General features: G+C 36.1%; 3 protein-coding genes, 2 long non-coding RNA genes and 1 pseudogene across 23 annotated transcripts in view; all 6 read right to left on the reverse strand.

Moving 5' to 3' along the window:
* LOC113743645 (uncharacterized) overlaps positions 1–1,559 on the reverse strand; it is an 8,931-nt gene extending 7,372 nt beyond the window's left edge. For 6 of the 16 annotated variants that reach the window (XM_072048523.1, XM_072048518.1, XM_072048519.1 and 3 more), the window contains exons 1-3: positions 945–1,522; positions 794–861; positions 453–481 (exon numbers count right to left, since the gene is read on the reverse strand). In XM_072048523.1, the coding sequence (XP_071904624.1) occupies positions 453–481; positions 794–818 (54 nt within the window). In that variant the 5' untranslated portion in view covers positions 819–861; positions 945–1,522. Of the gene's footprint in view, positions 1–452; positions 482–793; positions 862–944 lie in introns of all 16 variants that reach the window. The other 10 variants (XM_072048524.1, XM_072048525.1, XM_072048530.1 and 7 more) reach the window with 8 other exon arrangements.
* A 15,256-nt stretch (positions 1,560–16,815) lies between these two features.
* LOC140006983 (E3 ubiquitin-protein ligase COP1-like) lies at positions 16,816–22,294 on the reverse strand (annotated as a pseudogene).
* A 44,644-nt stretch (positions 22,295–66,938) lies between these two features.
* On the reverse strand, positions 66,939–89,848 carry LOC113743644 (E3 ubiquitin-protein ligase COP1-like). The gene is made up of 13 exons (XM_027271691.2): positions 89,267–89,848; positions 87,922–87,999; positions 74,209–74,364; positions 72,357–72,713; positions 71,500–71,657; positions 71,328–71,402; positions 70,902–70,980; positions 69,466–69,621; positions 69,238–69,336; positions 68,202–68,306; positions 67,842–68,021; positions 67,460–67,570; positions 66,939–67,377 (listed from the first exon to the last, which is right to left on the reverse strand). Exons 1-13 carry the CDS (start codon positions 89,588–89,590, stop codon positions 67,207–67,209), a joined length of 2,049 nt encoding a protein of 682 aa, XP_027127492.2. The 5' UTR covers positions 89,591–89,848; the 3' UTR covers positions 66,939–67,206.
* A 13,785-nt stretch (positions 89,849–103,633) lies between these two features.
* LOC113743353 (uncharacterized) lies at positions 103,634–106,663 on the reverse strand. The gene is made up of 3 exons (XR_003461088.2): positions 106,452–106,663; positions 104,598–104,674; positions 103,634–103,873 (listed from the first exon to the last, which is right to left on the reverse strand). It is a non-coding gene; the product is annotated as an uncharacterized lncRNA (long non-coding RNA).
* Positions 106,664–130,725: 24,062 nt separating this feature from the next.
* LOC113687273 (protein FAR1-RELATED SEQUENCE 5-like) lies at positions 130,726–132,870 on the reverse strand. The gene is made up of 2 exons (XM_027204921.2): positions 132,180–132,870; positions 130,726–132,110 (listed from the first exon to the last, which is right to left on the reverse strand). The coding sequence occupies exons 1-2, from the start codon at positions 132,868–132,870 to the stop codon at positions 130,726–130,728; spliced, it is 2,076 nt and encodes a 691-aa protein (XP_027060722.2).
* Positions 132,871–134,473: 1,603 nt separating this feature from the next.
* Positions 134,474–138,478, reverse strand: LOC113743223 (uncharacterized). 4 transcript variants are annotated; one of them, XR_011814186.1, is made up of 5 exons: positions 138,085–138,478; positions 137,396–137,464; positions 136,697–136,762; positions 135,457–135,572; positions 134,474–134,798 (listed from the first exon to the last, which is right to left on the reverse strand). It is a non-coding gene; the product is annotated as an uncharacterized lncRNA (long non-coding RNA). The 4 variants fall into 4 exon arrangements; XR_011814184.1 differs by having other exon boundaries at positions 135,457–135,511; positions 138,085–138,477; XR_011814185.1 differs by lacking the exons at positions 134,474–134,798; positions 135,457–135,572 and having other exon boundaries at positions 135,598–136,762; positions 138,085–138,170; positions 138,252–138,476.
* Between the last annotated feature and the right edge of the window lie 5,701 nt (positions 138,479–144,179).

Here is a 144,179-nt window from a genome sequence, read left to right on the forward strand (position 1 = left end):
TCTTTCCATAACTTTCCACAGAAAAAGTGCATATAATAAGTAGAAAACACAAAACAACATTTCACCAAAAAAGAGAAATGCATTCTTATAGAATCCCATCAATAATACAAAGAATCCCATCAATAATTTCAGTTTCATAACTCTCATTAAAAAGAAAAAAACAAAATTCGAATCAATGATCAAAACTTGAACTTCATAAACGTCCTTGCACTAGTCTACTGTTGGCGAATTTTGGGACTTGCGCATAATATTTACTATAGTTTCTTGACCTAATATAAGTTTGCCAGTGTCAAGTGAAAAAGGCGAATAATCTGCAACTGTAACCATCAAATGCTACCACCACGAGATGGGCTAAAAATTCTTCCGAGTGCAGTTCAAGAACTCAGTAGAGGCAAACAGAGGGACTTATGAGAAAGGAACTGCTTAGAATCAGAGGGAGAAGAGGGACTTACGAGAGCAGCACTAATCAGCGGGGACAACACTGGCAAGTGGCACGAGATGTCAGAAATAATAGGAGAAAAAGAACTAAAAGACTAATAAACATAGTTTGGAAAAAATGAAGCAATAAGAGAATTTGAAGCAAAAAAATTCCAGCCAACTTTTCAATTTTGTTGTTGTCTATCAGAAAGAAATTGGAGAGAAAAAGTGCAGCTTTCTTCGCGATGATGAGGAAGAAGACGAGAAGAAAGAGAGCATGGGTCAGAGAGAGGGAGTCGGATGGCTAATTCTTCTTTTCATAAAAAATAATTGATGGCTAATTGATGGGTTAAATTAAAATAAAAAATAAACTTACAGACCCGATTAGGCTGAAGATCCATTCTCTTCTCTTTATCTGCTTATTCTTCTTCTCATCTTCTTCCTCTGATCAGGGAAAAAATTAAACGAAAAAAGACTCACAGAACCAGCTTAAATTTCACGAAAAAAATGTAAAAACAAAAGCATACATGTTCTGATGAAGATCCATTTTTCCCCTTTCTATTTCTTCTTTTCATGGCTTACGTTTTTCTTTGTCCCATTTCTCTTGCTGTAATATAAATCCAACAGATAGACATGATATCTGGGAAAAAAAAATTGAACTCAAACAGGTGGGCATTCGACGGTTGGACTGTTGTTGGCTTGTTCCAGTGGAAGAAAAGCAAAGAGGGGAAGAAGAGAGGAAGAAATGAAAAGAGGAAAGAGAAAGAGGAAGAGAAAGATGGAACCTTTCCTGGTCTCGAGCTCATCGGCCAAAAGAGAAATCGTGTGGCTCGGAAATGGAAACAAAAATTGAATGACAAAGAATATAGACGGCAACGGTGGTTTACCAAGGCACAGCTATCGCAAAAAGAAGATAAATGAACATGGCAACCAGGGCAAATGAGTAAGACATGACCCGTCACATTGAGCTCAGTAACTACTCCAATTTTTATCACAATTTATTAGTCCAATCGGTGTCACCAAAAGGCTGCAAATAGGTACGGTGGGAAGAGAAATGACCCAAAATTTTTAAAGAAAAAGGACAGCTATTAATTATTGCTCTTTTGGTACAGCAAAACACTCAGGCTTACAAACGCACGGCCCAATTTGCAGCCTCTGCATTTAAAAAAAACCAAGCAAACACACACACATGGACGAACACACTTCAGCCAATAACAATTGGCCACATCAGCAAAACAACCATCACTTTTGAGCCATGGCATTCGCTCTTTTATACATATGTTAATTAGGTAGGAAAAAATCTTGGTGATTCAAGAAGTAAGAAACAGGTGCGCTTCTTTAAAGATCATCGTGTCAATGATTAAACATATTAAAATATTGATACGTAACCATCAAATTAAATAGGAGTTAAATTTAGAAACAAATATTGAGAATCTATTTAGTGTATATTGAGCTTATTATGATTATTTGCATTTTCAAAAATGTCAGTTTTGATTTTAGGAGCCATATGGTACCTTATGTCCTTTGAGCGTCACTTTACATGTTGGAGGATGATATGTGAAAAAGAGAAGACACGTCATCATTGTGACACTCTCTTCCTAGATTGTTTTAAATCCAGAGGTGAAAAGGATGCTTGGAGTAAAAGCACTAAGGCATTCACGACTTGTACACCAGACAATATTGAGTTTGGGCTATTTGTTGAAACTTATGAAGATCAAATAACTTCCACGAACATTGTTGAGAGATATTTTTACTGTCTTTGATGGGGCTTGTGGAACCCCAGGTATCTTTAATGGATGGGAGATGATGGATCTAAAGCAGAATTCATCATCTTAGTTTGTACTCTGCCTCAACTTAGTTAATAATTACTCTGGCTGAAACTTCATACATATTTTCATGGATTATTACTTAAGAAGCTTACTTGAGTCATGGAGATCACATTCCTTGCTATTTGGTTCATTTCCAGCAGTAATTGGAACTATATCACTCTTTCATCATGGATTTTCTCTTTGTTAATATATATATATATATATATATATATATATATATATAAATTGGTGTGAAAACATTTATTTTTTGGTAAAGTCACTTTTTTTTTTTTGGAAAAGTAGTCTCAAATAATCTTTTACTTCTTCTCTTTCGGTTCTTATGGACAGAATTTAGTAGTGGTACCCAAGTTGTGGAGACACTTTTCTAAACCAAAATCAAGCATCAAATGATCGATGGCAAAGCTATACTCAATAAAAATAGTCATTTTCTTACTTAAACAAGAAAAAAGTCAACATGAATGCATCAATGCAAACATTAGCTGTATTAATAAATAAATGGACAACGTAGCAAAAAAGGGAAAGGTAGCCATCGTCAAGAACTAGAAATTATGTCATTGTTTCTTTCGCTTTTTAGAAACTAATATACCATTGTCAAACTCAAACTTCAAGCCATTAGAATTTCTTCAAAAAAGTGACCCTTATGTAGGTTGTATACCCCAATCCCCAACTCTTGCTTCTACCAGGCTTGCAATTTTTTCCATGGTTGGTGGTATGAATAGATTTAAAAATAAAAAATAAAAACAGAGAAGTTTGTACAATCCAGAATGGGTATTTTCATTTTAGCTTCAACCAAGAAAAATACGCAGTTGCCCTCATAATTAACTAAGACTGGGATAACAAACTTACCCTAGTGGAGTTGTATAGTCCAATGGTGTGGTGGTTGCACGAGTGGAGCTCTGCTGGGGTATGGAGTCTGTCTTGCTCAGAGGTGCCCAATTTTCTTGCTGTAGCTTCAACCGGATTAAGGAAGAGGATTCGGTAGATGTGACATTCAAAAGGGAGGAAGGATTACTCCTTGTGCAAGGAAATTTTTGGCTGAAGTTAGAAGGATTTGGTGAATTGGGAGAACAAAGAGTTAGGGTTCAGTATGGGATGAGGATTTTGCCTTTCAATTTTGAACGCCTAGTCGGGGAGGGGAATTACAAGGAGTTTGCATTTTCCAAATGCAAAGACCCTTCTATTTAGAATAGCCAACCCAAAACACCCCCTTTGCAGAACTACTTTTTTTTCATAATAATTTAAGAATTCTCAGTAAATTAATCTTTGTTTCAACTACGAACCACATGAAAGTCAACAGTAGAGAAATGCACCATTTCCCTTCCTTTTTCCCTCTTTTCTCTGCTAACACTATGCTACCCTATCCTCTAAAGTCTTCAGCACCATCCTTTGAACCCTCTCAATAGAGTTTTCCCAGATCCATGTAGTTTCTTCGCATATCTAGGTGCCAGCACTGCTTGCAATGGAAAAATAGTGTTGCATGCTATGTAGTTTTGTCTCTGCTGTCTGTTCATGAGACAAAATACTGGCTTCTTGCATTTGCAAGCTAAAACCCAATGCATTTGGTTGCTGGGCACATTCAAATGTAATTTAACTGAAAACTTAATTATCAACAAACAAACAAGAGTCAAGCTCAAGCTTCTAAAAATGTACAAGACTCAAGCTTGAATAGATAATTCAGCTTATTTACTTTTTGTCACATCAATCTTTGATTATATGACATTCGAGCTTAGTTTGCATGTGAGTTACTTGACTCTACTTAATTACAGCTATAATGCACAGATCACTTTAAAGCTCTAAAAGAACAAGTAGGAAATATGAATGTACTAACTGCTTATGATCACTATGCTTCAAGGAGTAAAATCTAATTATAGTACCTTACAATTGTCACTCCCGGATACAAGCATTGAGGGTTCAGTACGCGAAAAGTCAACACTCCATGCCCATTTTTCATGCTCTTCATATTTCATGATGCTCTGAATTCTCCAAGTTTATCAGCATATAAAAATTAATTAACAAAGTTAGGTCCAAAATACAAATTTACCATCCTCAAGACAAACAAACAAGTATTTTACTAATACAGTACTAAGTGATAGATTTACCTGTCATGTCATCACATCCTAAACAGTCACCATTCCCTCATAGTCACTACTAGGTATGTGATTTTTAGTGTACTTGTTCCAACTCAAGCAGCTAAGCTTAGACCTTGTTGCCATCTCTACAACAGGTCAGTGCACATCTGCAGCTTCATTTATGGAGTAAATTCTAAAATATTATGAAAATTAAATTTAATTCCACCTAAGGGGTGTTTTGGGTTAGCTATTCTGACTCCGAGGGTGTTTGCATTTAGTGAATGCGAACTCGATTCAAATGCAAACAACTTTCTTTGCCATTTTTTTGGATTCCATTGATTTAGTTTTAAAAAATAGAATAATGAGATCGCATTTAATAAATACGAACTTGTTTTACAGGATAGAAGAACGCACACCCAATCAGTCGTTCAAAATTAGAGCCGGAACTATTTCCCCAAATCAAACCCTACCTCTCCATTCTCCAAATCCAGCAAATCTTTCCAGGCTCGTCTAGCAATTTCTTCACAAAAGAACAATCCACTCTCTGCACGTTGACTCCCGTTACTCTGTTTCTTCTTCCTTGATGTTGTTCTTCTCCCTTCAAAGTAGAATGTTGTGTGAGAAAATGGGATAAAAAGGATCGAGTGGAATTTTGCTCAGGTTTTGTTGTCGAGTTTAATTTCTACTGTCTTGACTTGAGATCCGACCCAAATAATCTCTGGAAATTTCGGCTTCTCTGTTCTCTAATTCTCTGACGTAACTTTTCTCTTTCTCTCTTTTTTTCATTTTTTTCAAGTACAATGTCTATTCTTACCATGCTTTTGAGATGAAGGAAACTGATTATGATTTAGTGATTAGTAGCTATGTTAATTGGTTTCAACTTTTTGAAGCGAATGATAATGGAATTTGAACTTTTGTTAAGGTTTTTTGGCATCCCTATACAAAGCCGTCATAGTATGTACCATTCTAGGCACTATTTTGGCAACAATTGAAACTGTTGTAGGACCTGCACATGCAGATTGAAGTTGAGTATTTTTTTTCCTATATCACGAGGTGTTTGAATATTTGAAATGGGAAGACATAACGGAGTAGATTACCTTCTGTTGTTTATAGATCATTGGTCCATGAAAGCTAGAGAGACCCATTTGAGTTGATCACATCATTTTTTACACGGGTATAACGATGAAAGCTTTTGAGGATGCTTTTCATCAGGCAGAATGGTAAAAGCCTTTTACTTTTTAGTTATGTGATTCACCTCAAACTCAAGACTGGTCTGCATTTTTTAAACGGGATAATTGCAGAAACCTCCCCTGACTTTTATAGTAATAGCATTGACCTCCCCTATCAATTTTGAAATAGCACTGACCTCCCCTATCAAAAGTTGGAGGCAATTTAATAGGCAAAAGTGGGTCGATTTACTAAAGTACCCCTGACATGATTTAATTTTACCAAATGAATGTGATGAGTACTTTCATCAAACCCAACAAAACATTTGTTAATTAAAATTACACTAAATTAACTATTTCTGCATAGTTTAACTAATTAACTAAATAACTAATAATCTAATTAATTAATAACTAATTATCTAATAGTTAATAGTTATTAACTAATCAAACTATTTCTGCATAATTAAACTAATTAACTATTAATTAATTAACTAATTATCTAATTAATTAATTAACTAATTAACTAATTTCTGTTTATCTAATTAACTAATCTCTATTTATCTAATTAACTAAAGCTATTGTCTGTCCGAAACTAATAAACTATTTGCATGTTAAACTAATTAACTAATTAGCTGCTTAACTAATTAACTACCTAATTATCTAATTAATTAATTAACTAATTTTTGTTTATCTAATTAACTAATTAACTAATTATCTAATTAACTAAAGTTGTTGTCTATCCGAAACTAACAAACTATTTTCATGTTAAACTAATTAACTGCTTAACTAATTAACTAATTAACTAATTAACTAAAACTGTTGTCTATCCTAAACTAACAAACTATTTGCATGTTAAACTAATTAACTAATTAACTAACTAATTATCCAATTAATTAATTAACTAATTTTTGTTTATCTAATTAACTAATTAACTAAAGTTGTTGTCTATCCGAAACTAACAAACTATTTGCATGTTAAACTAATTAACTAATTGACTGCTTAACTAATTAACTAATTAACTAAAGCTGTTGTCTGTCCGAAACTAACAAACTATTTGCATGTTAAACGAATTAACTAATTAACTAACTAATTATCTAATTAATTAATTAACGAATTAACTAATTTCTGTTTATCTAATTAACTAATTAACTAATTAACTAAAGCTGTTGTCTATCCGAAACTAACAAACTATTTGCATGTTAAACTAATTAACTAATTAACTGCTTAACTAATTAACTAACTAAATACCTAATTAATTAATTAACTAATTAACTAATTAACTAATTAACTAAAGCTATTGTCTGTCCGAAACTAACAAACTATTTGCATGTTAAACTAATTAACTGCTTAACTAATTAACTAATTAATTAACTAACTAATTAACAAGCTATTTGCATGTTAAACTATATGCAATACGCATTACCTATTTAAAGTATCGGCTCTTTATAGGTATTTTACTTTCAAACATTTAATTTATGATAAAAATATCAATATTTGTAAGTAAATTTCAAAAAGTGTTACAAAAAATATCAATATTCTTACTTTCAAACATTTAATTTATGGCCCTATGCCCCTCCCTTTTTGTAAAAATATTACTGTAACACTTTTTGAATTTTACTTACAAACATTGATGTTTTTATCATAAATTAAATGTTTGAAAGTAAAATACCCATAAAGAGCCGATACTTTAAATAGGTAATGTGTACTGCATATAGTTTAACATGCAAATAGTTTGTTAATTAGTTAGTTAATTAATTAGTTAATTAGTTAAGCAGTTAATTAGTTTAACATGCAAATAGTTTGTTAGTTTCGGACAGACAATAGCTTTAGTTAATTAGTTAATTAGATAAATAGAAATTAGTTAATTAATTAATTAATTAGTTAATTAGATAATTAGTTAATTAGTTAATAATTAATTAGTTAATAGTTAATTAGTTTAACTATTAACTAATTAGATAATTAGTTAAGCAATTGTCAAGCAAATAATAATTGTCAAGCAAGAAGAGGGCAAAATTGGAAGAAATTTCTTATCTCACTTCTACAAAAGCTGTCAGGGAGGTTTCTGCAACAAATTGTTACTGTTCAGGGGAGGTGAATGCAATTTCTAAACCTAGAGGGGAGGTCAGTGCTAATGTCAGAAATCTCAGGGGAGGTTTCTGCAATTATCCCTTTTTTAAACTACTAATAAGCACGAAATTCATTTAAAACGTTCATCGTAAAGTTGTATAGCAAAGTCAAGTTGTAGTTCTTCTCTCTTATATTTTCCTGTCAGTGTTTGGGGATTCAAAGGAGGAATTCCATGCAAACAACTTCAGATGATGCTGTCAAATAAAATTAATTGAACGTATAAACCATAATTCAAAACCAACCTTGGGTCAGGTAGAGTAGTATGCCTGTATTTATTTCTTTTGTATATATGGCTAATTTTGTTACAAAACCAATTCAGGCACTATCGTAGCATCATTGAAAGTCACCGACATGTCTAAAACTCCCCATACATGTCTAAAATTTTAAATATTCATGTAAAGGTCTAAAATTAAGGAAGTGAAAATACCTACAAATCAAGGAGATCACAATAAACTAGCAATGGGTCGAGAAAATAAGTAGCTAGTTAGAGTCTCTAATATCTGGAAGATCTCATGGTCTATCAAGGTTAGACTAGCAATGGGATGAAACAATGAATTATGCTGCTGAGTTGTACGTTGAGGAGGAAATTGCCTAGATTCCTCATGAGTTGTTGAATGTTTCTCGCTCATTGTCAAGTTCATGCTTCACACTAATATTTCTTGGTATGCATTGGATTCTGCAGTAACCAAAAGTTAGTAGTTTCTAACTTTACAATTAATTTATTCTCCTTTTTAAGTGTAATATGCAATAAAAAAAGGAGAGTAGAATCCATAAAAGTCAGATGGTAATCACATTTACTCTGTTTAGGTTTGCACTGTTTTCATCCATTGGACATATAGCAGGAAATTGATCAAGGCTTTGTTGTTTGGTGTACTCTAAGTTGTTTCAATGGTATTCACGATATAACATCTGAATCAAGCATCTGTGGTGAAGAATTAATCATCTCTTGTTTAGATTTGAGCCTAGACAACGCCTTTAAAAGCTCAAGATGCACTAGTTGCTTTAGTAGGTTTTGTCCAATTACTTAAACAAGTAGGTTTTGTGGCCCTTTTTGTCACGACTTGGGTCCAAGGGCTGACCCAAGTAATTTTTGGACCGAAATCCATTGGTCCAAAATGATTAACCCAAATTACTGTGTAGCCTAAGCACCCAAGTCCTTAAACCATTTTTTTCCTCTTTATTCCACCGTTGTGGGATACTACATTCTCTCTACCTTTAAGATTTTGCGTCCTCGCAAAATGTCAGGATCTTGATGGAATGGTTTGGAATTGGGAGGGAAATTAGAAAAGAGGTTAAAGAAGGATATTTAGAGAATTGAAGGAAGAGAGAGAAAGATTCTATTCAACAAAATTCGGTTATGTCATGAGCCTCAGCCAATCACTGAGCTCCCTTTTTATAGTTTTGTACAACTCACTCACTAATCCTTTAAGTGGTACGACACTGTTTATGCAAAACACAACTTCCTTTAGCTAAACGACGACGTCTTCCTCTTGCTTCCTGACATTTCCTCCCCCTTCAGTTTAGACTTGTCTGCAAGTCTCAAATTCTGGAAATTGTTGTTCTATGAAATCCTTGTCCTCCCAAGATGCTTCATCATATTCCAACTGCTACCACTTGATCAGGTACTGCACCACCGGTATTCCCTTCCGCAGAATAGCTCTTCTGTTCAAGACCATTTCTGGCATTAAGGGACACTGGTCCTGGAAATCAAATTCTGGTAGAGATCCAATCCTCTTTTTCAACAAGGATACGTGGAACACTGGGTGTATCCTAGCTGTAGGAGGCAGCTTAAGCTTATAAGCAACCTAACCTACCTTCACCTCCACTTCAAAAGGGCCATAGAACTTTGCTGCGAGCTTAAGGTTCCTTCTAATAGCTATGGTTTGTTGTCTATATAGTTGCAGCTTGAGAAACACCAATTCTCCTACTTCAAAACTCCTCTCAGTCCTATGCCTGTCTGCGAAATACTTCATTCTCTATTGAGACTTTAGTAGGTGTTCCCTGATACTGGCAGAAATCCTCACCCTTTCTTGGATTGCTTGAGCTGCTGCAGGGATGATAGAATCACAATAGGGACCCATTGGTAGGGGTAAGGCCTTATAGCCATAGAGGGTTTCGAAAGGAGTCACATTCAGGCTTCAATGGTACGCAAAGTTGTACCACCACTCAACTAGGGGAAGCCACTTACTCCACTGATTTGGGAATTCTCTAGTCATGCACCTCAGATAAGCTTCTACACACTGGTTAATTCTCTCACTCTGGCCATCTGTTTCTGGATGGTATGCAGAGCTATGGCACAAACTTACCCCAATCATTCGAAATAGCTCCTTCCAGAAATTGATAGTAAAGATTTTGTCTCTATCTGTGACTATAGTTTTAGGTAGTCCATGAAGTTTATACACCTGGTCTAGGAAAACTTGTGCCGCTTGTTTAGCAGAGAAAGGATGAGTAAGTAATAGGAAGTGACTGTATTTGGTGAGTCGATCCACTACTACCAAGATGGTGTCAAAATTTTGTGAAGTTAGAAGTCTCTCTATGAAATCCATAGAGATGTGTGTCCATGCTTGACTACGTATAGGTAGGGGCTGCAAAAGTCCAGGGTACTGAATGTGTTCAAATTTATTCCTTTGGCAATTGTCACAGGCCTGCACAAATCTTCTCACATCTTGCTTCAATTCAGGCCAATAGAATATACTGCCGATTCTGTGCCAACTCCCCCTTTGTCCTGAATGACCTCCAATAGAAGAGGAGTGCAAGGCTTCCATGATCTGCTCCCTGACTCTATTGCTTGAGCCTACATAGAGCTTTCCCTTATATTTGAGAATACCATCACTGAATTGATACTAGTCTGGATACTCAGGTTTCAGGATCATCTTGGCAATCAACTCCTGACATTGTGAATCTTGTTCATAGCTCTTGATCAGTTCTGTCATCCAAACTGGCTTAACAGAAGTTATAGCCAAATAGGTTCCTTTCCTGTGTTCATCTACATCTTCTTCTATAGATCTTCTGGAAAGTGCATCAGCTTCCAAGTTTTCACTGCCTCGTTTGTACTAAATCTCATAATCCAGTCCCAATAGTTTAGTTAACCACTTGTGCTGTATTGCTGTTGTTAGCTTCTGGTCTAGCAGGTATTTTAAAGACTGATGGTCAGTCATTATGATAAAATGATAGCCTACTAGGTAATGTCTCCATTTTGTCACTGCTATCACCAATGCTAGTAGTTCCTTTTCATAGGTAGACAACCCCAGGTTCCTTGGACTTAATGATTTGCTAAGGAATGCTATGGGATGCCCTTCTTGCATGAGTACAGCTCCAATTCCCTCTCCACTTGCATCAGTTTCCACCACAAATGGTTGCTCAAAGTCAGGCAGTTTTGGTACTGGAGCTAAGGTCATTACCTTTTTAAGTAGATCAAATGCTTGCTGAGTTGTGTCAGTCCAAACAAATGCATCTTTCCTTAGCAGATCTGTCAATGGTTTACACAGAATCCCATAGTCCTTAATAAATCTTCCGTAGTAACCTGTGAGTCCTAAAAATCCTCTCAACTCCTTCACTGACTTGTGTGTTGGCCAGGTCAGGATACTGTCAACCTTGGAAGAGTCCATACTAACCCCTTCTTCTGAAATGGTGTGTCCCAAGTAATCCACTCTAGTCTTTGCAAATGAACATTTGGATCTCTTAGCAAACAGCTGATTCTCTCTAAGCACAGTCAGTACTAGCCTCAGGTGTTGCAGGTGTAATTCCCATGTTTCACTGTAGATCAGGATATCATCAAAGAAGACTAGAACAAACTTCCTCAAATATGGTTGAGAAACTTGATTCATCAAAGACTGAAAGGTTGCAGGGGAATTAATCAGCCCAAAAGGCATGACTAAAAACTCATAATGTCCACAATGAGTCTGAAATGCTGTTTTATGCACATCCTGAGGTTTGACCCTTATTTGATGATAACCTACTGTCAGATCCAATTTAGACTTAAACTTGGATCCAGCTAGCTCATTCAGCAGCTCGTCCACATTTGGAATGGGGTAACAGTCCTTGATGGTGATCTCATTCAGTTTCCTGCAGTCAACACAGAACCTCCAAATCCCTTCCTTCTTCTTGACCAATAGGATTGGTGATGCAAATGGACTGTTGTTGTGTCTTGCAATCCCATGATGTAACATTTTTGTGACTTGCTTTTCAATCTCATCCTTCTGGGAGTGGGGGTATCTATAGGGCTTTAGCTTGAATGGTTAAGCCCCTGGCTTCATTGGAATCTCATGATCACATGTTCTGACAGGTGGTAAGGATATAGGCTGCTGGAACACATCTGCATATTCTTCCAATAAGTCTTTGATCTCTTGAGGTTGTTGGTCTCCCTCTGTCACTATTGAGGCATTTGTTGAGGTTGATTCTATCTCTATGGTCCTCATAGCAAAGTATCTTTTCTTATATTCTATAAAGTGCCTCAGATCCTTGCCTCTAATTAAGTCCATCTCGCAATCTTCAGAACTCTCTTGTAGCTGAACCACTTCCCCTTGATATTCCATAGAAATCCCGAGGTTATGGAAATCAAAAGTGATAGGGCTAAAATTAGTCATCCAGTCTACTCCCAACACAATGTGCCATCCACTCAATTCCATTACCTTCAGATCAAAACCAAACTTGTGCTGATTGAGCTCCCACTTGACCCTAGGATAGATAGCCTTACTGGTTACATATGCTCCATTTCCCACAATGACAGAGAAGGGTGAAATCATTCTGTAAGGTATATCTAATGCAATAACTAATTCACTGTCAATGCAGCTGTCAGAACTGACAATGTGTGTAATGACATTTATATAACAGTTCTTGGATTCCCTGTGTGCTCATCTTGTTCCCCAACTGCATCCTCAAATTCTGACTCCTCTTCTTCTTTCCCAAGAAGGAAGTTTAAGTGCCCCATTTTACACTGATGTCCTGCCCCATATTTCTCCCTACACTTGAAACACAAGCCATTGTTCCTCTTGTATTGTATTTCCTGTGCAAAAATCTTTCTGGTGGAGCTGTTATCTGGAATTACCTTCTTTGCACTAGAATGTTTGTGGTGGCTAACAGGGGGAATTTTGTATAGATTTCCTATGGCTGTGCATGGGGGTTGAATTTTATGCATTCCAAATCTGTTTTCCATGGAACTCTTCTGCATTTCCTTCCCTTGCCTGTTTTGCAACTATAGGGAATATTCCTGCAATTGAGCCATCTCATAGGCTACAGACAATTCTGTAGGTTTTAGCATTCTGATCATAGGCTTAATCTCTTCCTTAAGCCTGCTAATAAAACTTGACACAAAGTATCCTTCATCTAGTTGAGGATTTTTCATCAGCATTAGAGGCTTGAGTTCCTCAAATTTTTCCTGGTAGTCCTCCACACTCCCAATCTGTTGGATCTTGTTAAATTCTTCTACTATATCTCTGCAAATTTTATTACAAAATCTCTTGCACAATAACTCCTCAAATTCCTTCCAACTTAGGCCTGTTATTTCCATTTTCAGTCCTTGAAACCATATCTATCTTCTGATTCTCAGGAACTTGATAATTCAGAAAGTACTTATTACATTTTCTTAGCCATTCCTGTGGATTTTCCCCATAAAAAAGAGGTAGCTCTAATTTTGGAGGATTAGGTACATAGATCCTACCTTCGTCCCTTCAGATGAAGCCTCCACTGCTCTCGCCTTCCTTGTTGAGCCTTTGTTGAGGCGGTGGTGTTGGTAGTAGTGGCCTTTCCCTTGCTTCCTCCACAGAGCTCTTTTCTCTGTTCATCATCATCTGCAGGAAGGAATTAAATTTCTGCTCCAGTCCAATCATCGATGCTTCTAGTTTCTCCAAGTTCATGTTGGAATTCTCCATTTTCACTCTGATTTCGCCGCTGACCTTAGTTCGAAACTGCTGTTGAGAAACATGGAATGCCTCCATAGCTTCTTGCAGCCTTGCTTCTTGTTTCTTGACGTGTTCCTCCAAAGATTTCAGACGAGTTCCTTCCGCCATTGGAATTTCCAAGGATCGATAGCTCTGATTACCAATTTGTCAGGATCTTGATGGAATGGTTTAGAATTGGGAGGGAAATTAGAAAAGAGGTTGAAGAAGGATATTCAGAAAATTGAAGGAAGAAAGAGAAAGATTCTATTCAACAGAATTCTGTTATACATGTCATAAGCCTCAGCCAATCACTGAGCTCCCTTTTTATAGTTTTGTACAGCTCACTAACTAACTCCACTAACTAATCCCTTAAGTGGTACGACACCATTTATGCAAAACACAATTTCCTTTAGCTAAACGATGACGTCTTTCTCCTGCTTCCTGACAGAAAACCCGTCAGAATCCAGACTATCCACTTAGTCATGCTTGAACTCTAGAGATGGCTCATACGGGCTCTAGAGGTGGCCCTCGTTCGACGTGGCACTTATCCATACACAACACTTAACTCCTTGTACTTCTTTTGGTAGTCAAAACCATAACCCGTCGGTCCAGACCCACCCCGCGTAGAGATCACGTGAGCTTCGCTCTAATACCAACTGTCATGATTCGGGTCTAAGGGCTGGTCCAAGTAATTTGTGGACCGAAATCCTCTGGCCTAAAATAGTTAACCTAAATTACTATGTAGCCCAACCACCCAAGTCCTTAAACCATTCTTTTCCTCTTTATTCTACCGATGTGGGATACGACATTTTTTCCACATTTAGGACTTTGCATCCTCGTAAAGTTCACCAGAATCCAGATTGTCCACTTAGTCATGCTCGAATTCTATCCACTTAGTCATACTTGAACTCTAGAGGAGGCTCATGCAAGCTTTAGAGGTGGCCTTCGCCCGACGTGGCATTTAGTCCAATAGGTTCTAGATGCGGCCCTCATCGAACATGATACTTAGCCCTGCACAGCACTTAGCTCCTAGCATTTTCTTGTGTAGTCGAACCATAACTCGTTGGTCCAGACTCACCCTGCGCAGAGACCATGTGAGGTTCGCTTTGATGTCAACTGTCACGACTCGGGTCTAGGGCTGGCCCAAGTAATTTTTGGACCGAAATTCATTGGCCCAAAATGGTTAATTCAAATTACTATGTAGCCCAAGCACTCAAGCCCTTAAATCATTCTTTTTCTCTTTATTCCACTGATGTGGGATACTACATCAACTGTCACGACTTGGATCCAAGGGCTAGCCAAAGTAATTTTTGGATCGAAATCTACTGGCCCAAAATGGTTAATCCAACTTACTATGTAGCCCAAGCATCCCAAGTCTTTAAACCATTCTTTTCCTTTTTATTCCATCGAATGTAGGATACTACATTCTCCCCACCTTTAGGAATTTACGATGACGTAAAGTCCGTCAGAATCCAGACTGTCCACTTAATCATGCTCGGACTCTAGACGTGGCTCGTACGGGTTTTAGAGATAGCTCTCGCTTAACGTGGCATTTAGTCCTGTGGGTTCTAGACGTGGCCTCCATCGAACGTGGCACTTAGTCTCGCACAACACTTAACTTCTTGCATTTTCTTGTATAGTTGGAATCATAAGCCGCTGGTCCAACCTTATCCTGTGCAGAGACCATGCGAGATTCTCTTTAATACCAATTGTCACGGCTCGGATCCAAGAGCTGGCCCAAGTAATTTTTGGACCGAAATCTACTGACCCAAAATGGTTAACCCAATTTACTATGTAACCCAAGCACTCAAGTCCTTTAATCATTCTTTTCCTCTTCATTCCACCGATGTAGGATAATACACTTTTGCTGCTATCTAGAACTTGACAATTAGAGATATTGTTCACATGGATCATTATGTGCTACTGCTATCGATTTTGAGGCTGAGAAACTTGTTAGGTATTCAACAGCCGAACTTCACTATGCAAATGGAGAGGCAAATACTCATCCTATTTATTTTCACAGAACTTTTCTTACCTTTTTCTAATTATTTTGTAAATTGTAATTCACACTCCTCCATCTTAATTATTGCTAGAAACTTAATCTGACCAACTTTGTCACGCCTAACTTGCATGAAAGGTTCCTTATGTGCTACATCAAACCTTCCCATCCCAAGTTAAGCCAGTTAGAGAAGTTGCCTTCACCATAATCAATTCTTACTTTATGGATGAAATTTTTGGCATCAACGAAGCCTTTAACAACCTCAACATTCAAGACTGAATTTGTACTTGCTATACTTTATATTTTGGATTCATAACTATTAAGCTTATTATAGTTTGGATGACTGTTAACATTTTTCCCATGTTGTTATATATTTCATGATCCTTGGCACATGTTACAGTTGTACACTTTAATGATAAAACTAAATAATATTGGATAGCTCTCTCTTAAACACCTGTTCGATATACTCTATCTAATCTTTTTAACGATACGGACGGAGGAGGCTAGGTTTATCCAAAAGGTGCTTCTCTGTTCAAGAATGTAAAGTGTCCCCACTTTCTCAAGGTTAGAAAGGGTAGAGAAAATGCCTCGAGCAAACTTGTATAAGAATATGTAGAGCTGGATTTTGTTTCATGTGCTCTCACCGAGAGGCATATTACCCTTAAATGCATAGAATCTAGGATTAACCTTTTGTTGGAACTTACTCGCGCACCTACTATATATGAGGAATACCATTTTATGAATACTACTCACATATTACCTATCAATTGAAAAATAAAAAGAGAAAAGTTAGTCTAAGGAACAATGAAATCTGAAGTTTCGCTCTACTAGTGTGCTGTCGGAGCAGCACGTGAACAAGTTGCTCATACATTACACACACCCCAGATTTTAGAAAGTTCTAATGTTTAGGAATATCTCACTCTCCTCCTCTTTTAATTGCATTTTAGTGTTACTGGTAAGAACTTAAATCTGGAGAATGCTCAGATTAGTGTTTTCAAGTATATTAACATCCTAATAATACACAGATATCAGATATCTGAGTACTTTGATTTAGCTTCTATCACATCTAAAGTAGATGATTGCATATGAAAAGAAACATAAGTGCCACTCAGAACTATCTTTTGCAATGCAATATGATGCAAATTAACTTAAAATATGCAACAACTTGTCTATGATCCTTCCAAAGGCGAAGTTGTGCAAGAGTTTACATGAGCTATTATTTCATTGGAAGGGATTTTATTAATTGTACTGAAGTGACAAACCATTTTGGCGCATTGAATTAAATTTAAATAACATACGAGTATTTCAAGTAACAAAATATGAGTAACTTTACTTGTATCGCGTGAAGGTACTAAGTACAGTTTGAAAATCTGCCAGACCTGTGCTATAACCTTCTCTGTGTACAATAGTACTGCCCTTCTCTCCTTGATTAAATAACACTCTCTTGCAAGTAACACTCCTGTAAATCATTAAACTGCGAGCAATGACATATGTAAGGATTTTGGTGTTGAAAAAGAGCAAACTATTAGATGAATTGTAAATCTAACGTTCAAATCCCAACTGCAATAAATTTATAGCTATGGAAGTTTTGGACCCAAAAAAAAAGGCCAGTCACTTTATAAAAGTAATTAACAACAGATAGTGATAAATTTTTAGACCATAAAGAATAGAAAGCAAATGAGTTCCTTAAAAGTTACCAACAGATAACAAGTACTATGTGTCCATAGTCCATACACTACACCAAAAGCAACATAACCAGAAGAAGTCCATAGTCCATACACTACACCAAAAGCAACATAACCAGAAGAGTGAGCCACTGTAATGGTAAATTAATGAAACAAAATCCATAGTTTGTTAAAAGTGCTAACCTGAGCATGAACTCTCTTTCTTCGTACTACAGCTAGGCCCGATTGACTCATAGGCTGTGTATTTAATCCACTAAGAGAAGCATCCTTCCTGTGGTTTGCAGGAGAGCTGAATTGAGCTTTTGAATCCCCTTTCTTTTACTGAAAGCTCCCCATAGCTCCTCCATGAGTACTACGAGAACTGGAAACAAGTCCACTGCTTGTCCTATCTATGGATGAAGAGCGAGATCTCACACCCAAGCAATCATCTGATAACGTCTGCAGTTTCAGTGAAAACCTGTCCTTTGCTCGGTACAGCTCTATTCGATGCCTCTCAACGGCGTTAATGTCTTCTTTAATATATTGAAGATCATTTTGTATCTAAAGATGAAGCAAAAAAATTATCACTAGGGATGAATAGAATTCTAAGGCATAGTATGTCAGCTTTTACAGTAATAATTTAGAAGGAAACTAATGTGACAATCAAATTTTGTGTCAATTTGAGTCAAGTGATTATGAATATTGGCTTCTTTGATAAATAGAACTGTCCCTCAATTTACACCTAGATTGCGAGGAACCATTATGAATCAGGAAAAGACTCAATAGGTAGGAGGGTGGGAAATTAGGACAAACCAATCCCCATAACAAAGCCACCTTCAAAGCTTATAAAAATTCACTCTACACATCTACGCTATATTGAAGATTAGAGAAGGCCCTACTTGCTAACTTCTGCTTTCGAAAAATTAGGAAGCAAGAAACAAGTTTTTTCCAAAAGATACCAACAAAAATTTTTCAACTCAATTGAGCTTTCCTATATGTTAAAATGTTGCATCCAAAATTATTTAGCCTTTCGCTATGCCAATCCGACACCTATTTAAGAATAAAACCACCTCCAAAAACATATAAAACGTTTTTCAAATAATTGTGAATGCATTGCATCAATCATCACAACTTAAGATATGCTGCAAACAGGACAAGCAAAACATAAGTTTTATATTGATCAATTATGTTAGTTTCAAAAGCAAAAAGTGGAAAACATTCAATGCCACCAAATTTGTATATGTAATGTAAACCTTTATATGTGGTACAGGAAAGCCAGACAAACTTAGAAATTGGTAAAAACCAGTTTAATCAAAGAAAAGTTGAATGGACGACATGTAAAAGGAAATAACATATATACCCATGAAATTACAATGGGAAAAATTGGAACCAAGAAGAATAGCAAAAGCCTCGACATCAAAATCTATGCTACCAAACTTGACCTAAAGATATGGACAGATAAATATTTGGAAAATAAATTATGTACAGCTAACAACATACAAGAAGCCATACACCGAATTTCAGATATGTATTGTAGGGGCACAGTGTCACAAAGGTTTCAGAAGAAAAATGTTGCAAAAAAAAGTACTTTGTACAAATTAAGTTTAAACTTCAAAGCGCACTATGATCATAGCAAACAAAAGCAATCCTGGAAAGCACATCTACAAGCTTCTCAAAACTAGTTAATTTCTTCTAAATATTAAAGCAACCAAAAACATTTTAAAAAGAGCTCTCAAACAGCTCCTAGAAGATGAAAATCCCATCATCATTTTACCGGGGCTGAACTTTCAAGCAATTTTAATGTCTCCATGGCCCTTGAAGAATCATAACTGCAGACAAAACAACTACATTCTAATATTCGGTAGAGACATGAAATATCAACAACTTAACTGATGACTGATGAATACACTAGTGAAGCAAAGCAAAAAGAAAAAACAAATGCTCTAATTCCGGTGCATCCAGCAGGGTATATCAAGATGTCTTCTCATAATCTAGCGCATAAACCTCGTTAAGCTCGTCAACTTTTTGCTTCCTTAAGATGTGTAAGAAATCCAGCAGTATTTGCATATTTCTCTCTGCGTCTTCCTGCTCTGATTTTTCTCTTTTTCTCTGCTCCTTGATTGATACTTCACAATCCTGTCTAATGATAAAAAATGTTACACTTCAAGCATCTGCACATATACAGCTAACTACTGAAGAATCCTACAATAAATCAAGCCAGAGAGTGTGAGAAACATCATTTTAGCAAATGTTACACTTTGAGCTTCTGCACATATACAACTGAATGTAGAAGAAGCCTACGGGATAATAGCATGCATATTGACTAACTACAACCCCCGTGACAGGTGTCGAGTCTGTGCAATAATAATAATGTTAATCCTAGTTGCCAACAAAAGCAGTGCCTAGTCAATTCTAGCACTAGAGCAGGGACTCTGGATGTGCAATGGGTTACTAGATTCACCCTGACTCTGAAGAGTTTGCTAGATCTGATATACTAGAATTTATTCACGAGAACTTGTTAATTTATATATAGGGCAAGTAAGGTCGTATCCTCAGGGACTGAGGAAAATTTGCTCCTTTTCAACTCAAGGATAAATGGGGGTTTTGGGAATTAAAAGCTAATGAATTATTAACTAAATTAATTGACCGCGAAAAATAATTAAGAGAGAGAAATAATGAGAAAACTCTAGCCAAAGATACACTTCAGAGATGGTTCATGCAACTAATCATTGATTCAAATATAATTTCAACAGTTATTAATAAGCAGGTTTTTAAATGCCGATATGATTTGACAATCAATCTCTCCCTATTGTTTCGATAGTCAAGGTATGACCATTGACTATTTTCCTAATTTGGGAATAATCTTAGGTACGACCATAGGATTCAATTCCCTAATTGCACTAGAAACTAGAGAAATCCTACTCTAATCAATAAACACGTTACGAGGGTTTATTTAAATTAAATTGTACGTTTCCCCGATACAAATCTAATTATGCCAGTTGCTACCGGGATGAGAGTAATCAAACAATTACGGATTCAACTACCCCCAATCAGCAAATAGACTACGTGAATAATTAAATATTGCGCAACTATCCAATTATACACGATAGTCACAACCACTAAGAACAGGAAACATACAAATACCAATGAATGAATGAAGCAATTAAAATAATTTAGATCTCATAGTTATTGTTGAACCAAATCTTCAGTTGTCCTCTTGATTAGAAATACGAAATTAGTTCTCCATTAATGGAGACCAAGCCATGTGAAAAACATTCTGCCAAAAGCTTACAATTGTCTTCTCCAAAAATCAGTCCAAGGGAAAAGTAAAGACGAGCAAAAATGCTTTTTTTGTCTCTAGCCAAAAGATGATGTTTGCCAAATTTGATTTGTCTCAATTACCTAATTGATTGGTTTCCTAATATCAATCCAATTCCTAAAAAGATTCTTATTACAAATAAATTTTCTCTAGCTTTTCTTTTCCTTGAGAATGATCACCTGAAATAAGGAAAGTCCTGACAGCTAACAAATTAGGAAGTTGACTCGGATTAGAAGACTGCCAAATATCAATTCCAACTTTCTGGTTTTGAGCAGTGAGTTTAGGTGTACCTGCGTGCAACCATTAGATGTTTTTCACTAGAAAATCTTTATTTAAGCACTTTTCATTCCCGCTCCTGAAATAAATACAAAATACCAAATATAAGTAGAATCCGATAATTAAAACAATATTTGGTTAAAATCAAGGTGAACATAATTATAAATTTAACAACAAATTATGACTTATCAACTTCCCCACACCTAAACCATGCTTGTCCTCAAGCATGAGAACACAAATCAAGCAATCAAATTCAAATAGTGGCTATTACTCGAATCTCCTTTTGCCAAGATACAATTAAAACATATGTCAAATATTAGTGGCAATTTTCAAAGAATATCTCTCCAGTTAACTTTCAAAATCAAGGACTCTTTTAATTTATGACTAACTAACCTAAGAATATAAAATATTCAACTAGCATCCATAAGCAACTGTGTGAGGACCTGTAAAATTTCCTTATTTTATATTACTTTATTTTATTTCCTCGCATGCATTTTCTTCACTATACCCTATTATATTGATTTTCAGAGATTTTATGAGTAGAGTTTTTAAATCATTTTCCTAGTTTAAGTTAGTTCATATTAAGTTTGAAGCGTATTATGGAAGTGGGACCCGCTAGTGCGGTAAATATGATATATTTTTGACAACTAGTTAAAGTTTTGCATTAAGGGATATTATTTTACAAGGTGCTAGGAGATAATTAGAGATTAGTTAGATAGTTTAACCATTGGGAGAAAGAAGATAAGATTAAATCGTAAAGGTGCCAAGTGTCGCGACCCGATTGGATGTTGGACTTGACTAAGTTTTCTCACTTTTACTAAAATCAGATTTTGACCCAAAATTTCCTCACTTTCGTACCCTTCTTGGCCGAAAATAAGGAGAGGAGAGAAGAGAGAAAACCTTCATCTTGTTTTTCAATTTCTTGTCAAAATCTTGAGTTCCAATCGATTAAATTGCAAACTAATCCATAGAAGTTGCTTAGGAATGTAGATTGCCATCTTGGAGTGGAGTGTTTTGGTGGTTCAACCTTCCTAGGGGTTGTTGTGCTTCTCCAATTCTAGGTAAGGTTGGTATTAGTTCATGGTTGTGCTACTTATTAGTTTAGAAGTAAAAGTTATGGCTTGTTTAGGTAGATTTCATGATTTTAGTAGTGGTTATAGTAAATTCCAGCTTTGTGGTGTAAGTCTCAGCTTTGGTTGTGGAATGGATTGTTGTTCTTGGTGTTCATGTGTAGTAATGCTTATGCTTAGTTTATGTAAGTAAATTCATGGTTAAACCGTGTTAGTTTTGTAGCATATAACATTCGGCCAGCATGAAGGGTTTGGATTAGGGTTTTGGTTGATGAACTTATATGTAATCTCGTGTTAGTGATGAAGCTGCCCTGCTTCTGACCTATTTAATTTGTCCATGTTAGAGGTCGAATCAGACTTAAATCAAAATATGAAAGTTGTAGGAAATGGTGTTAACTAGTTGTCTACAAAATATCAGCTCAATTGGAGCACTGTAGCATGTGAAATAACAAAAATACCCAGACTGCCAAGTGCCCCATTTCGCGGATAGTGTTGAGATTTCACATTTTTGGCTTCATTTTTCACTTTGATCCGTATCAAATCAGCCTTTGGTCAAAATATAAAAATTCTACCCTATGTTTTAGCTTTCCAACGCATCTGAAACGCCTCAATCGGAATTTTGTAGTTTGAGTTATTGCCATTTAAATCCAGTGCTGACAACCAGACTGACAATGAAATTCTGGTTCTGTAATCTGCAAATTTGACCTAGATCAACTATGAACTGGGTTGACTTGTTTTCATGAAAGTTGTAACCCTTTGTTTTAGTTTCAGAACGGTATAAAGTGTACACCAATCCGATAAACGTAACTTTAGTTGTGACCGAAACACCAAAAGACGTCAAACCTATTATTTAGCTTTTGTCCTTAAAACTTGGTTTCCGGTTGCATTGTTAAGACTTGTGTTGTAATTGAATTATTTTGAGCCTAGTTGAAGGGTTATTGTGCTAAACTTACTTATATGTAACCTTGGGGCTGATTTGAGGAAAATAAGGAAGCCATAAATGGCTGAAAAATAGTGAAATACAAAGGGCATGCTGTCCAAAATTTTAGGGCTATTTGATTCCTTCAAGTTTGGGTCAATTTGGTGATAAACTTGCTTAAGAAGCTTGGTATATTATAAGCTTTATTTCAATGTTGAATTTTGGTTGAAATGGAAGGATTTACATTGGTATTTTCCTCCAAGTTGTTGGCTGAAATTTCCGTTTGTTGGTCAAGTGATAGCGAAGTCTATTACCTTGTGTTTTCCAACCTTTTCATGATTTGGTTTTAGCCAAAAGTTGTTCCAAACATTGGTTAAACCTTTGTGCTTGAATTTGAGTGAAAACTATTTCGATTAGGAGGTGAACAACCTCATGATTTCACTTGTGTCATGGCTGCAAAAATTCTGGTTTGAAAGGCAAATTTGTATCGTGTTACCTCTAAGTCTTAAAGCCTTAAAATCACTCGTGGCATGATTTCACTTGTTGCCTGGTTACCTTGTTATCTTGTTACCTTTAGCACCCTGTTACGTACTATAGGCATACGACTCGTACTTGAGTCTCAATGGTTTTCCTTGGTTGTTCTAGGACGTGCCGGTGATCAAAGGCATTCTTTGGAATGAAACTTTTGAAGTTATCCTTGTTTGAACTGGTGAATGTACCACCCCCATAATTCGTTGCTTAACTGATTTATCTGTACTTGCAATATGTGACTTGAATGACTGTACCATCTGTTTATTCTATACGAAACGGAATGTACTTTATCGCACTCGTTCTCTGTCCTATGCGACTGTTTGTGGTATAAGCTTGAATCTGTTATCTGTGTTTGATATGATGTCATTTGGACGCGTATTCAATGACCTTTTTGTGCCTGTGAAATATGAGCTCAACCTCATAGGTAGTTAATTGAATCGAGTCAGCAAGGGCTTGGTCGAAGATGATACGAACTCGACCCAACAAGAACCTGTCTTGAAGAACCAAGTCGATCAGGCAGCGGAAGGATCTATCTTGATCAGGCTATGGAACAATAACTACCTTGCTAGACCTAAAGAGAACCCGTCTCTCAAAACCTAGTGTATTGGTTATTGGTTATGGAACAATAACTACCTTACTAGACCTAAAGAGAACCCGTCTCTAAAAACCTAATGGATTGGTTATTGGCTTGAAAGAACAAGATGATGTGATCATCTTGCCTTGAACACCACAAGTATCCAAACTAAATACTTGATACTGTTCAAGAAGAAACTCAAGTTCCATCAAGGAACTCCATAAAAGAAGACAACTCTCTTTTTATTAATTCATCTTCAATATCATCTCCTCAATAGTTAAATAAAGTTGGCTATTTATAGCCTTACAAGACTCAAAACCCTAATATAAATTGGAAACAATACAAGCTTCCTTATTTGACTTGACACAACTTCCTAAATAAATTTGAAAATAATTTACTACTTTCCTAAAACTCTAATTCAATTAGAAAAGGAAACTAACTGACTCAATTGGCTTAACTATGGTCAACATGACCTTAGCCTTTATTTTCCTTAATAACTCAAGACTAACTAACATGTATTGCTGGAAACTTACTTAAATAAATAACAAGAAATAAGCATGACAAATCTTCAATGGTTCTTGAACCCGATTGCACCATCAACCATCAATTGAATTTCCTTGAATTTGAAGGGAATCCAAATCTTCATGTTCTCATCAGAGGAAAATTTACAATCCATGGGAGTCTATTCTGGAGAATCTTTGGGTATTGGAGACTCTGGATTTCCGGCATACTTGAGTATTACCACCTCTACTTCTGTTTGTTTTGCGGGCCCAGTAGGGGTATGTTTGGTGGACAGAATTTGGTGTAAAATGGTGCTCTACTGGCCGGAATACATTACTTGAAAGTTGATGGAGTGTCAACTACGACTTGATCAAGTTCTGGTGAAGCAAATGGGAATTTGGCTCCTGAGAACCACCTGTATCCTTTCTATTTGAATCATTGTGTTTAACTGTTTCATTTATATCTGGTGTGTGTATCTGACCGGTCAAACGTGAAATGCATTCTTGACTGCTTGTATGTTTGGTACCTCATTGAGCATAAACTCACCCCGTTCCATTATCTTTATTTTCCCTACAGGGTTCAATGTTTTGGAAATCATGATTTTTGGAAGAAAGAGTCGAGGTAGTTGTAGACATTCTTTTGTTTATACTCCTCTGTAATAGTAAACCCTAGGTGTACTTTGATACCTTATGACTATTCTGGCTTGTACTTCAAGTTAACTTGTTGAAAATTTCAATGTATATATTTATGCAAGTGTATGGTTACGTCTATTAATTGAAATGCATGATTCTCCGGCTATGTATACTTTTCCTGTATCCGTGGAAAGAATCGAAGTTCTGTTGAGCATCCGGTAGGGTTTATGTGTGTTTTGGCTTGGTAGTTTTGGCGAGAGTTGGGCAGGCAGTCTACCGAACCCCTTGGTTCAGAGGTGGGACTGTCACAAACTGGTTCGACTATTAAGCAAAATGTCAATATTAAAAGTCATGGATCAATGGGCTAACAATTCATTCAAACACTTTCACATTTTTCACTATTAACATATTTTCTTTTCTAAAATATCCCCATACTTGATTGATTTTTTTCAGGGGGAATGCTTAGTTTTTAGCCATTTAAGCATTTTGACGCGAACTCCAACATTGGCCAAAAGAAGGATCTCGGTTATTCAGCCATCATCGCTTAAAAACTATATACTCATAGCTATTGTCGCTTTTTGACGCGAAAATCGACACTTGTGGTGAAGACCACCGGTTACTAGGCAACGATACTAGCGGTGTATAGCCAAATACTATTCATAAATAAGAACCAAATTAAAATTAACAATTACACAAATCTGCTTCATTTCTTAAACATGAAGAACTAAGATTAATAGTTGAACCAATTTGTACAAAAAATGCTAGACAAATATTTACAATATTTAGAGAAGTTAACCAAAAAGTATAAAAGTCACAAAATCTCAAATATTCACCAAAGAGATACCCTTAAACTTAAACATATCATACTTAACACTTTAGAGTGTAAAATCTTAGCAATAGAAAAATTTGAGACATCTAACCATCGTTTATCAGGAACAAACACAAGTATGCATAAACATAGGCAAAAATTGGATAAAATTCGACAAAATCAAACAAAAAATTCCAACAAAAATGCCTATACTTACACTTTTCTAATATATTATCAATATACTACTCCCCCCACACCTAAATCTTACATTGTCTCCAATGTAAGAGATAAAGAATAGAATACGAAATAAAAAGGACAACGAAACTTCCCTGAAATTGAGGGGGTCTATGGACAGCTACGAGTGACGAGTAAAATGGCATGCAGAGCTCGATGGTGGCGGCAACGGCAATCGACGGTTAGCGGTGGAATTTGAGATCCTAAAGTTGCGGTCTTGGGGTCTTCTCTAGGAAAGGAAGGAAGAAAAAAAAGAAAGGGAGAGAAGAAGAAAAGAGAAAGAGAGAAGAAAGAAAGAGAAGGAGAAAAAAAAAAGAAAGGGGAAAAAGAAAAGGAAAAGGAAAAGAAAAGAAAGGAAAAAAAAATTTCTTTTTAACGTTGTGTTAGCTGTGGGCACACCTAACTAACATCGAGTCTTCTGACCATCCTTCGAAAATTAAGTTCCTTAAACATGACCACCTAACATGGCACGTCTAACCCATGCCGAGTCTTCTGCTGAAGCGACGAAAATTCATACCTTAAGCGTGACCACCTGGCGTGGGCACGTCTAACTATTGAAGAGTTTTCTGCCCGTAGATAAAAATTGCCTTCCTTAGGCGTGACCACCTGGCATAAGCAAGTCTAACTATTGAAAAGTCTGCTAACCATCAATAACGAAAAATTAAGCCACCAAATATGAAAAGTCTAAGAGAAACATATTGAAACACATAATAAATGATAAAATAAAATAAAATAAAATTAACAAACAACTGAAAAAAATGGATTGGATTGCCTCCCAATAAGCGCCTTTCTTTAATATCTTTGGCTAGACATTGCCATACTTATTTACAGAGGATAAAATTGTGTAGCTCGTTTTAATGCTTTATGATGTGTGCACGGATGGCAGCCTTGACTCAAGGCTTTCATAGAGACATTGAAGGTTTGAAAGATGATAATCAAGTTGTCTACATGATGATCCAAACCCACGAAGAGAGTCCATGAAGGGTTGGTCGACTAGGCCCTAGGCCTTAGTGTTAGGTTCAATTGTTTAGAGTTGGATTAGATTAGATTATTTGAGTCATGGGCCGGCCCACCTTGTCCAAGGAATGGCCGACCTTCCTTATCTAGTTTATTAGGGTTCCATTAGTTTTGCCTATATAAAGGCTTGCTTTGTAAGTATAAAGGGTAGACGTTTTATCAATAAAGTTTGATTATTTTCGATTCTTCTTGTTAAGAGAGATTCAAGCCTTCTACTTGCTTCGAAACAAGCAATGACTCGATCCGAATTCTATTGGACCCAATCACACGTGCACGAGCCAAACTTTTCAAGGAATCCCTTCAAGGCCTTGTTCGAATGGTCCAAGACCAACATGGAGTCCATAGAGATATTGAAGGCCTAGAAAGAGACAAGCAAATCATCTACACCATGATCCAAACCCATGGAGAGTCAAGCGGGCCTCCAAGTGATTAGGCTGAATAGGGTCTTTAGGCCTTAAGGTTGCTTAGGGTTAGATTAACTGCGTAGTAGAAGTATGGGCCGGCCCATCTTGACACCAAGATGGCCGATTGCTCTTTTAGGATTTTCTTAGGGTTTTTCTTGTTACCTTTAGCCTATAAAAAGGCTAGCTTTGTAAGGTTTAAGGAAGACGTTTTATCAATAAAGTTTGATTATTTTCGTTTCTTCTTGTTAAGAGAGATTCGAGCCTTCTATTTGCTTTGGCAGGGGTTATTGAATAATCTTGCGTCTTGTCCATGACTGTTCTATCAACCTATCCACTTGAGTAACCACCTCGATTGGAGTCGTCGTTCTACAGCTTTAAACCAACTCGTGTCGTCCATGTTGATTTAAGGTCCCGCAATCCAAACGTAGGACAACCTTGCTAGATCCTTGGGCAAACGTGCTACGTGTCTCGAAACAAGTTGATCGAGGAACGTATCAGTTGGCTTCAGAGCTGTGATTGAGGTATCTTCCGTTATATCCATTGTTTGTCTTATTTTTTTGTCTTAGTTTTCTTTGTTTCCGCTGCCTTTACAAAAAAAAAAAAATTCTGTTTGCATCGTGTTTGTTCTTGTCGTTTGAGACTTGTTCCTGATCTGTCTAAAATTCCTTTTTTGTGTTGTTGTTAACCAGTTTGTTTGTCATTTGCATTCTTTCCCATTCAAAAAAGGGGGGGGGGGCTAATCAGCTGCGGTTATTGTTGCGCTTTGAGGACCACAATCTGTCCGCAATCTACCTTTGCTAGTGAGTCATTTTATTGTCGGCAAATCTACCCGTAGTCTTGCTCATCGCCTTGCCCAAATCTGTCCAAGACGTTAGTCCAAGCCGAAGCAATAAGAAAGAAATTAGGCGACGACTAGGGTTTTGTCTTGGCGGCTAGGGTTTACTAAAGTGCGGCTAGGGGTTCTTCTTGTTGTCAAATCTGTCCAAGTTTATATGGTGTTATCCAAGTTGTTTTAGTTAATTTTCTAAATTAATTTGGGGTTTAAACTTGTTGGTGTTGCGAATCTTGAAGGAAATCTACAAGAATTTTAGGTTTCTTGAGGTTCTTGAAACTAATTTTGAAACTCTTGACACTCTTGAAAGTTTCTTGGAGAATTCTTGCATGAACTTGCGGGGTTGAACGTTTCTTGTGTGAAAAAAAAGGGGGCCTGACCGAATCTGGTTTGACCAATCGGCCAAGTATTTGAATTGTCCTTAAGTAAAAAAAAAAAAGAGAAAACAGAAACGGAAAAGAGAAAGAAGGAGGAAGAACAAGAGAACAAACGAGAAAGAGAAAAAAATCGAGTTCCTTTATTGCCAAATCTATTTTGTTGACTCTTGTTCTAACCAAACCAGAAAATTACAACAAGAAGGTAGATCTCAAAAGTTTTGACCTACCTCTTCTTGAAAATGTGAGGACACGCAAAATTTACATATTTAATCTCCTATTTCTAGCTTATTTAATTATTTATTTGTCCTTTTATTCCGAATATTATTTTCTAAACTCTTGAGCCCTAATTACATAGAAATATAGTTTCATTATATTTTTAAAGTGACTTGTATCAAAAAGTAATTTCCGGGAGCTCGTTTAGTGAAGATAGTGAACACGTCTTTGGAAATCTTGACCGATTGAGAGCACAATAAGTTTGGAATATTGGAGATTTGTATAATAGACCTAAATTAGGTATTTTAATGATTAAATACTCAAGTGATAGTTATTAGTACTATCGATATAAGAATTTCTCGGAAGTTTCGCGTTATCGCGCTTAAATTGGAGATACGCGTTTTCACACGCGCGATTTAAATTGAGGAACTTTAGACCCTTATTTTAGGACAATTAAGAGTGAATAATATTTATATGAATATAAGTGCATTAGAGGTTTAGTGTACTAGTGAAACAAACGCAAGAGGAATCGAGCCCGAATCGCGCCAAACGCACCCTAATGTGAGTTGACTAATGGGTGATTTGTGGCCATAAGTTAGTATCTTCTCTTGGAAGCTAAAATCTGATCACTCTCTCTCTCTCTTGAGCTCCAAACAGCCAGCCAGCTTTCTCTCTCTCTCCACCTCCAAGTTTCAAAATTTCTTCTCACAAAAATCTCACCAATATTCATCCAAATCCTACCAAATTTCATACACACTTAGATCCACTCTTGGACACCATTTTGAGCTGCAAAAAGGGTGCTGGAAATCACGGTTTCTTGGAGCATTTTGAGGGCCAAAAATTCTGATCTAGTATATTAAGAAGGTATAACATGATCCATCACCTTAAACTTGATTTATGGTGGTAGATATGCATCTTTAAGCACTTGCATGTAAGTAGATGACTTGGTATTGTTGGAAAAATGTGAAAGTGGGCTCTATGAACTCCCACTCTTGGGTTGTTGCCGATTTGATGATTGATGATGGATATATTGTTGGTTTAGTGGTTAAAATGATGGATTAATGGTGTGTAATTAATAGAAACTTCATTGGGTGCAAGAAGCAAAAGTTTCCGATTTTACCCCTGCCTTGTCCGACCACTCATGTGCAAAATTTTGATGTTCTAATGGCTTAATTACGTTGTTTACATGTTATATTGGTTGTGTACAAAATTTCATTGAAAAATAACATGATTTGGTTGGTCAAATGAGTTGATTTCCAAAGTTAGCAAAACTGGAAAATGAATCCCGTATTGGCCAGGCAGTCATTTTGTATCGGCCATAACTCTTTGCTCCGATGTCGAAATCAAGTGCCGTTTGTGGAATTGGAAACTAGACATTTCCAGCTTTCCATTGGTACCAATTTCACGTTCTGGTTCCACTTGAGTGAATCACACCATTCGATTGAAAATCACTGTCCTGTTTCGTTTCTCTCCAGGAGACAGGACAGGACTTGTATCTTGATGCTAAAAAAGGAGCTGTTTGTGGATAGAATTTGAAAATGGTTTCTTCTGATAAAATTCATATTTATGAGAGAGCTTTCCAACACCATCAACCACGCCCAATTCCAAGTTGAATTGAGTGAGTTGTGGCCAAAGTTCGAAACTGCTACAGTGATAGAATTTTCCACTTGGACAGATTTGTAACTAACAATGATTTGGGACTTGTTGTTTTGGAAACTTTGATGTCCAACATCTACCAAACTTTATATTAGATGTTTCTTGGACTTTGTTTCACAAATAAACCAGATTTGGATTGGTTGCTTTGGTCAAAATGTTTAAAAAAGGAAAGAAGAGCTAAAAGACAGTTTATATTGGGGAAATTTCTTGAACTTTGATGGTTTAGTTAACTATCTTCCCATGTGAATTTTTAAATGAAATTTGATAGAAGAGTAATCCTCATATGGAGGTTTAATAGTACGAAATTTGGTAATATTCTAAGACCATTTTGATATGCAAATGATGTCACAAAATTCGTTCATCGAATCTGGAAAACTTTTTGTTTTCTCTTAGCCAAATGGTCAAATCTAATTTGGGGAGTTTTATTTCGAAAATTTGGATGTCAATGGTCTTTAAATTGCTCAGTGGATGTTTATGAACTCTTGGTTTCAATAATGGAGAGATTTGGAACTGATTTCATGGTACAAAAAGTTTGTAAACAAAAGAAAAGTGAGAAGGTAGTTTAGCCTTGAAACTCTTCATAAACTTTGGTTGTTTAATTGACTACCTTACCGTGAGAGTTTTTGTATGAAACTTGGTAGAAATATTGTTCACACATGGAAGATTTAGTGTACCAAGTTTGATGTATTTCCAATGCCAACTCGATGACCAAATGATACTTCGAATCTAGTCTTCAAACCTGGAAAATAGCCCAACAGTCTTAACTTTTTCAGCAACTTGGAGCTACTATATCTTGATGCTCAAAACTCCGCTTCTCGTTCCGCTTCTTTTGTTTTAAACATTGATTGTAACTCTAATTGAGTTACAAATTTCGGAGGCTGATTTACAACGTGTGAATTTTACCGAATTTTCAAAGTTGCTCAAAAACCAATCTTGAAACTGTCTTGGTATTCTAAAGCAATAACTTTGAGCCAACTTTTGAATGTCATCCATTTGGAATCATGGAAAAGTATATTCTAAGAACTTTTAGTACTTTTGAAGAGGTTTCCAATGGTATTAAGTTTTCCAATTTTGGATCTATATAATGCAATATATAATTTTTCTAAAATCGATACCCAAAGCTGAAATTTGTCAAATTCTTAGAAAATAAGATTTTTGAAACTTGCCTTCTTTTCTCGATATCGATTGAACATTTTGAACTCGATTTCATGAAAAATGCTAGTCTTTCTCTTTAGAGTTTAAAACTTCACTCTTGAGCCTCGATTATGAATAATTAAGATCCAATTCATGAATTCTCTTTAGATTGTACAACTTTCTTTGATAAGTAGGGGTTCTAAGTGATAGTGTATAATAGTTGGTGGTTAATTGCTCAGGCGCTCAAGAAAACCTTCAAGAGAAACTCGAAGTGGACGCCCAAACGCTTGTTTGAGAACTACTCGCTTGTTTTGACTAGGTGAATGTTCCATATAAGAATACGTAATTGAATAAGTCTAGGACATGCTTATTTCATGATTATTAAGTGTTAAGTGCTATGTGTTGAGTATTTACCATACTCATGCCTATTTAAGGAATGTATACTTGCATTGTATATCTACATGAATTGGTTAAATGATTAACCATATCAAATGACCATATGAACTCGATACATGCTTAACTTGCTAGATTGCTTGCTTAGCCTACTCGGTTTTAAAAAAAATGGAGTCGAGTGTGTACTTTATCGCACTCGTTCTCTTTTGAGATGAATAACTCGTGCTTGGAAATGATCGAATAACATGACTTAGTATGCTGAGGTTGCATACGTCGTTGGAGTGAATCTCCTCGACTCTCACATGCTAAAAATGGGATAACGGCCAATGATGGCCTATTCATATGACAAATGCCTGTCAATTAACCGTCACTACTTAACCGTTAACCGTTAACCGTGAACCGTCAACCGTGAACCGTCAACCGTTAACAGTGAACCGTTTACCAACCGACATTACTACCTGATTACTTGACTATTTGCTCACATGATTTCCAATCTACAAGACTATTCGATATCCGTGAATTACATGCTCCCATGAAATCAACTTGTATTGCTTACGTGCTTATGTGCTAAGTATCCACTTGGTTACTTGATTATCATGAATCACATGTTACATGAAGCTGTCCATTATTGTTAGGCGAGTGTGTACTTTATCTCACTCGACCTACCCAAATGATGAATTTTACCTTTTGTCGAATTACTTGGTTACCTGTGCATGTTGTAAGTTTTAAGCTGAACTGGGCCCAGCTCATGATTACTAACCTACTCGAGCCAGGATTGGGCTCGGTCGGGTAGGTTGGAACCTTGGGACACCGTTTCGGTATACTCGAGTATTACCACTGGAGGGATAAGGTGATGGCCAGTCAAACCGAGGGGATCCGGAAGTCATAAGGTGCAGATGACCGACAGAGTTCCACTGGAACACCGTATCCTACAGTATATGTTTACCTTGTATCATGATAATTGTTTCATGCTAAAATGTCAACATGAAATCCTGAGCCATGCCTGCGGTATGCTCCATATCTGTTACCTGTTCAATGTACTCATATCATGGTACCTGTTTCATGTTAATGCTCCCTACCTGTAATATGCTGAATTACTCGCACCGGTAATAAGCTCCAATTACTCGTGAACTATACATGTCAATGTCTTGAACCATGATAACTGTCTCATGATAAATGTCTTATACCATGATACATGTCTCAAATTACCCGTACAGTGATCATCACCTCATGATAACATGCCATTGTGTAACCTTGAACCATGCATATGATATGCCCAACTTACTTGATTTATTTGAATTGTTAGAGTGTCTTGGAACCTCACTGGGCTGTGTAGCTCATCCCACGTTGTGGTTTTCTTTTACAGGGTTCGAGACCAAGGGTACTCATGAGTAGTACTAGATTATTTTCTTTTGAAGATTTTAAGTTATATTATAACGGATGGCTATTGTACCCCTTTTTCGTTGGGTTGTATTTAAGCTTGGAAAGCTACATGATTGTAAGTGTGAGATATTTGAAGTACTTTAATTATGTATTGAAGTTACTTAAAGTATTTCGGGCTTTTGAATGATGGATTGTAGTGAGTCCTGGCGAGAGTTGGGCAGGCGTCCCGCGGATACCCTTTGGTTCGCCTTAGGGAGAAGTGGGGGCGTCACAGTTGGTATCAGAGCTTAGGTTTCAGATCTTTATAGTGTATCCTAGGCTTAAATGTTTAGGATGCCGGACTGTGGGACTGGTTTGAAAGTTAAATGATTGCTTGTAGCGATGAAATTTAGAGCCACTTCGCGTGGTCTCTACAAAGGAGCAAGATAGGACCAAGTGGTGTTATGGTCCTTACTGTGTGATTGAGTAAAGGCTTAAGTGCCATTCTAGAAATGTAAGCTGTGAATCATGAATGTTATAAGTTGTAAAACCTTTATCTTGATAATTGGAGGGAATTTGATATGTATGTTGGGTAGGAATCTCGAATGTGGTGATTTACTCTTGGGACCGGCCGGCTTGAGTTGTGAATTACCTTATTTCGGATTCTTGTACCCGAGTACTTGAGGGTGGAAAACAACCCTAAGGGGCTTGATATCTCCATTTGTGGGGAATAGGAATGAATTAATATTTCATGAGAATGGTTATAGGAAACCACTAATTGTTTGGTTGGGATGGCATAATGATTAAGAACGAGAGATGGAAAATATCGTAACCCAAAAGATCATTGTGGTGAGATTGAAATCGAGCATGTTAAGGGACGAGAATCGTCTAGTTCCAATTAATCTAGTGGATCCCTACTTGTGATCTTTCATAGTGAGACGATGGGAGTAGAACTTAAGAGTTTGCGCCTTGGAGATGAATGTACTTGTGATAATCACTTGTTTATTTTTGTTATTGACTTTGACTTGGCATGAACTTTGCTTGGCCATAACTTGTTTTATGATTTAATGAACTCTAGTTTGTGTTTACTTGCATAGTGATAATGATATTTGTATATGTGATTTCTTTTCCTTTAAAGGTTGTTACTGGCATATGTGTGTAGTTCGACTATGGCTTAGTGTGAGATTTATACGTATTTGTATAGACTAGCTGTGAATATGGAAACTAGAGGACAACGAAAGGGACGTCAACCTAGACAACCCCGAAATGAAAGAGTAGATAATGGATCTGATATTGACCAAAATACTGAGCTAAGTGCTGGGAGAGGAAATGACCAAATGGGACAAGTTTTAACTCGCATGACGGATATCCTAGAGCTCTTAGTAGCTCAACAAGGTCAAGGTGTTGGACAAGGAAACCAACGTGGAAACCAAGAAATAGGGGAGGATCGAGCTTTAGAGCGGTTTCAGAAATTTTTCCCGCCCAAGTTTGCTGGAGGATCTGATCCAGAGGTGGCTGAGAATTGGTTAGAGAATATAAGAAATATATTCGATGCCTTGGATTACACAGAGGAGAGACAAGTCACATTTGCTGTATTTCAACTTGAAGGAGCAGCCCGAGCCTGGTGGAATGTTATAAGGAACAAGTGGGAAAAAGATCAAACCCTAAGGACTTGGGTAAACTTTGTACGTGAATTTAATGAGAAGTTTCTTCCTCCACTTGTCCAAGAAAAGAGAGAAGATGATTTTATAAAGCTTCGTCAAGGAACTTTGAGCGTAGCTGAGTATGAAACATGCTTTACGAAGTTATATGTATATGCCCCAGAATTGGTGGCTACTGAACGGAAGAAAATAAGACGGTTTATCCAAGGATTAGATTTGGAAATCCAAGATGCCCTTGCCGCAGCACAGGTTGAAACATTTAGTGACGCTCTCGAAAAAACGCAAAGGGTAGAAAGTACAAAATCTCAACTGAGGGCTTTTCAAGCAAGGAAAAGAGATGCATATGACAGTACATTAGGAGAAAATGGACCACCACCCAAAGTTAGAAAAGAAGTGGATGGAGTAGGACTGTTACTTCCTGCACCACTCATGATAAAGGAACCAAAAGGAACCATGTCGCGAGGGACTCCAGTAGGACAGACACGATCAAAGAAAACCTCGCAAGCAAGTCAGGTCACAATACCTCGTCCGACTTGTGGATATTGTGGAAGGACGAATCACACTGAAGAAAACTGTTGGCTAAAGGGACGAAAGTGTATGGGGTGTGGGAGTACCAACCATAAAGTTCATGACTGCCCAATGAGGTATCCACGACAAGGAAATGGAACTGTCCCTCGACAAGTCAATGGAAGGAGAAACCGATCAGTGGCGTCTGAAAGAACGCATGACAGGAACACACCACATGGTTCAGAGCTGTTTGAGATTACAGAAGGTATGAATTTCGATGATGAAATTCTTTTAAGGAGGGGAGGTTGTGAGGACTCGCAAAATTTACATATTTAATCTCCTATTTCTAGCTTATTTAATTATTTATTTGGCCTTTTATTCCGAATATTATTTTCTAAACTCTTGGGCCCTAATTACATGAAAATATAGTTTCATTATATTTTTAAAGTGACTTGTATCGAAAAGAAATTTCCGGGAGCTCGTTTAGTGAAGATAGTGAACACGTCTTTGGAAATCTTGACCGATTGAGAGCACAATAAGTTTGGAATATTGGAGATTTGTATAATAGACCTAAATTAGGTATTTTAATGATTAAATACTCAAGTGATAGTTATTAGTACTATCGATATAAGAATTTCTCGGAAGTTTCGCGTTATCGCGCTTAAATTGGAGATACGCGTTTTCACACGCGCGATTTAAATTGAGGAACTTTAGACCCTTATTTTAGGACAATTAAGAGTGAATAATATTTATATGAATATAAGTGCATTAGAGGTTTAGTGTACTAGTGAAACAAACGTAAGAGGAATCGAGCCCGAATCGCGCCAAACGCACCCTAATGTGAGTTGACTAATGGGTGATTTGTGGCCATAAGTTAGTATCTTCTCTTGGAAGCTAAAATCTGATCACTCTCTCTCTCTCTTGAGCTCCAAACAGCCGGCCAGCTTTCTCTCTCTCTCCACCTCCAAGTTTCAAAATTTCTTCTCACAAAAACCTCACCAATATTCATCCAAATCCTACCAAATTTCATACACACTTAGATCCACTCTTGGACACCATTTTGAGCTGCAAAAAGGGTGCTGGAAATCACGGTTTCTTGGAGCATTTTGAGGGCCAAAAATTCTGATCTAGTATATTAAGAAGGTATAACATGATCCATCACCTTAAACTTGATTTATGGTGGTAGATATGCATCTTTAAGCACTTGCATGTAAGTAGATGACTTGGTATTGTTGGAAAAATGTGAAAGTGGGCTCTATGAACTCCCACTCTTGGGTTGTTGCCGATTTGATGATTGATGATGGATATATTGTTGGTTTAGTGGTTAAAATGATGGATTAATGGTGTGTAATTAATAGAAACTTCATTGGGTGCAAGAAGCAAAAGTTTCCGATTTTACCCCTGCCTTGTCCGACCACTCATGTGCAAAATTTTGATGTTCTAATGGCTTAATTACATTGTTTACATGTTATATTGGTTGTGTACAAAATTTCATTGAAAAATAACATGATTTGGTTGGTCAAATGAGTTGATTTCCAAAGTTAGGAAAACTGGAAAATGAATCCCGTATTGCCCAGGCAGTCATTTTGTATCGGCCATAACTCTTTGCTCCGATGTCGAAATCAAGTGCCGTTTGTGGAATTGGAAACTAGATATTTCCAGCTTTCCATTGGTACCAATTTCACGTTCTGGTTCCACTTGAGTGAATCACACCATTCGATTGAAAATCACTGTCCTGTTTCGTTTCTCTCCAGGAGACAGGACAGGACTTGTATCTTGATGCTAAAAAACGAGCTGTTTGTGGATAGAATTTGAAAATGGTTTCTTCTGATAAAATTCATATTTATGAGAGAGCTTTCTAATGCCATCAACCACGCCCAATTCCAAGTTGAATTGAGTGAGTTGTGGCCAAAGTTCGAAACTGCTACAGTGATAGAATTTTCCACTTGGACAGATTTGTAACTAACAATGATTTGGGACTTGTTGTTTTGGAAACTTTGATGTCCAACATCTACCAAACTTTATATTAGATGTTTCTTGGAATTTGTTTCACAAATAAACCAGATTTGGATTGGTTGCTTTGGTCAAAATGTTTAGAAAAGGAAAGAAGAGCTAAAAGACAGTTTACATTGGGGAAATTTCTTGAACTTTGATGGTTTAGTTAACTACCTTCCCATGTGAATTTTTAAATGAAATTTGATAGAAGAGTAATCCTCATATGGAGGTTTAATTGTACCAAATTTGGTAATATTCTAAGACCATTTTGATATGCAAATGATGTCACAAAATTCGCTCATCGAATCTGGAAAACTTTTCGTTTTCTCTTAGCCAAATGGTCAAATCTAATTTGGGGAGTTTTATTTCGAAAATTTGGATGTCAATGGTCTTTAAATTGCTCAGTAGATGTTTATGAACTCTTGGTTTCAATAATGGAGAGATTTGGAACTGATTTCATGGTACAAAAAGTTTGTAAACAAAAGAAAAGTGAGAAGGTAGTTTAGCCTTGAAACTCTTCATAAACTTTGGTTGTTTAATTGACTACCTTACCGTGAGAGTTTTTGTATGAAACTTGGTAGAAATATTGTTCACACATGGAAGATTTCGTGTACCAAGTTTGATGTATTTCCAATGCCAACTCGATGACCAAATGATACTTCGAATCTAGTCTTCAAACCTGGAAAATAGCCCAACAGTCTTAACTTTTTCAGCAACTTGGAGCTACTATAGCTTGATGCTCAAAACTCCGATTCTCGTTCCGCTTGTTCTGTTTTAAACCTTGATTGTAACTCTAATTGAGTTACAAATTTTGGAGGCTGATTTACAACGTGTGAATTTTACCGAATTTTCAAAGTTGCCCAAAAACCAATCTTGAAACTGTCTTGGTATTCTAAAGCAATAACTTTGAGCCAACTTTTGAATGTCATCCATTTGGAATCATGGAAAAGTATATTCTAAGAAATTTTAGTACTTTTGAAGAGGTTTCCAATGGTATTAAGTTTTCCAATTTTGGATCTATATAATGCAAGATATAATTTTTCTAAAATCGATACCCAAAGCTGAAATTTGTCAAATTCTTAGAAAATAAGATTTTTGAAACTTGCCTTCTTTTCTCGATATCGATTGAACATTTTGAACTCGATTTCATGAAAAATGCTAGTCTTTCTCTTTAGAGTTTAAAACTTCACTCTTGAGCCTCGATTGTGAATAATTAAGATCCAATTCATGAATTCTCTTTAGATTGTACAACCTTCTTTGATAAGTAGGGGTTCTAAGTGATAGTGTATAATAGTTGATGGTTAATTGCTCAGGCGCTCAAGAAGACCTTCAAGAGAAACTCGAAGTGGACGCCCAAACGCTTGTTGGAGAACTACTCGCTTGTTTTGACTAGGGGAGTGTTCCATATAGAAATACGTAATTGAATAAGTCTAGGACATGCTTATTTCATGATTATTAAGTGTTAAGTGCTATGTGTTGAGTATTTACCATACTCATGTCTATTTAAGGAATGTATACTTGCATTGTATATCTACATGAATTGGTTAAATGATTAACCATATCAAATGACCATATGAACTCGATACATGCTTAACTTGCTAGATTGCTTGCTTAGCCTACTCGATTTTCAAAAAAATGGAGTCGAGTGTGTACTTTATCGCACTCGTTCTCTTTTGAGATGAATAACTCATGCTTGGAAATGATCGAATAACATGACTTAGTATGCTGAGGTTGCATACGTCGTTGGAGTGAATCTCCTCGACTCTCACATGCTAAAAATAGGATAACGGCCAATGATGGCCTATTCATATGACAAATGCCTGTCAATTAACCGTCACTACTTAACCGTTAACCGTTAACCGTTAACCGTTAACCGTCAACCTTTAACAGTGAACCGTTTACCAACCGACATTACTACCTGATTACTTGACTATTTGCTCACATGATTTCCAATCTACTTGACTATTCGATATCCGTGAATTACATGCTCCCATGAAATCAACTTGTATTGCTTACGTGCTTATGTGCTAAGTATCCACTTGGTTACTTGATTATCATGAATCACATGTTACATGAAACTGTCCATTATTGTTAGACGAGTGTGTACTTTATCTCACTCGACCTACCCAAATGATGAATTTTACCTTTTATCGAATTACTTGGTTACCTGTGCATGTTGTAAGCTTTAAGCTGAACTGGGCTCTGCTCATGGTACTAACCTACTCGAGCCAGGACTGGGCTCGGTCGGGTAGGTTGGAACCTTGGGACACCGTTTCGGTATACTCGAGTATTACCACTGGAGGGATAAGGTGATGGCCAGTCAAATCGAGGGGATCCGAAAGTCATAAGGTGCAGATGACCGACAGAGTTCCACTGGAACACCGTATCCTACAGTATATGTTTACCTTGTATCATCATAATTGTTTCATGCTAAAATGTCAACATGAAATCCTGAGCCATGCCTGCGGTATGCTCCATATCTGTTAAATGTTCAATGTACTCATATCATGGTACCTGTTTCATGTTAATGCTCCCTACCTGTAATATGCTGAATTACTCGCACCGGTAATAAGCTCCAATTACTCGTGAACTATACATGCCAATGTCTTGAACCATGATAACTGTCTCATGATAAATGTCTTATACCATGATACATGTCTCAAATTACCCGTACAGTGATCATCACCTCATGATAACATGCCATTGTGTAACCTTGAACCATGCATATGATATGCCCAACTTAATTGATTTATTTGAATTGTTAGAGTGTCTTGGAATCTCACTGGGCTGTGTAGCTCATCCCACGTTGTGGTTTTCTTTTACAGGGTTCGAGACCAAAGGTACTCGTGTGTAGTACTAGATTGTTTTCTTTTGAAGATTTTAAGTTATATTATAATGGATTGCTATTGTACCCCTTTTCCGTTGGATTGTATTTAAGCTTGGAAAGCTACATATTTGTAAGTGTGAGATATTTGAAGTATTTTAATTATGTATTGAAGTTACTTAAAGTATTTCGGGCTTTTGAATGATGGATTGTAGTGAGTCCTGGCGAGAGCTGGGCAGGCGTCCCTCGGATACCCTTTGGTTCGCCTTAGGGAGAAGTGGGGGCGTCACAGAAAACCTTCATCACCTTGAGCCTTGATCAGTTGTACCACTCTTTGAGGTTCTTGTGGTTTTTGATCATCTTGAGCCTTGAAAACTTGCACCTCCCTTCGAATAAAAAGTTTCTTGTACGCTCTCGCATCCATAAAGGGTTTTCTTGGTTTCGGAATAAATTTCTTGGGAGCTTCTTGAGCAGGCCGTTTGGGGGATCCTTGAGTGACATTGCTCACGTTATCTTGGGAAGCCATTGTCTTGAAATAAGAACCAAAACTGCCTTGCCTTGCAAAGAAAGGGGGAGAGCCGAGTTGCTTGTGTCTTGAGAGTAAGAGAGCCGAATTTCTTGGGAGTAAAGTGCGGCTGTGAAGAAAGGGATTTTATAGGAAAGTAGCCGACTTTGGGGAAGGGTTTAAGAAGAAAAAAATTCTGGAAATTTTCGGTTAACAAGACGAAAGGAGCCGAATCTGTTTTGGAGAGGAGTTTGGAAGTTGCTAAAGGTTGTTCAAGAGAGGTCTTCAAAGAAGTTTCCAAACCCAACTTGTTTTCCAAATCACTTTAGGAAACTAAGTAGGACACTTGAATAACTCCCTTGTGTTAGGAAACCACTCCTACCTTCTCTCCTATACTTTAGGAAACCACTTCTACACTTTAGGAAACTAGGAATTCGTCCATTGTGTTCCCAAATTAGCGCCATTCCTGGCCGCCCTCGGCCCTCCAAAATCCGGACAGTCCACTTGAAATCGCACACCCAATTGTTTCCTACTTTCTTGATTACTCTTGTGGATAAGTTGGTGACCAATTATTGGACTTGAGCAACATTTCTCAACTACCTAATCCAACAGGTAAAGATACTTGGTAAGTCTAATAGAGTGATTTGAGAACTATACACGAGCATGAGTGATACACTAAGGGAGCGAAGTAAGGATATAGTTGCATTATTTTCTTGCTACTAACCTTTTGCAGGACATAAAGGGAGAGACATGGAGCAACATCAACCAACCACAGACTACTCCTTGATGTTCACCGCCATGAAGAACGAGCTCAGGTGAATTAGTGAGCAACAAATGGAGGAGTTGCACACTCGGTTTGACGAGCTATCCAAGAGTCTCATACGAGGCTCTCGTTCAAGATCCCACAACTGGAGTAACCATGGCCCCAAAGAGGCGAATAGCGAGGACTACTCCACTAGTGAGGATGAGGAGCGACCCGAGAAGCCTAGAAGGGACACGTCTAAGAACGAACTGAAGGGCCTTAAAATTCAAGTGCCTGCGTTCAAGGGCAAGAGTGACCCTGAAGCTTATTTGGAATGGGAAGGCCGTATCGAGATGGTTTTCGACTGTTATGACTATAGTGAGGAACAAAAGGTTAACGTCGTCACCGTTGAATTCACCGACTACACTCTAGTTTGGTGGGACCAAGTGAGGACCCATAGAAGGAAAATGGGAGAACCGCGAGTTCGAATTTGGCGAGAATTTAAGGCATTGATGCGTAAGAGATTCGTTCTGAGCTACTACAATCGGGATCTCCACGCCAAACTTCAAACCCTCAATCAAGGTAATATGAGTGTGGAAGATTACCACAAGAAAATCGAGATGGCCATGATGAGGGCGAACCTTCAAGAAGATAGTGAAGCAACCATGGTTAGGTTTCTTCGAGGTCTCAACCCTGACCTTTAAGAAGTTTTAGAACTCCAACATTATGTGGACATGCATGATCTTCTTGAACTTGCTATCAAGGCCGAGCGAGGAAAGAAATTGAGGCGAGGAGCCCGTACCTTCCAATCTTCCAGCTTGACCTCATGGAAGGGCAACCAACCACGGAGAGCGACCCATGAAGTTGGATATTCGGCCACACCAACTTCTTCTAGCCAAATTCAAGGTGATGCTCCTAACTGAAATTCCTATTCTGCCCCTAACAAAATTACCGATATCTCCAGGTCCACTTCAAAGGCACCGCACGAGACTCCTAAAACTAAGAGCAGGGACATCAAGTGCTTCAAGTGCCAAGGGTTTGAACATATCCAATTCCAATGCCCGAAGCAACGAGTCATGCTAATCACTCACAATGGTGAAGTCGTGTCCGATGATGACGATTGTGAGGAGATGCCCGAATTGCACACGAATGATGGCGTAAAGGAGACTCGGCTGGGGAAGAATGCTCTCCTACACAGGGAGAAATAGGGTGCTTGGTGGCACGACGAGTATTAACCACCCGCGTTAAAGCGGACGAGCAACTACAAAGGGAGAACTTATTTTACACCCGTTGTAAAGTAAGTGACAAAGTGTGTAGCCTCATCATCGATGGTGGAAGTTGCACGAATGTGGCGAGCCTACTCATGGTTGAGAGTCTAGGCCTTCCTACCACTAGGCATCCGCACCCGTACCGACTCCAATGGCTAAGTGAAGAAGGTGAAGTACGTGTCTACAAATAGGTACGCATCCCTTTCTCCATTGGCAATTACGTTGATGAAGTTGTGTGTGATGTTGTGCCTATGTATGCGACACATGTCATTCTAGGGAGACCTTGGCAGTTTGATAAATACGTTACATTTGATGGTAGGGCAAATAAGTACACTCTCTTGCACAATGGCAAGCGCCTGGTCCTCACACCACTCACACCTGCACAAGTGTATGAGAACTAACTTAAGTTACAAAGAGAGTGTGAACAAGATCGCCAAAAGAGGAAATGAAAGGCGACCGACCCTGGCAAATGCTCCACTTCCACAAGTGAGCAATCGACCAAGGGTCAAGTGAGCACACCTAGTGTGACGCAAGATCATTCACCCAATAAACCACCCACTAGGAAGCAAAACATGATCATTAAGGCTAAGGATGTTAGAAAAGTTATAAATTCTGATCAGCTTGTACTTCTCATGATGTGCAAACATGTGCTCTTAGATGTTGCTGAGCTTGATAAGGCATTGCCTTCGAGTATGGTTGATCTTTTGCAGGAATTTGAGGATGTTTTCCCTGACGAGATCCCTGATGGCTTACCACCTATTCGAGGGATTGAGCACCAAATCGACCTCATTCCTGGAGCACCACTACCCAACAAACCTGCTTACCGCATGGGTCCTGAAGAGACAAAGGAGTTTCAATGGCAAGTTGATGGACTACTAGATAAGAGTTGGGTAAAAAAGAGTCTAAGTCCTTGTGCTGTGCCTGTGGTACTTGTCCCCAAAAAGGTGGTACTTGGCGCATGTGCACTGACTGTAGAGCCGTTAATGCCATCACTGTGAAATATCGTCATACCATCCCTAAATTAGATGATATGCTTGATGAATTCGATGGTGCTATAATATTCACCAAAATTGATTTAAGGAGTGACTATCATCAAATTCGGATGAAAGAAGGCGATGAATGGAAAACGGCCTTCAAAACCAAACATGGTCTCTATGAGTGGCTAGTCATGCCTTTTGGACTGACTAACGTCCCGAGCACGTTCATGCGATTAATGAACCATGTTTTGAGAAATTTCATTGAAAAATTTGTCATTGTTTACTTTGATGATATTCTCATATATAACCGCAGTGAACAAAAGCACCTGGAGCATGTGCGATTAGTTCTTGAGACACTTCAACAGGCGCGTTTATACGCTAATCTCAAGAAGTGCACCTTTTGTAGTAATGAACTTGTGTTTTTGGGCTATGTAGTGAGTTTGCAGGGTATCAAAGTAGACAAATCTAAAATTGAGGCCATCAAGCAATGGCCAACTCCTACATCCGTCCCTGAGGTGCGCAGCTTTCTTGGATTAGCGGGCTTCTACCGGCGTTTTGTCAAGGACTTCAGCACCATTGCCGCCCCAATGACCGCCGTGACCAAGAAGAGTGACAAGTTCCATTGGGGGGAAGCCCAAAAACAAGCATTTCTTACCCTCAAAAACAAACTCACACATGCACCTGTTTTAGCATTACCAAACTTTAATAAGACTTTTGAAATCGAATGTGATGCTTGTGGTGTAGGTATTGGTGCTGTTCTCATACAAGACAAAAGGCCTTGTGCCTTCTTTAGCGAAAAATTGGGAGGAGTTGCCTTGAACTACCCTACGTATGACAAGGAGTTGTACGCACTGGTGAGGGTCTTGGAGACCTGACAACACTATCTTCGCCCTCGGGAGTTCGTGATACACACTGATCACGAGTCACTGAAGTTTCTCAATGGACAACCTAAGTTGAGCAAGAAACATGCCAAATGGGTAAGTTGCATTGGCACCTTTTCCTATGTGATTAAGTACAAGACTGACAAAATGAATATGGTAGCTGATGCCTTATCACGTAGACATTCCTTGATTGTCTTTCTTGATGCTAAGTTATTAGGGTTCGAAATGATTAAGGAACTCTACATGCATGATCATGACTTTGGTGACATATATGCTGCTTGTGTTAAGAACCCACATGAAAGTACTTTTTGCATGATGGATTTCTATTTCATGTGGATAAGCTGTGTGTGTCTAATTCTTCCATCCGTGATCTTTTGGCTAGGGAGGCACATAGTGGTGGTCTCATGGGACATTTTGGCATTGTTAAGACTCTAACCATGTTACAAGAACACTTTTACTGGCCTCACATGCATCGAGATGTTAAACGCATGGTTGGTAGATGTGTCCCTTGTCATAAGGTGAAATCCAAAACAAATTCATACGGCCTGTATACCCCATTGCCTATTCCGCACTATTCTTGGATAGACTTGTCTATGGATTTTGTCTTAGGACTCCCTAGATTTTCAAGGGGTAATGATTCCATCTTTGTCGTCGTTGATAGATTTTCTAAGATGACACATTTTATCCCTTGTCACAAAACTGACGATGCATCTCACATTGCTATTTTGTTCTTCAAAGAAATAGTCCGTCTGCATGGCATGCTTAAGACCATTGTTAGCGACAGGGATGTAAAGTTCTTGAGTTACTTTTGGAAGACTTTATGGTCTAAACTTGGCACCAGATTGTTATTCTCCACCACTAGTCATCTACAAAGCGATGGACAAACTGAAGTTGTCAATCGCACACTTGGTACACTACTTCGGGTTTTAATTAAAAAGAATCTTAAAACTTGGAAAGAGTACTTGCCTCATGTTGAATTTGCCTACAATCGAACTGTTCACAGTGCTACATACTACTCACCTTTTGAGATTGTTTATGGTTTTAACCCGCTGACCCCCCTTGATTTAGTACTCTTACCTTCCTCTGAGCACACAAGCTTAGATAGAAAAAAGAAGGCTGAATTTGTGCGCAGGTTACATGAAGTCGTTCGGGGCAAATATTGAGAGGCGTACTCAACAATACATCCAGCAAGCCAACAAGCACCATCGCAAGATGGTTTTTGAACCTGGAGATTGGGTTTGGCTATACTTGCAAAAGGAGGGATTCCTCAAGCAGCGACAAAGTAAGTTGTCCCCAAGAGGTGATGGACCCTTCCGAGTCCAACGAATTAATGACAACGCTTACAAATTGGAGCTACTTGGGGAGTACAATGTTAGCGCAACCTTCAATGTCACGGATTTGAGCCCGTTTCTTGACGAGGAGGATCCAGATTTGAGGGCAAATCCTTCTCAAGAGGTAGTTGCTTTAGAAGAGCATGGGCCACCTATCTTGCCTCTAAGATGGCCGAACTTCCCTTCCCTATTTCGCTTAGGTTTTATTAGCCCTTAGCCTATAAAAGGACGTGCTTTGTAAGGTTTTAGGGAAGACATTTTATGAATAAAATTGTTTAGTTTTTCGACTTTCTTCCTTGTGAGAATTTTGAGCCTTTACTTGCTCTTGGCAAGGGTGTTTGAGTAATCTTGCATCTTGTCCTTAATTGTTCTACCGACCTATCCATTAGAGTAATCACCTCTGTTGGAGTCATCGTTCTACCGCCTTCTACCAATTCGTGTCGTCCGTATTGGTTTTAGATCCCGCAATCCATGCGTTGGACAATCTCACTAGATCTTTGGACAAATGTGTAACGTGTCTCGAAACGAGTTGATCGAGGACCGTACCAATTGGCTTCAGAACTTAGGTGGAGGTATCTTTCGTTATATTCTTGTTATTCGTAGTTGTGTCGTAGAATTTTTATGTTTTGTTCGCTGACTTGTTTTTTTTTAAAAAAAAGTCACTGTTCATCGTCAGTGTTCACCGACACTGTTCATCGTTACTGTTCACTGATACTGTGCACTGATACTGTTCAAGTTACTGTTTACCGACACTGTTCACGTTATTGTTCATCCGAATACAAAATCTGTTGGTGTGTTATCTCCTTTGTGTTTGTGTTTAGTTTGTTGATAATTTCTATCCGCAAATTGTTTCTTGGTATTGAGTCGTTTGTTGCATCAAAAATTTTGATCGTTGGTGTTTCAACATTGCTCCCAAATTTGTCTCGTTAGGTGGTTGTCGCTTGGGCAGCAAGAACAATAATGTGACGGCTGCTAGGGCTTTCTTATCTTGCTGGGGTTTCCTTCTTTTGCTAGGGTTTCCTTATCTTGCTAGGGTTTCTACTTGCGGCTAGGATGTCTACTTGCGGCTAGGGTTTTATTTGCGCTAGAGTTTCTTTGTTTCAAATCTGTCCAAATATTGCTTGTTTCATCTAAGTTGTTTACTAAATTTTTCAAAGTCAATTAGGAGACTAAGTAAAGCACTTGAATGACTCTTTTCTCACTTGGACACTCTCCTATATTCTCTCCTGCATTTTAGGAACACTCTCCTATATTCTCTCCTGCATTTTAGGAACATTCTCCTACATTCTCTCCTACATTTTAGGAACACACTCCTACATTTTAAGAAGCTAAGTTTTCATTGAGATTCCATTCACACTAGCACATCCATCAAATCTGTCCAAAACTTCCCTTCAAATTCCAGCCACTTAAACATTGTCATCTTGGAGTACTTGGAGAGAAGTTGATTGAAAACTCATTGAGGAATTCCATTTCTTCAAGGGGAACAATCTGTGACTTGAGAAGTGTCGTGAGAGCATTAGAGTGACATCCATATACACGAGTGCGAGTGGATACACATAAGGGAGCGTGAAAGGCAATATCTTCGATTTCGTTGCTAACTGTTTGCAGGTTCCCTCATACATTCATAGCGAGTACAAGACGCATAAAAGCTAACTCACAACATTGTCGTCCTGATCTTTAGGGAGTCAAAGAAGTGGCCTTACGTGGCGTAGATGAGCAATTGGATATCGTCAAATCTCAGTTGCTTGGTTGGTTTTATACCCGTTGTGGTGTCAAAGATAAAATCTGCAGCTCAGCCATTGACGGGAGTTGTGAAGTCAACTTTGCAAGCGCTATCATGGTTGAGATATTAAATCTTCCAACCATTGATCATCTTCAACCGTACAAGTTGATGAGTACTCATGGTGATGTTTGGGTTACTTAGCACACACTTGTACCTATTCAAATCGACAAATATGTGGATGAGGTGTTGTGTGATGTAGTCCCAATTCAAGTGACCCATGTGTTGTTGGGCAAAGCATGAATGTCGAGGCGAGAAATTAAATATGATGGACATACTAATAAATATTCCTTCGTATTTAATGGTCGTCATTTAGTACTTGTAGCACTTACTTATGACTAGCTTTGTATTGATCTATTATCCATGAAAAGGGAGCTTGAGCGTTATAGGATGGAGAAAAAGCTAGATGGAGAAAAAGCTAGATGAGAAAATTGAGTCTGAAGAGGTAAAATTCGAAGGAGTTGAAAGCAATGAGATAAAAGGGTCAGCTGTTAAACTAGAAAAAAAGATGGACAAATCTGATGAGATGGGTGATAAAAAGGAAGAGAAGAGAGAAAGTGGGCTGATTTTGAGCAAGAATATTACACAAAATCAAGTAGAGCTAGTCATGACATGTTTCATTCCGAAGACACTTGGACACTTTACGAGTTTCCATGGAGTTTGTCTTCTAGGAACTAAATCTCTTTGGTATCAATTCATGGAACAAAACCCATTCAAACCTGTCCGCGCCATTGGAGGATTTGTTCGAGTTCATCTTAAAAGAGAAATTCCAGATTCTATTGCTTGTTCTCTACCTGTGGTTCATTCCTCATCTTTGCCTTATTTTGAGCATGTTACTAGCCCTAACCGTTGTTGTTCTTGTGCAGATTTTGATGAGAAGTGTAAAGGACTAGCACTAGAACCTCAAGTTGAATCAATTGATAGAAGGAATATTGAAGTGTCAAAGGGAGTTTTCACATTTAAATCTTGTTCTACACATTCTTACCATTTAGTTAATAATGTACCATTAGTTCTTTATCCAATTTCTGAATTGTTTCAAGGTGACGGTTATTTTGTTTTTACAGGTTGTAAAGCTGTCCAAAATTTTTCAACTATGACTAAAAAGTTGCAACCTGATTTCATGCTTGTTCCAGCTACATGTTGCACGAATGCATGTGATTCGTATGGGGTGAACTTCACTTCATTCCTGTCGCTTATGTTGGGTGATGCATGCAAGGGTGTCAATCAAGATCCGAGTGCTGTTCTTACCTCACTGGTTCGTGTTTCTACGGAGATGCAACATGGGTGGCTCAGTGTCCCACCTCTAGAGTGGCAAGTTGTGCCAATTCAGTGCCTAGGGCCGAATTACACCACCTTGCACAACCAGGTTCGAGGCTTTTCTAGTTTCAATAAACATCGTTATGAAGTGCATGTGAATGTCCGTGTCCGAAGGCTAATTAGCGAGCTTTCGGTTGCAACTTGGAACGTTCACAAGCCTTATACACGTTCCTTCCTACCTTGGCGAATGTCCTTGTTTGAGAACCCCTTGAAGCTGACCAAGAGACATGTGCACCGAATTATCTTAATCATAATATATGCAAGTATCCTTCAATCTAAGAGGGCCAATATGTGGAGACTTAGGTGTCACACTACCCACTCTCATTTGTATCATTCATTTCCATCCAGATTTGAGGACAAATCCTTCTCAAGTGGAGGGGACTGATGTGTGCACGGATCTTGGCCCACGCAATGACCCAGTCCGAGTTCCATTGGGCCCAATCACATGTGAACGGATCAAGCTCTTCAAAGAATCCCTCCAAGGCCTTGTCCAAATTGTCCAAATCCAAGATGGAGTCCATAGAGATATTGAAGGCTTAGAAGGAGACAATCAAGTTATCTACACCATGATCCAAGCCCATGAAGAGACAAGTGGACCTCCAAGAGAGTTGGCCGAGTAGGGCCTTAAGCCTTCGTGTTTAATAGAGTTGGATTAGTTTATTTAGTAGAGCATGAGCCGGCCCATCTTGACACCAAGATGGCCGAATTTCCCTTTCCTGTTTTCCTTAGGGCTTTAGTAACTCTTAGTCTATTAAAAGGCTTGCTTTGTAAGGTTTGAAGGTAGACGTTTTATCAATAAAGTTTGATTATTTTCGTTTCTTCCTGTTAAGAGAGATTCGAGCCTTCTACTTGCTTTGGCAAGGGTTATTGAGCAATCTTGCGTCTTGTCCATGATTGTTCTACTGACCTATCCACTTGAGTAACCACCTCGATTGGAGTCGTCGTTCTACCGCCTACAATCAAATCGTGTCGTCCGTTTGATTCTAGATTTTCGCAATCCAAGCGTTGGACAATCTCGCTAGATCTTTGGACAAACGTGTTACGTGTCTCGAAACAAGTTGATCGAGGAGCCATTGGAGTAAAGCCATGAGTTTTTCTTGGCTGGACATGAGCACCGAATCATAGTAATCATGACGTGTGCAAGTATCATTCAGTCTAAGAGGGCCAATATGTGGTGGCATTAGATCTGGCGTTCATACTACCAACTCTTGTAGTATCATCAATTTCCATCCAGATTTGAGGACAAATTCTTCTCAAGTAGAGGGGACTGATGTGTGCACGGATGGCGGCCTTGACTCAAGGCTTTCATAGAGACATTGAAGGCTTGAAGGATGATAATCAAGTTGTCTACATGATGATCCAAGCCCACGAAGAGAGTCCATGAAGGGTTGGTTGACTAGTTCCTAGGCCTTAGTGTTAGGTTCAATTGTTTAGAGTTGGATTAGATTAGTTTATTTGAGTCATGGGCCGGCCCACCTTGTCCAAGGAGTGGCCGACCTTCCTTATCTAGTTTATTAGGGTTCCATTAGTTTTGCCTATATAAAGGCTTGCTTTGTAAGCATAAAGGGAAGACGTTTTATTAATAAAGTTTGTTATTTTCAATTCTTCTTCTTGAGAGAGAATTCGAGCCTTTACTTGCTCTGGCAAGGGTTGTGAGTAATCTTGCGTCTTGTCCTAAATTGTTCTACCGACCTATCCATTAGAGTAATCACCTCTGTGGAGTCGTCGTTCTACCGCCTATAATCAAATCGTGTCGTCCGTTTGATTCTAGGTTCCGCCATCCAAGCGTTGGACAACCTCGCTAGATCGTTGGACAAACGTGCTACGTGTCTCGAAACAAGTTGATCGAGGACCGTATCATTTTATATTTTATGTAGTCCTAATATCTCTCGTAAATAGAGTAATCATTGAATACACGAGGTACAGTCTTCCATGGATTAGTAGATGGCGCCAAACAAACAAGTAATGACCTTAATTCTTCACTCACTCCTCCATCACGAGCACTTACTGGTTCGAGATATTTTGTCATCGTAACTCTTAATTTATTCCTGTCATGAAACTCAAAATCATCTGATGTAATAAAATCAATCTCACTAACTAGCATTAAAGAACAAGAATCAGGAGAATATTGATTAAAGAATGGAGGAGATGTCACCGCAGTTGGAGATTGTTCACCGGATTCATTCACTTGAACAATTTGATATTGGGACCCCATTTCTTGCACTTCAATTCTCTTTTCAACTCCATCTTTAGATCCTTCTTTTTGAGACTCTTGCAGTTCCAAATCATTTATCAGGATAATTACACTCTTATCTTCTTTAAGATCGACGTTGGTCTATTCTTCATAAGTTGGAGAAGTCAATTGCATTATCCTAAATGTCAATTGATTCACTTGATCTGCTAGGTTATGAATGCTCGCTTGTCTCCTAATGAAACCGATATGTGTTAGAATCTAGTGATTCAATCATTTTTTCAAGAGACATAGCTGACATAGATGATGGTTGTTGAGACTCTTGCTATTGAAAATCCATTGGCCCTTTTGAATAATTAAGATTGGAAATATCCCACCATCCTTGATCATACCCGTTTAAATAAGGGTCATACCACGCTTGATATTGAGGTAGAAAATCTCCAAAAGTATCGATTGGAGCACTTAGGCCATCTTGAAATGCGGGGTATATGTCGGTTGAATGATTTGAGGCAAAATAACTTCCACAATTTGCAACAGCCAATTGATCATTAGAAAAAACATGAGGCTCATAACCCCTTCCACAAATCAAATCCAGTCTATCACCAAAATACGGAATGTTAGCAGCCATAAACTATATATAAAAAATAAGAGAAAAAAAAGAAAGAAAACAAGATGAACTGAAAAAGAAACAAATTAATTAGGCATCAGTCCCCGACAACGGTGCTAAAAATTGACAGGTGTCAAACCTGTGCAATAATAATAATGTTAATCCTAAATTGCCAACAAAAGCGGTTCCAAGTCAATTCTAGTACTGGAGCAGGGACTCTAGATGTGTAATGAGTTACTAGATTCACCCTAACTCCGAAGAGTTTGCTAGATCCGATATACCAGAATTTATTCATGAGAATTTGTTAATTTGTATATAGAACAAGTAGGGTCGTATCCTCAGGAACTGAAAAAAATTTACTCCTTTTCAAGTCAAGGATAAATGGGGGTTTTGAGAATTAAAAGCTAATGAATTATTAACTAAATTAATCGACTGCGAAAAATAATTAAAAGAGAAATAATGAGAAAACTTTAGCCAAGGATACACTTCAGAGATGGTTCATGTAACTGATCATTGCTACAAATATAATTACAACATTTATTAATAAGCAGGTTTTTAACTGTCGATACGATCTGACAATAAACATGCTACGGGGGTTTATTTAAATTATATTGTATGTTTCCCCGACACTAACCCAATTATGCCAGTTGCTACCGAGATGAGAGTAATCAAACAATTACGAATTCAACTACCTCCAATCAGCAAATAGACTACATGAATAATTAAATATTGCGCAACTATCCAATCATACATGATAGTCACAGCCACTAAGAATAGGAAACATACAAATATCAATGAATGAAATAAATAATTAAAATAATTTAGATCTCATAGTTATTGTTGAATCAAATCTTCAGTTGTCCCCTTGACTAGAAATACTAAATTAGTTCTCCATTAATGGAGAACAAGCCACGTGAAAATGCATATGCCAGAAGCTTACAATTGTCTTCTCCAAAAATCGGTCCAAGGGAAAAGTAAAGACAAGAGCAAAAATGCTTTTTTCGTCCCAAGCCAAAAGATGATGTCTGCCAAATTTGACTTGGCTCAATTACCTAATTGATTGGTTTCCTAATACCAATCCAACTCCTAAAAAGATTCTTATTACAAATCAATTTCCTCCAGCTTTTCTTTTCCTTGAGAATGATCCCTCGAAAGAAGGAAAGTCCTGATAGCTAACAAATTAGGAAGTTGATTCGGATTGGGAGACTGCCCAATATCAATCTCGACTTTCCGGCTTTGTGCAGTGAGTTTAGGCACGTCCATGTGCAACCATTAGATGTTTTTCATTAGAAAATCTTCATTTAAGCACTTTTCATTCACGCTCTTGAAATAAGCACAAAATACCAAATATAAGTAGAATCCGACAATTAAAACAATATTTGTTTAAAATCAAGGGGAAAATAGTTATAAATTTAGCAACAAATTATGACCTATCACCCCCCCCCCCCCAAAACAAAAAAAAAGGCATTAAAACCAACCCATTTTAGTTAGTTACCCAGCTTTTCAATAACAACATCCCAAGAAAATCCAAGAAAGAATTCTATGTTAGAACATCAATTAGCCTACAGCTGAATCAATTCATGGCTGTTTGCGAGGATGGAAACAATGCTAGGATTCACATCAATCAGAATAAGGAATTATCATGGAAGATTAGTCCGAGACAAATCTGTGACAAGGAAATTGTTTGTACAAAAATGACCCTCACAATGAGCCCTTTGTGTCCTTATGCTGTGAGATTTTGGTGCAAAACACAGCATTAACCATGAAGATTGATGAGTAAATACAGTAGTCAAGTACAAGAATAGCTTCTAGGGCAAGCAAATGGACCTGCGTGGGAATGTCAAGTGCAGGAGAGAGAGATAAAGGAGAGAAATTCATTTCTGATGCATGTTCGTTTGACAAAAATTTCAGAGAAAATATGTAGTGGTACATTATTGAGGATATTAATGTATCACTGATATTTTTCCTGCAAAATCCTGCATATTTTGCAGGACACAGAATGCAGGAAAGTGGGGGGAAACACTTGAAGATTTGTCTTGCAAATGAAATGCACAAAGGAAAAGTAACCAACTTTAACTCACTTTCCCACACATTTCGCAGCAATAGAACACTACGCAAGAGCTCTGAAGTTTGATAATGATCTAAGTCATGAAAACGAGGAAAACTCCTGCCAGAGTACACTAAAAGACTGTTTATAGAGCTGCAAAACACTATGATTCCGCTTATTGCCAAAAGACAAGAGAACGTTCATCAAGCACATGCATAGCACACATGCAACAGCTTTTAGAACAATTCGTAGACAACTATTGCTTGAGCCTAAATCATAGTGAAAACTAATACTCCTGCATGAGGTTTACATCATCCTCACCACCAGTTGAATATACATTACTATGAAGCATTTCCATAGGTTACATCATATACAACACTAGTCATAACAGTAAGTATCAAGTATTTGGCTTGATCAATGGCACTGGTATAAACCACCGGAATCCAAAGTGTACTTAGGCAAATGGAAAAGTAACTAATGGGCCTGTGTCGATCTTGATAGTAGACTTTGGTATTATAGTTAAATCAATTGAGACCAAATGGACATTCTAGTGAGGCTTTAATATACATCACCCACTATGCCAAGGATTTTCCATGTAATGCTTTTTCAGCATGACGCTTTACAGTTTTTACTCGACAAAAGTTCTAAACTAATGTGTTCTCAACCTCGAACCAAAAAAAAAAAAACCAAAAAGCACCTACAAGTATCAAAAGAAATAAGCACACATCTACCTGTCGACATTATGTGCAGATACGATATTTAAAGCCAAACAGATCATTTGAAAATTAAAGATCTCAAATGGGAATTTTTCCTGTGCTAAGTAGAGAAATGGACAATGGTAGAGGAACAAGTAATCAAGGTTTACAGCAAATACAGGCTGAGTACATTCAGTTATTCTTTCTCTCTAAGATCACAAAGAACATTCAAGATTAGGTTACACCCTGTTCCCAAAGTTCTAGCCTCTTATGATAGACCAAAAATTCAGGAGTCTTTCTTATTGTTCAAAACCCAATTTTGGTTAGGATAATTCAGAAACCTATCCAGAGGTTTCAGACAACTTTCCTTAGCACCACTGTGGGTTCAAATATCACACTGACCTCCTTATTTTCACTGTTAACGTGACAGAACCTAAAATCTGCTGATCAAAATAGGACGAAAGCACAAAATTCCCACTGAAGATCCTAAAACACCCTTTCCTCATCTCTATCAAAATCAGAAACAAAAAAAGTAAAGGAAAAAAAAACTCCCTGACCTATATCTCTCCCCCTACCTCCAGCTAATCACCACCCCTTCCCACCAATGTTCCACATTCAATCTTCACCAGTCTTCCTCTCCTAACCATCCAAATCCCAAGATCCAACTCTTCATTGGCCACAAACTGTGCCTAGCCATTACCCATCCTCAACTATTGGCCTTCTGTTGCACTGTAACACTCCTCCCTAAATGCCAAACATAAAGAAAATAGTCAGGCTCTAAAAGCCAAGTCAGTTGCTTCCCACAAAATTGATTTGACCTGTTCGTCAACCAAACAAACAATCTGTCAGGCTCTAAAAGCACAGAATTATTCAATTCACATCGTTTTGCAAATTATCTTAAGAAAATAGTCAATAGAGGTAAAGAGCCTGCAGTTCACAAGGAGGAGGAAAATTGGAAGTGCAGTGACGTCAGTGGTCCGGATTTAAGGGGCTGGGAAAGTTGGCTTCAGATGAGACGACAGTGCAATTGAATTGGTGAGATTGAACTTTTTCCAGAGGCTTTGTAATTACGGCTGCAACGAGTCGAGTCGAGTTGAGTACTCGAGCTCGACTCAAGTTAAAATATTTGGACTCGAACTCAGAGGTTGAAATCTTGAAAGTTAAGCTCTAACTCAAAATCAATTTTATTTTGCAATACTCGAACTCGAACTCGAGCTCATGCTTATCGAGCCCAATCGAATCTAATTGAGTTTAAGAAATATAAATTTATATTTTAGAAATTTTAACCAAGGGATAAAATAGACATTTCATAGTAATAAATAAAAAAAATAGAAAAAACATATATATGTGTAACTCGATTAAGCTCGGTTAAGCTCGACAAGGTTTCAAGCTTCATATATTAACCTCAAGCTCGACTCATCAAGTAACTCGATCTGTTCAAACTCGATCAATGTGAGTTCGAGCTCGAGTTTTGACTGAGCAAACTCGCGAGCTACTCGATTAATTTCGATTCTTTTGCACCCCTATTTGTTATTAGAAAGTTAGAAAGCAGTGGTTTGGGAGTAGTTGTAGTTCGGTTGAGGTGTTATTCCTCTCTCTCTCTCTCTCTATTTTGGTGGGGTTGAAAGTTAATAGAAATTGTTAGAAGGTTATATAGTAATTATCTATGTGGTTTTAAATTTCCCTTCAATTATAACACTATGAAGATAGGTCAGTGTAATATTTGATATTACAAGGTTGCTAAGTAAAACCGTCCAATACTTGAGAGGAGGTTTCTGAAATCATCCCTTTATGAGTCTCAATTGCAATTCACCAGCATTTCCTATTAGAACTGATGAGGCAAATTACATGGCATAGTTTCGCACTAAAGCAAAGCACAGCATGTCATCGAATTGTGAATTGAGATTTTCGTGAATAGAATTTCCCTAGAGGCATCAAATCAGAAACAAGGCAACAAACAAGCACAAAAAATGCTCTTTCTTCTAAATTATACTCCTACAAATTAATGATCTCTAAAAACATTTGACATCTAAACACCATCAATTTGATGCACAAATTAAAGCAAGCAAAGGGTGCATAGATATCATGCTGCACAATTGTGGGTCAAGCTTCAAGTACAAGAGATACAGTGAACGAGATCATTTGAATGCAAGCAACATAAAAACGAGCTGACTAAATCCATATCCCCCTCCACCAAGGGCAAACTTAATAGCAGTATCTCGATTCTAGCTTTGCTTAATTAAATAAATTACCTGAACAAGTGATTGTCGAAACTGCTCTGAATAGGATGCATTTTTTGAAATTTTTACCGCAGATCTCTTCTTCAATAGCTACAAATGTGATACAGAGAAAGATTATAATAATTAGCTACATTGTGGAGTAAAAGATTTCAAGACACAAACCAAATAGAAAACAGACAGTTAATAAACAGAGGTTATTTCATGCAAAAGAATACACCAAATAGAAATTTAAAAGTGCTATATTATAGAAAAGGTAGAATTTGTCTCACCTACCAAATTTAGCAAAGTTACGAAATTTAGCAAAGCTACGAAATTTAGCAAAGCTACGTAGCAAAGTTCTATTTGTCCATATTTTGACGAAGAGTACGTCTTGTTTTTCATTCCCATTCTTTTAAGAATGAATATTATAATTCGCATTTCGAACAAGCATGAATATAGCGTCTATAGAATAATTTCGATTTTGAAAGTTATACAAATTGATTGGTTCCATTAATCTAGCAACTTCTTCATGATCTAGTAGGGAAAAACTATTATTATTTTCCAAAAGATCAAATAGTTTATCTTCAATCATCTCTGTCCAAATCACAACTTGTTGGTTCTTCTTCAGTAATCCTTGATTTGGTTCATAATTGTTGACATGCTTTATCACATTCCGGGTATTAGAAACTCTCGACCATGCCGATCCTTCTATGTAATTAGATTTGTTGTATAAGTATACTTCATAAAAATCCAGTTCACCCATATTTTAGTGCAACACTTTTTGTGATTGATACATATGAGATAAAAATAAATTGAAAATATAAAAAAATTGGTTGAAAAATGTATTTTGTAATGCAAATAAAATAATATTTAAGATAACTTTTGTATCTAAACACATCATTCGATTATGGGATTTTGGACAAAGTGTCCATTGTACCATTTAATGATTTATTAAATCTCTTTTTTTTTTTTTTCTTTTTGGTTTTATTACAATTTACTAAAACTTTGATTTGGCTTGCCTATCCTTTGTACTCAAGAACATATAGATATTAATAGGAATGTTAGGTTAGTTGATCACTTCACAAACTGCACATATTCCCAATTAATCATAGAGTGAACAAGTAGCAATCCATTCAATAAATCTTCTCGCTACTTCTCACGAGTTGCAAGAAAATGATCCCACTAAGGCAAGGAGAGCCCTGAAAGCTGCAAGGGGAGGCCTTGACCCAAGTGGGTAACTAGCAATCCAGTCAATAAATCTTCTCACTACTTCTGGTGAGAAACGATCACACTAAAGAAAGGACAGCCTTGATGAAAACTGCAAATGAGGAGACCTCTTGATGAACCCTTATCTTCGCAGCCTTATTTTTATTTTTATGCTCATCTGCTATCAATCTATTGACCAAACAACTAGACAAATGGATGTTCTTCCAGAGGATGTCTTGATGCAGATCTTGGTAAGATTACCCGTGAAATGTTTGTTTCGATTCAAATACGTTAGCAAATCTTGGTGCTCTTTGATCAAAAGCCTCGATTTCGCTGATTTGCATGTCAGCCAAGCCAAAAGCGGTAATCAGGAAGATGTCAACTTGGTGAAGTGTTTCATCAAGGACGAGAGAAAAACTGTGTTATCATTCCATTCAAAAGATGAATCTTTATCTCTGCAGGATGTGGGACAGAAGATTCGTTGCACTACAATATGCATTTGGTGAGCACATGCCATGGCATAATTTGTCTTAGAAGTTATGATTCTTATGATATTTGTTTGTGTAATCCTACAACTCGCGAGTTTCTTACACGGCCGGATTGTCCCTTACATTGCCCACAAGGGTATCAACGCCGGCTGGCTGATTTGGGGTTTGGGTTTGATGCAATTAGTGACGATTACACGATCATCACTCTTACAAAAATTGCAGCTCGCAAATAAAATGGTGATCTTTATTCCTGAGTAAATTCTTGAATTATGATGAAAAAAAAAGAGTTTTTGCAAGACTATTGTTGAAGGCATTTCTAAAATGAGGTTGTTAACATTTGTTGAATGCGAACTTACTTAGCTTGCGCATTCCGCAAATGCGAGCCAGGATACATTTTTTTTTTTTAAAAAGGTACCTCGCATTTCTCAGTCTCTTTCACCTAAACCCAAAAACAGAGCTCCGTTCTTTACATCAAACATTCGGCATTCAAATCCATAAGCAGAGGGGCAGAAATTGGAACGAAACTTTGCACATCCAGCTCACTCTCTCGTCTTTTGCTTAGCTAGACACCAGTCCAAGCTTCCAAGAGGAAATTGCCCAAAATCCCTCAATCTCTTTCTTTCTCGTCGGTTGTTGTCCGCCATTGTTGAGCTTCCACCAGACGCCATTTGCACGCCAACCAGCTGCCATTTCTGCCTCAGCAGTCATCCCCAACCAATTTTGTGACCCTTTGCGCTGCACATTTTCTTTTCCCTTCGCAAATGGCTTTCAAATTCGTGGCTGTGCTCTGTAGCTCACAAACAGCATAAAAGGTATGAACTTTTGTTGCAAAGTCTGATTTTTATGCGTTTTATATTTATTTAATACTTTAATCCGATGTAAAGTTCAGATTTGATGTCAATTTGCATGTAAATATCATGTGGGTTGTGCTGCTTTTTCCATTTTTTTCTGTCGAGTCTGAGGAAATATCTTCTGGGAGGGGAAATCCTTGGGTCAAATGACCCACTGCACCCCAGAGCCAGAGTAAACGTAAATACAGAAAGAAAACCACAGAGACAGGTGTAGATAAAATTAGTGGTATTTGCATATAACTTCACAGCTAGTCCTGCATCATTTTCTTTTGAGTTACCGATAACTTTGACTTGGTTCTAGTGTTCATGTGACCAGCCATTTGGCATTTTTGCATGATACCCGTATGTTGGATTTCGTGATTAGCATCCACGGTATTGGCATTGCTATTTATAACTTGGCAATTTTGAAAGTTTACTAGCTGGCAGCTTAATATACGGTTAATGCTTAAAATATGCTGAATCAATTAGGATTCTCTTAGTGAATCGTCTGTTTGTGGCATTCTAGTGGCTAAGTTAAGTTGTCCATCTTTTAGTTTTGTTGTATTGCTGTTTCTTCAGTACCTTGATGGGTTGTAATGCTACCAGACCAGTAAGGTTTTCAGGTTCTAGTTCATGCTTTTGTAACCCCCTCACAACAAAAAAAAAAAAAAAAACTGCTATTAGCTACTTACTATTAAACGATGCAATTTGTTTTACCTTTTTAAGTAGTGGTATGTATTAGCTACTTGTTTTGAAGTTTTGCTTGTTATTGAGAAACTATGTATAGTTTTGAGATGCAACCTGTAGGTCCTTGCACCATATATCTAGTCTTACAATTCTGAGTTATCACTGTTAACAATTCTAGATCATCAACATTTGCATAATGAGGCTCGCTTAGGTAATACACCTAAATAACTGTTTTGCCTGAATAGAAACCTTGAGGTACCCAGTCCATTTGCTATTTCAAGACACACTGCTGGCACAGTGGTCTTTCTTTCTGCAACATCAACCTTCTTCCATCCTAAATCTGATCATAGGGTCCATCATAATATGATTAGATTTTGAAGAATCTAAATATTTTGTACTTGCATGTAGGCTTATGAATGCATGGAAGTTTTGATCCCAATCTTAGTTAATTGTGAGGGCAACTGTGAATTTTTCTTGGTTGAGGAGCTAGAATGAATATACCCATTCCGGACTGTACAACTCCTCTGTTTTTATTTTTATTTTTTAAATCTGTTCATACAATCAACCATGGAAAAAATTGCTAGCTTGGTAGAAGCAAGAGTTGGGGATTGGGGCATACAACCTGTATAAGGGTCACTTTTTTGAAGAAATTCTAATGCCATGAAGTTTGAGTTTGACAATGGCATATTAGTTTCTAAAAAGCAAAAGAAACAATGGCATAATTTCTAGTTCTTGATGATGGCATATGGAGAATATTCTAGAAACCAACTTAACCTCTAGGACTTCTTGCCATATGGAGAATATGCTAGAAACGAACTTAACCTCTTGGACTTCTTAGCATTCTATTCATTTTCGGTCTCACTTGCGTAGTTAGCCTTTTAGTTCTGCCACCTAGTTAAATTATTGCAGAATGCCTTGCTTTATGTTACCTTAGCAACAGGGGTTAAAATGATCTTGGTACATCATGGACGCCAATCCAATCCAAAATTCTTGAACCAAATTGAAGAGTTTATTTCTTATAGCTGTCATGAATTTTCTGGTGTTTGAAGCAAGTGATTGTAAATTGTATGCTTAAAGTGTTTGACTTTTCCTTATAATGGAATTTATGGTTGGATAAGCATCTAGAAACATATTAACTTGATCAGAAATTTCACAAGGCTTGTAGGTGGAAGTTTATGTTGGTTTTTGAGATAATTGAGCTGATCACTTCCTGTACATATATCAGGAAATTGATCAAGGCTGTGTTGTTTTGTGTACATGAATGTTTGAACAGAACTTATAACAGGTTCCATATACAGCTTGACTCGCTTTGGTTAACACTCTGCTTAGCAAGTTGTCATATCCATATTGTTGGAGATGGAGGAGCTACGGCAACTCTCCCAAGCATTTATATCAATTTCACAATGTTTCCGGGAGCTAATCATGTCACGGATCATTTATCTAAGAGGGCTTCTCATAGCTAAGCCTTTCAAATTTCATGGATTTTGGATGTCTCACAATGATTTCCCTCAGCTACTTCATAAGGCATGGCGTACTGAATTTCAAGGTGACCCTATGAGGACTTTCTGTTTGAAACTGAAAGAGGTAAAGAAGGCATTAAAAGAGTTAAATAAGAAAGAATTCTGGGATATCTCTGCCAAAACTATTCATGCACAAGAGGCTCTATAGTCTGCTCAATTGGAGTCTAGTTCATTGTAGTAGTATTATTGTATAGCTTAATTGGTTGTAGAAGTACTTTTGTGTAGCAGATTCCTCTGCTCTTGTGTACATTCATGTTCTATTCAATAAAATCCCTTTTTACGTAAAAAAGAAATCTTGTCATAGCTGATACACACTTCCGTGGACTCTCTTCTAGCTCTAGCTCGATGATCATTTTCTTTAGATAGAGCATAGATGACTTCTTTCAGAAAGCGTGCTATTAGATGGTACATATGTGTTTACATAGATTCTTTTTAGCTAGCCATTTCGTAGTAGTTGTCATGATTATATTCAGGTCACGTATGCTCATTCCAAACTCTTGTAATGTTTATTTACTTTATGGTTTAATAAAATAAAAGGTTAGCATCCCTCATCTATGAATGGAGTTTGCCATTAAAAAAAAAAAAAGCAGAGAGAGAGAGAGAGAGAGAATGTCCCTTTCTGTTTAACCGTGGAAAAAGAAAACAATTTAGTGAAGATTGATAAGAAAAGCAATGACTTCTTCAGTGATTATTAGTCGTATTTTATGCGATATTGAGGATGATATGGCATTTGGGGTGCCAATTTTGTTGAATTACTGAAGTATGTGGAAGCATCTGTCCAATTAAGTAATATTAGTGCTTAGTTAATATCTTCTTTAAACATTACATAAATGCTAAAATAATGATTTACTCTTGATTATATCAATTATCATTCAGTATGGTTTTAACGTGAAATTCAAGATTAATGGATTTTTTTTTGGCAATCACTTAATAACCTACAAATTCGTCCTCCATAATTTTACAAAACAAAAAACAAAATTCACACTCTAAAAAAAATAGCTTGCTTAATTTTGCAAAAAAGAAAAGAAAAGAAAAGAAACGCAAGAGCCTTGGATTGAAATATAAATGGCTCCCTGCCTCGCATAGGTTAAATGCGAGTTCCATGACCTCGCGGCTGACAAATGCGAGGTTACTTGACCTCGCATTTGGCATAGGTTAAATGCGAGTTCCATGACCTCGCGGCTGACAAATGCGAGGTTACTTGACCTCGCATTTGGCAAATGCGAGGTCTGAAGTAACTCTCTTTTTTTTCCCCTTTTTTGGATTGAAAATTCAAGGGGACATCACATTTGTCAAATGCGAAGCATTCAGTTCGCATTTTACAAATGCGAAGACCCCTTGACGGAAGTCTACACTTAAAACACTCATTTTGCAGAAACTTTTTAAAATTCATCATCAAATTGGAAATTTCTCTGATGTTTTCAAGGCTACTGATATCCTTTCTAATGAAGAAGCCAAACTGAATATATTTTCTCAACTTCTAGTTGATGCAAAGTATCCCTACATAATTAACCTTCTTTATCCTCCTAATTGTTAAAAATCAACCATTGCATCTAGTTTTTTTTGTATATTATAAACTACTACCATCATGGAATGGTCTTTTGTGATAGTTTTGAACTTTTTGGATTTGGAAGTTATTATACTAGTTTGGCATATGTTGATCAGATTGCTAACTTGGCTAGTACCATCACTGGACTTTTTTGCATTATTGTAGATGGTCTTTATGTATTATAAAAGACTTGATTCTGGTTAAAAATGTATTATATTAATGATTGCAGTATTAATTTTATGTACAAATTTTATTTTGTTTATGTTGGATAAAACTGCCTAACTATAGGGAAACTGGCTTAGGTTCAATCCGGCCATGGATTGAATAGCGAATCCACAATCCGGCCTTGTATTCTTAGTAGTTGTTTAGCACAAGCATGAATCTGTATCACAGAAGTCCGGATTAGCTAGAAACCAGGTTTGGAATTGAGTTAAGTCATAATAACCGGATCAGGATTTGAGTTAATCGTGATCCAGATTTGACTAACACTATCAACCTCTTCCTCCACTTGAATGCAATGAACAAGCTTCCAGTCAGGGGAGGCATCTGAAATTATCCCATAACTTTTTATTTATTCATAGGAAAATAGTTGTTGAATTGGGCTTGTATTCCCATTGATGACTGTGAATAAACCAATCAACAAAATCAATAATCATCCCATTGCTTCTCCTAAACCAAACACCTCAAAAGGAATAGCATAAACCTATTCCGATTGAAGACGTTTTGATAGTGATTGTCATTGCCATTCCGGAGTGGCAACCAAACGGGTAGTAAGTGTAATGATATCAAAGTGTGTAACTTTGGAAAATCATGATAACAGCAATATTTGTTTGTTAAAGTCAAAGATACAAATTATTTAAATGCTCTAAAAAAAGGATCTGCTTGGAAAAACGTCGGTTTATCATTTGATGCATTCAAAAAAGTTGGTTAACAAAAAGAACATATGAATATTGTAGTACGGTTGACAATCAAAATTATGAAAAATTTTAGTATCTAATGATACTACATTTTGGAATATAAATCACACGCAAAGCACATAGGTATTATTAGCCATCAAAATATGTCATTCTCAATACTACATTGAATTTTCAAAGTGAGATCACAGACATGTTTATTACTTGATACTTAATGCCAGAATTTATTTCTTCATCAAATGCTACAAAAAATAGAATTTGATAAATAATGGATTTGTAATTAAAACCGTTTTAATTTGTGGCATCACGAGTGTGCAGTAACCTTAATAACACTAACTTCAATAGAAGTGGCACAATGACCTTCAATATTATGATTTAATGATAAAAATATTATGAGTATACAATAACTTTGGTAAAACATGACCATATTAAGATTTGTTTATCAAAGTTAAATCCATAATTTATCAAAAATCTCAAAATAAATTAAAAAACGAATAGATCAAAGAGTCCAAATCTAGATAGTCTTTGTAATAAGAATTGATTAAATAAATTAAAAATATAAAATATTTTATTATAAGGTAAATAATCAAATTTTCCAAGAAAAAAAAATGAATATCAAAGAAATGTTGTATTTGATTTAATATAATCACGTGCAATCATCAAAGCAGCTGAGCAAGGGGTGGAGAAGCATATGCATGGAAGTGGCTAACAAATAGTTGATTTGCTCAACTCTAGAAACAAAGTTACATGGCAGTTCGAATTGCAACATTCATAGAAGACATCAAGTCCTTCGTATTACTGTTTTTATAGTGCTCCTTTATATATATATATATATATATATATATATATAAAGGAGTTTGTAGGTGACTGTTGAAAAATTTTTCATTTGCCATTTTTGGGGATAATTTAGATATGGAAAAAATCAAATGCAAGTGATTAAGCCAAATGTACAACATTATAATGTATAGTTGAGTTGGGTTTAATTATTGTGTCTTCCCATTTGCAATTAGCTTATTTTTCCATGTGATTATCAAGCTTTTAAGTGGTGTTTAAATCACTTACAAATGTAATTGCAATGCTCTTCATCTTCTTTTATAATTGTTGGATAGCTTTTATAGCTACAATAATAGAGGGTCTTAATGCTAAAGATGATTGGTTCAGAAAACACTTAATAATAAACATGATTGATTTTGGTTCATATTTCCAATCTATTACAAGTAAAATTGTAGTGCTCTTCAACTTGACAATAATGGAGACTTTTAATACTGAAGATTGTTGCTTCAAATGCCTGTAATCAATCTTTTGTTGTGGGTATTTGGACAGGTATGCTCATTTACTTTCTCTCTTTCTACAGTTTTGGATGTTTAGCAGATACAATAAAAATTGTGAGTTTTCTACTACAATATTTTCTCAATAGCTATTGTATGAATATGGAAATTTTGTTATGGAATACATGATGCATACATATGAATATCCATAGGAACTTTCTTACATTGATATTTCCAAAATCTGATGTTCGTGGGTGGTTAAACTACAACTAAAGATTATTTATTGATTGCAATTTTATTACCAAGGTAGGATCTAAATCTGATCTTATAGTTGATACATGTTAATTGTTGATTGGACATGACTACGATTGTGTTATAATGGTGTAGTAACAAAGGTAATGATATTTTTGCTATTGTTGTTGTGGTATGGTGTGATTATCTACCACAATCCTATTCTTTTACTTCTAAATTTGTTTTCCTTTATAAGTTTGTTGATTTGGCCAATTTACTTATATATTTCATGCACCTCAATTGATTCAATTAAATCAATTACCATGCAGTTCTAATTCTATTATCTTTTCCATAAATGTATTTGAATAAATATTTTATCGCATAGGTTAAAACTCCTGCGCTTAGCGCGGGCTCCCCCCCCCCCCCCAAGTTGTACAAATAGGAAAAAATGATATAATCATATCTCTCAGCAATCATGTTTTAAACATATATCAGAGAGGTGGGGAGAGATGGATTAGGTGATATGGGAGGAAAATATATGAGTAAGAGACCCGAATTCAAAGCATGCCACTTGCACCAAAAAAAAAAAATGCTTAAACATGTATCAAGATGAAGAATGGTTAATCCCACTCTTCTGTGCTAGTAGACTTTTGTATTGTCTTTGGACCTTTGTCCATCACCCAATGGACCCTTGCCCAACAAATTATATATTTTGGCAAAAAAAAAAAACAAAAAAAAGCTTCTAAGCTTTTGCTTTTGTATTTAGTTTGTCATAATTTTGCAGGTTAATTGAATAGTATATGAAAATAGTACCTCATTTCTTTATCGTATTTTTTTTTTCACATGGGGGAGGTCGACCCTCTTAAGCAGGGACAAAACGCAGGGTTGCAACACCCAAAATATCTGCTCCAATCAATTCCCGCAATTCCTGTTGAGGTTCAGTTAGAATCTGCATCCCTTGTTCACTATTAACACTTCTTTTAACCAGCCAGTCTGCGCACCCATTCCCTTCTCTCCAAACATGTTGTAGTCTACATTCCCAATCCCTACATGTGTAATTCCTGATGAGAAGTATCAGATTGGATAATGGTAATTCCGAACCTACTCCTTGTATTAGATCCAAAGCTGCCTTTGAATCAGTTTCAAAAATCACTCTTTATCGTATTTTAGTGTCCTTAGTAGATTAAGTGAAAGTTGTTGCAAATAGCGTAACAAGAGTGCGCCAGAAATATTACTCGATGCCGCAGAAGAATGCAGTCCAATAGAAGCATTTCATCGAAGAACTTTCACTAGAACTGAAAGAAAAGAGCAATTCCACTTCTTTTATATTCAAACTATCTACAAGATGTTAGATGAAGAGAAAATAATAGATAAAAAGACCAAACACCTAAAATTGTATCATTCTGGAGTCACAACAACTATTTAGTACAACTTCTTTCTAAGCATCAGGTACCAATTTTTGGTATCAATAGCTCACCGATCAATTATCAAGTTGATTGACACTTTCACAAGTAATAAATTGTTAGTATTCGTGAGGACACATAAACATATTAATTTCACGCACTCATGCAGCTAGCAGTAGCACTTTAATTGTTCCTTGGCTGTTAGCGGCTAACATGGTGGGGCTATCACTCTTCCAACATACTGCACTAATAAAGTAAGAACCTGCATCTTCATCAGCATCATCCATTTCCGGAGAACCAAATTTGTGCCAAGTCACAGGTCTAGCAATAGCCTATTAAGCCCAAAAGTGCATGTAAGAATCAACGCTTTTTCTACAATCAAATAAAAATGATGTTCAAGAAAAGATAACCGACCTTGTGGTATACGAATACTTCATTTGTTTCACTACCACAAGCAATAAATTCATTGTTGACTGTGAGACCCACAAAGTTCTTCTCATTTGTATGCCCTCTCAATGTACGAACCTACGAAAACAATTGGAAATTAGTACCAATTTGAATATCAAAAGCCAGTCACAAATAGTCAATGGAGATGATAACGGCTATTTACCACTAGGAGCTGTTTGTCACTACAACAAATTTAAACAATTGACACATTTCACCCAGTGATGAACTCACTCCAAAACTAGCCACTTTCATTCCATTCGTCCTTTAAAAGACCCTTTTAGGAGTGACAGTGCTAATTTCAGACTGAGTTTATCACCTCACTAAATTATGGATTACTCTTTGAACTTACAGGCAAATTTTCCTTCACATCCCACAGCCGCAGGGTGCTGTCAGTTGATGCAGAAGCAAGCTCATTGGTGGACAGAAACTTCACATATGAAACGGTTTTCTTATGCCCACTAAATATGTGAAGTGGGTTGCTGGTGTTTCTCAAATCATAATAATGGATGTGATGGTCTGCAGAGCCAACCTGCAAAATGGAAAACTATGTAAAGTTGCTCGTAACAGCAACATGATACAAGGTAGCATTCACCTATTATGCAAAACCACATTCAATTATTTGGACAAGTAATCAACCAGATTCTACAAACTTAGTAGAAGTAAACAGACTCCAGATTAAGAACAAGGCTGATAACAAAAAATACTTTACCGCAACATGAACACTCGATCCAGGATTATACTTTACACAGCATATATTTGCCTTCATGTCAATGTTGAGAACACTAGCTTCCTGCTTTGTGCACCAGACTTTGACCTGCAATTTTATCCAAGGAAATATGATGGAGCTCATACATCTCACTAGAGATTTACAACAGATGTTATCACATGCATGAATGATAGAAGGTGTACATTAACAGATTTATTCATGGAGCTCAGTCAAACTCATCTGTTAAAAATGTTTGGTCTTCTTAACAAGTAAAGCTCAATCACAAAATAGGCTCAATTTTTATCAGTTTCTAGTTTTCACTCCCAACTTGTCATTTTCTACAGCTTCCACTCTCAGTTTTTCCCAATTCTACCTGTTTTTCTCACTACTTCCACTCCAAAATCTACTTTTGAACTCAAGTAAATTAATCTTTGTTTTAACTACGAACCACATGAAAGTCAACAGTAGACAAATGCACCATTTCACTTCCTTTTTCCCTCTCCTCTCTGCTAACACTGTGCTGACCCATCCTTGGAAGTCTTCAGCACCGTCCTTTGAACCCTCTCAATAGTGTTTTTCCAGGTCCATGTAGTTTCTTTGCATATCTAGGTGCCAGCACTGCTTGCAATAGAAAAATAGTATTGTATGTTATGCATTTCTGTCTCTGCTGTCTGTACATAAGACAGAATACTGGCTTCTTGCATTTGCACGCTAAAATCCAATTCATTTGGTTGCTGGCACATTCAAATGTAATTTAACTCAAAACTTAATTATCAACAAACAAACAAGAGTCAAGCTCAAGATTCTAAAAATGAACAAGACTCAAGCTTGAACGGATAATTCATCTTATTTACTTTGTCACATCAATCTTTGATTATACGACATTCGAGCCTAGTTTGCATGTGAGTTACTTGACTCTACTTAATTACAGCTGTAATGCACAGACAACGTTAAAGCTCTAAAAGAACAAGTAGGAAATATGAATGTACTAACTGTTCATGATCACTGTGCTTCCAGGAGTAAAAACTAATTATAGTACCTTACAATCATCACTTCCAGATACAAGCATTGAGGGTTCAGTACGCGAAAAGTCAACACTCCATGCCCGTTTTTCATGCTCTTCATATTCCATGATACTCTGAATTGTCCAAGTTTATCATCATATAAAAATTAATCAACCAAGTTAGGTCCAAAGTACAAATTTACCATCCTCAAAACAAACAAACAAGTACCTTACTAATACAGTACTAAGTGATAGAAGATTTACCTGCCGTGTCATCACATCCCAAACAGTCACTATTCCCTCATAGTCACTACTAGCTATGTGATTTTTAGTGTACTTGTTCCAACTCAAGCAGCTAAGCTTAGACCTTGTTGCCATCTCTACAACAGGACAGTGCACATCTGCAGGTTCATTTATGATCTAGAGAACCAAACCAGATTGCCAACAGTCAGTGGACCGGTCAAGAAACAGCATTTCAGAAACACGCAATTATGAACTTAGCAAACCAAGTGTCCCCTTATTAATTTTGCTGGTTACAGCAACAGCCATACCAATAACATGTGAGCCAATATGACATATACAAAGACAAGATCATGTGGAGTAAGTTTAACAAGTTTCCTACATCCAGAGAAGAATTTTCTGTTAATTCTATTAACTCAGTAAGAAATGGGAATTAGCTCTCCACGTCCCTGGGGACAGAGGAGGCTAGGTTTAGCCAAAAGATGCTTATCAGTTCAAGAATGCAAGGTGCCCCACTTTCTCAAGGTAAGAAGGGGTAGAGAAAATGCCTTGAGCAAACTTTTATAAGAATATGTAGAACTGGATTTTGTTTCATGTGCTCTCATCGAAAGGCATATTACCCTTGTATGCATAGAATCTAGGATTAACCTTTTGTTGGAACTTACTTGCACACCTACTATATATGAGGAATACCTTTTTATGAATACCACTCATATATTACCTATCAATTGAAAAATAAAAAGAGAAAAGTTAGTCTAAGTAAGGAACAATGAAATCCTAAGTTTTGCTCTACTAGTGTGCTGTCAGAGCAGCACGTGAACAAGTTGCTCATACATTACACACACCAAAGAGAGAGAGAGAGAGAGAGGATTTTAGAAAGTTCTAATGTTTAGGAATATCTCACTCTTCTCCTCTTTTAATTGCAATTTAGTGTTACTGGTAAGAACTTAAATCTGGAGAATGCTCAGATTAGTGTTTTCAAGTATATCAACATCCTAATAATACACAGATATCAGATATCTGAGTACTTTGATTTAGCTTCTATCACATCTAAAGCAGATGATTGCATATGAAAAGAAACATAAGCGCCACTCAGAACTATCTTTTGCAATGCAAATGCTGCAAATGAACTTAAAATCCGCAACAGCTTGTCACTGATACTTCCAAAGGCTAAGTTGTGCAAGGGTTTACATGAGCTATTATTTAAAATCCGCAGCAGCTTGTGATACTTACAAAGGCTAAGTTGTGCAAGAGTTTATATGAGCTATTATTTCATTGGAAGGGATTTTATTAATTGTACTGAACTGACCAACCAGCAAAAATCTTTAAAAAAAAAATGACATTCACAGCTTTATTCGTACTAATTGCAGTAAAAAAATTGCTGATATCAAATATCTCCATGTTTCACTTTGAACCTAATTTAACTTAAATACAGAACTAGCTGCAAGTTTGAAACTCACTGAAGAGAAGTCAAAAACTTTAATTCGGCGTGAAACTCCAGCAGTAGCAAACAGTTCATCATCCCGATCAAATTCTATACTGCAACATGGTAAATCACTCATGTATAGTTTAACAATTAAAAAATTGTCAGTGTATAGAAGCCAAAAGAACTGAAGAAGTCTCTCTCAACAACAATATACCAATACAACAACACAATCTCTCTAGCTAGCATAACTATTCCAACTCAAGTTCATCCAGCTTTTCTGCTTATTTCAGAAGAAATATCAGGGTGAACAATTGCTACCATTTAGTTGGGAAAAGGCATTGGTCAATCTTTCGCATTAGTTGCTACTCTGACTATTTACATAAGTAACTACTAGCTCAGTCAACTACAGAAGAAGATAACAACAGTTGTCCACTAATTATAAGGAGATAATCCCAATTACCTTGAGACAATGTTGGCAACATTGGCAGAGTGAAAAATATCCCCATGCCTTAACTCTGCAATCACTCTTAACCGACTACTCCACAACACAAGATACAAAGCCATTTTAGTGCATTGAATTAAATTTAAAAAACATACGAGTATTTCATGTAACAGAAAATGAGTAACTTTACCTGTATCGCGTGAAGGTGCTGAGTACAGTTTGAAAATCTGCCAGACCTGCGCTATAACCTTCTCTGTGCGCGATGGTACTACCCTTCTCTTCTTGATTAAATAACTGCTTGGCTAATTGCCTTCTCTTTTGCAAGTAACACTCCTGTAAATCATTAAACTGCAAGCAAAGACATATATAAGGACTTTGGTGTTGAAAAAGAGCAAACTATTAGATGAATTGTAAATCTAACATAAAAATCCCAACTGCAATAAATTTATAGCTATGGAAGTTTTGGACCCAAAAAAAAAAGGCCAGTCACCTTATAAAAGTAAATTAACAGCAGACAGTGAACTTTTGGACCATAGCCCTTTGTCCAACCATCATAAAGAATAGAAAGCAAATGAGTTCTGTAAAAGTTATCAACAGATAACAACTACGATGGGTCCATACACAAGGGATAACACTTTTTTTCTCACAAAAAAAATACAATAATGACTTAGTGATTGTATTTATTTCAAAAGTGAAAACTTGACTACTTTAGTTGTATTTGTTTCATCATGTTTGTATTTGTTTCATCATGTTGGATTGTACTCCAATAGTTTTTGTTTGATAGTTTTTATGGGTTTCAATTGTAAAACTACAATGTATAATGATTTGGTAATGTATTGATATTTTAGTACTTAATTATTTGCTAAAATTTGACTACAATGAAATTATATGACAAATTTTTATTAACCACACAGGGGACCCCCGCCCCAAACTCGGCCCTTTGCCATTCCTACCATACACTACACCAAAAGCAACATAAGCAGAAGAGTGAGCCACTGTAATGGTAAATTTATGAGACAAAATCCATAGCAAGTTAAAAATGCTAACCTGAGCATGAACTCGCTTTTTCCGTACTACAGCTAGGCCCGATTGACTCATAGGCTGTGTATTTAATCCACTAAGAGAAGCATCCTTCCTGTGGTTTGCAGGAGAGCTGAATTGAGCTTTTGAATCCCCTCTCTTATACTGAAAGCTCCCAGTAGCTCCTCCATGAGCACTACGAGAACTGGAAACAAGTCCACTGCTTGTCCTATCTATGGATGAAGAACGTGATCTCACACCCAAGCAATCATCTGATAACACCTGCAGTTTCAGTGAAAACCTGTCCCTTACCCGGTACAGCTCTATTCGATGCCTCTCAACTGCGTTAATGTCTTCTTTAATATACTGAAGATCATTTTGTATCTAAAGATGAAGCAAAAAAAAATATCACTAGTGGTGAACACACTTCTAAGGCATAGTATGTCAGCTTTTACAGTAATAATTTAATAGGAAACTAATGTGACAATCAAATTTGGTATCAATTTGAGGTCAAGTGATTATGAATATTCACTTCTTTGATAAATATAACTATCCATTAATTTACATCTATATTGCGAGGAACCATTATGAATCAGGAAAAGACTCAATAGGTAGGAGAGTGGGAAATTAGGACAAACCAATCCCCATAACAAAGCCACCTTCAAAGCTTGTAAAAGTTCACTCTACACTTCTACACCATCTACATAGTGAAGATTAGAGGAGGCCTACTTGCCAGAGTACATAACTTCTGCTTTCAAAAAATTAGGAAGCAAGAAACAAGCTTTTCCCAAAAGATACCAACAAAGTGTTTCCAACTCAATTGAGCTTTCCTGTCTGTTAAAATGTTGCATCCAAAATTATTAGCCTTTCATTGTGCTAATCCGACACCTATTTGAGAATAAAACCAGCTCCAAAAACATATAAAACTTTTTTCAAATAATTTGTGAATGTACTGCATCAACCATTACAACTTCAGATATACTGCAGACAGGACATGGAGAACATAAGTGTTATACTGATCAATTATGTTAGTTTCAAAAGCAGAAAGTGGAGAACATGCAATCCCACCAAATTTGTACATGTAATGTAACCATTTATATGTGGCACAGGAAAGCCAGACAAACTTAGAAATTGGTAAAACCCAGTTTAATCATCAATTTCAGAAATCCTTCCTTGCAATGTAAAAGAAAAGTTGAATGGATGACATGTAAAAGCAAATAACATATACACCCATGAAATTACAACTGGAAAAATTGGAACCAAGAAGAACAGCAAATGCCTCGACATCAAAATCTGTACTACCAAACTTGACCTAAAGATATGGACAGATAAATATTTGGAAAATAAATTATGTACAGCTAACAACATACAAGTAGCCATACACTGAATTTCAGATATGTACTGAAGGGGCACAGTTTCATAAAAGTTTTAAAAGAAAAAAGTTGCAAAAAAAAAAGTACATTGTACAAATTAAGTTTAAATTTCAAGGCACACTATCATCATAGCAAACAAAAGTAATTCTGAAAAGCTCATCTACAAGCTTCTCAAAACTAGTTAATTTCTTGTAAATATTAAAGCAGCCAAAAACACTTTAAAAAGAGCTCTCAAACAGCTCTTAGAAGACGAAAATCCCATCATCATTTTACTGGGGCTGAACTTTCTAGCAATTTTAATATCTCCATGGCCCTTGAAGAATCATGAATGCAGACAAAAACAACTAAACATTCTAATATCCAGTAGGGACATGAAATATCAACAACTTAACTGATGACGGATGAATACACTAGTGAACCAAAGCAAAAAGCAAAAACAAATGCTCCAATTCAGGTGCATCCAGCAGGGTATATCAAGATGCCTTCTCATAATCTAGTGCACAAACCTCGTTAAGCTCGTCAACTTTTTGCTTCCTTAAGATATGTAAGAAATCCAGCAGTATTTGCATATTTCTCTCTGCTTCTTCCTGCTCTAATTTTCTCTTTTTCTCTGCCAGCAGAGTCAATAGGGTATCCAGCTCCTTGATGGATACTTCACAACCCTGTCTAATGATAAAAAATGTTACACTTCAAGCATCTGCACATATACAGCTAACTACAGAAGAATCCTATAAGATAAGAGCACGCATATATAATCAAGCCAGAGAGTGTGAGAAACATCATTTTAGCAAATGTTACACTTCAAGCTTCTGCACATACACAGCTGAATGCAGAAGAATCCTATGGGCTAATAGCATGCATATTGACTAACCACACCCCCGGGGGGGGGGGGGGGGAAATTGCATTAAAACCAACCCATTTTAGTTAGTTACCCAGCTTATCAATAACAACATCCCAAGAAAATCCAACAAGGAATTCTATGTTAGAACACCAATTAGCCTACGCCTGAATCAATTCATGGCTGTTTGTGAGGATGGAAACAATACTAGGATTCACACCAATCAGAATAAGAAAACATCATGAAGGATTAGTCCAAGCCAAATCTCTGACAGGGAAATTGTTTCTACAAAAATGACCCTCACAATGAGCCCTTTGTGTCCTTATGCTGTGAGATTTTGGTGCAGAACACAGCACTAACTATGAAGATTGATGTGTAAATACAATAGTCAAGTACAAGAATAGCTTCTAGGGCAGGAGAGAGAGGTCAAGGAAAGAAATTGATTTCTGATGCATGTTTGTTTGACAAAAATATATTTCAGAGAAAATATGTAGTGGTACATTATTTAGGATATTAATGCATCACTGATATTTTTCCTGCAAAATCCTGCATATTTTTCAGGACACAGAATGCAGGAAAGTGGGGGGAAACACTTGAAGATTTGTCTTGCAAATGAAATGCACAAAGGAAAAGTAACCAACTTTAATTCACTTTCCCACACATTTCCCAGCAATAGAACACTACGCAAGAGCTCTGAAGTTTGGTAATGATCTAAGTCATGAAAGCTCATGCCAGAGTACACTAAAAGACTGTTTATAGAGCTTCAAAACACTATGATTGCGCTTATTGCCAAAAGACAAAAGAACGTTCATCAAGCACATGCATAGCGCACATGCAACAGCTTTTAGAACAATTCGTTGATAACTATTGCTTCAACTTAAATCATAGTGAAAACTAATACTCCTGCATGAGGTTTACATCATACTCACCACCAGTTGAATATACATTACTATGAAAGTATTTCCATAGGTTCCATCATATACGACACTAGTTATAACAGTAAGTATCTGACAGCCCCACCTTCCCTTAAGGCGAACCAAAGGGGTTAGCGGACTGAAAGTATGTGCCGTTAGTCCTGGCGAGAGCTGGACAGGCAGTCCGCTAACCCCTTTGGTTCGCCTTAGGGGAAGGTGGGGCAGTCACAGGTGGTATCAGAGTCTAGGTTTGAATTAACCTGGGTGTAATAGAAATGCTCGATTTGAGGGTTCTTTGTTTATGGCTTTTAAGCTTATTTATGGTTCATTGCTCTTTTGGTATAGGATGGCCGGATAGGGTGAGCCTAGTGATAGTCCTCCGGGCGAGAGACCTCGTGGAGCGCTCCCCGTGATACCATACCAGATACGGCCAGGAGGGTCCGTCGTGCGTTGGAGCCCGTCTAACCGTCTCCGACGGTGTGAGTGTCGACATAAGTATGTTTACCCTAACGCTCTAGTGTTTGCCGTGGCCGAGGAGCGTAAGGAGTTGGCCGGAGAGAATGCGAGACTTGAGGCCGAGGTGACCCAGCTTAGGGCGGCCAATGAGAGACAGGCCGAGCGCATTGAGGGTTTAAGGACGACATAGTTGAGGCAGAGTATAGGGTTGATAACCTCTGCGCTCAGCTTAGGGAAATCCAAGAGCGCGAGACTAAGCGAGCTCGCAAGGTGAAGGTTCGAGCTGCATCGATCCTGAATCTTTGCACTGACGTGGTTGAGGGCGTGAGTAACGAGGACTCATGTGTGGGGGCCGAGGCTGGGGTTGGATCCACCCCGTCGGGTGGGTCTACTAGCTCGTCGTCGGACTAGGTCAAGACTCCTAGGGTTTGTTTTGGATAGTTTTGCTTCTGTACATAGGGCGGATAGGGAAAGAGCCTTAGCTAATCGTTTTGTACGGCTAGATTAGCTACGTGTATATTTCTTTTGATGAGGCCATTCCCTTGGGGATTGTCCATGTTTGTACTTGACTTGACTGTACTTGACTTGACTGCTTGTTGCTATGTGTGTTGTTTGCCTTGTTTGGAATGTATCTATCTGCTTGGAAAAGTTTTGGGTTTTACTTACATGCATTGTTCTTATATTGGTTTAATACATTTGTCTAGACCAAGTAAAGTTCATGGAAGGCACACGTAGTGGACGGGGCCATGGGCGCGGTAATAGACAACCCACACCGGATAGGGGTACTGGGGAAATCTTTTCTGGACCTAACCCTGACCCCAATGTGCAAATCGCTGCCGCTATGCAGCAAATGACTAACCTGCTCGCACAAGTGGTGCAGCAACAAGGCCAGAACCCAAACCCTAATCCTGGAAACCCTAGCAATCATGTCGAGAGCAAAGACAGAGCTCTCGAACGTTTTCAAAAGTTTGCTCCACCCAAGTTCATTGGGAGACCCGATCCGGATGTCGCCGAGAGGTGGCTTGAAAAGATGGTCGATATTTTCACTGCCCTGCACTATATTGAAGAACGACAGGTGACTTTTGCCGTTTTCCAGCTGGAAGGAGCGGCCCGCTCTTGGTGGAACGTCGTTCGGCAAAAATGGGAGCGGGAGCAAACGCCCAGCACTTGGGTAAATTTTATGAGTGAGTTTAACGCGAAATTTTTTCCTCCTCTAGTTCAGGAGAGAGGAAGACGAGTTCATCCAACTCCGCCAAGGGGCTCAATCGGTAGAAGAGTACGAGAGTCAATTCACCCGCCTGTCCAAATTTGCGCCTGAGTTGATTGTGACAGAGCAACGGCGAATTAGGCGTTTTATCCAGGACCTAAACGTGGAAATTCAGAAGGACCTCGTAGTGGCTCAAATCAATGCTTTTAGCGAGGCCGTTGAGAAGGCCCAACGGGTAGAGAGTGCCCGGGTACAAGTACGGAACTTCCAGGCGAAAAAGCGGGACTTTCCTGGAAGCAGCTCTGGACAAGGAGATAAAGGTATTCCCTCCAAGTTCGGACGCGGAGCTGGAGGTGGACGACAGTCAGATTCCGGCAGAGGGGCTCAGTCTAGGGGTGGCCCAGCCGGGAGAGGCCAAGGCGAAAACTTCCAAAAGGGTTCAGGTTCGGCGTCCCGCGGGCCTTGTGGGTACTGCGGAAAGTCGAATCATTCCGAAGATAATTGCTGGAAGAAGGGAGGCAAATGTCTGCGATGTGGAAGCGCAGACCACTAGCTTGCTACATGCCCACTCTTAAAGCAAGACGGAAAGGGAACTCAAACCACGTCAAAGACCAATACGGGACAGAATAAGGGGAATGAGGCGAAACCTAAAGTGCCAGCTCGAGTATATTCGTTAGAACCTCAACAGATCCCAGATTCCTCAGAGGTCGTAGAAGGTACGATCTCTATTTTTCACCGTTTTGCTAAAGTTTTAATTGATCCTGGTGCCACTCATTCTTTTGTTAACCCTGATTTCATGTGTGGCATCGATATAAAACCTGCTAGTTTACCATACGACCTAGAAGTTAGTACACCTACGGGGAATCAACGCTTGGTTATTAGTATGGTTTATAGGGATTGTGAAGTGTGGGTAGGAGAGAAAAGATTGTTAGGGGATTTGATAAGTCTGGTCATTAAGGGGTATGATGTGATTTTGGGTATGGACTGGCTAGTCAAGTATAACGTCCAACTGGATTGTAAAACAAAAGTGGTAGAATTTCGCATTCCTGGTGAGGCGACCTTAAGGTTGGATATAAGGGGTCGGTTAGCCTCGTCTGCTTTGATTTCGGGCATTCGGGCTAGGAAATTGCTAAGTAGAGGGGCGCAAGGATTTTTGGCCTTTTTGATCAACAACCCCACAGATAAAGTGAAGGTAGAGGATGTGGCCATAGTGAAGGAATTTCCGGACGTGTTTCCTGATGAGTTAGTAGCCTTACCTCCGGAAAGAGAGATTGAATTCAAAATAGACCTGCTACCGGGATCCTCACCTATCTCAAAAACACCACATACCGAATGGCTCCTGCTGAGCTCAAGGAGCTAAAGTTACAATTACAGGACCTTCTGGAGCGAGAATTCATTCAAGAGAGTGGGTCTCCTTGGGGAGCTCCTGTACTTTTGTGAAGAAAAAGGATGGTGGGTTAAGGATGTGTATCGATTATCGAGGCCTGAATAATATTACGGTGAAAAATAAGTATCCACTGCCCCATATAGATGAGTTGTTCGATCAGCTGCAAGGAGCAGTGGTCTTTTCAAAATTGGACCTCCGACAAGGGTATTACCAGTTATTAATCAGGAAGGAGGATATTCCGAAAACTGCCTTCAATTCGAGATATGGGCATTACGAGTTCGCAGTTATGCCCTTTGGATTAACCAATGCTCCTGCCGCCTTCATGGATTTAATGCATAGGGTGTTTAAGCCCTACCTGGATCGATTTGTAGTAGTCTTCATCGATGACATCCTGGTCTATTCCAAGACACGTGGCGAGCATGAGTAACACTTGAGGATTGTCTTACAAACCTTAAGAGATCATCAACTGTACGCCAAGTTCAGCAAGTGCGAATTTTGGCTGGAGAAAATTGCTTTCCTGGGGCACGTAATTTCTCAAGAGGGTATTTCAGTTGACCCGGCAAAAGTAGAGGCTGTGACTACTTGGAAGAGGCCAGAAAATCCCACTGAGGTTCGCAGCTTTCTAGGACTGGTTGGATATTATCGGCGTTTCATCAAGGACTTTTCCAAACTAGCCGGTCCTCTAACCGACTTGACAAAGAAACATGATCGGTTCATTTGGAGTGCTCGAAGTGAGACAAGTTTTCAAGAGTTAAAGAAGAGATTGACCATGGCTCCAGTTCTCGTCTTGCCAAATGGAGGTGACGGATTTGCCGTGTATACGGACGCGTCACGAGAAGGTTTGGGTTGTGTGTTAATGCAAAACCGAAATGTGATATCTTTTATCTCAAGAAAGTTAAAACCTCACGAGCAGAACTACCCGACCCACGATCTGGAGTTAGCTGCCGTTGTTTTCGCTCTTAAAAAGTGGAGACACTACCTATATGGGGTAACCTTCGAGGTTTACTCCGATCACAAAAGTCTGAGATACCTTTTCTCACAGAAGGAATTGAACATGAGGCAACGGCGGTGGATGAAATTTCTGGAGGATTACGATTGTACTATCAACTACCATCCAGGAAAGGCGAACGTAGTAGCCGATGCTTTGAGTCGCAAGGCACAAGTAGCGGGATTAATGATTAAAGAGTGGAATTTGCTCGAGTCGGTTTGCGAGTGAAAACCCTACCTTGGGAGCCATAAGGTGATTTTTGGCAATATTAAAGCGACTTCCACCTTCTTGAAAAGGATTAAAGAAGCTCAAAAGGAAGATGCACTGGTGCAGAAATGGGGAGAGAAAGTGGGAAAAGAAGAAACCACTGACTTCCATTTTAGTCCTGAGGGTATTTTAAAATACCGAAACCGAATAGTGGTACCGAAGGATGAATCATTGAAAACGGAGATTCTAGAGGAAGCTCATCGATCCAAGTATACAATCCATCCGGGTAGTAGCAAAATGTATCAGGATCTGAAAGGAACCTATTGGTGAGACAATATAAAGAAGGAAATTGCGTTGTACGTGCAAAAATGTCTTATTTGCCAACAAGTTAAAGCGGAGCATCAAAAACCGTCGAGCTTGTTACAACCCCTTGAGATACCTAAATGGAAGTGGAAAAACATCACCATGAATTTCGTTTCAGGTTTGCCGCGAACGCAACGAGGACACGATGCCATTTGGATGATCGTCGATCGATTAACCAAGTCGGTCCATTTCTTGCCGGTAAGCATGAAGTATTCCATGGACAAGTTGGCCCAACTGTACATGGATGAGATTGTAAAGCTGTATGGTGTTCCGGTGAGCATCGTCTCCGATCGAGATCCACGTTTCGTATCTCGATTTTGGCAAAAGTTTCAGGAGACTCTAGGAACGAAACTCAACTTGAGCACAACCTATCACCCTCAGACGGATGGACAATCGGAACGAACCATTCAAACTCTCGAGGACATGCTACGAACTTGCATTCTCGATTTTGGAGGCAACTGGGGTCAACACATGACCTTGGTAGAGTTTGCGTACAACAATAACTACCATTCGTCGATTCAAATGGCTCCATACGAAGCACTGTATGGACGAAAGTGCCGATCACCAATCTATTGGGATGAAGTGGGCGAGAGGAAGGCACTGGATCCAGCAACTATTCCTTGGATGGAGGAAGCTCGAGAAAAGGTTAAGTTGATACGGCAACGACTCCAAATAGCTCAAAACCGACAAAAGAGCTACGCAGACAAGCAAAGAAAAGATTTAGAGTTCGAAGTTGGAGACCGTGTTTTCCTCAAGGTTACACCGTTACGGAGTGTCACGGCGGGTAGAGGAAAGAAATTGCAACCGAGGTTCGTCGGACCTTACAAGATCCTGCAGAGGATAGGCGCGGTGGCATATAGAATAGAGCTGCCGTCAAGTCTCTCTAGAATTCATGACGTCTTCCACGTCTCGATGCTAAAGAAGTACTATCCCGACCCCTCCCATATTTTACAACCAGAGGAGATCGACGTAGACGAATCGCTTGCTTACGAAGAGAAACCTGTCCAAGTGCTTGACCGGAAAGTCAAAGAGCTCAGAAACAAGCAGATTCCATTAGTGAAGATACTGTGGAGAAATCATGGGATAGAGGAAGTTACCTGGGAAGTGGAAGAAGAGATGCAAAAGAAATACCCTGAACTTTTCGTGAGTTAAGGTAAGAAATTTCGAGGGCGAAATTCTTTTAAGGGGGAGAGTGTGTGAGAACCCGTAAGTTTTCCCATTTTCTAGGTTTTATTATTTTAAATGGCTTGTTTTTTGCATTTTCGTGATTAGGAAAAATTCTAGATCTTTTTAAGGAGCAGATATAGTTTTTAGATAATTTTTCTAATATCGAATAGGTTTTGAAAAATTAAGAGCGTATACCGGACGTGGGACCCACTAGTGCGAAAAGTTTGGAAAAATTCTGTCAATTAGGTTAAGTTTTGGATACTGGAATTAATTTACCGGGTGTTAGGAGATAAGTAGAGGTTGCAATTTGGATTGGTGTGAGAGGAAACAAAGTGATAGACTTGCATTAATGGAGGTGACAAGTGTCACCATTGGATTGGTCCTTAAGTAAGACTACTATTCCTTTTCTTACCATTGACCAAATAAATCAAAAAAATAACCAAAAATTCACCATTTTCTCTTCATCTTGGCCGAGCTCCTTGAGCAACAAAAGAAAGAAAACTTTTCAAGATTTTGGTTTCAATCTTGCTTCAATCAACTTACTCAACCATCCAACCTTGATTTTGCTCCATAAACCACTTAAGGGAGTGATAGTGAAGTGTTGTGTGGAGTTATTTGGAAAGCTAAGAGGACTTGTTGCTCTCTCTCTCTTGTTTCTAAGGTGAGTTGTGAAGAACCACTCTCCTCCCTTTATTGATGCTTAAATCATGCTTAGTGGTAGTATGAGATGCAATATTATGGATTATTTCTTGATTTGTGGTTGAATTGATGAAGTTTTATAATTTTTGGGGATTTTTCTGTTTTAATATGAACATGATTGTGTGGCTATATATGATGATTGGAAATGATGTTTAAGGACTCTATGAGGTGGAAAAAGTGGTTAATTGCAAACAATTTCTGTTTTGGAAGAAATCTTGAAAAGTTAGGGTTTATGATGATAACATTCTGCCCGGTTTCATAGCTCCTAGTTAGAGGCCGAATTGGCCTTGGTTTAAAACATGAAAGTTGTAGGGAATGATATTTTAGAGGTGCCTGCAAAATTTCAGGTCAATCGGAGTAGCGTACCTTGAGAAAAGTCGAAATTACCCTTGCTGTTCTGGTTTTACCCGAATTGGAGAATTTCTTCTGTAATTGGTTATTTTGGTTAGGAATGCTTCCGAATTGGTTGTTGAGACCTTCTGATGAAATGTAGCCATGTTTCTTAGCTTTCAGCTAGTTTTGGAATTTCTGGATTTGGACTTGGATAGCCTGATTTATGATGTTTCCGTTAGAATGCGTTCTGTGAATCTGTTTTTGTGATTCTGGTGTAGTATCTTGCATTTTTGACCTAGTTACACTCGAAACTGGGTTGAGTGACCTTCTGCAATATTGTAACCCTATCTCTTAGCTTCGAAACGGTGGGTCTTGCACCTTCATCCGATAATCGTAGTGTCTTTGGTGCCATTACCGCAAAATGAGGTCAAAAACTGTTTTTTTTCAGGGTTAAAGCTAATGCCATTTCCGGATTTTCTGGTTTCCCCTAATGCTTGTATATGCTTATGGAACCCTATTGGGGTCGTGTTTGACATTGGTTTATGACTCGTTATCGAGTCTCATTATACTTGTTTGCATGTTTTAGGGCGTGACGGTGGTTCACGACGTTCTTTTGACGGTAGTGCATGAAACACCATTTGCAAGTTTGGTGAGTGTACTACTCACTTATGTGTTACTATATAGCTTTGATACTTGAACTTGATGAGTTGAATGTTAATTGATTGAAGTGAGAGCGTACTTTATCACTCTCACTTATTGTTTCTCTTGTTATTGGAATGTTACATGAAATGTTACATGAAATGAAAGTACTTGATTTGGTGTCGATTGGACGAGTATCCAACGACTACAATTATTATCTTTGAACTCAACCCCATTGGTAGTTGATTGAATCGAACCGACGAGGGTTTGGTCATGCCAATTAATGATCCTTGGGGAAAGTGTTATATGGAATCTTGTAGTAAGAGAGACTCTCGATTCCGGTATACTCAAGTAATACCACAGTGCCAGTGTTTGGAGTTCGGGCCCGGTAGGGGAATGTTAGGTGAATGGAATGGAAGTAAAGTGGAGTCTACGGTTGGTTACTTTTGAACATTGACGGAGAGTCAATGAGATCCGATCAAGAATGCAAATGAGGAAAAAGGCTCTTGAGAGCCACCCGTATCCTTTTATCCTCAATATTGACATGTGCCTTGACTTACTTTTGATAAATTGAAATGAAAAGCTTTATGCTTATGTGAACTTTGTTGCTTGGGTAGTATTCTCACTGGGCAATTAGCTCACTCTATTCCTTTTGTTTTCCTTACAGGAAAATAACTACTTTTGGACTGCAATTGATAATTGGTTGCCGAAATGAGCTAGTTGGACATATCTTTTGTATAGCTCATTTATTGAAACCCTAAATGTACTTTTGGGTCTGTTTCTCTTTTGATTTGGCAAGCCATACATGTATCCACTTTTGAATACTTTTGTATGCAACTTTGGATTGTAAATACTAAAGTTCAAGATGTGAACGTTGACTTGGTATTTGGTTGGGTTCTGACGGGTCGATTACTATTCATGGCCGACTACGGATTTCATTTTTTTTATTTTGGGTTATTTTGCCATGTTGACTTGTTTACGCGCGTTTGTAAGTTCCGGAACGCAATAGATCGCTCTAACTGCACCGTTAGTCCTGGCGAGAGTTGGGCAGGCAATCCGCTAACCCCTTTGGTTCGCCTTAGGGGAAGGTGGGGCTGTCACAGGGTAGTACACTCACCAAGTTTGCAAATGGTGTTTCATGCACTACCGTCAAAAGAACGTCGTGAACCACCGTCACGCCCTAAAACATGCAAACAATTACAATGAGACTCGATAACGAGTCATAAACCAATGCCAAACACGACCCCAATAGGGTTCCATAAGCATATACAAGCATTAGGGGAAACCAGAAAATCCGGAAATGGCATTAGCTTTAGCCCTGAAAAAAAACAGTTTTTGACCTCATTTTGCGGTAATGGCACCAAAGACACTACGATTATCGGATGAAGGTGCAAGACCCACCGTTTCGAAGCTAAGAGATAGGGCTACAATATTGCAAAAGGTCAATCAACCCAGTTTCGAGTGTAACCAGGTCAAAAATGCAAGATACTACACCAGAATCACAAAAACAGATTCACAGAACGCATTCTAGCGGAAACATCATAAATCAGGCTATCCAAGTCCAAATCCAGAAATTCCAAAACCAGCTGAAAGCTAAGAAACAGGGCTACATTTCATCAGAAGGCCTCAACAACCAATTCGGAAGCAGTCCAAACCAAAATAACCAATTACAGAAGCAATTCTCCAATTCAGGTAAAACCAGAACAGCAAGGGTAATTTTGACTTTTCTCAAGCTACGCTACTCCGATTGACCTGAAATTTTGCAGGCACCTCTAAAATATCATTCCCTATAACTTTCATGTTTTAAACCAAGGCCAATTCGACCTCTAACTAGGAGCTACAAAACCGGGCAGAATGTTATCATCATAAACCCTAACTTTCCAAGATTTCTTCCAAAACAGAAATTGTTTGCAATTAACCACTTTTTCCACCTCATAGAGTCCTTAAACATCATTTCCAATCATCATATATAGCCACACAATCATGTTCATATTAAAACAGAAAAATCCCCAAAAATTATAAAACTTCATCAATTCAACCACAAATCAAGAAATAATCCATAATATTGCATCTCATACTACCACTAAGCATGATTTAAGCATCAATAAAGGGAGGAGAGTGGTTCTTCACAACTCACCTTAGAAACAAGAGAGAGAGAGCAACAAGTCCTCTTAGTTTTCCAAATAACTCCACACAATACTTCACTATCACTCCCTTAAGTGGTTTTATGGAGCAAAATCAAGGTTGGATGGTTGAGTAAGTTGATTGAAGCAACATTGAAGCCAAAATCTTGAAGAGTATTCTTTCTTTTGTTGCTCAAGGAGCTTGGCCAAAATGAAGAGAAAATGGTGAATTTTTGGTTATTTTTTTGATTTATTTGGTCAATGGTAAGAAAAGGAATAGTAGTCTTACTTAAGGACCAATCCAATGGTGACACTTGTCACCTCCATTAATGCAAGTCTATCACTTTGTTTCCTCTCACACCAATCCAAATTGCAACCTCTACTTATCTCTTAACACCCGGTAAATTAATTCCAGTATCCAAAACTTAACCTAGTTGGCCGAATTTTTTCGAACTTTTCGCACTAGTGGGTCCCACGTCCAGTATACGCTCTTAATTTCTCAAAACCTATTCGATACTAGAAAAATCATCTAAAAACTATATCTGCTCCTTAAAAAGATCTAGAATTTTTCCTAATCACGAAAATGCAGAAAACAAGCCATGAAAGATAATAAAACCTAGAAAATGGGAAAACTTACGGGTTCTCACAAAGTATCAAGTATTTCGTTTCAACAATGGCACTGGTATAAACTACCGGAATCCTAAGTGTACTAGGCAAATGGAAAAGTAACTAATGGGTCTGTGTCTTGATAGTAGACTTTGGTGTTATAGTTAAATCAATTGAGATCAAATGGACATTCTAGTGAAGCTTTAATTTACATCACCCGCTATGCCAAGCATTTTACCATGTAATGCTTTTTCAGCATGACACTATACAGTTTTTACTTCACAAAAGTTCTAAACCAATGTGCCCTCAACCTCAAGCAAAACAAAAAAAAAAGAGCACCTACAAGTATCAAAAGAAAGAAGCACATATCTACCAGTCGACATTATGTGCAGATACGGTATTTAAAGCCGAACAGATCATTTGAAAATTAAAGATCTCAATTGGGAATTTTTCCTGTGCTAAGTAGAGAAATAGACAATGGTAAAGGAACAAGTAATCAAGGTTTACAGCAAATACAGGCTAAGTACATTCAGCCATTCTTTCTCTCTAAGATCGCAAGGAACATTCAGGATTAGTTTACACCCTGTTCCCAAAGTTCTAGCCTCTTATGATAGACCAAAAATTCAGGAGTCTTTCTTATTGTTCAAAACCTAATTTTGGTTAGGATAATTTAGAAACCTATCCAGAGGTTTCAGACAACTTTCCTTAGCACCACTGTGGGTTCAAATATCACACTGACCTCCTTATTTTCACTGTTAACGTGACAAAACCTAAAATCTGCTGATCAAAATACGGCAAAAACACAAAATTCCTACTGAAGATCCTAAAACACCCTTTCCTCATCTCTATCAAAATCAGAAACAAAAAAAGTAAAGGTAAAAAGCTCCCTGACCTATATCTCTCCCCCTACCTCCAGCTAATCACCACCCCTTCCCACCAATGTTCCACATTCAATCTTCACCAGTCTTCCTCTCCTAACCATCCAAATCCCAAGATCCAACTCTTCATTGGCCACAAACTGTGCCTAGCCATTACCCGTCCTCAACTATTGGCCTTCTGTTGCACTGTAACACTCCTCCCTAAATGCCAAACATAAAGAAAGCAACTACCTCACTTCTAGGACCACCACCAACTCAATAAGTCAGTTGCTTCCCACAAGTTTGATTTGACCTGTTCTTCAACCAAACAAACAATCTGTCAGGCTCTAAAAGCACAGAATTATTCAATTTCACATCCTTTTGCAAATTATCAGAAAATAGTCAACAGAGGCAAAGAGCCTGCAGTTCACAAGAAGGAGGAGGAGGAGGAAAATTGGAAGTGTAGTGATATCAGTGGTCTGAATTTAAGGGTCTGGGAAAGGTTGGCTTCAGATGAGATGACAGTGCAATTTAATTGGTGAGATTGAACTTTTTCCAGAGGCTTTGTGATTATAAAGCAGTGGTTTGGGAGAAGTTGTAGTTCAACTGAGGTCTTATTCTCCTCTCTCTGTCTCTCCTTTTTTTTCGGTAGGCTGAAAGTTAATAGAAATTGTGAGAAAGTTATATAGTAATTATCTATATGGTTTTAAATTTTTCTTTAATTTTAACACTATGAAGGAGGTCAGTGTAATATTCAACACCACAAGGTTGCTAAGTAAAACTGTCCAAAACCTGAAGGGAGGTCTCTGAAATCATCCCTTTATGATCTATATGGTTTTAAATTTTTCTTTAATTTTAACACTATGAAGGAGGTCAGTGTAATATTCAACACCACAAGGTTGCTAAGTAAAACTGTCCAAAACCTGAAGGGAGGTCTCTGAAATCATCCCTTTATGAGTCTCAATTGACCCCTCTCTCATGCAATTCACTAGCATTTCCTATTATAACTCATGAGGCAAATTACACGGCATAGTTTCGCACTAAAGCAAAGCGCAGCATGTCACCAAATTGTGAATTGAGATTTTAGTGAATAGAATTTCACTTCAACCCCTAGAGGGATCAAATCAGACACAAGGTAACAAACAAGCACAAAAAATGTTCTTTCTTCTAAATGATATTCCTACAAATTAATGATCTCTAAAAAAATTTAACATCTTAACACCATGAATTTGATGAACAAATTAAAGCAAGCAAAGGGTGCATAGATATGCTGCACAATTGTGGGTCAAGCATCAATTATGAGAGATACAGTGAACGAGATCATTTGAACGAAAGCAATAGAAAAACAAGCTGACTAAATCCATATCTCCCCTCCACCAAGGGCAGATGTAACAGCAGTATCTCGATTCTACCAGTGCTTAATTAAATAAATTACCTGCTCAAGTGATTGTCGAAACTGCTCTGCACAGGATGCAGTTTTTGAAATTTTTACGGCAGATCTCTTCTTCAATAGCTACAAATGTGGTACAGAGAAACCTTATAACAATAAGCTGCATTGTGGAGTAAAAGATTTCAAGATACAAACCGAATAGAAAACAGACAGTTAGTGAACAGAGGTTAATTCATCCAAAAGAATACACCTAACAGAAATTTAAAAGTGCTATATCATAGAAAAGATAGAATTTGTCTCACCTACCAAATTTAGCAAAGCTACATAGTAAACAAGGAAAAAGGGAAAAATAATTAAAATTTAAGTGCTATAGTATAGCAAATACAGAATTTGTCTCATCCACCAAATTCAGCAAAGCCATGTAGTAAACAAGGAAAAAGAGAAAAAAAAAATTTAATCTAAAAGTGCTATACTATAGCAAAGACAGAAGTTGTCTCATCCACCAAATTTAGCAAAGCTACGTAGTAAACAAGGAAAGCAGGAAAAATAATTAAAAATGGAATATAATCATATTAACAAAAAAAAAAGAGTCAAAGAAAACATACTAGAAAATTGAAACAAGCAACACGCATCAAGTGCCTCATGCCATAGATTTGTGCACAAGGTGGACAAATGGATCAAACTAATTCACTCAGGGAGAGAGATTTAAGATGCCCGATATGTTACCTATCATCAGAGCCTAGGTCACGAAGCACAGGCCATCAACAACTCTGTTGTAAAAATATAAAATTTAAACAGGACAATGATATCGTACACAGACTCTACACAACAATGGAGTTCATTACCAAGATGGGCCAAAGCTTAGATTTGGCTGATATCCAAAAGTATTTTAAGGTTAGAGCAAAAGCTTCATATCCTACATACTAAGATCATCTGGAATGTATCTCTACCTTATTTGGTTCTTCACCTTTCTGAAGCTAACATCTTCCACAGAATATACTAAGACCACTTCGTCCAACATGCATACTTACAACCTAACTTCAGGCTAGCGATATGTTTACAACCTAACTTATCAAAACTGCTTATCACCTGCATGAGGCGCGAGAAGCCATAAAATGAATTTTATGTGTGTGCGCGCGCTCCACGAAAATTAACTGCAATTCATTTTTGATCAATAACTAGCAAATGTTTCAATAACGATCATACTTGCAATATTTCCTTAAACAAACACAGTAAAATCGTGCCAAATTAACTCCAATTTCATTGCTGATGAAGATTTCCACATCAACAAATAATAGTAATTAAGTACCAAAAGGTTTAATTGAAGAACAATTACAACAAAATAAGCAACAAGTAAATGCAGAATTGAGTCTCGGAATATTCTTTCTACCTTATCGAGGAGGAAATTGGGGTAAAGTTGAGAGGGTGTCAGAAAATGAGAGCAACAGGGGCAATCACTCTTGTTCTGCAAATGAGTTACTATACACATATAGCAAAAACTGTGCCCACATGAAGTCAAAAATGCATCCTTAATTATCTGCATACATATTGGGCATAGCAATTCCTTATCCAACAACTCTCCTTCTTCTTCTTCTGTCTTCGCTTTCTCCTTCTCCTCTTCATCCACCTCTCTGACAGCCGCTGCTGCAGCCCTTTTGTCCCTTGTTTCCCCCTTTGCAGCCGGCACAACTGCCCCAGATGAACTCTCCTCCATTCCCCCCAGGTTCCCAGTCACTTTTTTCTCCCTAATTTAAGACTTCTCTCAAATGGGCTTTCAATCTTGAACAGTTTTGATGATCATCGGCTCCATTTTTGCAGCTGGAGAATTTGCTGGGCTTAAAAAGCTTGGTGTTCCTTTCAGTTTTCACCCTTCTCTGGTCAGATGTAAGAGGAAAATGGGAGTGTGGAGATGAATCTAAGAGGAAATTTGGTGCGGGAGTTTGAGGAGAGTAACGGCCCACGTCAGTTTGATTGCGATTGGCAACTGGGTGTGGCTGGGATTACTTTTAAGTTAAATTACAGTTTTAACCTCCTAAATTATGACGGTTTCTCACTTTGCCCCTTAAATTTCTATTTTGGACGTATTACACTCTGAACTTTTAAATTTGTTATAGTTTCATCCAATGTTAATGGGATGAGAAATTTAACTTAATTTTTATTTCCTTCGTGCACACAACGCATTTGATGGTCAGGTCAAATTTCGTCACGTATAACTTATTTCTCGCTTTTACCTTTCATCTCAAAACTCCTAATATCTAGTCATATTGCCCAAGCTATATTGTTTTGAATTATTGTTGCAAGTTGCTGTCCTCTTTACGTACCCATATTTTACTTCTGATTTTGATCCCTTTTTTTTTTCAAAAAATTGTTCAAAACATCTATCACATTTTACAAAATAACTTTTTTTGTTACTCACTTTAAAAGTATAATTTTACTTTCCTTATAAATTCACATTGGTCAAATTAGATCCCTATCTAAGTTTCCGATTAATTTTTTATCAGAATCTACCACGAACTTTGCACGTGACCATTTTGGAAGGGCAAAATTATCAAATCAAATTTTATATAATCCGAACCATAGTCTCTCACATTTCACAAAATGAATTTTTTCATCTCTCACATTTAATTTTACAAAATAAATTTTTTTCATCCCTCATTGATCATATGTACGAATAACTTTTTAAAAAAAAAACATGTATATATCTATTTGATTTCACCTAAACAGTACGAATAGTATGTAATATATTTCTATTTAATTTTGTCTAAGCGTATTATTTAGATGAAATCAAATAGATATATACATGGGTATAAAAAATTGTTATTTTTTCACTCATGTTCATTTCCTTTTACTCAAAACTTAAAAATAAAGAAGGCATTTAATTCTAAAGATTATCGAGTATTTATATTAAACTAAATTTGGAAAAAAAATAAACAAAGGAAAAGTGTGACAAAAACAAGTAGTGATTGGCACTTACAAATTTTAAGACAATCACAAGACAAGTAATTCAACTATTAGTCTTAAAGTTGATTAGTGGAAATTTTAGATTTAAACTGCACTTTATTAGCATGACTGTAGAATTCGAGTTAGGACCCATTAATTAGATGATTTTATTATACAGCTCAATAAATAAATTATTACCAAAAGAGAGAAGACCACAAATATTGAATAGGTTCACATGGTGAAATCAAATAAATATATACATGGGTTTAAAACAAAATTGTTAGTTTTAAACCATGAATATATCTATTGAATAGCATATATACAACTACAATTAGCCTGTCTAGGTGAAATCAAATAGGGATATATTACATACTATTCGTACTGTTTAAGTGAAATCAAATAGAAATATACATGGGTTTAACAAAAAAAATTATTCATACACATGATCAATGAGAAATGAAAATATTTGTTTTGTGAAATGTGAGCGATAAAAAAATTCATTTTATGAAACGTGAGAGATAAAACAATTCATTTTTGTAAAATATGAGAGACTATAAATCGGATTATGTAAAATTTGAATTGACAATTGTGCCCCTCAAAAATGATTACATGCAAGGCATGTGGTGGATTCCGGCCAAAAACTAGTTAGAAATCTAAGTAGGGACCAAATTTAACCAATGTGAATTTATAAGGGAAGTAAAATTATACTTTTAAAAGTGAGGGATAAAAAAAGTCATTTTGCAAAATGTGAGGAACGTTTTGAACGATTTTCTATTATTTTTTTCACCTCGCAACTAGTTTGTGAATGAGTAGGATTTATATTGAAACCAAAAAAAAAAAAATCAGATTCAAAGACTCAGAAAATTATTGGGTTGAGGTTCAAACTCACATAGAAATCTAATTGGGTGTTTAAAAATCATTATATGAAATTTATATCAATATGGACATCCGACAAATACCATGTTTTTCACTACATTACGCAATTTCACACACACATGAAATTCAAGTTCAAAATATCTTACCTATACTATATATAAAGCCTAAGAGGGCTTATGGTGTTATGGCATTTTATGTTATGCCTTTTTAACCCTTATAATAAAGGTTAAAATGGGCTAACCATATTAAACAATTATCTTCATTCTTTTCCAAGTTTAAAAAATTTTTAAAATTATTTTTATAACCTTTATAACTGTAAGCAACTATCAAATAAGCAATTGTTTGTACATTTTAATTTTCTTGAAATCCTCTAAAAAATTACTTTCATAGTGTAAAAATGATTTGTAGAAAAAATCTTTATAAATAATTATATATTTATTAATTGTATACACATAAAGTGTGCCTTAATGCCTAGTAATATATATTAATCACTATATATATATAGACAAACACACAAAAATACAAAGGCTTAATCGTTTTGTCCAATTGATTCTCAACCAAACTCAAATATAGTTTGAATCAATCTAATACTTTTGGCTTATGGGAGATCAAATAAAAATTAATCAAAACGAGTAAAATCGTTGATAAAAGTGATGAAATAATAGGTTCAATGTCATGTCCTGATATTCATTGGACCACATATATCATAATATATATATATATATATATATATATATATATATATATATATATATATATATATGTCAATCTCAGAGGCAATCTAAGAGGGAGGGTGAATTAGGTTGTCCAAACTTTAAATAATATTAAGAAAGTTTACTTCCTTTTTGGACGATTACTTCCTACAAGGAGAATTAGTATAGTTGGATATACAAATTGTAAGCAATGATAAACAATAAGTTCAAAATAATAAAGCTGAAAATAACTCAAATCAAATCACAGCACAAGTTTGAAACCAACTTTAACTTGTATTTACAAACAGCTCCTTCAAAGTAGATGAACAAGTTATACTTTATACAAGGATTCAGATCACTTCTGCTCAATCACAGTCTCTCTACTTGAAGAGAAAGAACTTTTACCGTCACCACTAACCTATCCAAGGTATAAATGTACTCTTCAATCTCACTAAGAAGAGTTTTTCAGTCTTAGCTAACTATTACAACAATGAGTTTCTTGCTTGAACACTCACTAATCACATTTTCTGACTGTTATTTACAAGATTAATCTCAATAGCTATTAATACATAGGAAAATAATAACGTTACAACTAACCAACTAACTAAAAATTAATAGCTAATAGACTAGCCGTTATGGCGTTCGAACGGTCATTAAATGTCCCAACTTGCATCCTGTCTGCTTCAATGTGATTAGAATAGAATTATTTTGACAAAGTATTTGGGACAGTTCTTGTGTCCAATTGTGTGTCCTCATAGTTGTTATTTGAGAATTTTGCGACTTCTGCAATTCAGATAACCTTGATGCATTCTATTTTACATCCGTTGACTAGAATATTACTAGGCCTTAATAAGAATATTCGGATAGTGGAAGATTTTATTGAAGTGTCCAATTATGTATCTAAGTAACATGAAATTACTCCTTTTGCGAAACTTTTATGAGACAATTGGATGGTCCAATGAGTCTTAGTATAATTGCTTTGTGCATCCGAAAAGTCTTTATTTATTCTACAACAAAACTTGACAAAAATACAAGTGCTATTTGTCATCATTGAAACAATGTGAATTCTGGGGCCTAACAATATATGTGCGTGTGTGTATCTTTATATGTATGTGTGATGCACACACACATATAAACTTAAGTATACGTATGGACAGAGCACCTCTTTAATGTTAACATTTATGTCTCTTTTTTAACTACTACTATCATCCATACAGTGAAATATAAAATTTACCTTTCACCAAAAAAAATGTATATAGAACTTTTTGTTTTATAATTACCTATAATATTTTAATGTTGTTTATGTCTATTCACACGTTTCTTGTTTTTCAACTAAAAGAAACACAAGGTGTACCAAAAGTTACTAGTAGTTAGAAATTAAATTTTTTTTTGCTATATAAAGTCAAAGCACTTCTGGGGTGTTTAACATTTTTTTTTTTTTGGAGAAAATCAATGTCATAAAACATCTTTGCATATCATCACCCGCAAATCCAAAAAATTCTTCAGAATTTCATTGCATTAATTGAGCAAAAACATAGATAAAAATTAAGTAGAAAATCTTGAACTTAAAATAATATAACTTATATTTGTTTGGTTTTTTATGTCTACTATGCATCATCTCTGTGAGAACCCGTACAATTTCTTATTTTCTAGGCTTTATTTTATTTATTTGCACGCTTCTTACGCATTTTCTTTATTAGAAAAATTTTCTAGATAATTTTTATGAGCAAATAGGGTTTTTAAAATAATTTTCCTAGTATAAATTAGTTCATGAGGTTTTAAGAGTGTATACCGGTTGTGGGACCCGCTAGTGCAGAAAGTTCGGTACAATTCGGCCAGTTAGGTTAAGTTGAGTATACCGGGTTTAATTTATCAGGTGTTAAGAGATAATTAGAGGTTTGCTAAATTAATTAGTATGGAGAGACAAGCAGATAAGCTTAAACATAAAAGGTGCCACATGTCGCGTTTCTATTCGAGGGTGGACTTTTGACCAAGATATTTTCTTTCCTTCTTAAAACTAATTTTGACCAAAAATCATCTTCCATTTCTCCCTCTTTGGCCGAACTTCTTGGTGGAAAAGAAGAGAAAAACTCCCAACTTCTTTCTTCAATTTCTTGCTTGAATCTCACAAATCAACCGTTTAAATTCCAAAATTCTCCACAAAAGTGAGTTGCTAAACTAGTTTAAAGGGATTGGTGGAGCCATTTGGGAAGAACAAGCCCTAGCTATCTTGTTTCTTGAGGTTACAAAGGTGAGTGGTTAAGAAATTATCCCTTTGTTGGTTTTGATGTGAAATTAGTAGAGGTTGGTAGTTAAAGATGCAATTTTGTGGAGTATTTCATGAATTATGGTTGTGTTGTCTATTTTTTATATTTATTGGGAATTTTTCTGTTTTCATATGATTAATATTGTTTGGCCATGTATGATGGTCTAGCATGGGTTCGAATGAAGCTTTGGTATGATAATTGTAATGATTAGTGGAAAATTTCTGGTTTGAAGCAAAAATTTCCAGATTAGGGTTTCCATTTCTTCTCCTTCTGTCTGGTACTATTTCCACTACTTAGAGGCCGAATTAGCCTTGAATTAAAACATAAAAGTTGTAGAGAATGATGTTTTATAGTTGTCTGCAAAATTTCAGCTCAATCAGAGCAACGTAACCTGTGAAAAGACTGAAATACCCCTGCTACCCTGTTTCTATCCGAACATGCTAATCAGCTTCTGTAATTGGTTGTTTTGACCAGGAATACTACTGATTGGGTTGTCGATGTCTTCTTAAGCCTTATAGCCTTGTATCTTAGCTTTCATATGGCTTTGGAATCACTTGAATTGGAGTTGTATATTCTGAGATATAACTGAATGAGTCAGGACTGCTATAGTAAACTTTGAATTGGAATCTGGAGTTGTTTTGATAAATTTGACCTAGATACATTGCAAACTGGACTGAGTGGCCTTCTTCAACCTTGTAACCCCCTGTCTTAGCTTCGAAATGGTATAATTTGCACCTCAATCCGATAAGCATAGCCTCGGATGTGCCCATTCCGCAAAAACCCGTCAAAATTGTCTTTTGTAAACTTCGTTTCCGCACTTGTTGTTAGCTTAAATTTTATCCTTGTATTGTCTTGAGCATATTGAGTGGCTGTTTATGTTATGTGTAATATTGGGATTGATTGAGGAAAATAATGAAGCCATAAATGGCTGGAAAATAGGTAAATACAAAGGGCGTGCTGCCCAAATTTTCGCTCGAGAACTAATTTTCTATTTGAACTTGTATATTTTCGTTTGGCAAATACTATGATCGTTTTTCCATCTTAAAACATGGTCCTTCTTCAATTGGAAACTCCAAATGTTTACTTACTCTTACCAAATAAAGAGAAGTGGTTTAGGGTTTTCTTGGGTCCTTTGTCATCCTTTTTACATGAATTTCATTAAGACCTTTAGTTTATAAAATCTACTTGAATATGAGATGATTTGAACCATATAAACGACAGTATTTCTTAGCCTATGTAGTTGGATTCAGACTTGTCTTTGGTCCAATTGGAAAATTTTATAATCCTTTTGAGTTTGGTTTTACATTTGGTCTATGAAACCCTAATTATTTTGTCTACGGGTCTAAATGTCCTCGTTTCACTTTAAAATCTTTTATTACGATCTACTCATCAATTGGCGAGTTTCTTTGATTTCACCTAACTGTTTGTGCTAGATGAGCTGTAATATTCTTTCTCATTAATTTTAGGTTTTCTCGGTAACTAAGGATAATATCCGGAAGGATATTTTGCAAGTTGTTTTGCGTACATAGGTAAGTGTTCCTTGTTTGCTATATTATTCTTGACTCCATGACTTGTGTTATTGTTTGATAACGTGTTAAGTACTTTCAATGATTTTCAAAACAAGTTTTCTGGGCGAGTGTATACTTCATCGCACTCGACCTAAATACGTATGAATTTTTCACTGATTTAATGATTGAACGATTAGTTGTGCATGAATGTAAGTCTTCTGGCTGAACTGGGTCCTGCCCTTCGTTACCGATCGACTCGAGTTAGAAGCGGATTCGGTCGGGCGATATGGTGACCTTGGGTGAACGTTTGGTATACTCGAGTATTACCTTGTAGTCCGGACAACGTCCGGATGGGTGGAGCCTGGCCAAAGGCCGGGAAGGGGTGAATGAACGAACGAAAGAACAAATGAGGGATTTTACTTATAAAAATGCATTTTTTTTTTAACGATTGGAGGAATAAGGGGAAATGTCAGAAGAACGAACGAACAAACAAACAAATTGCTCCTTGTGAGCCCGTATCCTTTTAATGAATGTGTTACTATCGCTTTCCATTGTAAATATTTCTTGAATTATTGATACTCCATGTTTAATGTCTTGAATTGATTGTTTGATTATGTGTTCGGAACCTCACTGAGTTTTTAACTCACCCCTTTAGTTTTGTTTTCCTTAACAGGGGACGGCGAGCAGGATGAGAGCATAGACTAGCCAGTCTAGTTCTTTTGTTGCTTTTGTAGTGGTTCTCGCCTAGTGCTTGGCACGGGTTGGACATATGAAGGATTGAGAACTTTTGTATATTCGATCTTTATACTCCCTTTTGGAGATGGCAATGTATATAAGTTCCGCTTTAAGTTTTGGATCGTTGCCCTATTTATTCTCGTGATTTATTCCAATTTTAAGTGAGGACTGTGGTGAACGACTGAGTCCAGGCGAGAGTTGGGCAGGCGACCCGCCGAACCCTTTGGTTCGCCTTAAGGGGAGGTGGGGCCGTCACAATCTCCATAGCTGTCATACTCTACAAACAACCTCATGCAAATGCAAATGCGTGTTTTCTTCTTTCATATGTAAAAATGAAATAATCAATCAATCAAATTGCAGGAGGCTTCATGAAGTGCTTCTTTTGGAATTAAACTTCTGTTTATCCATATTTTGACAAAAAGTATCTCTTGTTTCTCATTCCCATTCCTATAAGAATGAATACTATAATTCGCATTACGAACAGGAATAAATACAGCACCTATAGGATAACTTCCATCTTGAAAGTTCTGTGGCATTTTTATAAGATATCCTGGATTTCTAATCTAATGCATAAATTGATTGGTTCCATAGGAAAAACTATATTATTCTCGAAAAGATCAAATGGTTTCTCTTCAATCAGCTCTATCCAAATCACAACTTGTTGGTTATTCTTCAATAATCCCTGACTTGTTTCAAAATTGCTGGTGTAGACACCAAATTTTTGCCGAATTTTAGTCAAATTTAATGTTTTCTTGAATATTTCTATTTGATAAGTCATTTATTTTTCGGCATTTTTTTAAGTATATTTTGTAGATTTATCTTTAAAAAAAAAGAGAAAAGGAAAAGTCCAAAAAAAAAATATATATATATAATAAATAAAAAAATAAAAAAAATTAAATTAAAAATTAATTAAAAAAATCAAATTATTACTAAACTTGCACATTTTCATCATTTTCTCTACCAAAACCCCTATTAACCCATTCTACACTCAACTCCCACGAGCTTTTCTTTTCATTTGGCAGAAGCCATCATTTTGAAAAAAAACCAAACCCATTTGACCCCTTCTTGCCCATGAGTTTTTGGCTCTGCCAAGACTCAACATTTTGCAGAGGAGAAAGAACACACAAACTCCCCACCTTTACTTCCTCAATCCCTCTCTCGGCTGACTCTAGATGGAAAAAGAAAAAAAAAAGACAAGCTCCACTTTGGCAAAAAAAGACTCTCTCGGCTCTCTCTCTTGTCTCAACCGAAAAGAAGAAGAAGAAAAAAAGAAAACAAAAAACACTCCCTCTCGGCTCTCCTCTCTCCCAAATTTTTTCCAACACATTTGCACACAACAAGGCAGCAATCGGTTGGATTGGAGCTTGGCAATTTCATCAAAGACCTGGGCAAAGGGACCAAACTCTTCATTGAGGTATTTATTATTATTTTTTTCCAGCTTTTCTTTTTTAATTAACTAGATTGAATGTATGTGTGGTTACCTTTTTTGTTGCTTATTTTTGCTGGTTTTTGTTGGTGTTGTATGGATGAAAATTTGGGAAATAGCTTGAGCTAGATTAGGGAAAAGGGAGATAGATTTTGTGAATGCATGTTAATTGTTTGAAAAAATGTCAAAAAAGAATTTTAGGGGCTGTTTTGATTTAATGCATCCTTTTGTTGTTGTTTACTTGTCAAACTAAGATTATAGTTGTATTGTAGAAGTTATAAGGAGGGTTTTGGCATAATTTTTATGATTTTTGGTGAAGATTTGAGGGTTTTAAAAAAATAAAAACTGAACTGATTTCTTGGCATTTTGACCACTTTCGACTCATTTTTTGTAAAAACTAACTCTGGAAATGGAACCTACGCGAAAAATGGAGTGGGGAAGTGCATTTTGAGAAATTTTGGTGATCGGAAAAGTCGCCGGTGACCGACGGTCCGGCGACGGCGCCGCCGACGGCCGCCAGCTGAACTTCTTCAGCTGGCCGAAGAAGAAGGAGAAGAAACGTAGGGGGGAGGAAAGAAGAAAAAGAAAGGAAAGAAAAGAGAGAAAAGAATTGGGCTAATGTTTATTTTTCGGTTGGGTCAAGAGTTAGTTTTGGTTGGGTTTTGGAAACGGGTTTTGGTTTATTTTCTTATGGGTTTCTGTTGGCCTAGAAGGTCAGAGCCCATGTATTTTTGGTTGGGTTTGAGTGATAGAAGACGGGCTGGCCTGTGTGCTTTGGCTTGGACTTTCGGCTGGGCTTAGATAGCACCCGGCCCAAATAAATAAAAATGATGGCCCGATGACCTTTTTCTCCCATATCAGAAATCGAAATTTGCACTTTAGCCCCTGATCTTTGGAGTAGTTTCACTTTGGCCCAAAACATTTTAAATTTGTTTCACTTGGTCCTTAAATTAATTTCACTTTGGTCCTTGAATTTTATCTTTCATTTAATTTTGACCTCTAAACTTTGGAAAAATATAATTTTTATCCCCAAAAGTTTTTCAATTTTTTCAATTCAGTCCCTGGTGAATTTTGACTCTCTTTATTATGATTGTTTCTTTTCTTTAATAGCTAATTATGTTACTTTTGAGTATGTTCAACTTGTAATTTTTAGATATTCTTAAATTTATTTACGTTTGACATATTAAGGTGAATTTTCATTATTATTATTATTTTTTCAATTAAATTGGTGCCATGATTCTTTTGTTCATTTTGAGTATAAATAGGGCAATTTGACTCCGTTTAGTCACCACTTCAAAAGGGAGGTACCCCGTTATTATTATTTCAATGTCAATTACGTGCTCTTCTGTACTCCTACGTGTTCATATGTGTTTATATATTTTTATATGCTTTGTTTATTTGATTTGAATGTTCATTTAAATTTTCTTATGTTTGTTTAGTTAATGTTATAATTATTTGAGAGGCACTTAAATACCTCAAAAAATGTAATAGATAGGATAATTAGATTTGTTTTATTTTATTTCCCCTTTTAGATTGTAGTTAGGCGCTCCCCGATGTAATAGATAGGTTGTGTGCTTATGTGGCTTATGTGTTACGTGCCTTACCCGCTTTCCTTAGGATTTTTGCATCTAGACATTATGCTTATGTGTTACGTGCTCTTATGTGTTTATTTGTTTTAATTTATGTCTACTTGTTTTATTATGTATTAAAAATGCATGACGTCACCACACTAGTCCAACGCTAGTTGTGGTTTCTCCCTCCGTTTACTTGCTAGTCCAACGTTAGTAAGGATTTTTAGAAATGGGCTAGTCCAACGCTAGACCCTTAGATCGTTCGTGCGTTAGATTCATTTTTGTGTGATATTCATTACATTTTCACGCATATTTTTATTTTTAGGATCTTTTTCCATTTGCATGATATTTCCTATTATATTATCCCCTATCCTTTATATGTGTTAATCATGTCATTTAGAATTGCATTTCATTTAGGACATTGTATAATAAGTTAGCTCATTTGCTTGTGCATATTAGGAGAATTATTTTTCAAACATGGGAAATGGGTGATTATAACTTTTTTAGTTTAAATATCCCATTAATTCCTGTATAAGAAAATTATTGTCACGAGTTTTTGCCTCCCGTACCCTTTATGTTGCATTTCCTTTTTCTTTGATCACTTATATCTATGTATATAATTTAATTTCTTTTCTTTTCTTTTAATTTCATCATTCGCATACTCGTGACACATTCAAGAAATTATTTTGATCTTCGCAATTAATGCGATTGGTTCAATTAAACTCTTGAATGAACATTTTGTCCCTTTCGATATTTTTATAAATTTAGATTTGCATTCATGTAGGAAACATTCAAACATGATAAAATTAAGGGTTAGATTAGAAAAATTTTAACTAAACCTCGCAACTAGCTTAGACTAGGTTGAAAGGATGCCTTAGGTTTGAGTTAATCGAACCTTTGCCTTCCCTTTCTTCAACCGTGACTCCCGAATCCATTTTCTTCTGTTTTTTTTTAAAGGCCTGGAGTTGTCAAAGAGGGTTTTATTTTATTTTATTTTTGTCAAAAATCTTTTGGGGTAACTTGGTACACCCAAACTCAATACCAAGTGGCGACTCCCCTTTTTCTTGAAAACCCTTTTTAGACTAAATATTTGGACCCAAATTGTCGCATTCTTTAAAGTCCCATTTTAGGTCCTTTTCATTTATTTTAAAATAAAATCACATATTTTGTAAATACCTATTTTTATACTTATTTTCCATCACGAAAAATGGGACGCGACAGCTGGCGTGCTTTATCGCATTCCTAGTATAAGAAAATCTCGACCATGCCGATCCTCCTATGTAATTGGATTTGTTGTACAAGTAAATTTCATGAAAAGCTCCTTTAGCAATAATCTTATTAATCCACTCCACGTGTTCATTACCATTAGATTTCTCATTAAAGATTATCTCATTACACTTGAGTTTGTTCAGAACCTGCATACAAATATCAACAACCCAAGAAATGAAACAGCATTAACAAACTTTGACTAGTAGGGGATGTAAACTCAATTTACAGTTGAGGTGGTCATAGAAAATGAAGTCTTTAAACTTCTTCTTGTCATGTTGTCCTGTTAATAATTTTGGCTCGTCTATTTCACTTGCTAATATATCACCAAAATATTAGTAGGTGTCATGTTGTCTACATGTTTTAACCTCTTGAAACATCATATTACCCCTATAGTGAAACAGCAAAGTTGTACAAATCTTCTTAAAAAATTAATAAAACTTTTTAGTTTTATGACTACCAAAATGTTTCAAGATATTTCTGTACACGTCTTGAAATAATATTCATAAACTAAACTTGAGATAATTAATTTTATTAAGAAATTTTGTTAATCAAGGATAATTGTCTACATAATATGCTTTAGTAAAATGGGAGAATAATTCTTAATTAGTCTTTGTTCCAGCACTATTAAAGCTTCTAATACCATTGCCACAATTTTGCATATATACCTACTTCAACACCACTAAAACATAACTACCACCTACATAATTACGGGACTACATAATAGCTGTGCAATCAGGGCCTTTCTCTATTTAACAGACAAAACATCGTGAAATAATTTCAAAAGTTTGTTGAAACTTTTCGTCAACCTTGTTTTGTGAAACCCAATCAAGGATGATTTCTCATTGCAATGCTTTATGTTTTCTTCTTTCATTTCTTCTTTTTCTTCTCTTTACCTACGTTTCAATTTGTTTTTCTCTATCTTTACTAAAATTAAGTTAAAATTTCGAAGTATGCTCAGGAGATCGACAATGAAAATGTTGGGAGGCCCTTATTGCACAACTATTATGTAGTCCCATTTACTTTCTATCAGTGCATGAAGTATGAATTTTAAGAACAAAAATTTCTTATAATACATAATTATGTAGTACCGTTTACTTTCTATCAGTGCATGAAGTATGAATTTTAAGAACAAAATTTCTTATAATACATAATTATGTTGCAAGCCCTTTTAAATTATCTCAACAAACCTATGATAGTTGGTACCAACATGTATAAACCTTTTCAATTATATATTTTGAATAATTGAATGATAATTAATTGAAGATCTAGGTTGATCAATTCTTGGTTTTAATAATTAACGAGTCATAATAATGATTTGGACTAATTTCTTTTCATGAAAAATTTGCAAGGAACAGGTCCAAACTCAATGAAGAAAGAAAAAAGGAAAACAAGTTTGAATGCAACTTATCGCTTAGGGTTGGACGTAGCTTGAGATACTAGATAGAAGGATCGGACATCTGAAAAATGAAGAAAATGCCAACTCTAATAATTGGACGATGGGTCGGACATACAATATAACTATTAGGCATCCAACAAGCTGGTTAACTCTCTGTGAACTCTCTATTTCTATCAGACACATCTCTCAGACGTAGGTTCGGATGTCTAAAACTCCTAGTGAAGACCAACTTAACAACCTTTGGATATAAGTTTGGATGCAAAATTTTTGGATCGGACATTTGATAGCTCCAATGGCTAGTTTTTTAGCAACTAAGTTTTGATCTTTAGAGAGACTCTTGGGGACAATTTTCACTATCTATAAATACCTCCAAATCTAAATATTAGAAAGACTTTCACCTACAATGATTACAAACTTTGAAAGAGTAATTTTGAGGAAAAATACTCTTGTGTGTGAGTTTACTTGTAATTTTGGTGAGGTTAAAAACTGTACTAGTTCTTAGTTGGTTGAAGGCGTTCAATTGTCACATTGTGAGGGTTAATTTGAGTGAGATTGAAAAATTCTTTGGCTCAACTAAAGGGCGTTTAGGATAAGCAAAGAATGAGCTTTCTTATATACAAGGTGATTTGCTATGCAATCAATTGAAGAAACTACTAATAGTGGAAGATTCAACTCCGAATTTGAAAGAAGTTTGGGAGTTTGTTTGGTTTATGTTCTTCTCTTTTATTCTATTTTTTAGGTTAAATTGCCTTATTCTTATTGCTTTTTTGCTTGCTTAAGTGTGTAATCACTTACATGAATTTAGCTAGTTTTAAAATCAGGTGAAATTTTTTATAACTTGTTTAGTTTTTATACAACCTAATTCATTTCCCCTTAGTCTTTGGACCTTACAATTGGTAACGAAATTTGGTCTACTAGAGATTAAATTCAATTGACTTAAGAGTAGATCATGGCTGTGACGCCCCCACTTCTCCCTAAGGCGCACCAAAGGGTATCCGCGGAACGCCTGCCTAACTCTCGCCAGGACTCAAGCAATAAACGTTCAAGTTTAAAGCGATACTAGATAACACAATCAAATTAGTACAAATACATATAGTGCGGAAGCGTTCATGCTTAACAATATCCATCCATTATCCAACCCGCACGTCGGGCATTCATAATACAACTTAAATTCCAAAATATACATCACATATATCCGAATGATACATTAAACTTTCAAAAGTACAATCATAAAGGGGTCAAGCCAAAATACACTCGAAACCCTAAAACAAAATATATCCAAAAGGAGATTTCTCTGCGTTAACTCCATTTCCATTCCTGTTAAGGAAAACAAATCTACAGGATGAGCAAAACGCTCGTGAGGCCAAGGACACACATGCAAGCGCGTAGTTCAAGTAACAATCCCAATTACAAGCTAAGCAATAATATGTTTCAATAATTAACAATTTACCGGAAAGTAAACGGAAACAATTCAAGGATATAGGAGCTCTCAGGAGCTATATTCCACTTGCACGATCAATAACCTCCACGAATTGACACTCCGTCAATCGGGTAGGTTTTGTCCGTAGAACTCCACTTAACCTGTCCCCTTTCACCTTACATACCCTTGTATTGGGCCCGCCTGTCATTTGTTGGTGGCGATACTACTCGAGTATGCCAAGCAAGACCTCTCATTAGGTCAAGCTTATATATCTCATGGCTCGCCAAGGTTCCCGACCAAACCCATGCCGGCTAGAGTCCAAGGTCGGCCAATGAGATGTGGGCGTCCCCATGTGCAATTGTGTGTCGAGGAGATTCACTCCAACGACGTATGCAGCCATAGCATACCATATCATGTATCAAGCATTGATATGTACAAGCAATCGATGTATCCAAGCAATCGATATATTCAAGCAATTTGAGCATGAGTTAAATCATTTCGAATGAGAATGAGTGCGATAAAGTACACACTCGACTCCATTTCCCAAAATCTCAAGTATTAATAACAAGTAATCACGTATCGAATTCACAGGAGTTCAAGTAACACACACTTGACACTCACCAAGTAAAACGAGAAGAAAAGGGCACTCGAAGTTTAAGCGTCCACCGTGGGATCCGTTTGTGGGTCCTCGTGTGCGCCTGAGCAAATAATAGTGAAGCATCACTCATATATCCCAATTGTCAAGGAAGATTGTACACTAGTACAATCTAAGGAAATTTCATGAAATCGAATCTCAATTACTCGTAAATCGAGGTTCAATTAGAGTTTCTTAAAGTACAAGAGCGATCGAGTTTTCATTTTGGAAAATCAGGTATAACATGTTCAAGTAATATCGAAGGAATACGGAGTGCTTGAAAACTCTCTTCCTTTGGAATTCGGAAAATTTTCAGTTTTGATATGATATTTTGAAAAATCGTATCTCACATTCTACATGTCAAAAATTGGAAAACTTGGTACCGTTGGAAACCTCTTTGAAAGTACTAAAAGTTCTTAGAAGACACGTTTCCATGAATCTAAGTGGAAGATATTCAAAAATGGGCTTAAATTTGCTATTCCAGAACACTCAGAATTGAGCCGGAGTTGGTTTTTCGTTAACTTGGAAATTCGGCAACATTCACATGTTGCGAGCTAGCCTCTGAAATTTGTAACTCAATTAGAGTTGCAAGTAAGGTTTATAACAGAAAAAGCGGATCAAGGATCGGAGTTTCGAGCACCGAGATACGGTAGCTCGAAGTTTGGGAAAATTCAAAACTGGTGAACAAATTTCCAGATTTGAGCTTCCAACTTTGGGACTTTAGTTAGGTATCGAAATGGACTTGGATTGGTACAAAATTGGGCAATATAATACTCCTATATAAAGAGTATTCCTCTATCAAATTTCATGGAAAAATACCTTCGGGAAGGTAGTCAATCAAACACCCTAAGTTTCGAAAATACTAAGACAAAACTGCCTTGAACCTTTTGTTTTCCATTTCAAACATAAAAATTCCTCAAACATGGCTCATTAGTGTAGGAAAAGCCTAAGGAATATTCATGGTATATTTGGTAAGTGTTTAGCACCAAAATATTCAGTTAGCAAGTCTATACCAAGCCTTGCATCAAATCTGTCCAAAAGTCAGGGTTTTCAAGAGCAGGGCAGGTTCCGTATTTTGATCACAAATCACCCAAATTAACTCAGAATTGGGCATGGTTTATGGCGTTGGAAAACACATTCATAGAGCTATAATTTCACAGAAGAAATCATTTTGAAATTTGGCACACAACTAGCTCAAATTCGAGCCACAAGTTGCAGCCTCAGCATTTCGTTCCAGTAAAACAGAGAAACAGAACAGCCGACTTTAAATGGTTGGTTCGGCTCATATACATGGAACCAGAACGTACATTTTATACCGTCGGAAAGGTTGGAATGTCTAGTTTCAAATGCCGCTGACGGCACTCGATTTCGACATCGGAGCACAAAATTATGGCCGAAACACGAAAGTTGGTCAGAGCATTACGGGAACAGTTCCAGATTTACTAGCTTTGTGAAATCAATTCATTTGACCCACCAAACCTCAATATTTTTCAATGAAATTTTATACACCATCTATACAACATATAAACATCATATATAAGTCATTATAACCCCAAAATTTCGCAGAAATAGATACGTTCAAAGCAGGGGCAGAATTGAAACTTTTCCTCTCATGCATTTCTTGAAGTTCATACTACTAATACACCATTAATCTACCATTTTGAGCACTAAACCAACATTAAATTCATCATCAATCATCACATCAGCCATCAAGACAAAGGGTGGGAGTTCATAGAGCCCACCTTCCAAATTTCCAACAATAACAACCACCCATATGAACATCCAAGCTTAAAGGTGTTAAACAACCTCTATAAACCAAGTTTAGAGTGTTGGATCATTACCTACTTTGGTTTGATGTTCAAGCAGAATTTCAGCCCCCCCTTTACTCCAGCAAAACCATGATTTTCAGCTCCCCTTTGCAGCTCAAATGATCCTTAAGTGTTAAGCCACGTGTGGTTTAAGTTGGGTGTGAATTGGATGAAGATTTGTGTAAGATTTGGAGATGGAATTTGCAAAACTTGGAGTTGTTTTGTTGCAGCTGATGTTTCGGCCAAATGAGAAAGAAAGAGGCGTATGATATGCTGAAATAAAGCTTCTAAAGTAAGCTTAAATGTGTGGCCACAATTTGTCGAAAGTCAACTCTCTCTTGCGCGTGTACGCTCGCATTTTGGGCTCGATTCCTTTCGAGTTTATTTCACTAGTGCACTAAACCTCTAATGCACTCATATTCATATAAATATTATTCACTCTTAATTGTCCCAAAATAATGGTCTAAAATCCCTTAATTAATCGCGCGCGTGAAAACGCGTATTTCCAATTTAGGGGCGATAAAGTGAAACCTTCGAGAAATTCTTATAACGATCGTACCACTAACTATCACTTGAGTACTTAAACCTAAATTTACCTATTTTAAGACCATTGTACATGTCTCCAATTTTCCGGACTTAATGTACTCCCAATTGGTTAAATTTTCCAAACGCATTTTCACTTTTTCACTAGACAAGCTTCTAAGAAAATAATTTTTGAAACGAGACACTTTAAAAATATAACAAAGCTATAATACCATGTACTTAGGTCTAATAAGGCTATAAAATATTATTCGTGGCAAAAAAATTCAAATAAATAATTAATTAAGCCAAAATTAGGGATTTAATGTTAATAGATTTTCGAGTCCTCACAATGGCAACCAACTTATTATTTGGAACATCTATAAATGAATCACCTACGATAGAAACCTTTATTAAATCTATTGATTTTGATTTGTGGTATGTTATTGTGAATGGTTCTTATAATGCTTTAATCACAAAGAAAGGAAAACTTAGAGAAAAGACTAAGAAAGAGTCTCATGATAAAAGAATATTGGCATAAAATATACAAGTTATGAATAATCTTTGTAAAGTTTTGGATAAAGATGAACCAAAAAGAATAAAAAATTGTAAAAGTGCTCAAGAAATTTGGAGAAAATTAGAAGAGATCTATGAGAGTAAAAATCCTAATTTTAGTGAAGAAAAGGAAGAATGTTCAACTTCAAATTCTAATGACAAAGATAATATAGATGATCTAATAGTTGAAAAGATTGTTTGAAGTTTATATGAAAAATTAAAAAGAGCAAATGAATTGAATAAGATATTAAAATCTCAATTGGATGAATGTTCTTTAGAGAAGACACAAATTAGAGAAGAAAATGAGAAACTAAAGTCACTATTGGTAGTTTAAAAGAGTTTCACACAGAATTTGAAAATTCAAATAAGGAATTGAAAAAAGAAAATTAAAAAACTCAAAGAAAAAGTGAAGGTTTATGAATCTTTAAAAGTAGAACATGTAAATATTAAGAAAAAAAATGGATGATTTGAATTTGTGCTTGCATAAATTTAGAAAAGAAAAAAGTGAAACTTGTTGTAAGGATGAAAATGAATCTAAATTGCCTAGTGGTTATAAGAAAAATTTTGCTAAGCATTTTTTAATCAAGAAAGATCATTTTTTTTATTCCCGTTAGAAGAGAGACAGAAACCGCGGGGGAGGGGGGGGGGACATAGACCTTACCTCCCAAGAGCACAATGCATCTATTAAATTACTTGGCTGGAAAGAGGAGTACCATTCTCAGGCAACAAAGTTATCCTAGCATCTTCTAAGGGAAGGAAGACCAATTTTGTCCAGTCTAAATGCCCCTCGGACTTGAGTAGGGAGATCCGAAAGCTGATGATAGGTTCTGTCACAAGTTTCGTCACAGCCAATATTAGACAAGCAATCAGTGATAGGTTGCAATTTTATCATTTATTTTATTATTAATTTCCCCTATTACTTGACCCGATGTGGATTAATTATTAAATTCTACTCACTTTTGGTATTTTACATTTATTTCAGAGAGTAGAATAAAAATATGATAACAAGTGCCAATTTGACAAGAAAGGATCCCAAGTAATAGAGATTATCCCAAGGGCATTTTTGGAAAAGGAAAACTTATGCCCATTTTGGTAATTGCGGCAAAGACAGTGGACGGCAAAGTCTTCATTATTCCTTGGAGGGCAAAAAGCGGGAGACTGAGGATGAGATTAGATTAGGCATTAGATAGAAAATTAGATATAGCAGAGGATGAGTACTACCTTTGGTGGGTTTTTTCGTTGACTTTTCCCTTGCACCTGTTTTTGCTTTTCATTCTACGCATGTGAGGAGCAAAGAGGAGAGCCTTGACTTTTCTTCCTTTTAGCTCTTAGTGTTATTCTTTCCCTTCTTCGTATGTCAGTTTCAATCCTTCTTTGTATCACTACTACGGACGAATTGAATTTCCCCAATTTCAAAGGACAATGGCCGCTGCTTTCTTTATAATTGTGCGTGAGTTTTTCGCGTCAAATATGAACTAATCTTTCCACTCTAGTCAAGGGACAATGGAGACTCTGGTTCACTTAAAAACTGTGAGATCGATTTAATTTTCTCTTTTTCTTTTATTTATTAGTATTCGCATATTTTCTAATTACAGTGCTTATGCTTCTTCGATTAATTGATTATCTTAGATCCGGAAAATTAGTTGATTGAGTAATCTATTGTCAATTAGGGCATTAAATCCGTAATTATTTAATTCATCTGAAATAATGACAACTGACATGATTGGATTTGTGTCATGGGAATACGCGGGCTAATCTGAAATAACCCTGGTAGTGTGTTATTTAATTAGAATAGGGCTCCTCTAATACGTAATGCAATTAGGGAATTAAATCTTACGGGTGTACCTAGGATTATTTCTCAATTAGAGCAGTGATTAATGGGCGTACCTTAATCACTAGCATAGTAAGGAGGGGTTGACTGTCATCGTTTGTTTGGTAGTTATAACCTATTTATTAATAAATAATTGGAAATGCTTGTGCATCGATGATTAATTAGGTGAACCAATGCTGAAGTTATTTCTTGGCTAGACCTTTAATTATTATTACTTTGATTTTAGTGAATTGTAATTTAATTTTTAGTTGGCTATTTTATTCTTAGTTGAATTGTTTTAATTGTTATCATTTATACAAAAATACCCGCTGTGTTACTTTGGATTTCTTAAGAGAACAAATATCCCCAGTCTCTGAGGATACAACCCTACTTGCTCTGTCTACAAATTCATAATTATTTGTGAAAAGCCATCCCATTCGGGTATATCGGATCAAGCAAACTCTTCGGGAACAGGGTGAATCAAGTAACCCATTGTACACCTAGAGTCCCGACTCCAGTACTTGGAATCGGGTTTTGGCTACTTTAACTGACAATTAAGTTTATTTTATTATTGTACAGGCTTCGACACCCCTGTTAATCAGCCACTTAATTACCTTCTCGGAAGCAATGAGAGATGCTAATGAAATGAGACGATAGCTGAAGGAGGGTCCGGACTTCTGTATCATACTCCACGGGCATCGAATTGCTTGTTGCAATATTTGAACTAGCACCAGTGAGTCCACTTCAACTTGCACTCTCACATATCCACGTGAAATACACCAGTTAACCCCGAAGAGAAGGGCCCTCGCCTCAGCTTGGATGCTAGTACAACTCCCAAAAAATGTGGAGAAAACGATCAGGAGCTTCTCTTCACCATCACGCAAAACTCCACCACCTCCTGCCTGTCCAGGGTTGAAAATTTTGCTAAGCATAAAATAACTTGTTCATCCAATATCTCATGCTATTTTTGTAAAAAATTTGGTCATATAATTGATACAAATTATAAGAAAGAAAATTTTGATAGAGAAGTTAAACTGTTGTGGGTTAAAAAGGACAAGTCTACAATTCACAAAGAAAAACAAGGTGTCTATAAGACAAATGATTTTAGGGAAATCTTCTAAGACTTAAAGGTTAAAATACTAATAAAAAAAGACGCACTCCAGTTTTAATAACAAGAGAAATCCTTTCAATTATTTTAGGTGAATAAAAGCATTTTATGTAATGTTTTAATGGGTAATAATTGTAGAAAATTCCAAATGTTTATGAAAATATTATGAATGTGAGATCTAAGGATTATCAATTTGGTTTCTATTCATGGACATAAATATACTTGTTGACCTTGTTAGATAATTGAAATGCTTGTATCTCTTGAAAATATACAAAATTGTGAATGATCTTGTATGATTTAGTTAAGAATGATTAGTTAAATAAAGAAATGAATACAAAAATGAATGTTGGGTGAATTGTTGCACTTTGATTGAATGCTTTTTGGTTCAATTTCTTTAATGAAAATTTGAATGCATTGCGTAATGAATGTAGATGATATCAAGTTTGTATTGTATCTTGATTGTTCAGAAAAGGTCATGACAACGCGACTCTTAAACTGAAACTAGATTAGCATCTCACACCTTTTCTTTTAGTAGAGATTAAAGTATAACAGTGGATATGTTTAACTTTTAGAGTTTTAAAAATAGGAGTTTGGAAAATGACTATTATTTCGGGAGAATATTACTATATGATCTAATAACGTATATTGTGAGTGATTAAAAGCAAGAGTGGATACGTTTAACTTTTAGATTTTTTTTTAACTTAGAAGTTTGGAGATAATATTATTATTTTTTTAAATTAAATTGGAGTGTACACGATTTCTGATGCATAATTCCTTGTTTAAGGATTCTTTTGTGCCATATTTAGTCAGTCAATGTACAAATTTACTAAATATTTTTCCAATCTAACTTGGCCTTTTTGGGTAGTTTATTTTGAAAAAAAAACACTATTTTCAACAAAATTAGTATAAAAAAGAACTAGTTCATACAATTTGTATATATTTCCATAAAAAAATCCCAAATAATGCTCCAATAGTTCATTAATGTGAAATTTAAGGGTAAAATTTGTCAAAGCAAAATTATTTAATAGTTCGTACTAGTTAAATTTAAGAAACAATTTGGAAAAGTAATTGTTTAAATGTCTGAACTGTGGTCAGTCCAATTGATCCAAGTGGTTTTTTTTTTTATTTGCGAACTATCATTATTTGGAAAATGTGAATCGCACTTCACTTTTTGATAATGGTGCTCCAACCATTTGTTTTATCATGTAGTCTAATAAATGAAAATCATATAATAAAAATGATAGTGAGAATTCCATTAATAAAAAATAGAGTGTCATTAACAATACCCTTTTCTTTTTGTAATACTTTTTTATCTAGTTAAATTTTTATAACATATAATTAAAAGCAAGCATTTAGGTATGTCAGTGGATCAAGTTTTATCCAAATCCAACTCAGACCCAGCATACTTGGGTAAGGTTTGGATTTAATTTTTCTAATTCAAACTCTATCCAAAGTAGACCCTGTAAGAGAGTCATTGATCTGAATATGGTCTGATTTTCTATGATCTATACCCCAAATCTTGATCCAAACCAAATATGTACATATATATTATATTAAATTTATTAAATAATCCTAGTTGTCATGGTAATTGGTGTAAACTTTTTTAGAAAAATGAGAAAAAGTAACGGCAAACAAATAAAAGATTATTAAATTTATAAAATAATCCTAATTGTCATGGTAATTGGTGTAAACTTTATCAAAAAAATGAGAAAAACTAAAGGCAAACAAATAAAAGATTGGATGAGAATGCACATAAAGTTTTGAAATAACTAGAGGCAATTGATAATAGTTCTTTTTTGAGTTCATAATATAGCATTCAACATTTTGAATGTTAATTTTTTTATTTGAAAATAAAAATTAGATTATATTTATATTATTTTTGAATTCTATATATTTTTAAATATTTTTACTTTAGTTCACTGTATGTTTAAAAAATTACCCATGGATACCTATTAGATACCCAAACCTATGAGAATTTGGATCTAGGTCTGAATATGAATCTAACTAAATTTAATGGATTTAGATTTGGATCAAAGAAATCCAATTCAAACCTTATCCATTGGCATACCTAGAAGCATCCTTAGACACTTCATACATATGCACTAATCTTTGCAAGGAAGAGTTGATGACAAATGTTGGGACTATCCCAAAGTGAGTTAAAAATTTTGTTGACCTCACTTTACTAGTGGTGAATTACTGTGAGAACCCAGATTTGCCCTAATATTTTCTTAGGGTTTTTCCCCTTAAATTTCATGTTTTCTGCATTTTCTGGCCTAGGATTATTTTCTTGGTGGATTTTATGAGCAATTATAGTTTTAAGATGATTTTTCTAGTATTGGAGTATTTTTTAGAAAATTAAGAATATATATTGGACGTGGGACCCACGAGTGCGAAAAGTTCGGGAAAATTCGGCCAATACGGTTAAGTTTCGGATACTGTGGAAAATTTATCGGATGTTACGAGATAAGTAGAGAGTGAGATTTGATTGATGTGAGAGAGAAAAGAAAGGATAGGAATGCATTTATTAGAGTGCCAAGTGTCAATTTTCCATTGGTTTGACTTTAAGAGTTACTATTCACTATTTTGACCTTTGACCAAAATTGGTTAAATATCTCCAAAAATTCACAAAATTCACCATTTTCTTCCCTTGTGTTGGCCGAACCTCTCATCAAAGAAGAAAGAAAAACTCTTCCAAGTTTAAGCTTCCAACAAGCTCAAATCACCCAACTCAAGTCCTTAAACTAGAATCTACTCCATGAAATTCCTTCCTTTGGTGCTCTTGAGTGTATTAGTGAAGTTGATTTGAAGAGCTAAGGTGTCCACACTCCCTATCTCTCTTGATTGCTTGGTAAGTGATGCTTGAACACCCTACTACATCTAATGATGCTTATGTTTGGCTTAGAAGTGGCTAAAGTGATGGATTATATGATTTATTTCTTGGTTTGGCTTGATTTAGTGAAGTTTTCCATTTTATGAGGAATTTTCTGGTTTCATATGATTTTGATGTTGTGGACTAGTATGATGGTTGGTAATAAGGGGCTTTGACTCTAGTAGGTATGAATTGTTGTTAAATGCAATCAATTTTGGATTTGGAATGAAATGTGAGAAGTTAGGGTTCATGAACCCCTAATCTGTCCGAAATTTTAGGTCATAGATAGAGGCCGAATTGGACTTTGCTCAAAACATGAAAGTTGTAGGTATTATTGAGTATGAAGTGCCTGCAAAATTTCAGGGCATTTGGAGTAGTATAGAGAGAGTTATGCCGTTTTTACTGTTGCTGTTTTTGGTGAACAGAATGTCCGAACTGCGATAGTAATTGCCTGTTTTGACTGGAATTGGTTTGGATTTTGAAGTTGGTGTCTTCTGATGAAATGTATCTGGATATCTTAGCTAACTTATGCCTTTGGAATTTCGGCATTTGGACCTGTATAGACTGAATTGTGTTCATTACAGTTTTGTGTGTATTGCAAACCTGTTTTGGTAATGCTGGTTTAGTATTTGGCATATTTGACCTAGTTATACTAGGATCTGGACTGAGTGGCCTTCTACATTGTTGTAGCCCTGTTTCATAGCTTCGAAACGGTGGGTCTTACACCCCCATCCGATAATCGTAGTGAATTTGACGCCATTACCGCATTATAAGGGCAAAACAGTTTTTCTATTCGGGGCCAAGGCTAATGCTATTTCTAATTTCTGGTTTGCTTATGGTGCTTGTTTATGTATATGAAACCCTATTGGGGTTGTAAATTGGTGTTGTTTCTGACTCGGTATGGAGTCTTATTGTATGTGTTACATGTTCTAGGGCGTGACGGTAGTTCACGGCGGATTGGTGACCACGGTGTATGAAACACCACTTTCTTGCTTGGTGAGTATACTACTCACTTATTTGTTACAATGTGACTTCGTGCTATGTGAATTTGATGCCTTGAAGGCTTATTTGGTTATTGGAAGTGATTGAGGTGAGGGTGTACTTGACCGCCCTCACCCCTTGTGATTCAATGCATGGCCATTGACTGTTTTACTGAATTACTGCCCTTGATATATGAAATACTGAATTCCATTCATGGAAACTGATTTGATGTCATTTGGGCGAATGTCCAATGGCTTTACTGTATCACTGAGCTCAACCCCGTTTGGTAGTCAATTGGATCGAGCCGGCGAGGGCTTGGTCGTGAAAATTGTCATGCCACGGGGACTGTACTGTGGAAACTTGTGGTAATGAGACCTTTGGTTCCGGTATACTCGAGTATTACCAAAATGACTGAATGGAGTGCGGGCCCGGTTGGGGTATGTTTGGTGGAAGGAATGGAAGTGAAGTGGATTCTACGGTTGGTACTCATAAACGTTGACGGAGAGTCAATGAGATTGGATCAAAAATATAAGCGTGGAAATGGGCTCTTGAGAGCCGACCGTATCCTTTCACTGATTCGATTTACTTCGAACATTCATACTTGAATTGAATGGTGATGCTTGTGTGATCTTAACTGCTATCGTGATAGTTGCTCACTGGGCTTTAGCTCATTCCGTGTTATTTGTTTTCCTTACAGGAATTGGAAAAGGTTATGACAAGTTGAGCTCATGTACATGTATTTTGATTAGCTCCTTGAGGGTGAAAACCCTAAGTGTTTTGATTCACCAATGTTTGGTGTGTAAATGGCTACTTGTTTATGTATGAACTAAATAGCTATTTTGGTATGCCGTTTTGGCTTGACAATGTTGGATTTCCATGTATATATGTTAAATTGATGTTTGGATGAACTTTGGAACGATTCGGCTTTCAAACGGCAAAAGAAAAATTTTGAACGAAAAGACACTGGACTGAATCCGGCCAGGAATCCGGCCAGAAACTGGCCGGATTGTCGGCCGGATTGTGAAGGGTTTTGGAAAAAATTTTGGATTGCTCTCTGCCTTGTATCCGGCCGAGAATCCGGCCGGTAACCCGGCCAGATTCTGGCCGGATTCTGACGTGGCCTGCACTATTCATCTTCGGCGCAAATTTTCGTTTGTATTTTGACTATTTTGACTTGTTTACGTGTAATGGTATGTACCGGAACGTGATAGATCGACGTAAACTGTACCGTTAGTCCTGGCGAGAGCTGGGCAGGCAGTCCGCTAACCCCTTTGGTTCGCCTTAGGGGAAGGTGGGGCTGTCACAATTACTACAACACATTGGGAAAGATCGAAAAGGTAGGCATTTCAACTAGGCCAAATGATAAGTATAAAAGTTATTTTTAAAAAAAAATTCTTTTTTTCTAATAGGGGAAGTAAAGGTGCTAACGAGTCGAGTCGAGTTTGGGTAGCACTGTACTCGAATTCTAACTGGATGAATTCATAGGCTACTTGGACTTGAACTCGACTCAATCGAGTAAGAGAACTTATAGCTTGACTCGACTTGTGGGGATAATAAATAAACTCGAACTCAACTCGATAAGACTTGATGCTGTTCTTGAATCTTATCGAGCTTGAGTATTCAAACAAAAAAACTCAAGTTTGGCTAAAACATGAACCCATAATGGTCATTTTATAATTAAATAAATGTACTATATCAATAATAGAATTACTCGATTAGGCTTATTGAGCACTCAAGTAGCATATAAAAGACCTCAAACTCAACTTGAAACCTGAAATGAGCAACTCGAACTCGATCAACCCGAGTTCAAGCTAAACGTTTGACCGAGCTGCTCGTAAGCACTCCTAAGGGGAAAGATAGGAATTAAGAAATGAAAAATGGATAGAGGGATTAAAATTCAAGACCTTTAATTCTTGGAACCTCAATCTTAGTTACTAAAATTAAAAGTTATTATGGAATGTGTTTTATGCTTTTAGATTAATGGTGACCGGTCCATCGAGGAAATGTTTGAAGACATCATGAAATTGTTTCCCAGATTTTTATTGAAAAGCCTAATACAGAAAGAATATTCACTTTTGACGTCACATGTGAATGTGGGGCTTAAAAAAGTTTATTCAGCGAGTATTGCAAGAAAATCATGTTTATGTGCAAGTAATACTAATAGCTCATATCTAGATTGAGGGTCTATTAGATACTTATATGGAAATTGAGTTTCTTTTTTTCCCCGATGAAACTGAGTTTCATTTCGTTAAATCAAGTATCTTTCTTTTACGTTGAATATTTCATCCATTATTAATTTACTTTTAGTTTTAAAATGGGCAAATATTTTTTAAATTAATATCTAAGTTCATCTTGTCCTTGAGATTTGAAGCTTCATTCATGAATTTAACCCATTTTTGGTTTTTGATTGACATCATCGTTGGGACTTTAGCTCATATCTAGATTGAGGGTCTATTAGATACTTATATGAAAATTGAGTTTCTTTTTTTCCCCGATGAAACTGAATTTCATTTCGTTAAATCAAGTATCTTTGATTTACGTTGAATATTTCATCCATTATTAATTTACTTTTAGTTTTAAAATGGGCAAATATTTTTTAAATTAATATCTAAGTTCATCTTGTGCTTGAGATTTGAAGCTTCATTCATGAATTTAACCCATTTTTGGTTTTTGATTGACATCATCGTTGGGACTTGGGGTGAATGTTGACGTTACATTGAAAAAAAAAAGAACTTATTATGACTAAAACCGCTTAGTCCCCACTAAACAATACTCGATATATTGTAAACTAAATTCTCTTATTTGTCCATTTTGAGTCACCGTAACCAAAACTAATTAAAGTACGGAGCATGCACACAATGCACGATATAGGAACATGATATGAATAAAAGGATTAATTCCATTTTGCATCCTCATAGTGAGCTACGATATAAGGCTGCTGATAATAATTCATTGTGTATGTATTCTGGGTTAGATAAAATAAAGGAAAGAAGAGTATGGACATTTGAGAAATGGTGTCAAATGGGATGCAGCCTGTGAGAACCTCGAAAATATGCCTACAGATATATATATAAATACATAATATAAAATATATGCATTGCACCTGCATTTTTAAACTGTCAATAAACTTCATATTTCTCTTTATGTGATTCTAATTAAGTACGTAAAAATAGTTTTATGTTACAATCAGTCTAAGTGTGCAAAATATTAAAAACTATTTGATTCCTGCCATTATAAATTAACACTTTTTGGGGTAAACTATTTTAATGCCTTGAGGTTAATTCTTTGAGATCCGATAACCAAGTCTAAGCGTTAATAATATTAAGTGTTAGCGGAAATCCTTTACAATTACATTTAGAACATTAAAATTTTGATAATTGAACTTTTGCAAGAATAAATTACTAGAATGCTAGCAAATGTTAGTTAAAGTAAAAATGTTGGAATCAGCTTATGAATGAGAACCCTGGAAAATGTATATAAATATCAGTGCATATTTTGTTTGCATTTTAATTCTTTAATAAACTTTGGCATTAAGTCCAATTGCTTTTAAATGAGTTCGTAGAAATAAACGTTAGGTGCAAAATAAAAGAATTGTGCTAAACTACTAAACTTCTTAGTTTTGATACATTAATTTCATATTTCAATGGTAAACTATTTCATTGATCTAATAATTAATTTCTTTGAATTCTAGTATTGTAATTAATTGTTTTGAAATAAAAGTGTAAAGATAATTTCTATGTAATAAATAATATAATTGTGCCAATATTGAATTATTCAGTTTTACTATACTAAATTAATATTTCTTGAGTTGGATTAATTCTATTACTTTAAAAGAAATTCTTTGATTTCCGATAACTAGTTTTAATCGTTAATAATGTTAAATGTTAATAGGAATTTCCGCGTTAAGATGAAAACCAATGAATTTTAGATAAATATGATACAATATACTATACATACTTAAGGCGTGAAAATTTCGATAATTATAGTCTTATCCTTCTCTGTTTTCACAACAAGTGCGTAAAAATAATCTTTATGTGCAAACTGACACCCTTGGATTAAATTATTGTTTCACTTGACTTTATATTACTAAAACGATAAATTTCGAGTTAGATTAACTCTAATTCTTGAGATATAATAATTAGAAATTCTAATAACTAATTCAATCGCTAAATAATGTTAGGAATTACTAGAAACCTTATTATTAAATTGTAATCGACAAATTTTCGATAAAAATGGTTTAAGTATACTAGTGTATAATTAAGCCTTCAAATCACAATTGGGGTAAATTGTTGGTTTTAAGTTAGAATCGAGAGTTAAGTAGAGGTTAGGGGGCAAAGTGAATAGATCATAATGCCCTTCACAATTCCACAAAACCTCCACTACACCACAACCATCACCATGCACGGCCAAACACTCCCTCTTACAGCCTTTCCATTACCGCCCCAATTGACCAATCACAACCTCACCAATTCTATACGTAAACCAACTTCCACACTCAACCATCTCCTAAACCACGGCACCCTCTTCATTTCCTTTCCACTTCACATCTCAAACCACGACTGCATTTCACTCTGCCTTGCCATTGTCGACAAAGGGAGAGAGTAAGGGAGAGTCGCACTTCACAATCGAGGGAAGAAGCCGCGAGCTGCAAACATTTCTGGTTCTGTCCGCAAACATTGAAGCTGAAGTGAAGGCAGAAAGAACCCGTGAGCAAGCTCCACCCATTCTGCACCCCATCTCACTCCACTTCACGACTGTGACACCACCAGCTCCACCGACAACCATAACCTCAAACACTGCCGCGTGCGTGAGAGCTGAGAGGAAGAAAAACAATTTCCAGATTTTCGTGTGAAAGATTAGCTTGCTGTGAGGTAAAATTCTGGATCATTTTAAGATTAATCGGTGGTAGTTTGAGCTATCCTGGAACATGCATGTACTGTGGTACCATCGGATGATGAATTTAAGATATTAGGAAAATTTCTGTTTTGGTTTTATGCACTGCCGAGTAGCTGAGTTAGGAATGTAGCTTTAATGTGTTTTCTGGATTTGATTTGAGCATGCAAGGGTGATTAACTAACCGAATTTTTGGATGATTATCATGATTAAGGTCATGCATGAATTTAACTAGCCTGAATTTCACTGGAAAATAAGAATTGAAACAGAATTCTTCATGCAAGCTCACCCGAATGTAGTTTCACCAAGCTCTGGAATTTATGAATGTGTTTTGCTGCTGCCGAGCTGACTTTCTGGTTTGATAGGTTAGCTAATTAACTCAGCAATTGGGCATGTGAGAATTTAAGGGCAAAATAAAAGGCTTCAATTGAAGATAATATCGGATGATGAACTAAGGAGATTAGAAAATTCTGTTTTGATTGAGTGTGATTTTGCCGAGAGGATGGATTGGAAATGCATCTGTAATTCTGTTTTCCGTGAAAACCTGAACATTCATGTGTAACTAGCCAAGTGAAGCGTAATGATTAGGATGTTTGGACCCTGCATGTTAAATTTATGAAGTTGATTAATGAGTTAAGGCACCTAGAAAATTCTGTTTTGTTGAGCATGATTCTGCCGTGCATGATTATGATGGGAGGTACTTAATTTGTCTAATTTTGACAAGCTGTGGCTAGAATCCTAATTATTCAAGTGAAGATAAAATGCTTAAGGACCTGCATGTTGAGTTACACGATTGGGCAATGAAACTAGGAACTTGGAAAAATTCTGGTTTTGTGAATCGGAATGAACTGAAAATTTCCGAGACCTTGAATTTGATATTGATTGCGCAATCTGTCTTATAGTGATGTTATGAGTTGATATATACGATTGACTAGTTAACAATTTGTTAATAGAAGTTTGCATGAGGTCTTGTAGCTTGGCTAACCAAGAGAATAAAATGAAAACAGAAAGTTCTTCATGCATGTGCAACCGTGACTAGTTGGACAAAATTTCTGGATTTTCTGGATGATTTTAGTTGTTATATGAACCTGGTTTTGAAGTAGAAATTTTTACTAACTAGATAAGTGCTTACATGCTGAACTTGAGTACTTGACACCATGTTTAAATCAAAGGAAAAACTGGATTTAAAAACATACAATTGCTGGAAAATTCTTATGAACTACCGTGAGTTTGAACCTGGAAATTGTTTTGTGGTATCCGAAGGTTGAATCGGAGTTTTAGCTCGGTTGTGAAATTATTCCTTGAACCACAATGATTGGAAATGCCTGGAATATGTTGTTTTAAAGTTTTATAAGACATGCAGAGGTGAAACACTCGAATTGTGGGTGAATTGCCAATTGATGGTTGTCATATATAGCTGATGACAGATTAGTATATATATGAATTCTTGGCTGAACCATTTGCTGGAATTAAGTGTTATTTGCCTTGGTATATACTGGTATGAATGTCATATTTAAAGGTACGGATGGTTTGAATAAAAGTCCTATGGTTTTAAAAGAGAAAAAGGAGTTTTTCACAAGTGAACAAGAATTTCCAGATTTCCGGATTTCACTGACCAGTCTAGGAAAAATATTTATATCTTGGTGTAGGAAAATCCGATTAAGGCGCCGTCAGTGGCATTTGAAACTAGAATCATAGACCTTTGTCCTGTAGAAATTTCGCATTTTTCCTCCAGGTGTACTGCTGTCCATGAATTTTCAAAGTAGACTGTTTTGCATGAACGTTCTGTTTATTCGTGAAACTGAATTTTGATTTGAATCGAACTTTTAGCTTAATTGTGGGTTAAATTCTTGATTGAATTGTGGTTGGAAATGATTGATGTTGTCAAGGGCTAATGATTGATGAAACCTTGGCCATTGGAATGATTTTATAAGTATTACTAGATGATGGAAGTTGATTGCCGGAATGTCTTGGGGCTTTACTTCTATTTCTATTTGCTTATGATGGGTTTGCTGAAACCAAGTGCTAATGTTTGATGAAGCCTTGGTTGATCATTTTATTTTATTCAGAAATGCACTTGTTGAAATCTAGGGCTAATGATTGACGAAACCCTAGTAATTTGCTATGGGACTTTTGCCATATTTTGATCCATATTATGATTTCGAAACGGAATCGGAGCGGGGAAAGCTATATCGACCATGCAAACTCGAGTAACTGTGATCAAATTAATCAAAAATATTTTTCCAGCTAGTATTATATTATAAAACTCCATATCTAGTGATTTGCCTAAAACTTTCCAACTCGATAATTTTCTTTAGCTCAACCTAGCCTTGATAGCTATAGTAATTAAGTTCTATAGTTTTTGAAAACTTTAAGTCTTATCTTAATTCCTTTTCTCTCCTTAAGCTTTGCGCTTGGATAGTTAACTATAGGAAAAGTTCCAAAATACGAGCTTTACCAATTTTAGTGAAAAGCTTGGGAGACTTGCTCGGCAAGAAACCCTATTTTAGGAAAAATAGTTCTTAAGGATAATTTTTGCAAAAGCCGTAACTTGAGGGAAATGTTCAAAGTAACTTTCTAACATTGTTGTTGAAAGATTTGTCGACTTATTTCAAGAAAAGGATACTAGTTACCCTTTATAAGGAAGAGTATCTTACGAAAAACTATAAGAAACATTTCTTCTAAGTTTGTCAAGTTTCAACCTAAGTAGACTCCTAATTTTTCTAAAAGGTAGTAAACTAGTAGTATATTAAGTATACCTCAGCTTGTATAAGATTAAAAACTGAATAGAAACTTATAGTTTCAAAATTTGGTTTTTAGGATATTGCGAGGACGCGGAATTCGATTCCCAACTTGATATCTGAACTCCACTCTTGGTGAGTGTCCCTGTCTGTTCTTTCCTACTTGAATTAAGTGCTTTCTTGACTCGATATGTGATAGATTGCAAAATGAGTTTTGATCCATCGAAGTGAGCAGTGTGTACTTTATCGCACTAGCCGTTCGAGTGGTGACTTGCGTGAATCATTTTCTCATAAGTCCTTGAATCTAAATGTAGTTACGTCGCTGGGTGAATCCCTCGACACCTGAATCAACTACAATAATGACTGAATCCAAATGTAGTTACGTCGTTGGGTGAATCCCTCGGCACCTGAATCGAACTACAATAAAGTCGTTAGGTGAATCCTTCGACGAATTTTATTACGGGTATATCTCGAGTATACTGCGTCGGTAGACGAAGTGCGGGCCCGGAGTAGAGGTATGAATGGTGACGGGTTAGGATTAAAATGAGTGGATCTACATGGACTATAAGTAGTGAGAGTTGACGGAGGGTCAACTACGATGAATGGTGATCAAGCGAGGAAAATGGCTCCTGAGAGCCCCTGTATCCTACCTTGTGCTGTTATACGCTTTCCTAACTGTTCAATTTGGTTAAATTATTACTCGCTGTTTGATTTAAGTGACTGCATGTTTTGGGGCACCACTGAGCTTTAGCTCACCCCATATTTATTTGTTTTCCTTACAGGATGGGAAGTTTGAAAGTATTTGAGCAGCTTATATTTCCTATGGTTATACTTGAACAATTTGATTGAAATATCCGGTTTGTAATGGATTCTAAGCTAAACTTTGTATTTTCATTTTGGATTGCCACTTGTAGCTGGAAAAGTGTAATCTCTAATTCTAATACTCAATTTGCATGTTTGTATTGGCTTAATATGTCCTTAGTCCTTGCGAGCGACGCGTGAAGTATTTAGGAGCCGTCGATTGGCTAAGTTATATGCTGTTATCTTTGAAGTTAATGTGGTGATAGAATTTGATTTATTTCGGGTGAATCATTTTTGTAATAGCTTAGGTTAATCGTCGGAGGGTTTTGGATTAGAATGCTTGCGTGAGTCCTGGCGAGAGTTGGGCAGACGGCCCGCCAACCCTTTGGTTCGCCTTAGGGGGAAGTGGGGTCGTCACAGAGCCGAGAATTTAGGATGCTACGCGTCCACCATATAGTTTAGCATCAAAGTGAGAATTGAGTTAAGGGATGCAGAGTGCAATTAATCCTTTTATTAATGTAGAATTTCTATCTTTTTATTTACCTCTCACTCCTCCCCACACTTTTCTCAACCCCAATTATCAGGTCCAAGATTCGAACTTGTAAAATTGCCATATTTACGCATTATGTGCACTCTCAAATACCACCTATCTGATAGTCTAGGGTGCAATGTGTTCAAATTCAAAACCTAAGGTTAAAGTGGGAATTGATTGCAAAATTGGTGGAGTAAAGTGGAATTAGTCCCTCACAAAATATATGTAACTGCGTACTTTTGCATAGGTTTATCTTTATTGAAAAACATTTGCATTTATTAAACTCATTAGTGGAATTATTGCTTGGGCGATGGATGGGTTGGATGGTCTGGAGAAAGGGACTGTAACTGAGAGGTCTCAGGTTCAAAACTTCTCATTTATACTAGAAAAAAAAACTACATAAAGGATCAATTGAGTTATTGCTATTTTGTGTTTGAATTTTCAAATTCAATCAATCAATTTTATTTTTAGAATTTCAAGTTGATGAATAGGAATGTTGAAAAGGTCTTTCATTTATCTATTATTATAGATAATTCCATCTCTATTATCCATTCTATGGGATTCGCTATGGAATTCAAACCTGAACTCTATTTGCATTATGATTCATTATTTCTATCCCATTGGATTTCTTTTTTATTTCAGCATATCGATTTATGCCGAGCCTTTTTTTTTTATTTTATACCTATTGTCGCGCCCCATTTTTTAAAATAAAAATCAAGTGCGTGTGTGAAAGTGTATTTTTGAAGAAATGAGTTTAATAAGCAAAGAGAGCCTAAGATGGGACATGAAAATGCGACATTTTGGCCCAAAATGCGAGTTTAAAAGGGTTTTTGATAAATTTGGAGTCGCCACTTGGTATTGAGTTGGAGTATACCAAGTCACCCTGAAAATTTGATTTTCAAAAATAAAGAAAACCCTTTTAAACGACTCCAAGTCTTTGAAAACTAGAAAAAATGGATTCGGGGGTTACGGTTAAAGAAAGGGAAGGCAACAGTTGATTTGACTCGACTCCAAGACACCGTTTCAATCTAGCGGAATTTAGTTGCGTGATTTAATCAAAATTTCTAACCTTACAATGTACTACATTTTGGATGTAGTTACATGAATGCAAGCCTAACGTAGTAGTGGATCGAGAGGGGCAAAATATCTCTTTGAGATTTGATCGGCATCGAACACATTAATTGTGACGGCCAAAATTGATTCCTCGAAGAGGTCACAACAAATGCAAGTGATGAGACTTGGAGGAAAAAAAGAGTAAAATTAGGATTTTAAAAGATGCAATTGATTGAAATTTAGAGGCAAAAAGATTGTTTTGGAAAATGAATTTTTAAAGGGAAAGGGAAATTAGCGTTCAAAAGATGAATTTTAGAAGAAAAGAGAAAATCATGCATGTATGCCCTAAAAGGATCAATGCAACATAATGGGTGTGGAGGACTAGGTTCGTGACTTGAATATTTTTTCTTATAGAAAGGAGAACAAGCGTGCTAAGGTTAAAAAGTCATACTCGTTTGTTTCCTTTATTCGAAGGGTGACTCACTAACCTAATCAAGCGAATGAACTAATCTACTTTCCTAATTGCCTAAATGAAAATGCAAGTCTAGATGTCATGAATCGCATAAGGGAAAAAGAAATATAACTTGCAAAATGAAGAAAGAGTCTTAAAAGTAAAACATGCATGGAAATGTAGTGAGGCATGCAAAATGTGATTCTAGCTCATGATCGGCCCTAACGGGTTTAGTGTTGGATTAGCCCATATCTAAATACTTTTCACAATCGTTGGACTAGTGAGAAATCGGAGAAGGAGGCCATGACTAGCGTTGGACTAGTCACAGTGATATCACATTTATTATAACTAAACAAATCATATAAAACATAATAAAAGCAAATAAACATATAAATCACATATAGCACATAAGCATGATATCTAGATGCAAGACCCTAAGAAAACGAACAAACATGTAAACACATAAGCATGCAAGCACACAAAGCAAATAAGAGCAAATAGAGACCTGACTATTACATTTGGGGGGCGCCCTAACTACAGTCTAAGAGGGGAAAGAATAAAATAATAAAATAACTACCTAACTATTACATATTCTATCTAAATACATGCCTTGAACCCCCTAACTATTACAATTTGACATTTAAATGCCTCTCAAATAATCAAAAATTAAATTAAAATAAATATACAAAATTAAAAAAGTAAAGTGAATAAATAAATAAAACAAAACAAAATAACAAACATTCAAAAACTCGCTTTGTAAAATCACACATAAATTCACATAGGATCAAGTAAAAATCAAAATAAAGGAGTAGAGTGTACCTTCTTTGAATTGGTGACCTAACGATACGAAATTTCTTTTATTTACCCTCCAAAACAAAGAAAATGGTCAAGGCACCAATTTATTTAATAAACACACAACTAATTGCTTGAAATCAACTCAAGGTTCCTAAAATTTACAAATTAAATGCCATTTGAACCAAGCATGTAGTTAAATATAGTTAAAAAATCCAACTTATCAAACAAAGATGCAGATTAATGATTGAAGAGCCATCACCTTAATTCACTAAATTATGGAGCATCCAAAATCTAAACTCAACAAATTCACTTGAAATTCTATTGACAAAACTTGAGCTAACTCATGAAGATTTGTAAACATTGGGAAAATTTCGGGAGTAAAATTATTATTACAAATGTTAGGGGGTGAAATCAAAGCAAAATAAAGCTCTGAAAATTAATTAAGCTCTAATTGTCTCCTAAAATCAGGAAAAAGATTTGCCTAAAGCATGGTTAAAACACAAAGAGAATGTTTAACTTTCCAAAGGGTAAAGTTGATTTTTTCCATATTTTTTGGGCCATAGTAGCATTATGGAGAAATTTGGGGGCAAAAAATGTAATTTGTGAACTTGCATGCAAATCAGATTCGAAGAAAGCTCCAGCAACTGGAAGCTTTAGAAAGCTCCAGCAACTGGAAGCTTTTCTTCTCGCTGCTACAACCCATATCCGCAGAAACCTCAGACCGAAACAACCATCAAAACTCATCATCAGATTTTACGTAAAGAATGAAAATGAAACCCTTTTCCATGTATCACCAAGATTAAACCCAATATGTCAATCACTAAACATGATATTCAAAGTTCATCACATGAATATGCAGCCCAGGTTCCAAACAAGAGAACAGCAAGATAATCAAGGAAGAAAAATGAAGATTTTGATGCAAAGTTGCAAGGTTGGCTATTCTTTCATTTGACATTGCCTCTCTCAAACTGATCAAGGATTAGCAAAAATACAGCAAATGATAAAAAACAGCTTTTAACTAGCAGACGTGAAGATCCAAACAATAAAGGCAGCATAGCTACAATTGTCAAGCATTGTCAACAGCAAAACAACTCCAGATTCACGTCTCATAGGCTCGGATTCTCATGAAAACAGTGTTAAAGCAATAAAGGGAGAAGTGATGGTTACCTCAAAACCCTGGTGAAGTAAAATGAACGTGAAATGCCTCCAAGAAATCGCGCTGATTCCAGAAATGCAGTCGAGAACTTTCGTTGCAGAAATTTCAGCAGTGACACAGTTCATAATTTGGGCCGCAATTTGAGAGGGTTGAAAACTTTTTTGCTGATTGATTCCTTAACAAAAATTGTTCGTGGGGATCCAGAGATGGTGCAGAAAGAAAGATCTCGTTCTGAAGGTTGGAGGTTAGGTCGGAATTTGACTGGAAAGTCAGCTGGTTCGCCAACCTGATTCCAGAAAATTTTTTTAGCTTTTCAATGTTTTTTCTTTTCCTCTCGGTTTTCTCTCTTTTCCTTTCTTTCCTTTCTTGCTCCGCCGCCCTCCTACTCTTCCTCAGACTCTCCCCAGATCCTCTCTTCCTTTCTTCCTTTTGTTTGCTCCTCTTTCTTCCGCTCTTCTTTTCTTTCTTTTTTTCCCCGCAACTCCCTTTTTCCTCTCTGCGCGAAGCCTCTGGTCTTTTCCCCGCAACTCCCTTTAGTTAGTTATTTTGATTCCAAAGGGGGTAAAAAATAAAATTTGGGTTTAGCTATATGTATGAAAGAGCATACAATAATGATGTATATGGCAAATCGCATGGTCTGGTCTAAAAGACAAATAGGTCAAGAAAATATTTATATTGGGTTAGTTCACTTCTTTAACATTCATTTTTTTTTTTTTGGGTACTTATGGTGTTTAAGCAAGTTACACTATCCTTTTCCTATTTTTCTTTTCTTTTCTTTTCTTTTTTTTGGAATACATGAATACCAAATGGAATAAGAGTAAATAAATATACCCAAAACAACATATTGCATCATTATTTCTTGACATATGGAATAATAGAAGAGGATAGTCAATAAAATTTAAATCTTGCTTTTTATTAAAGAGAGAATGCGATACCGATACATAAAAGTATCGCTACATAAAAATACTGAAGACACTATGGTGCGAACTTTTCCGTGGGAGGAGATGTGCACTGATGGGTAACACAAACACAAATGAATTGCACATATTTTTTGCCAACAAACCGACAGTGTCCTTCGCCATTGTACTTCTGTTTGCAAACTGCGGGACAGGTTTCATCAGGATGACGCCAATGATATACTTCAGGTGGAAAAGTCTGAAGTAACGATAGTTATGGTAACGAAACTATTTTTACCTGATATAACAGGTAAAAATACTTTTAGCGACCATTTGATTACCTGTTGTACTGGTCATCTAAATGAAATAGTTCCTAAAATTTTGGTTAGTAAGTTTTGCATAAAAAATAGTAAGTGAACTCGATATATTAGTAACTTTTATGTCTCAAAAAGTAAACTTGAATAAATATGGAACTAACTTTATTTTTTTGAAGTAAAATACTACTCTATATCTGAAACTTAGTTTTTGGAGAGTAAGTTTAGTTCAATTAATAGTAAGTTTTTATAGATTAATAGTAAATATTGTTGATAGAATAGTAAATTTGGTTAATCATCAAAACTTAATAGTTTGTGGCATAAATTTACTATTTTACTTAAAGAAACTTACAATTGTACGTATTATTTATAAATGTTATGTGTTTGAAGCATTTTAAATATTCCATGAAACCTTTTTTTTTTGCATATGACCTTATGAAATATGTAAGAATAATTTGTCATATTTTAAATTTTTAATTATGGGAAAATAAACAACTAAGTTCCCAAAATATTTCACTTTTATTGTTTAAAAAATCTAAACTTGTTGGTTAAATTTAAAATAATTCTATTGTCAAAAATAGTTTTTCTCAAATTAACTTTGATGATTAGATGTGAGATACAAATATGCTAAAATATCCCTCATACATATGTAATGGATATTTCAGACTTTTAGTAAAAAAAAAAAAAAAATCTTGTTGTTAAAATAACATATATCATAGTGTACTAATTATTTTAGGACCATTTTATAGGTGAACTAAATTTAATTTAAATTATACAATAGATTATACATGCATGTGATTTTCATTTATAATTATTGGATCCTATTCTTATGAACAATCTCCCAAGGAAAAAAATCCAGATCATACTGATTTTCTTATATGAATTGTTATACTAATTTTGTCATTTTTATTATTATATTATTTCTCATTTTGGTTAGGCTTTTACTCTTATTATTTCTTGTGTCTCAGATGTAAATTTATTAAAACTTTATCATCTTATTATATTCATAGGTGTTAAATTATAAAAATTTTGATATATAAACAAGTAATATTCTATATATAACTAGGAAGATTTGTTGTTATTGTTATTCGAACTTTCAAACTTTTCAAAAATGGAAAATGATTAAAAGCTTATAATACGACAAAATTTTATTACATATTTCACAAGATTATGTGAAAAGTCAAACTATTTTTCATAGTATTTTAAAATATATAAATAAATTTTTTAAATTATACCTATAATCATGTATTATACAAGTATATTATGAGTACTTACTAACTAAGGTACTAAGAATTAATCATTAATAAAACATCTTATCGTTATTTCAAATAAATTTCCTAATACTATTTTGAAATTTGGTTTAAAATAAAATAGTACATGTGTCCCATAAATCAGTAAGTTTTGATTATTAATCAATTTACCATGTTATTAGTAAGAGTTACTATTTATGTATAAAAACTTACTATTACTTGAATTAAACTTACTCTCTAAAAAGTAAGTTTGGGATATAAAGTAGTAATTTATTTATTTAAAAAGTAAGTTTAATATTTATTCCAACTTACCTTTTGAAGTATAAAAGTTACTAATTTATTACGGTTAACTTATTATTTTAGATAGAAAACTTACTTTCTTAATTTTAAGTGTTATCCTATTTAGGTGGATAGACCTATCAAATAATCAAATGATCGCTAAAAGCAAATAAAAAATAAATCAAAAATGGTCATCCAAGTGTTATCCTATTTATGTCTTAAAAAGTAAATTGAAATAAAAATGAAAGTTACTTTTTTTAAAAAATAAATTACTACTCTATATTCGAAACTTACTTTTTGGAGAGTAAGTTTAGTTCAAGTAATAGTAAGTTTTCACGGATTAATAGTAAATCCTGTTGATAAAACAGTAAATTTGGTTAATCATCAAGACTTACTAGTTTGTGGCATAAATTTACTATTTTACTTAAAAAAACTTATATGAAACAAGTATTAGGAAGTTTATTTAAAATAATGCTAAGATTTTTTTATTAATGATTGAAACTTAATATTATAGTTAGTAATTGTTGGTAACGTAAATGTATAATATATGATTGTATGTATCATTCATCAATGTTATGTGTTTTAAGCATTTTCATAAATGTATGTATCATTTACAAAGGTTATGTGTTCTAATAAATTTATTTTCTAGGTCACAAGTATAAAAGTTAAATTTGTACTAATGTGGCATAATCTTTGAAAACTATAGTAAATTTACCCACATATTAAGTTTCGTGAGATTCAAATATATTTTGTATCATTTACAATATGGATTTATACGCACATTTTTTTTATCAAACTTACTTTTAATTGGCAAATAGTATGTAAATTATTATAAAATGTCATTTTATAATAATCATAATTTGTATAGGTGAATGGTATATAAACTGCTAAAATTGCCAATTTATAAATGATCAAATCTTACTACTTTATGGCATATATTAGTTTGGTCAACTAAAAAATTATCGTAATTAAGTGTACGTTGGTTGTTGATTTGAAATTTGCACCCCTGTCACTATTTCGTTATTTCTACCACAAGTTTTTCTAATCAAAGTAAAACAAAGTCAAATATCTTTTCCTTTTGTATGTAGTATTTATATTTAGTAAAAAATTAAAAATTGCCAAGCACAATCCATAAACATAAAGAATGAAATTATAAAGGAGTATATGAAATGTACATATATAGCTAACATTTTTTGCCTTCTAACATCACGCCAATGAGTGGATCAAAAATAGCATTACTCATTCATATCTAGTTTTGAAAAGCTATTCTAACCGTAGAATAAGACAATTTTAAGAGTAGACGATTACTTGCAATTTTTGCATTGTCGTCGCTTTCGCTTGTGAGTGGAATGTTTTGCCTTTTGTCCCTTTGTAGCAACAACAATTGGATCACGAACATCAAAATCACTCCTCTTTATGGACTCATCCATCATATTATCCTTTTTTTTAGCTTTATGCACTAGAGGCGCATCATTCACCCAAAGATTTTTGAAACGAGATGTTGAATTTATAATGCACTCTCTAGCTTCATCATATCCTTGCTGTGTCTTAACTGCATAAAAACACATTTGATTACTTAATGCACATAAAGCACCAAATCGAGCTGCTTGAATTGTTGAATCTTCAAGTTGAATAGAATATATGTTTTTTTCGGCTGGCTTTGCTTGCTGAGTCCATCTAAACAGAATGCATGATTTAGGAATCTCGTCCATATCCTCAGCTTTCATAACTGCAAACGCATGGGAGCAAGGAATTCCATCTGACTCAAGTTTCTTACATGAACAAATAATAGTCCTTTCAGATTTATCCAATTCCACTTGCCAAGAGCAAATTCGATGCAAGTACTCAGTGAATGTATATAACTTCACCTTATCTTGATCAACAACTGAAACGAGGCGGAGTGAGGCTTCAGCAGAAATTTCATCACGAATCTTGAAAAAAATCTTTCTTGTGAAAATGCTTGCAGCATTTCCTTCCAATTCTCTCAAATGAGTAATTAGAACAGGAGATGACTGACTTGTGATACATTCTTCCTTGTGTTCATTCTGCCTAACTTTTGATAAAAATAGCTCAAATCGATGAGCAAACGGGTAAAGTAGCATTTTGAATTGAAGGTACTTGTGCGCCGTAGCATTCAATTGCTCTGATCTTTGGGTTGATTTCATTCCAGCAAAAAAGTGTCCTCTCAAAAATGCAGCAGCCCATTTTTCCCTTTTGTTGTATAAATCGACAACCCATTGGTTATCTCTCAAATTGTGTTTCTCAACTAGCAAATGCCACCTTCTCTCAAACTCTTCATGGCTACAAATCATGTCCATAGCCACATCAAAATCAAGAACGAACCCCTTATTTGTATGGGTAACAACATTTCTTTTTAAATGCCAAGCACATAATCGGTGACGGGCAGAAGGAATAACTGCCTTTATTGCATTTCTCATTGCACCATCCCCATCAGTGACAACTGAGATAGGTGCCTTTTTTTCCATGGCCTCCAAAAATGTTTCCAATACCCACTTATATGTGTCCTCAGTCTCATCAGCAATTAATGCACACCCAAAAATTGTGGTAACATAGTGATGATTTACGCCGGCCAAAATTACTAGTGGCTTCCTATAAGCATTGGTGCGGTATGTAGAGTCAAAGACAAGAACATCACCAAAACATTGGTAATCCAAACGAGATTGAGAATCTGTTCAAAAGAGTCGTATCAATCGCTTCTCCACGTCAACGGCATACTTGTAAAAGAAATTTGGCTCACCATTTGCTCGACCATCCAAATATGCCAACACCTGAAAGGCATCACCAACTTCAAGTGCATTTCTATGGAATTGGTCAACAGCATTTCGTAGATCCTTTTCTGTGTATCCCATCTTGTTGTGGCCCCCAGCTTGGTAAGCTTGAAGGTCCACTATTTGAGGAATTCGAATACCAACTCCATGCATCAAAATAGCATGCTCCAAGTCTGCTGGGTTGACACTCCTATGTGATCGAAGAAATTGTACAAATTCTTGATTTGCCAATTGGTGATTGTGATCCATATTAAACCGCTTAATCGTAAACTTCTGAATATCCTTGTTCCATTGCACAATTATAGTTGCCAGACAACCAACGCTCGTAAGGCGTTTTGCCTCTTTCTTACGGTTAACTAAATTTAACCATTTGCTATTTCTAAAGCCCTCTCTGTTGCATACCCATCGTTTGTATGTCACAATACCTTTCCGATCTTTCTTTTCATCCCGCTCTCTAATACCAAAACCGACCATTTTGCTATGACATAGGTAAAATTCTCTGGCATCTTCAATGGAATCAAATGTTAATACTTGAATTTCATCAGAAGATAATTTATCAAGCCGATCAACAATGGTTCTCCAACTTATACCACCACCAAGCTTGGCCGATTTGTTAGATAACTGTTCTAGTTCATCTACATGAGCTGTCATTTCTTCCATTTTCAGCATGATGCTAGAAGCTATCAAGTCAAAGATGCTATCATGTCAGTCAAAGAGGCTATCAAGTCAATGTTTGTGTTGATGTATGTTTTCTGAGATTTTTACTTAAATTCTTTGCAATACAAATGAAAATATTACAACTTTGGACTCCTACGCAATCTATACTCAAGTTGATCATACCCAAAGATTGGAATCCTACGCAGCCCATACCCAAAGATTAATTCTTAATTCTTAGTCATTCAAATCTTTTGATGCGAACTCCAATATCTCCCAAATAAAACAGCCTAGTAACTCAGTTTTCATCGCTAAAGAATCAAATACTCATAGCTATCATTACTTTTTTATGCAAAAGTCGACATTTTTAGGTAAAGACCCCCGGTTACTAGGTAACGAAAACCAGCAGACTATAGCTCAATGTAATAAACTAAACATAAAAGCACAAGCAATAATACAAAGGGTAAAAAATAAAAAAGTCGTTTATGGTTAAGCAAACATATAGAAAAGCCCCATGTGATTTCAAAACATACAATCCGACATCTCGTGATTTGAATTAAATTGAAAGATGATGAAAATCGTTAAAACTAACGTATTTGAGGCACATGCGCTTGCTTTGCAACTAATAGTACCTTAAAGCAATTTTTATAATTAATTTTCATTTGATATACCTATTTTACCCCTTATAGAGAAGCCCCTAGTGGTTAACTTAACCTACAAAAAAAGCCCTCTATAGCTTCGAAACATATACGTTGGATTTAATTCGAAACTTTCAGGAAATATATTGGAAAAAGAGTAAATATTCTTGATAGAAATCAACCGCCGGTCTTATGTACACTACTTTTGGGATATGGTAAAAGTTTTAAATTTGGGTTTTTACTATTATAATATTATCTTAGAGTCTTTTTTAAGAACTTAAAGTAAGAATTTAGAGAGTCTACTTTTTTTTTTGTATAAAGTGAAGGAAAATTTGACAAAATAGTTACTTATATCTTTTTCAAACTTTCGAGTCAGCAAGCAAAACTAGACCCTACGATACTAGTATAAGATTTGTAAGTGTTCATGAAAAGCGAAAGTAAAAATTGTCAAGGTCGACAAAGCCATCAAAAGAGGATGATTGTGAATTTTTTTGTAATTATGGTGCTATCCCACATACAGATATTAATCAATCTAGAACAACTATTTTATGTATGACAGGGATAAATGTTATATATTTTGAAACCACAATGGACTTTTCTGTAATTTGGCTTAACCATAGGGGATTTTTCTGCATTTTATCCTTATATATATCTGGATATTTTTGTCATTTTATCTATCCACTTTAGTTTTGACAATTTCTATCACCTCTCCAATTTGGTTCAAACTATGAGATGCTCAATTGTATGTTTCAAAACTACAATGAGCTTTTTCGTATATTCGCTTAACCACAGGTGGCTCTTTTGTTTTTTACCCTAATACAAAAGCATACTTCATATCTCAATAATATGGGGAACTAAGATTGATAATTAGGCCAAATTCACAATAAAAATGCTAGAAAATTATTTACAATGCCTAGAAAAGTTAGCCAAAATTGAAAAGATCTCATAATACCAAATATTCACTAAAGAAATGCTGTATAGTAACACCATTTAACGCTTAACACATACACAAATACAAACCTTAACAGTAATAAAACTTGAAATATAAGCCATTGCCTTTCAGGAAATCGACAAAAATTTTAAAAATTTTAATCATAAATTTCACTTCACCTTTCTACCCCTCTCCTACACTTAAGATAACATTGTCCTCAATGTTAGGGATAAAATAAAGAATTAATAACATGAAAAGAACTGAAAGTGAAATTCTCCTGACAACAAATGGAGTGCCAAAGACCAAATGCAGTGAGCGAAGTTGTCAGTTATCATCCAATAGTCAACCTCAGGAAGCCATCCCACCTCAATATAAAAAGACAAGAAAACACTATAAATAGTAATTAAATACACCACCAAATAATCCAAACTAGAAAGCAATAAAATTGTAAAGAAATAAACACCACCATTAATCCAAAAAAAGGAAAATGTTAAATGAAGTTAAAAAGAAAGTCGAGTTGCTTTCCGAGAAGCACTAAGTTTAATGTCTTCAACCAACTAAGGCCAGCTAAGCTCAAGAAGGATAAAAAGTTTCAGCTCGTCTCATTGCTTCCACATTATGCTTTGGAAACCCTTCATGGTATGGTTGAGGAAGCAACTTAGTTTCATTCTCCACAGCTACCACCCGCACAGAGTAGCAATCATAACATACAAATTTCTCTTTGACATTTCACCAAACATCTTATATGCATTCACAAATTAATCACATTTAACTTAAACGTCTAGTCTCAAGTCCTTTCCTAGATGTTTCATATGGCTATTAAGCATATTTTACCCGTAGACAATCAAAACTACAACCATTTCCTAGATGTTTCAACGGACATTTTCAGCCCCAAAATTGCAATAAAATCTTCAAATTCTCAGCCTTGATTTCGCAAGAAAATCTTGACAAAAAAAACAAATGAAATATAAATAAATTACAGCAATGTAGTCAAACGATTTCAGGTGGACATGATGGACTAACCTCGGCACTGCTCTCTTTGATTGGCTACCACCGTCGCAAAACCCTTTTGTTGTGTCTGCATATGGCAGCACCCAAAACCAACCGATCGATGAGAAAGGATAGAGGGAAAGTGTGAACTAAAGATGAAAAAGGTGAAGTGAGAAAATTTATTCAATTGTAACCAAGAGAAAGTGTGGACCAAAGTGGAAACCTTGGCCTGGGAATTCAATCGTATCGTTGGAACTGAGGACTAAATAAGAAGAAGGCAGATGACTTTACAGAGATAGGTGATACCCGAAAGTGTTTCAGGAACCCAAAACCGTTTTCAGGAACCGGTAATTTTTTTTTACTTAAATATGTACATTTTTTACTTTTAGTATTAGTAAGTTTGATTCAACCATAAGTAAATTTTGTCAAATAAAAAGTAAATTAAATTACTCAAAGTGTAAATTTGTATTTCTGACTAAAACTTATCTTTTAGGCATATACTTACTAGTTTTAATTAAAAAGTTACTAAAGTTCATCAATAATTGCATGACACTTCTCCAAAACAGATTGACAATGCTCGAACTGGAAATTATTTGTACAAAAATTTCAGTTTCAACAAATATACAGGTCCTATCATGCTCATATGATTTAGGACTCATAGCTTCTTTTAATTTCAAGCTCTAAAAAAGGTTACAAGTGCTTTCCTTTACAAAAAGGAAGTGCCAAGAGCACATATAGATGATCATCTTAGTGAAACAGTACTATAAAAACCTAAAGGTTCACAATACCGTACAATATTGTGGGCAGAATACCAACTGACTGCATAGACAATGCCTACTATGGACAACTTCATATTACTCAACTGGGAAGAGTCTCCCACAAAATGGAAAAACTCTGGACTGTGGACTGGGATGGCAGCAGTCTGTTCTTAAAGCAAACAAAGAAACATGCATGAAGGAACCTTACCAACCATGTTGCAAAAGGAAAATGATCAAATAAATTCTCCGACAAGAGAAACAACAAATTTTGCATAGAGTTCAGCAATGTAAAAAATGGCCAATGCTCAAAAGTTAAAAGAATGATTATGTGTATTCTGTTTTTCTAAGCAACAGTAGTCCATAAATTGACCAGAAATCCGAGAACGATGATAATGCAATTAAATAAACAAAATCTCATCTTATCAATCACGTCTTAAAAGAATAACTTATTTTGCAGGATGACAAAAAGGCTTCATAAATATGAAAGAATCTATAGTGATCTATCCATGACATACCAAGAACGATCCCTTGAGCACCTCTGTAGTATGAGCTTGTCAAGGTCCTGAACCTCTCTTGTCCAGCTGCAAAAGGTGTCATGAGCCCCATCAGATCACGGAGAACAAAATATGCAGTAATAGGACAGTGGAAATAAATAGCAAGAGGGGCGTACTATCATCAGAAAGTAGTAGCTTGGATTATTTATGAAAAAGGAGGCTAAGCTTATTTTAAGTCATGAATCAAGGATCCCAACAATAAATTTCCATTAGCAGCACTAGGAAAAAGAGGAATACAAACCCAAATTGGGTCTGATCATGGTGAAGTAGGACTGATTGTCAGTTTCTAATCTTAAGGAGGAAGAAGTTGCATGATCAGCTGCGATGGCAAGACAAAACCTTCTGACAGATAAGAAGATTTACATATAATAACAACTTCTGGGGAAAATGTTAATTAGGATGGCACGGCATGTTGAGAACAGTAGAGAAAGTACAAACATTTGACTTGTACTAGGTAAAGCGCAAAATGTCCTGCTGTATTTTGTGAAATTACAGCTAGTTCTATGTCCAAAGAGATTTACCACTTGAGCCTATGATAGGGAAAAAAAACAAATAAAAGTAAAGGTGTATCATCATATTTGCACAAAAGAACTTCATAAAGAGAATTCGGAAAGCTGCCATAAACAGTTAGCAAAACTATAAATGATAGGATCTGCTTACCGGTATCCCAAATTGTAAGCTTCAACTTCTTCCCACCAACAGTGAGCAGCTTGATCTTAAAATCCACACCTGGAATGAGGCACAAAATCGTCGGTTAGCAGATGCAGATTAAGCTGGCTCACAGATTCAACTCTATATTGGAGGGAGAATCCTTGTTGTCTGATAGGATACATAAAAAAAAAAGTGCTGGTGTATCGACCAGTCATGTAATTGTAGCCAAACAAACTGCAGATTCTAAGGATTTCACCAAGAGGAGGAAAGTTCAAACTAAAACAATCACTCTCTGGCATACAGTCTACATAGAAAAATCTATATTAACATGTGATGAAAACTTGCTGCCGAGAAATCTCCATATTGATCCAATTAATGTGCGCCCCCTGGCTCTTAAAAACCGATTTGACAACCAAAATTTTGCTAATTAAACAGTAACTAATGATTTGCAATAAGTGCAATGGATGATTGGAGACGACAAATTAGTTCACTCCAAATCATAGAGCAGAACAGGAGACGCTACTTGTAACAGTAAAATTGAAATCTGGTATCAAAATCATTGTGCTTTAAAGATGAGATCACTCAGTAAAACACTACACAATAATTATCATAAAAATGTGCAGTAATGCATATAATCCGCATTTTTAAATTTCTTAATTCGAAGTACGATCGATACATAGTATTAGATAGAGGTGTACCCGTATCATCAATAATTGCATAGGGGGGAAACCCTTTCTCCTGAACCTGTGCTATCTATAAAGCATATTTAGCTTTTCCTCCACGCCTAGGCAGGCCAATTGATTGACCGAAATGAGAATCAATGCTTAGTAGAAGGCAGAAACAGAGACTGACGCATGAAACCTACCAGAAGAGTTCAGCCTGAAGATATGATAGAATTGCTTAGCCCGCTTGATCAATTTTCTAAATTTTAGCAAAAGCTAATCCCGTTCCATAAGATGATGATCGGACTCCTTCCTTTTCCAGGAAAAAATTTCTACAATCTTCCGTGAGGTGAGAAGATAATAAAAAGAAGGGAAGCAACTTTAGAGAGATGCGGAAACCCAAACCGTTTTCAGAAACCGATTATTTTCTTACTTTAATATGTCAATTTTTTACTTTTAGTATTAGTAAGTTTAAATTAAACAAAAGTAACATTTGTCAAATACTCCCTCCGTCCCATTGTTATTGTCATAGTTCACCTTTTTTCATGTCCCAAAATTTGAGTCACACTACAATTTTTTTTCTCTAACATTCCATTTGTAGCCTCAAAAGAGACATTGATAAAATAAAAAACAAGTATGATGGAACCCACAAAAGCAATAAATAGACATCCAAAAAAAAGGTGCGTGGACAGCACCAAAAATTTTGATGGCCATAAATAGGCGCGTGCTTGGCAACAACATGAAAAAGAGCTTACATTTTACATGGACCCACAGATTCTTTTCACATCACCATAGACAGCAATTAAGATTTGATATCGGTCAAAGGGGCACGATTGGAAAAAAATGTCTCACATTCAAATTGATTGAACTGTGCATAATAAGTTAGAATCCCCAAAAACGTCCCTTATTTTGGGACGGAGGGAGTAATAAGTAAATTAAATTACTGAAAGGGTAAATTTCCATTTTTGACTAAAACTTATCTTTCAGGCATATACTTACTAGTTTTAATTAAAAACTTACTAAAGTTAATATTAATTATTTTAATATAATATTTAAAAAGTCGCTAAAAAATTCGATTTGTCACTAAAGATAATAGAAACCTGTAATAGCAGGTTTCCCTACCATCGTTACCATAACTATAGGCACTGTAGCACTGTCCTACTTCAGGTATAAACTTTTGGCAAACAAGTTCTTGTGCATGGATATTCCCTGCTGCTGCACCCAAACAAAAAAAAAAATGCGCGCACACTCACACACAAACACATTACTCATGAGCATGTTAAGTAATTTGAAAACAAAAAGAAATATCTAATTAATTATCTAACTGAATTTAATATTCTATTATGAATAACGACTACTACTCAACTAGCATATAATATCTTACGCTATAAGCACATACAGAGATTATTTTCTGAACTTTGGTTAAAAAGAATAAAAAAGAACATAACCAAATTAAGAGAAATGAAGTACAAAATAACATGTATTTATAAATTGAATAATGCACATACCTAAAAGAACAAGAGCAAGAAGCAGGATGCAAGCATAAGAAGTTTGAGCAACCATATTTGTAAGGTACTTCGTCTAAGAGCTTTTTATCTATGTGAATGAAAAACAAGGTGAAATAAATGTATTCTCACAATCTTATTTATAGTATACATTAGAGAACCGGGACGGAGGATGGGGTTGGATTGAATCAAGTGATAAGATGGGAAGAACTTATAAAGAATGAAAGGATTTACATTAGAAAAAGTTACGTTGAGAACAAGAAAATTGATTTCTTCCGTACAGGAAACAAGCTACCATATGTGCATAAGCAAAATTGGAAAATAATTTACTTCCCTAATGTAAGATGGTTGTTTGATTGAAAGATTCCAATAATATAAAAGATGTAGTACCAATTAATCATCTAAACACCAAATTAGTGCAAGTCTTAAAAGAGCAAGCCTTATATAAACGGCATTTAACAACAACTTTCTTAATTTTGCGTTCAGAATACGGAATCCTACATTACATTACCAGGAGTTGAGCACATATAGAATACAAAATAGAGGGTAAAGCTTCCACCGACGCACCGACTTTTGGTGGTTAAGTTCCTACAAAATGTATAAGGAGTGTAAGTTGAAGCTAAAGCTCCAAATTAGTCAAATATTAAATATCTAAACAGAACTTTATTTGAAAATTCAACTATTAAATAGCTAACCAAAATTACCAAAAAAAAAAGGCTAATATGCCTTATTCTTTAAATAGACACTAAGTCCAAGCTTAAGGGGTAAAGTGAAAATTATCACACTTAGATTTGGCTTGGAGTTTGAGAGACCTTTTAGAATAACAAAATTTGTAGATCCGGCTCCTGTCCATTACTTATTTCTCCAGTTCTCCTCAATATAGCATTATGATTTTGACATGTGTCCAATTTGAATTCCAGGTCCAGGATTTCTTTTGCTTATAGCCAGCATCTTAACCTTGGTTAAGCACAATTTAACATACCATATTTACAATAATTTGGAGTATTTGAAAAAAAAAAAAAGAGCCAACCTTTTCCAGTCAAATTTTATATGGGAAAAGAAAAAGAAAGAAAAATCAAATCATAGAATTTAGGTTCATATTGTGACAGTTATATCCTGTTCAGATCATGATCTTGCATCTTTGTTTTTCTCAAAATTGCAGCGAATTGGTTATGTTTTTGTTACTTGAAACGGATTTTTTGTTCTGGGAATTTCGAAACAGTTCTCAAAGTACATATTCAGATTAATCATATCATTCTCATCTTTTTGTCATATTTCATTGTCGGTTTTCTTGCTTATGTGATGGTTTATGATTTTAGAACTTGAGTCACAGGAATAAGTTCCAAAATGACGAGATATTATAATTGTATAGTTGTCTATTAACTTTTTTCTTGAAGCACAACGTATACCAATCCGGCATATAAAAATTTTTTACATCTTCAAAAGCACAGTAGTGAAACTGAATTTTGCTATTGAGTTTCAGAATTTGGAAGAACTGATAATGTCTAGTGTTCTTCCACAATGGAATGGTAAAATAAAGAAGATGATTAGACGAGAACAGAAAGGAAGCCTAGAATTTTGCTCCTACTAATTTGGGTGTATTGAAGTGAGGTAACTAACGTTTAAAATCTAGTTAAGTAAATAAATCTTATCCCTCTAAGGGTCCGTTTGTTTCGGGTGAAAATGTTTTCCAGGAAAATATTTTCCTAATTTCCTGTGTTTGGTTGCACAAAAGTTACTGAAAACATTTCCCTATGTAAAATATTTTCACTCATCTTATGGAAAACAACTTCCCTTCCAAACTTACTGAAGTTGTTTTCCGAAATGCATGCATCTCGCCTGTAGTATGTTCCAAACTTACTGAAAACATCTTGTAATATGTTCTTTTCTTTTTTTTAGTGTAAACAGGAGGACTTGAATCCAAGATCTCTTCCTTACACTCCCTCCCCCATACCACCCAACCCTCCCCCTAGTATATTCAAAATAAAAAAAAAAGCTCATCCTGCTCATCCTATGCTAGTAATTAATTATGTATAATAGGGACATTCTTTTCTAGAGAAACTTTCAGCAGTGAGAGTGCATGATATATGTCACAATAAGCATTGCATGTGATTGATATTTGACACTAAATGGCCAGCAATTTGTTTATTGCTTAAGGAGATATTTTTTATTCATATATACATTTTTCCAAGATATTTTAAAATTAAACAATGAGATAAATTTTCTTATTTTGCATGGGAAGAAGTATGTAGTTATAATGTGTAGAAAGTAAAGATAGAGATAAAAGTGAAAATATTTCAAAAGTTAAACAAACACCAGAAAAATGAAGTAAGAAAATATTTTCAATAAGCGAACCAAACACCTGAAAATGATGAATGGGAAATGATTTTCATGGAAAATTACTTCCACGGAAAATATTTTCCCAAGGAAAACATTTTACTTCCAACCAAACAGACCCTAAATTCCGCAAGGACAAATGTCAGAATATCTAAAAGCGTATTGAGGAAAATGGTCAGAAGGGACAATGGAGAGGAGCCAAATCCCAAACTTTGCGAGTTGAGGAGCCTATTAGACACTTTCTAAAACTTGATGGACAAAATAGGATCATTAATGATAAAAGTTGATGGAATATTGAGTCATTTACGTCTTCTTGTCTGATTGATTTAGCTCCAAAATACAAGGTGTGTACCAAAACAACTCTTAAATTCTAAGGTTTCTATAGCCACAAAAGAATTAGTGCAAGTAATGAAACAAACAAAAAGCAAAAAAGCAAAAACAAATAAACTCCACCTTGTAGGGAAGGCAGATGAATGATAAAGAGAAATTTGGGCTCTCTGCAATCAAAGTGATGACTTCAAAAAATGTTAATAACGAGAGATTTGTTGATTTAAAACTGAATGGATAAGATTAAGTATAAGTCACAGATTATTAATAAAATTTCTTTTCTTTTTGCACATTATTTTTTAATATAAGTATGTTATTTTAGTATCTACGTCTAATGTATTAGTACATACATTATTTTCTTTTACATTTATAATTGGAATAACAGCGGTGAGTAGTTGTTGATCCCAGTCTGGATAGAAATCAATAAAGAGATTATATTAAAGGGCTACTGTTTAAACCAATGGGTGAATCGTAGATTATTAAAATATAATTTGTAATTAAGAGAATATTTTGAATATCAAACCAAATTAGCTTGACTAATTTATTTGTGACTTGTAATGGCATTAACTTGACTCTTTATTAAATCTAGAAGGTTAAAAGATTAGTCAAACTCGATCAAGAACCAATTGAACCAGCCAAAGCCAATAAAAACTGGACCATGCAATCAATTACTAGTAACATTTTCTTTTTCGTTTCTAAAAATAATTCAGTGTTGTCCAAGTTATTGAATATTTAAAAAAAAATTAAAATAGACTAAATGTTTGAACCTAATGGTTGAATACTTGAATTGTTTGAACCAGATAATTTTTTTGAGGTAAAAGCTCATCTGGTCTATCATCTATCTGGCCCAAAAATGATGCCATGAAAGGCTAATTGGTTATCAATGTATCAAGGCCCAAAACTAGCTCAGATATCATCATATGACTGCCTATTCCTGATCGATGACAGTATGATTCGTCGATTCAAAAGTGGGCTGAAATTTTTATGCAAACATAGACTTGAACTAGTTGTCTGAATATCCATAACGTTGTAACCATCCGCCCTCGAACACGGACATGAACGGTTGTTAGGAAAATGGTTTGGGCCGATTTTGTACAAAATACATAAGATGTAACTTGATATATATACGGTGTAATTCACTTTTAACAACGTGTAACTATAGAACAAAATTTTATGAATTTTACACATAGTATAAAAAAATGATGTACAAAATACAATCTAGACATGTTTTTGGCCAAATTTTGGCCATGAACCTTTAGGAAAAGTTGCTTCCTACCCCTCCTCCATCAGCCCGTATGGTCATCTTTTTAGGACAAACATTATCAATTAATTCATTGTTTCCAAATTTCAATGTTGCAAGTTGCAACATCTCATAACAGCAGATACCAAACAAATTTGACAAGGACACAAGACTAGATTTAACTGTCTGGTTTTGTCATTACATGACAAGGCATACACACTCAGTTTCTATTGAAACAAAAAAAAAAATCTAATAATGAGATGTCATACTGAGATAAAAAACTTCTCAATACTTTTCTACCAAAAGGTTGAGAAAAATACCCTCAATAATGGACGACATAAACATTGTATTCCACCACAGCTTCTCTTGTCTTGAGATCAAGAGTGACAGTGCTTGCCTGAGCCTAGCAACGAGCAAATCTAAAAGGCCTATTTCCTCCGACAATGGGCATTTCTCTTACTTTTGAAGAAAAGGTTTCTGCCCAATATGCTGAGGGTAGTCCCATTGTACTTCCGTTCAACAAAAACATAGTTAAAAGCCAATTATGATTGGGCAGATGCATACATCCATGAGCCCTTCCCACAAGTTTGATCTCATATTTGGACCTTCAATAAAGAGATCATCCATCATAACCATAAGTCCAAATGCAAATTGCTGATGTTTTCGTCATGACGGCTTCAGCGAGTCAAATAGCAGTCGGTAGAACCTAAAAAATCAATGTA

This window comes from Coffea arabica, chromosome 5e, assembly GCF_036785885.1.
Source record: "Coffea arabica cultivar ET-39 chromosome 5e, Coffea Arabica ET-39 HiFi, whole genome shotgun sequence".
NCBI lineage: Eukaryota > Viridiplantae > Streptophyta > Magnoliopsida > Gentianales > Rubiaceae > Coffea > Coffea arabica.

Coding starts and splice junctions, on each gene's coding strand:
- LOC113743644 (XM_027271691.2), bottom strand. CDS start 89,590: ATGGAGGAGAGTTCATCTGGGGCAGTTGTGCCGGCTGCAAAGGGGGAA. Junction 70,981..71,327: donor GTTGCCAACATTGTCTCAAG/GTAATTGGGATT, acceptor ACCATGTTGCAG/TATAGAATTTGATCGGGATG. Junction 69,622..70,901: donor AAGTTTTTGACTTCTCTTCA/GTGAGTTTCAAA, acceptor TTGGTTCTCTAG/ATCATAAATGAACCTGCAGA.
- LOC113687273 (XM_027204921.2), bottom strand. CDS start 132,870: ATGGAAGAAATGACAGCTCATGTAGATGAACTAGAACAGTTATCTAAC. Junction 132,111..132,179: donor TTTGGATGGTCGAGCAAATG/GTGAGCCAAATT, acceptor TCTTTTGAACAG/ATTCTCAATCTCGTTTGGAT.